General features: G+C 41.0%; 2 protein-coding genes across 3 annotated transcripts; one reads left to right on the forward strand and one right to left on the reverse strand.

Moving 5' to 3' along the window:
- Positions 1-1,320: 1,320 nt before the first annotated feature.
- On the forward strand, positions 1,321-35,492 carry PLEKHG7 (pleckstrin homology and RhoGEF domain containing G7). The gene is made up of 16 exons (XM_075140619.1): positions 1,321-2,025; positions 3,175-3,194; positions 8,663-8,790; positions 10,079-10,119; positions 12,054-12,149; positions 13,266-13,415; positions 15,390-15,485; positions 18,024-18,119; positions 19,424-19,537; positions 21,184-21,358; positions 23,296-23,411; positions 24,207-24,300; positions 27,635-27,714; positions 29,063-29,222; positions 33,086-33,183; positions 35,273-35,492. The coding sequence occupies exons 1-16, from the start codon at positions 1,321-1,323 to the stop codon at positions 35,378-35,380; spliced, it is 2,277 nt and encodes a 758-aa protein (XP_074996720.1). The 3' UTR covers positions 35,381-35,492.
- A 9,066-nt stretch (positions 35,493-44,558) lies between these two features.
- EEA1 (early endosome antigen 1) lies at positions 44,559-118,409 on the reverse strand. 2 transcript variants are annotated; one of them, XM_075151046.1, is made up of 30 exons: positions 118,260-118,359; positions 109,594-109,686; positions 106,541-106,663; positions 95,671-95,798; positions 91,651-91,705; positions 91,451-91,516; positions 90,586-90,625; positions 89,634-89,741; positions 89,426-89,547; positions 87,588-87,743; positions 81,959-82,075; positions 76,741-77,079; positions 69,999-70,148; positions 68,874-68,993; positions 68,440-68,643; positions 67,637-67,837; positions 66,106-66,219; positions 64,797-64,952; positions 62,698-62,837; positions 61,761-62,091; positions 60,184-60,285; positions 58,550-58,744; positions 57,511-57,693; positions 51,136-51,321; positions 50,558-50,689; positions 48,587-48,772; positions 48,044-48,282; positions 46,455-46,575; positions 46,022-46,120; positions 44,559-44,970 (listed from the first exon to the last, which is right to left on the reverse strand). In XM_075151046.1, the coding sequence occupies exons 1-30, from the start codon at positions 118,281-118,283 to the stop codon at positions 44,848-44,850; spliced, it is 4,353 nt and encodes a 1,450-aa protein (XP_075007147.1). In that variant the 5' UTR covers positions 118,284-118,359; the 3' UTR covers positions 44,559-44,847. The 2 variants fall into 2 exon arrangements, with proteins under 2 accessions (XP_075007147.1, XP_075007156.1); XM_075151055.1 differs by lacking the exon at positions 106,541-106,663 and having other exon boundaries at positions 118,260-118,409.
- Between the last annotated feature and the right edge of the window lie 25,770 nt (positions 118,410-144,179).

The following is a 144,179-nucleotide window of genomic DNA, read 5'->3' on the forward strand; positions in this document are numbered from 1 at the left end:
AATAAAAGTCTTGAAAGGATAAAAAGCAATAACAGCAAATCTCACAGCAATGGTATGCAATCATATCTTTGCTCAAAAGTAGAAAATAGTAATAATATGTCATTATTGTCTTTCATGATATATCTTGAATGTGATTTTTAATGCTTGTCCATTTTAATAAGCATATGTGTTAATTAGGTTTTATCTATTAAGGAGGAATGAATAGATACTAATATATTTGTGACTATTCACTACCGTTGTGAAAGCCATTTCTATGATAAAGATGCTTTTTCTTCCTGTCAACATCTGAATGATTGTCTCATAATGACTGAAGTGTTTGTAAAAAGCAATACTTTGAACTAGCAAAATTGATTAAATAATTTGTTTCTAATCACTTTATAAATCAACCTGGTGGGACTATATAGTTAGACAAAAATCATATTCAATGTGGGATATTCAATAGCTCAAGAAAGAAGTCAACATATCTTTGAATAAACTCATTCTAATAAATAAAAGTGCCCAAAGAAGCCGGCAATCATGAACAGTTTTAAGATTCCTTTTAGCAAACAAAGAAGCTGAATTAAAGAAGAGGTTGAAGAGGTTGAATTAGTAATCTTCAGTTATAACTTGAAATGTCAGTCCAGTTTTAGAGAGACTAGTCATTAAAATACCTTAAAATAGAGCTTCATGAATCACAGAACATAAGATTATTTACTGATCAATCAACAGATAAGTTGGATAAATTATTTGATTACAATGTATACATAATGTTTACTACAAAATACTTCTGCTGAAAAGAAAAGCAAGAGTGATTAGACTCACCTTACATAAATGTTAAACTGTATTTGCTTAAGCATTCAGCAAGTAATTAGTATTTGTACATAAACAATATTGCAACAAGTAGGAGTCCTGAGAGCTAGTGACTTCATTTTTATCCCAGGTACAGCAGTATCACAATCTCACTTATCGATGGGGGAGTGGCAACGGGAGATTAGGCGGCTGCAGTACCAGATGAGCAGAGTTCCTAATTACACAGTTAGTCTTTACCACCTAATTGGTTTTGCTGACTGATGCTGACACTGCTTGCACACTCAAAGTTAGTGGCTGTTCAAAGAGTTTGCTGAAATAGGGTCCTGAAGCTGTTGAAACCTGCATTTAAGCAGGATTCAAAGTGCAGGCAATTGTTTCCGTACTAGTGCACATATCTACATTATTTTGTTTAGATTTTTTCCATTTGCATATCCTCCCATATAAAAATGCGTACAGCAAGTTTCTAAGAACCTTTTCTGATCATGTATCCTAGGTACACAAAGCTATAAATCTTCATGCTGCAAATAAAGAATGCAAAAACCAAGCTCTGATTATTCTCCAGACCTGGTCAAAGAAACGTGCATCAGTGTGGAACTTCTAAACAGGGAAGCTGAGCTTCATAAAGAAAATGTTGCTTTGTCTGGAAGCAGCAGTCCAGAAGATGTCTTCAGTCCCTGTGAAACGCAAGCAGTATCAGTTTGTATGGACACGACCACACCTCCAGGCGACTACATTCGAAGACAAGGTTATACAGAGTCTTCACTTCTGAAGCTTCCCACAGAGGAGTGCATTGGGAGCCATCATGTACCTTTCCAGTTTGACCGGCATGCTTTGGCCAGAATTTCCACTTCTCCAACTTTAAGGCGTCTAAGGATGGCCTCTGCCTCACAAGCACTGTCATTTCAGGACTGCTCTGACAGAGCTCAGCTGGGGAATCAAAAGGAATACACTGGCTCTCTCCACCACATTTGTAAGAGTCCACCTCGGTGCACTACAGCTTCCTCATTGTTGTTGCCTTCTTGTGTCCATGCAAAATTACTGTCTTCCAAAGCCAAGTCTGAGACAACTATAGCAGATCCAGAGTCTGTCAGCCCCAGATCAAAGCTGCCAAGCCAAAAAGATCCTCTCAGCCATGGCAGTCCCAATGAGACACTCCAAAACTCTTGGAGAGCCAACTCTGCTACGCTGCCTAGGAGACTCCCCCGCCCCAGCCCTACACCACAGGAGGGTGTCCAGGTAAGAGGAATAGGATGATGCAACCTCCTTTTCAGTCTTGCATATTCAGAGTTGGTCCATCATGGCCCAGGGCATAAACAAAACCACAGTTCTTAACCTGAACGGCAACCTGGCCCTCGTTCCTTTGATACGACAGACCAACTTCTACGCTCATCAGGAAGGGAGATTTTTCCTTCCCAATCAGCAAGAGACAATGGTTCCAGCCTTGTCTCTTGGTGACCAAGTTGGCCTTGTCCACTCCTGCACATGGCCACTCTTTCCCACCTCTGTCCATTCACCCTGGCGGGCCAGTATAACTGTTTGTGGGGCTATGAAACAACAAGACTAAGTAATTTATCCAGTTCTGGTTTGGGTTTTAGAAGATTATTTTATTTCCAGGGTCCTTCAGCCAGGTTCTTCCTAAGCCAGGGCAGTTCTCTATTCTGTTTTACTGAATAGCATTACTAACCCCAACAAAACCAAGAATGAAGTCATTCGAGATGGTTGAGCCACAGTAAGAGGTCCCATTCCCTTTCTTTACTTCTACTTACCTAGCTCTGCCACTCACTAGACCCCTCCATTTTTATGTTCAGCTCCGTAAAAGAGCAGGCAATTGTGCAAGCTTTTCTGAAAAAAAGAAACACTGGTCCCATGAGTGCCAGCATCAGTAAAGAGAAATAAGCAAGGGAGGAGCTAGCCTACCGTCTTTCCCTGGGGGCAAACTACCGTTCAGCTATCGCCCATAACTTCACCCCAGGGAGAAAAGGAGAGGCACTGCATAAGCCAGGTTTGCTTCTAGATCTGCTCTCAAAAACCTTGCATTACTTGCACAAGCAGTTAAATTCAGACATATGCTTGACTCTATCCTTACGCAAAGCACCCACACACACATTTCACTGAATGTGGATGGTGTCAAATAGATGTATAGTTCTTTACTAACCAGTTAGTTTTGTGCCACAGACCAAAAGTTATTTTTGCCCCCCTTCAAATATAGAAAACATTCTGGATATCAAATGAGTTCGCCTCCTTTCTCCACAACAAAGAAAATAATTAGCCAATGCCAAAGTCTATGTAGTACATTTCTCTTAACAAATGAGTGCTTTTTTTCACACAATCAGATTGCTTGCTTGCTTTCTGACCAAGTAACAAGAATATCTCACTTTCTTTCAGAGTGGATTGCCTATACAAAGGTATGTATATATTTGTTTTATCTTATTCTAAGCTTCACTTCTGTAAATTTTTAATGAATCCACTTCACTCTAAGACAAAACTGAACAGTGAGGCATGTATGTGTAACTCAACTTTAATTTTATAGATTTGCTTTGTGAAATGCCTGTCACCAGCTTGTTAAACTAAACTTTTTAATGAGATTTTCTTTCAAAGGTAGCCCTCTTCGTGACACATTTAGCTATATTTCACGCAATATTTCAGCTGGACCATCGGAGAGCTCTGCACTAGGAACTAACTGCCAAAAGGTCTGGCTGTTTGGATTAGCAGTGTCAAATTTCAGCTTGAAGAATGTGAAACATCTCATAATCTTGAGCGACATTCTTCAAAACTTTGTGGGAGGGAAGGGAGCAAAGAAGCTAGCAGAACAGCTCGATATTGTTCTCATACGTGAGCAAAGCAGATCCAAGACTGCTACTGGATGGGGGGATTGTTAATCCTACAAACTAAGAATAATACTTGAATTTTATAAGTTAGTGCAGGCAAGATAAGATGTTGTGTATTGTAGATCTGTGCAGTGAATTGCATCAAGCTCTTACAAGCAATTATCAGAAAGTAAAAGCTTGATTAGAAATGAGTTTGATCCAGCCATGTTTGTTTCCTTCAGATGTTCAAATGTTTACAGAAGGGAAATCAAGTTTATTTTCTCCCCAAACAAGAAGGAAGTAGGAGCTAGGACCTCCCTTAATAACTGTACCTCTCTCACTGACGATGCAGTGCTCACTTTACCGCACGATCCCCTTGAAGGTTTCAGGTGGGGCATGCAGGCGAGTGAGGTATATTAAAGGCACTAGCACTGGTGAGCAAGGCTTGGGGAAGACAGAAACAGCCTCACAACAAACAGCAATACACTGCTTTTGTGATTCCACCATAAAGTGTTTCACTTCTTAAGGCAGTAGACATCATTAGTTGAGCTGTAGCTCCTCTTCTTCCCAATGTTTACTCATTTTTCAGGTAAAAGCTCTGTTTAAAACCAGCAGTTTGCAAACAGGTCTGTGTTCAGGACTGGGTGTGTTGGAGCAGGCTGATACAGCCTATCAGTCTTTACGCAACGCAGCTCCCTAGAGCTGCAAGGCTTAACAGATGTGTGTGTGTGTGTCTACATGATCACTGTAGAAGAGGCTTTCTAGATTTTCTGAATTGTTGCAATTTCCAGCCCACTCTTTAGCATTTTGAGTTTACAGTAGAAAAGGGGAGATGGAGATGGAGAGAGGAGCGATCTTTGCATCTTGATGTGAAAACAGGCGATCTGCACCTATTGTGGGAAGAGTCTGCACTGATTCAGCTCAAAACTATAATACATAAGCATATCTCACTGACGGGGTGAAGATTTGTGTGATCTGTAGCAAACTTCAGAGAAGAATTTAAAGAATACTAAATGTAAATGGCTAAACAGGAGAACGCTGATCATTTAACGTACACACCTTCTCTTGGTGCCACTTGCCTGGCAGCTTCAGAGGGAAGCCACTATATGCCAGCTAGGATATTGGCTCTGGAATTCTATCCAGACACATTTTAAAATCAAGAAATCACACAGGAAACAGTGCAAGCTTTGTTCCACAGCCATCAGCAGGAAAGACTGAGAAAAGGATGTTTGGATGAGGTATTATGATTTTATTTCTTGTCCTGATCAATATTAGAATGTGCAGAAATGTAAAACAAAAATCACCAGTTTCTGCTTTAAACTTTTTCGTCAGATTGAATTTGGTCCAAGGTCTGGGCAACAACTGTATTCAGCTCCTCCTTTATCCAAATCATTAGTCTAACTCCTTAACAGCTAATCCCTTCTAATCACAGCCAGAGAAAACCGCTGAAATGTCAGATTATTCTCTCCATCTAGAAGCACATTGGGACAGCTGGCAACCCTCCTCCAAGACTGACTTACATATCGTCCAGGGTAAAAACATACCTCCGTCCTTCAGTTTTAATGAACATCTCTTCTCCCCGCTCCCAGGCTGCACTTTCAAAAGCCTTTCTTAAAGCAGCAATGCTCTTTTTAAACAGCTTTCCCCCACACAGTTCTCAGTCAGGAATGCCAGTACGTCTCTGTCGGCACGGCAACATGCTGAACTGATGCTAATTAAAAATATTCAGTCAAAATAAACAAACAAAAAGGACCAGAGGGGCAGCACAGAGAGAGGTGTGTGTGGTGGAGACAGGGCAAGATGCTAAAACCAACGCTGCTGTGGAAGGACATGTTGATAAAACAAAACCTTTACTTTACTCTGAGTTCATTTTCTCCTTGCCCCGTTCAGCATATCAGAGACTGGGGGCAAAACTGGATTGCACTATTTCCTAAAGACAACAAACTAATGAGAAGTCTTCTCAGTAACTGCCAAGACAGCTCATTTTCAATGAGTTGAGGGAACTGGGCTCATCTATCTTGAAGTGCTCCTCTTCCTTTTTTAATGTCTCAGATGCCTGCAAAGTGTCACACTAACTCTTTGAATCAGGGAGTTACCCTCCCTGAGTGGCTTTGGTAACAGTGTCATCACCTGGCAGCTCTCTCAGTACTGTGACCACCCTATAATGTTGACCCTTGTAACCTCTTCAGTTGCTTTTATTCTCATCCAGTAGGCATTCCTTTAAATAATGTATCTGTTATTTAAGTAAGGTGATTTATATAGATGTCTAATCCTGGGACATCTAAAGGTCTAGTTCAGTTAAGATTATGAACATATCAAGATACAGACATCTAAAAAGCAATTGGCTGAAACTCTCCATGCCCTAGAAACAACTGTATACCCAGGATATTTGTTTTTCCAGACCATGATCTGCTTCAGGGTCTTTAATAATTTTCCATAACTTTGTAATGCAAACCTGTAACATCATCTTGTTTCACAAAACAAGTAGATTTAAAGGAGGAACTATTGCAGATGATATCTCCTCAGGTGCTTGAGTTCATCCCTAAAGTACAAATGTTTCAAGCACTTCAGCCCCCTGCCTCTAATAAGAAAAACAAAAAACTAAAGAAAAAGGCAAAGCTACAGGGTCTGCAGGCATGAAATGATGGTAAAATATTGCATACAGACTCAAAAACTGATAAATTGCATCACACAGCACTTCAGTAGTTTCATTTCTCCGGTAAAACCAACAAGAGCATAAATTGCATCACACAGCCCTTCAGTAGTTTCATTTCTCCGGTAAAACCAACAAGAGCATCTAATGTATCTAATACGTCTACAGGCATCGGGCCAGGTGATCACAGATACCTGTACCTTCATCTGTGAAGCATGAGTACATAATTTAGGCATGTAAGTCATTAATCAGACCAGGCATGTCAGATCGCAAAGGTATATTGTAGATACACATCCAAGTGACCTTGGCATGCTCCCACACTTCACAGGCTTGCATACCTATGTGAAGAGCTTGTTTAGACATGTGTCTCTGAAGTTCAAGCCTTTTTGATCTAGGGAAATAACACCACTTAACTCAGTTACAGTGAAACTGTCCTTCCCATTACTAACCTTCATAAGCGACTAGCCTCCAACTTCAAAATATATTCTGCAATTGAAGTAGGCTAGATACTTTAAGAATCAATAATACTTTGGCAAGATTTTATTGTGAATCCAACCTGAAATAACTCTTCTGAATTTCCCAGCACAGGAGTGACAACTTTTAGAATTATCCTTCTATTACATTGCAGCATCTGGCTTGTATAATAATCCAGCTGCCCAAGAGATTGCATGGTGGAATCGCTCGAAGTTTCAAAAGCATCCTGATGCAATTGCTACCAACACTTAAAATTTGCACTGGGTAGCACTCAGCGCACCTCAGCAGGAAGCGGTCGCCCTTGCACTGGTATGGGCTTGCAGACAACCAAGAAAGAGACCCCTTCCATAAAAGCTCTCAAACCACGTGTTTGGTTCAATTTCATGAGAAACCTCAGAGTTTCATTGTAAATCCCTAAAGTTAAATAAACAGATCTTATATTCCCCATTCAGTAGGACTACCAGAAAAGAAAAAGCTTTTAGAGAACTCATACATTGCACATTGTAAACTCCTCAACACTTAGTTTTCAAGCCTTAATATGTCCGCGTTTTAAGTGTTAAAGTCCCAGACCTGGCCCTCCTGATAGCCTACAGCCCTCTCTGTTGTTAGGAGCAGTCTTTCCTTCCATCTATACAATTCAATTGGTTTACCTAAGGCAATTGCAAGCAATGTCACTGTCAGATCATAACAAAAAGCATAATCTCAATGTCCTGCGATACATATCAAATCCCAGTTCTCTACCTCAGAGCTCATCTGCCAGTTGATATGTTGTCAAGTGACTATTCATGCACTTAAGGGGAAAAATATATCTGCCAGATTTCACATCAGGTGTTGGCAATTATTCACAGTAAAGTAAAAAAATTAACAGTAAGATAAAACAGTAAGGTAAAATTCACAGCCTAGGCAAAAAAGCAGTAAGAATTATACTTAACTGACCAAAAATACCATACACAATAAATGGTGACTAAAAAAAGAGAATTTTTATATACGCACAAACACTTCATGCCTCCCCCCTCAGCTACTTAATTACTGACCCTTTGAAATCTGATGCAGTCTTCACGCATCAATCAATTGAAGACAGCAGAACCGAAGCTACAGACACCCATCACTTTGCAACAGTACACTAACACAATTCATTAGGTATCGGTGTGAGTTATTAGCAAAATCCAAAAAGGTTTTTGATGTGCACCAATAATTTCTGTATTTGAATGCAAGCAGCCTCTGGCACAAACACACTGTTGGATACAGAATGCCTGTGTCACTTCACTTGATGGATCTACATCCTGGACAATGCCCTCCATTAGTAACAACAATAGTTGGAAAGAGCCATTTGTTTTCGATCAGCGGGGCCACTAAGTCATATTATATTCAAAATACAAAATATTTGAATTAGCAGAAAAAAATGCCATAAAGATTTAGAAAGAAAATAGCACAAACTAGACAAAAGGTTGAATATTAAAAAAAACCCACAACATTTTAACTGTTTCATTAGTATGCTGTCTTTTCTTGAAATTACCTGGGTTATATGAACGTTAAAAGTAATGACAACCCACATATCGACTATGGACACGGTATTTAGCTGCTCCTTTGGACTCTAGTGCGAAAACATAGATTCTGAAATCTCCACTCACTTTTTGCCTAATCTCAGAAGAACCCAGGAATTTCCAATATTTAAATTCCCTAAGTACCTACTATCTGAAGCAAGCCATGGCCATAAGCACCTTGATGTCAGCAACAATGTGGAGTTGGAAAGATAATTAGATATTTGCTGTTGATCACTGAAATTTTCTATTCATTGTTCCTTTAACACATTATGTCATAGCCACTGTGACTTGGTTTTTTAGCTCATTTCCTCCTGTATCCGCAAAGAGCACTTCAGAAGTTTCCTCTGCAGCCACGAACGGAGAGAGATGACGTGTGTTGTTGTTGCGTCTCACAGATCAGCCGAGCGCAGGCGTAGCTCCATGGTAGTGAGTCTGCTGGGACTCGAGGTGTTCCCTGGAGACCTCCTGGTGTCAGACAGTGCCATGGACTACCTGCCCCACGCGGCCCTGCTGCTAAGTGCAGGTCAGACACAGGGTGGGGTTTGCTTGTCTGAGCCCAGCAAAAGCACACACGTGTGCACGTGGGATGGGGAGGGAGGATCAGTGCAACGATGACAAGCAAGGCAGAGCAGCCTCCATGGGGGATTCTCTTACCCCACACCAAAGTGACTGCATCGCTAATTTTAAAATTCCCCTCAATTTTTTTTTTTTGCCTGCATTTTATTGTTGAATGCAAAATGTAAGTGGTAGATGAGGGGGGCAGGACACGGATCACCTCCCTCCTCCACAGCCTAGAAGCAACCAGAGCCCAGGCCAGGATCTCCATCTGCAAGCAGTTGAGTTACAAATTCCTACCTGGTGGCCCATGCCACCCTTTCCAGTAGTGCTCTAATCACGAGGGTAGCAGATCCAACTCATAGCTAGAGGTTGCTCACAAGACCTTCCAACACTGAAATGTAGACCTGCAAGCAATTTCCACAAATATCTATTGTGCAGTATAGTATAGTGTGCAGTGTGATTGCTAGAGACCAGAAGATGCTGGTGACCAGAAACCAAAATTTTCTCAAAAAATAAGTAAGTCAAGGTCACAACCAGCAGTTTCGTGAAAGCAAACAAGCCAGCCATGCCCAGAAAGAATGACCAAGCCCTTCAAAATCCAAAAGGGGAAAGTTTTGACTGTGATTCCCAGTCACACGCAGGCCTGAAGGTAGGTGCCACATTTAGAAAAGCCTTTCAAATTTCTTGCTGAACAAACACAGGCGTTCCTCACCTCTAACCAGTGCATTCCTACATCTAGATCCCCAACTTTCCCTGTGCCTCACTAAGGACCATGAATTACAGCCTGCATCACTGTGCCAGCCCCATGACAGATCTGAGGCTAAGGGTTTGTAGGATTGTTTATTCACAGGAGATTTAAACACCTGCATAGCTCCAAGATATCACTAATGAGCAGACATAGCCTAATTCGTGCTTCAAAACAATGGATATCTTCAAGAATTGGCCTGAGATATGATGTGTTTTCCCATATAAAGAATTGGCAATCACATACTGATCATCTGCAGCAAGTGGGAGTGTTTAGCATCATCCAAGATCCCATCACAGATAGACATAACTCTTGCTGGGAGGAGCCCTACAGGCTTAATAGGTTTTAAGTCTGGTGCACAAACTGCCTAAACACAAGAACTAAATCTGAGCCAAGTAGAATAGTATATCAGGCTTCATCTAAAAAAAAAAAAAATAATAATATAAATAACAGTTTTATTTTTAGCTATTTGTTTCTTTACTGATAACACATTTGTTTTACCCATTAGAGTCCAAAAAGCCAAGGTGGCCGTTTGCCAAAAGAGGATTTGTGAGTATTTCACTATGTTTTTTTCCTTGCACTGACCTTGCCTCCTCACACGACTAACCCAGGTAAAAAGTGTTTCTTTACTTTACTGCCCTTGAAGAAAGGCAGCCAACAGGTGAGCTGAACTCAGAGGTCTCAGCCCAACCTGGGACTGTTTGGACATTAATCTGCAATGAAGGTAGGGTGGCTCCAGTGCAGCCACCAGTGCTGCTGCGTGTGATGCACATGAAAACACAGTCAGCACCACTGTTCCCCATCCCGATGGGTGGTGGAAGGAGAGGTGCCCTTGGCATCAGGAGGGCAGAGCGGGGCGGGCATGGGAGCTCTCATTCAAGGTGTTCAGTGGTGGCAGCAGGTCCAGTGCAGCTCCAAGCTGGGTAAGACTGTTGCATCGTTGCTTTGACCACACTATATCCTGTCTTTTCTGCATGCCAACCTAGACCTTAGTGCCTTAAGGCTCTGGACTATTTGCCTAACTCCCATTCATATGGAAGGGATCTAGGCTTTACCTATCACAGTAGCTTTTCAGATGCTTTCTTAGGCCTTTCCTGTCCTAGTGAACACCCTCACACTCTCCAGTAAAAGCATACACACCAACACACTTCAGTTAATTTCCTTGTCTAACACATTTCCTTGTCTTTTCCAGTTATGAAAATTTTCACTTACTATGGTATCTGAATTTCCTTTTTGAGTGTTGTTCATCATTCAAAAAATCATTCGCAAGTGTCTTGATAACTTTGCACCTGTAAACATGTAATTGTGAACAGTCCCTTCCTAATAATTTTTGCATTTTATCTTCTAAATCTCAACTATCAAAGAAGAGTTTGTGCAGGTGAAACTAATGCAAGTATTCAGGTTAGCATGTACAAGAGTTCCCACTTCATTTGATAGCATTTCTATAGCATTTGAAGGAACATGGCTTAAAACTGAGAATTTTTAAACTCAGAAAAATATTTGAAATTGCAAAAAATGCCTTTGATATTTAGCCAAAAGTGATTTCTGAGACTATTAAATGCCATAAAATTTAATTTATACGATTCACTTGCTGGTGCATCGGTTAAGTATGTGTATATATAATTGCATTATTGTTTCTGCTCTATTTCAAGCTACCTTTCAAAACTAAGAATTGAGCTTAAACTCTGAATTTCAAATATTATAATCAAACACGTATTTCAAAATTGGCTTGAGTTCAGTGCCTAAAGTTCAGACAATAGAAATCCATGAAGCATGAGTATACAGTTCCAGAGAGCAGATAAAACTTAGGCAAACACCTTATAAGTCTATGCTCACAGCACTAAATTAGAGTTCATAAATACTGGTTAAACTTTTTACATGGCACTGTCGGCCTGAAAAACAAAGCCAAACCAAGAGCAATTGTTTTTATTTCATGATCCCTCACACAGACAAACTCCTCCTGCTCTTTAAGCTTTCTTAAAGTTCATTTTATAGACACTACTCTGCAGCTGACCAAAGGAGCTTTTCAATATGTAACTCAAATAAAAAATTAAAAAAAAAAAAACCCACCATACATGCAAGCTTTGTACACCTATGGCAGGAGGATGATTTCAACTATGAGTTTGTTGTCCCCTATTTCTGACAGTGCTGAAGGAAGTAAAATATTTTATTTGTTCTGTCTGCTGAGGGTAGTCCATTGTCTGTTGCCATACCAATGATTTGCCCTGCCAAAGGCTTTGTGTTACATAAATAAGATCTTACACACCCACACCTAAGCCACCTACACACCCCACCCATAGCTACAAATAAACCTGCCATCACTGCCTCATCCCTCTGTAGGAGAATCTGGAAATATGAGGAAATCACTCAGTTAAGGGCAAGCTCCTTACAGATCAGGGCAAGGTTACTGAGCTGGGTAAACTTCTTTTTGGTCTTTAAAACATTGTAAGAATCAGGGTTGGGGTTTTTTTGTCATTCAACAGGGTAAAGACAAACAGAAGCAAGCATCTGATCTGGAAAACTGTCTTTTAACCGTTAGGATCATAGACTGCAGCACGTATGATTTTTTCCGCTTTAAGGTATCAAAATACTCAGTATACTGTACCAAGGGTACTTAAATGTGGGGATAAAACTTTGTGTTCTTTTCAAGTTACCATTTTTCACTACATTAATCTGGATATGAGACCTGTTTGCAAAATTAATGCATAAACATAAGGTATATTTTTGTTGTTTGAAATGGAGGGGTGAGGGGAAAACTGTGAGTGTCGTAGGTGGTTAGCAAGGGCCCTCACAACCACCTGGATTTTAAAAGGCTTCCAGACCGTCCTAGATCAAGAAGGTACCACCTTCAGAAAAAGGTATCAAGAAAACCCTCTCAGCAGTGCCTGCATATCTGGGGAAAGAAATTGCAGCATCACAGAGATGCCAAATGGGGGACTGTCACCCCCATTGCTGCCTTAGGGTGCGTTCAGAGGTGGCCACGTAGAAGTCAGTGCCAACACCAGAAATCCCACCAAAGCCTGTCTGCCAGATAAACAAGGCTCCTGGCCTCCAGGGCTCCCTAGCCATAGAAACACCAAGCTTGGGCTACCAGGGTGATACTCAGATAACCCACACCTAACACCATCCCCCCTCCAAAGCAAACCTTTTGCTTCTCACAGCAGGCTGTTACATGCAGTTCCCCATAGACTTGGTTGTTGAGGACTCCTATCAGTGCCTAACTTCTCTGTGAACATCTGACTTTGGAGCAGGTCAGGAAGATGATAGTGGCCACCTTAGGACTAAACAAACCAATATCCAAGTACCTATGAAGACCTAGTCCTTTGGTACCTTGATTTTACCATCTGCAAAATAGGAAGCTATCATCCATCCCTGCTTTCCAGTAGCAGCAACAGCACGACAGATTAAATTCCTTAGCATTTGCAAGCTGCCCACTATTTTTTGATACAGCATCCTACAAACATAGACTATCATACTGTGTTACTTTCAATTCAGTGTGTTTATATTATAAATATTTTGGAGGAAAATGTCAGGGTTTTTAATCTTTTTAAAGGAATCTTTAAGCTTTCAGAAGAAGAATCACTAATGCTGGCAGCTGGGCTCTTCACATAGGCAAATAGATCATAGATTCTTTTCATAAGGTCTGAAGCAGTTGATGCAACAGTCAGTAGTTTTCTTTCTTCTTCAATCAATAGAGCAAATCTTGGCATGAATTTATAAAGGCACAACAGACTGAGCAGAAAGATGTCGACAGCCGGTTAGAAGTGAAAAAAGAAGCAGCAGTGTGGGAACTTTTCACAAGTGAATGCACTTACTTTCTGGATCATTTGCTGGTTCTCAAGATGGTAACTTCAGATTTCATTTCTTAAAAATAACGAAACATTATTTGTCCTGCTGTCAGCATGGCAGACATAAAGCCACCTGTAACCTCTCGTTGGGTGTCTACGGGGGAATGACTTCAGCGCTTGGTTTTTCTCCCATCTTGCCTGCTCATCCTGTGCCCACAATTCCCTTTGGTTTTTATCTCCTTGATGGCGTCTCTTCTTCTGGACATCACTTTCTAGCGCTTTGCAAACACCATCTGATTGCAGATCCTTACAGTAATTTCAGCTGTATCCACAGTATTCCACTATTCCTCTCACTAACTCCGAACTGAAGCCACTCTCCAATTGACTATACTGAATATTTCTTTACCACTAGTCTGTAACATTATACTCTTCGTTTAACTTCCTATAGAGCTGTGGTTAGATTATCCTGATTAGAGCATGAAAACCTCAGAATTCAGCAGACGTGTAGTTCTAATATTACAAGAAAACAAACAAACTAAAAAAAAACTCCTCTCCCAAAACCTCCAAATTGTCTCCATCCTGGTGAATTTTAAGAGTTTTGAAATATGGACAAGAATACTACGCACTGTTACAAGTAGCTGCACTACTTACATTCATTACACATCAAAAGTTAGTGTACCCATTCAAAAGGATGGAAGCTTCCCTAAATATCTTCCTATCATTTTTCTTTTATTCTGCACAGACAATTTCTGTTTTCTTATTAGTCAAAGGAAAAAGGTTAGTGAAACATTTTCCACGTTGCTGAAAAGTTAGCCTTTTCAGCAAGAAGTACTGCAAAGTAAAGGGAATAAAAAGAGGAGTGGGTTGAATTTGTCCTTGGTGGGGCAGAACAGGAAGGGCGAGGAAAGGGGACAATAGGACCAGCTATAGATCCAAGGCAGGATGGAAGTGTCCTTCCTTCTAGACTCTTTCTTCTGAGAAGATAAAAAACGTGTGAATCCTGGAAAGGGTGAGCACATGCAGGTCCCTTGGTGAGCCTGATGTAGGAAACCACAGACAAGCCTTAGCCAGCCCTGCATGACCCATAAACTATTCAGTCCATGCCAGCTTCCCAAACTCCCCTGCCAAAGAAAGAACCCATTGAACTGGATAGCCAGTTTTACAGATACCTGCTACTTTAAGTACTTCCCAGTATAGAAATATTCCACTGATTTTAATGAATATCCACAGGGAACTTTAAGACCACTGTAAAATCCCTTTAAGCTCTCAGGTCAACTGTTCATGGCAATTGAAGAATTACACAAGGCTAAGCAAACACTCTCACTAGCTCTTCAGTCTTGGCACCTGAGTGATGGTTTTTTCATTAATGCTTTTCACACATATACAAAAAATTCTACTCAGTAATCTACATTTCTTAAGCCTTTTTCAGATTTAGGTCAGATTCAGCACAGCTCCAAGATCACCATCAGAGCTTAAATAATATAAAGTCTTAAACAGCCAATAAATACACATGCAATTTTCACTCAATACAGGTTAACAAAACAATCCGAAGAGGTGAAAAACCTTCATGAGCCCTTTACTTATGCTATTCCAACATTTTTTTTCCCATAGTAACTCTGAACAACTCATATAGCAGCAGATGTATGGGGTAGGAAGGAAAGCATTTAGAAAGGTCATAGAAATCTGTAACTATGACTCTGATGTTATTAATTCCTTCACGCAGATCTGCAGGGGACTCAGTTGCCCCTCTTCTGCCAGAGAGCACAGCAGGGACATAGCTGCCTCCATGGCAGCCACAGAGACACCCCAGGGACATGACTCACACCCTCCTCCTCACACAAAGCCCAATATTTAGCCTTCAGGCAGGTCAGGAAAAGTTTCTCAGAGTGTCGTTTTCTGCCCTCCCCAAATGAAATGATCATTTCATGAGAATTACAGTGCAAACATGTTCTTTTCAGAAAAAAAAAAAAAAAAGAGATAGATTGAATTGGCAAAAATAGTAAATAACATGGATTTGTTTTGTTTTTAAAGATATTTATGAACACTCTAAAATACCTCCAGAGTAATGAATTTCTCTTGGATGTGGATTTGTGGAGACTTTTCGCAAACTTAGAGGAGTTAAGCAAGGTGAGTAAAAAAATAAAAGTCTTACTGAGATCAGAAATCAACCAGCCCCATAAAAGGAGACAAGAAACCATCCATAAAGCTTCTATTTGGATTCAATGCTCACATTTGGAACTTAGTTCAAATAATTAATCTTTCCTTCATTTCTATTTGGTATATCACTGGAGGTCAAATTTCACCAGTGCAAATTATTCTCATGTGCCTCCAGCAAAAGATAAACAGGCATTTGAACATGGAGGAGAACTCATTTGGCAGTTGTTCCTGAAGTAAACACTAGTTTGAGACTAATTCTCATAAGCAGCATCCTTTTAAAAGGATTTGTGAAGATAAACTCCAACTGCACAATCCTTACAGCAAAACAGTAAGAATGGCAAAATAATTACAACAACAAGTTTTCTTTCGCAAAGAGATGGGCACAAAGACTTTGCTACCTATTATGCCGCTCCAGCAGAGCAAGCTAAAACAAAATGATGACCACCCCCCTCCAGCTGGGGTTTCCCTCGGTGTGGGTAGGATATCTCCCACACAGACTGGATGCTCTGTGTTCATGTGCTACTAACCCTCCAGCTTCCAGGAGGAGGGAGACCACGAAGCTTGGCTGTGATCTGCTCCAGCTCTTTGCTGCTTGTGGCAAGTTGCTGGGAGACCATTTTCAGCTCCTGAAATTTAAAGGAACCCATAAGTCCAAAACAGCTTTTACATAACGTTAGAAGCAAAACAGAAGTTTCTCTTAGCTTGAGAGCTCTTTTACAGGACACCTCACCCTTAATAGCAAAGTGAATTTTGGAAGGGGCTCTTCAACTGCGTAAGTTGAATGACTGCTCACAAGCCCTAAACCAGTTGCTTACTTCAAGTTCTTTCCCTAATTGTAATTCCCTTGCCTTAACAGTTAACAGCTCCCTTTTTAGCCAAAACAAGAAAAGCAGGAAAGCTCTTCAGAGTAGGCACAATTAGCCAGAGCTCAAACCCATGAGCAAGTCACCTCTGCTCAGTGACTGACCACACACCAGGTAGAATCGTAGAATCATTAAGGTTGGAAAAGACCTCTAAGATCGTCGAGTCCAACCACCAACCCAACACCACCATGCCCACTACACCATGTCCCTAAGCGCCTCATCTACACGTCTTTTAAATACTTCCAGGGATGGTGACTCAACCACTTCCCTGGGCAGCCTGTTCCAAGGCTTGACCACTCTTTTAGCAAAGAAATTTTTCCTAATGTCCAGCCTAAACCTCCCTTGGTGCAACTTGGGGCCATTTCCTCTCGTCCTAGCAGGTGAGCTGCTGTGAGTGACTACCTGAGCAGGTTTGGAGATACAAGGAAAGAGATTTTTAGCTGATGCGTTTCACCTTGCGCTTGTTGTGGGCTAAGACTACAAATGCAGCCAGCTACTAGAGTTCAGTTGATGTGTGGTTGCCGATTCCTTCGTTCTTATTCAAAGAAGGGAGTAGGGTATATTGCTGTGTGCCATTTCGCAATCACAAAAGCTTTGAGCTTGGCTGGAGCTTGGTCATGTCCTGAGAGAATTATCTTTAATACCTTTTCTATTTTGTTTTCTAATTTTGTTGTCCTTATTAATGAGGATGATAAAGTATCATTTATTATGCTTACTTGTATATAAAATAGTGATCAAATGTAGGAGAAAGTAGTTGCTCTCAATGCCTTTTATGCCTTTATTTCATGCATTTTACAGCATGCATTTCTTCTTGACAGCAGGCTGAATCCATGAAAAAATGCATGCTGTAAAAGGTGTAAAACTGACCTTTGTCAAAATGAAAGAATAAGCATCATCCTATAAACAACCCTGCCCCCATAAATACACCAAACAAAGCAGTGTGTGCAGCTGCAACAGCAGGTCATAGCAGTATCACAGAGGATGATGTTCCCTTCTGGCCTAAAATTTGGGCCTGGTCATGAATTTGTGTGCAAATAGTGTGTTCAGGAGGCAAGTGTGGGCTCAGGAGCAGGCTTTCACCCACATCTGACTGACAGTGTGGGCACCCTTGAATCCAGTGCAAACATATAAATTTAACTTACGGGGAATATGTGACATTTTATAGCATTTTATAGAAATTTCCCTTATCTCCAATAGCATGAAACAAACTCAAAATATAACAGATGGTATCTTTTTCAAATGACCATGAAGACTTCCTTAATTGTCACAGCTCTGTCATACACAATCAGTGTTTTCCAGTAGACACCATTCATCCATTGTAACTTTTCATGTCAATTCATGTTAAATACAGCTGCTACCCTAAAATAAGTTTAAATGGAATAACTAACCTTGTTTCAAAGCTTTTGTCATACAAAAAGCTGTGACATTATCACGATGCAAGTGGGTATTTGTATAGATTTGTTTTAGCTTCTGACTAATTCCAGGCATAATTCTGAAGCTAATTCTGGCAATGTCAGGGAGATAAGTATAAACACCCCATTAGGCTTGGAGCCTTTGAAGAGACCAGGAATGGGAAATAAAGTTGTTTTAAACTTAACTTCAGAAGATCACTGATGTTAATTTCTCTTTTTTTCCCCTTACTTAGATAAGTCTCAGTTTTCTGAAAACTTTTTTTGAAACTGTGAAGGAGCATGTCAGCAAGTCAGACTCTTCTATGGATTTCAGCTCCATACTCAGAAAGGTAACATAATTAGAAGTATTCTTGCTTAATATCAGCAGGTCCTTGCAGCAGAGCATTTACCATAGCATGCACGTGCTTTAGAGCAATCAAGTCAGTCAAGGACACGCCATCTGTCACAGGCAGTTTGGTCTCAGGCTCAAGCACCTCCTGTCAGTAGGATGTTTTTCTTTTTATTCATTGGCATGTTTGAGGTGGTCGTGGAAAGGTGCTCTGCACGTGGAACAAAGTGTGGAATGATTTTCCCTTCCTGGGGAACTGTAGCCCAGACCTTGAAGAGACTTTGCCACCAGCAGAGGAGAGCTCCTCGCTCTACGGAAGATGTTTCCCTGAGATCAGACCCCAGCCCCATCGCTGGATGTTCCCTGCCTCCTTCCACTCCATCGCATAGATCCTTCCTTTACTCCACTGACCAGACCCACAAGTGTATTTAAGTGCTTAATTAAGAGATCAATGGGACTGAAATACCTCTTGCACTTTGGCCTGCATCTGCTAAGCAAGATTGAGGCACGGACACAGCTGTCCTGCTGCTGCCAAGCACTGCCCTGCAACCCTTTCGGGCAGTCTGCATGGTAAAGGCGGCAGTTGTCCAAACAGCAGTCTCCACAGGCTCTATTTCCTGCACAAATTCCCAAAGACTGAAAAGTCGGAAATATTAATACAGACAGAAAATCAATTCATGGACCTGAACTTACCCTAGCAGTAGAGGCCATTAGAAAACTTCTGGGAAAATACTACAACAGATCCTACCTCAGGGTTAGGATTTTAAAAAGGGAAAGGGAGGCTAGAGCTTGGCTTCTCACCTCCATTACCTCTGACTTCAGGCATTCTTCTCGATAATGTTTGTGGGAGACAGACAAAATCCCAGACAAAACTGAGTTTTATCACGGGTGGCATTCAACATTTCTAAGAGCTATCTAATACGCTCGGATATACAGTGACATGTTATATGAGGCCATGTAAAGCTGTTGCATAGATAGTGGTTTTTATGTTCAGCTTCTACATAAATTGCACATCGTTTATTTCTAATGAGAACAAAGTCAAAGAATGCTTCACACCTCTGCAGAGCTGTTAGAACTGTGCTCCCATGCATTGCTTGAGCACTGTTGTGGTTTTTTTACTACTTTACCACTTTTACTACTTTTTAACTTGCCCTTTACTTTTTTAACTCCCCCTTTCCCTCTTCCCCTGTTTTCCTCGGTATGAAGAAATCTCAGGTAAAATGCACATTACAAAACCAAAACGGTTGTTCCTCCCTTTGTCATGACATTTTTCTTTCTTGATAAGTTTCCAAGTCTTTTCTGCAGTTTTTCCAGGGTGACCTCTGCCAGACACACCAGATTTATTGCCTTAATTATACCTCTGCTGTCTTCTACTTGGAAAACCTGAGACAGAGAGAAGATTTTGGCATCTACCTGAAAGTAAAGTGATGTTTTTTTTGTTGTTGTTGTTGTTGTCTTCAGCCTTTCTGCCTTGTGACAGGATTTTAACAGCAGACTAGGAAAGTTCATTGGAAGCAAAACTGTGTAGATAACATTTTACACAGATTTTTTTGAACTGCAGAGGGTATCATAGATATGAAGTCACCCTTCTGAATGCATGTTACCCTGCAAATGTGAAAGTCCATACTTGTAATTTAGAACAGACAAGAGGGGGAAGCCAAAAGGGAACAACTGGCTGCATTTTTGCAGGCAGAAAATACGTACTGATAGCCTCTATCATTCAGATGTTTCACATATAATCCCTCTACTTGGTGACCTCCACCTTAACAAAGTGAAGTGGTTACAGAAAAAAAGAAACAAAAATCAAGCCACATTGTAAAATCTCTCTCAAGTGCTTTACTTTGATACATGTTCTGCATATCAGCTTGGTTTAGATGGTAGGTGGGAACACAGCATGTAGGGTATGATGTGCTTTAGCAGACGACAGGGCTGACACTCCCTGAGTACAAAACAGCCCCCAGCCTCTATGCTATGCCACACCAGCAGTGACATACACAAACCTCAAAACTGGAGGAGGACAATGGCTTCCTTCTACCTTAAAGAAAGGGGTATATGATACAAGACAAAACAAGGGGAATAGAAATTCAGGAGCACGTCAGTGCTTTCATGTGTCTTGGGATGAGAGAGCAGGGTGGGTTTTGGCTGAGCCCTGCTAAGAAAGCCAGGCTGCTTTCCTCGCTCACGGGTATTTGCTGACGCCTGTGCCCACAGGGAGGAAGCAACGTCCTGGGTAGAACAGCAAGCAACCCCTCTGCAATGGCAGTGTTTTAGCTCCTCCCCCTCCTTAACCACAGATAAAGCAAACGTAGAACCTGGTATCAAAACACTACCAGTAAGTGAGCATTTACCTCCCCCTAAGGCTGGGAAGAGCTCTCAGTGATGTCTGCGTGAAGTTACAGCACCTGAGCAGGTTCTGTCTTTGCCGACACCGCGGCTGCCTGAAGCGACAACCCCAGCCAGTGCAGCGGTGGGGCTCCCGGGAAGAGGGCTCTGCTCCTTCTGAATTCTCATTAGCAGACCAGTGCGTCCTGTAAATACTTAAGCTTGATCTTCAACATTACAGGCTTAGAAAGAGAAACCTGAAGAAGTGGGCTTTTCTCACGGGCGGCCCAAAACTGGGAGGACACCTCTTTGCAGCAGCCAAACTCTGCAGCTTTTAAGGCTCGGGAGTTTCACATCGCTTGCTCCCTGAGAAGGGTTTCATATACTCATGCCTAGGAAAAAGTTCCCCAGTGGGAAGTGTCAGGTGACCCTAAAACATAAGGTGGCCCGCAAACAGAACTGAGGTTTTCCTGAAGAAATTAAAATGGCAAATAAATAAAAGCACTGCTTGATCTGCTAGCATGGCCACAGCATCTGAAATGGGAAGCAGCAATACAGAAAGCGAATCTGGAGGAGCGATGCGATTCCCCCTGTAGAGAGCCTTTACGCTGCCCTTGCTCTTACTGTGTGAGAATTTTATCTTTAATTAGTTCCTGTTTCATTATGGTCAGCTGATGATGCAGAAAACTTGCCCATGAGGGAGCAAGCTGAGGCCTAAAGCAGGTTTCCCTTGTCTTCAGCAGTGGTGTGAACAAAACGAACGGTGCAGGAGGCTGCACCTGCCCGAGCTGCTGGTCGCTCCTTTGCATCGACTGACGCGCTATCCCCTCCTCCTTAACAACATCTGGAAGAGGAGCACTGATGAAACAGAGAAAGACTTTATCTGGTCGCTTAAAGAGAAGGTGGAAAAGTCCATACGTAAGTAGCTAAGGTTAAAAGTCAAGTGTGCAATTAACAGTTAGCAAATTATGTGGCCTTTTTGTGGATGTCCTTTGAGTGTGAATGGGTCCAGTCTCCCTGCAGAGATGCAATGAGGATGTGCATGCCTTTCGACAATCCCGAGCCCTTCCTCATTCTGTAGGAAATGATCGGTGCCACCCTTGTGCTGTCAAAGCCTCTCTGAGCAAGGTCACAGGACTCACAAATCAGTGAGCCACTTGTATTTCCTCAGAATCGTCTGCAGTGACATGCAAACAATTAAGAGCAGATCACAGATTGGAACAAATCAAGAAAGACCTCAAACAAAGACATCTTTGAGTTGGATTTATGTCTCGGGAGGATTTATTGGGGCTAATCCTTAATAGGATAAAATTGCGCTCACAAGGGAAATATTATGTCAGTGACCTTTCACTAAATGACAGGGTCCTACCATGTAAAGTAGCTGAAGAGCTACCTCAGCTACAGATTTTCTCTAGCTATTGTGGAAAAAGAAGGGATTGGTACAGGAATATTTTCTTTTTCCCTGCATTTTGTTTTAAGTAAATAATTTATTAATTCTAAATAATTTATTAATTCAGTCTTGTTCAGGAAGCTATAAGTGCATCTCTAAGTGTCTTATGGTCATATAGTACATCAGCAGATAGGTTTATTCCCCAAAGGCCTCATGCAGCCCCCACTGAAATCAAAGACAAGACAGTGCATCAGCAAAACACTTACCCTGCCAATCTTGGCAGGGAGAGGTGCCAGGCAGCGCTTCATCCTCACCAGCGGCACACCAGGGCCTTCAGCCACCCAGCATGGTGGCTCGCTCTCTGCCGCCATCCTTCTCCCCATCCTGGAGGCTGAGGGAGATGAGGCAGCGTGAGAGTTAATGTCTTCTAGAGATAGATAAATCTGGGACTCCTTCTTGGGTAAACAGAATTACCACCTAAAAGAGAGACTTGGGTTCTTTCTCTTCTTCCCAAGTCTTATGAGGAGTCTAGCCTAATGGCCCACAAGGAGCACACTTTTCAGCACAGAACGTGTCCCATAAGAAAATAAGATGGTTTTATTGCTAGTCTGGGGACTTTTTAGGTAGGTAGGTTTTAGGTTTTAGTTTTAGGCACGGCCCCAAAACACCATGGGATATCTGGGGAATATTACTGGCAAAGAAATAGGTCCTTCCAGAGTTTAGATACCTCTGGGCCAAGGAAACCAAAGGTAGAGGGGTGACCCATCTTTATTCACAGACACCTGACAAAGATCTGCCTTCATTTTTTGATCAGTGAATCAGTGACATAAGGAATAGTTGCAATCCCAGCATTCCCCTTCTGGTGTATATGTGCGTGTGTGTCTGAAACCATTATTTGCAATATTACTCAACACAAAAATTTAAGTTGCAGGTCCATTAAAGTTTTCCCCATAATGGTCCTGAATCAGTAAAGACTTAGTCACCATTTTTCACATTCTGAGCCGCCCCCATCCCAGTTAAATACTTCAGTCACTTCTGGCACCACTTCCCCCAAAATTAATTTTCATTAATTTCAACAGTCTTTTGATCAGGCTGTACGCAATGAAAATTATTTTTCTCTCAGTACCCCAGACAGTTTAGAAAGGCAGGATTTTTTTTTAAAGAACTTTTTAAGATTACACTTTAATTGAGTTTTATATGATTGCCCCTGCTCCCCAGTCAGATTAGTAAACACAACTTTTCATTTAGCAGTGAATTTAAGCATGTTTGAACGCATGGTTTGAAATTCTGGCTCTGCTGATCTAAGAAGAGTTTAGGCATTTTTTACAATGAGACCAAGATTTCATTTGGGGCTTCACATGTGAGACGCTTTGGCTTCCACTGGAGAAAATCTGTATTCAGCATCTTCTAGAAACAGGACTGGTTTTGCCAGCCTTGGCAGTAACTGATGTTTCACATATTTCAGGGGATCTGGAAGGGAAAGTCAAGTGGTTGGACAACTTTCAGAAGTTCAGGCAGCTGCAAGAGGTCATAGTTTGGCCTCAGGTCTGGGATCGTGACAAGAGATTCTTTGTCCCAGAGGTAAGCGGTTTTTTAAAGGGCATTTTTCCTTGAGGAAGGTTTAGTTTCCTATCTATCTTTATAGCGTGGTCTAAAGCTGGCAGGTCATCTATACTCTAGTTACTGGGGATGGCTCTGCTCTAACAGGAGCAGCTGCAGCCTGAGCACTGCAAACCCTGTAGCTGAAGGCGCAGGCTGTGCGCAGTGCCTTGGATGGCAGCATGGGTTGCTCTCAGCTAGCATCCAAGAGAGTACGATCATATGATGCAGGAGGACTCTCCAGTGCTTGCTTTTAGGGGGCAAAATGAAATGGGATAGATGTAAGTATTACTACCTTTTTATAAGGATACAAAGTAGAAATTATTTGCCTCTCTCACTCCTCAAGCTGAGCCAAAGAAATTTCTATTTACATTTAAATAGCATTACAAAAAATTACACAGCATACCTGGGAACATCTGCACCTTTCTGCTGTGGTTACCCCCTTACCCATACAGACAGACTTTAAGCAGCATTATGGTAACATCATCAAGTGGGTCTCACCTCAAGGATTATGTCTGTTCACATGCAGGGCTGTAAAAACCATTAAACTCACTCTGGAAAAGAAAAACCCAGCTTAACCTTTCAAATGCATAAACACATTGAAGCAGTGGCACTGAAGAAACACAGCCGTGCTCAGTTATTAACTGTGTGATGTATTCAGCCTGAGATAAGAGCACACGTGTGCTCAGTTTGTTTAACTCCTGGTGGCCTCCCAGTTCATCATCAGATATGCAAGATTCCCCATGCTCTCTCTCTCTCTTTCTTTTTTGGGTCAAGTGTTTGAAGCAAAGCTTAAGAGAAAACAGCAGTGAAAATATTTTGTCTTCAGCGAACAGACTTCTCCTTCATGAAGGGAGGCTAACACTAGCAGGTAACGTCCCCACGTGTCCTGGTATCAGGAGTTAGCTTAACAGAATCATATTATGGCAGGTCCAGAATGAACCTCTGCAACGCTATTTGGGTGCGGGAAAGAAAAAGCAAACGTACAGCTTGTCAGATAGAGACTGAGAAACAGCCAAATGGCCAGAAGGATGAGTAATCTGCATGATTGTTTATTGTCACATCTGGATATTCAGTCTGCCAGGTGCTGATGAAATCAGCTTGACTGGCTGATGCCTATCACTCAAAAGGAGCGTTTTACTGTCACGTTCAAGAACGTGGCAATAGGAAAAAAGGAAGTTTAGACTGTCCTATACAAGGTGCCCCATGTGCCCGGGGACCAATGTCAACATACCTCACCTCTCTGGCACCATATCCGCTATGTGTTTAATTGAAAATTACTGGAAAGTCCAGAGGTATTTCCTATTTTTATTTCATACTTCATCTCTGCTAAGACTGCTGTTTTGATGGATACCTTGGAACAAGAAAGTGTTATCCTGCCGGGTGGCTTCCCTTTTATGAATAGAGCACTGATACAACATGCCATTAACTCCACAGGTAGCATAGTGGTCTCACGTGCGCATGTTGATTTCTACAACACTGCTCGCAGCTGTCTATCACTTTGGCAGGGCAGAGACTCACGTCTCCAGACACACAGGCACCATTTTGTAGCAGGGCAGAGGTTGCTTGCTGGGGAGCTGCTGCAGAACCTCTAGCTGTGCAGGAGAGGAGGATTCCCTCCTTGCATGAGCAGGAAGCAGAGCCTGGGCAGTTTGGAGAAGACCATCATCTGAAAGGGTGCTGGAAGCTGCGTGCCAGGGTGGCTGCAGGGCTGTAGCAATGGTTTGACAGAAATGAGCACAGCCCATGTCTTACATTTCCTCCACCACCTCCTCAGGAGCAGAGGTGTTGAGAATAAGCACGCAACGCTTTCTGTCTCCCACCACCATTATTACCATTATAAAGGGAGCGGCAAAAGCGACACAGTCCCTTTTTCAGTGTTTTTGTTTTCCTTCTCACGTGAGGAGAATTATAGTAGCAGAGAAGGCAGCACAACACCAGGGACATGGGGAGCAGAAGAAAAGGTTGCTGCTGATGTTTAGGGGGTGGCGGGCAGAGGATAAAGAAAGCCACTGATCCTGCCAATGCTTCCCTCTGCACTCATTGCTCTCTTGATGAGACATGAGGCCCCAATGCAGGAGGTAAGGGTGGCCATGGGGTGTCCACATGTCTTTCTGCATACGGAATTAGAAAATGCAGAAGGAGGTATGAGCATAACTCTACCCACCAAGACAGCCAGATGCCTGCAATCTGCAATATAAAAGTGCCTGGCATTTGGCCACTTCTCTGAATGAAATAACTTTCAAGACAAAAATGAAATCACAAGTCAAATATAATGCTGCACAACAGAAAGAAGCATGTCCTAAAGTCACCACTTTGAACAGACTCACACAAATTTGGTGTTAAGATGAACTGTGCTTGTTTGAATGAAACTGAGATCACTGAGACCACAGTTGTGTGGTTTTTTTGTAATCCTGTAATTGAGAATAGGAGCAGCTGAGAGAAGTGGGTTTCTTCAGATGTAGGAAGAGAAGGTTCAGGGAAGACATTACTGTTGTCTTCAACTGCCTAGCGGTTGGTTTAAGGCAGATGGAGCTAAAGGCATCTTGGAGTTGCACACAGAAAGGATGAAACATAACAATGCAAGTTGCGGCATGGGGAATTCCCCCATTAGATATTTGGAAAAACTTGTTAACAATTAGGGTGGTCAAATATTGGTACAGGGGACCAGAGGTTGCAGGGTCTCCTTTCTTGGACATACTCAAAACTTGACTGAACAACCTGCACTAGCTTGGCCTGCTTGGAGCAGTGGGTTGGACCAGAGACCTCCAGAGGTTCCTTCCAACTGATGCCATTCAATGACTCTGTGAACACAGTATAAATCAAAGAAACAGAAAAGTTTGTCCACAACAGTAGACAGAGTTTACGACAAATAATTCTTTCCTGTGTAACACTCACAAAAGCCTACTGCTGTACAAGAGATGCTGTGGTGAACCCTCTACAAAGTTTTTTACTTCATAGAAACTTACAGAAGGATAGTTTTTATAAGATGTCTACTACACATTAACTTGCTTGTTTGTAGTCTGAATCTCCAGTGGCACGTAAGAAGGTCCTCATGGTAGTTTCTTTATTATCCATGCAGCTGACTGATCATGACCTAGTTAGAATTTTAATTTTCAGTAGTTACTGATGTTGTTTTGTGCAACATTAATGATTCAAGCCAAACCAAGCCTTTCAGGAAAGTATTTTAGGATCCTCCAAGATCGCCTGGAAGCAATAGCTCTGACCAACCCCATTTCCTGTGAAGAGTAGCTGGGCATTTCATGCCTACTTTTCACGCCCAGAGATGCCCTATTGGTACAGAGTAGCCAGCGGAGGGATTATAAAGGATAAAGACTGCAGCAGAGAAAGGAGGTGACTCTGGAAGTGAAATAGGCCAGCAAGTTGGGACCAAAAAGGGTAATGAAAGAAAGATTCATGGAAAGGGATAGAAGGAGTCGTAAACAAGGAAGAGGTCAAAGGACGAAACCCTGCAAATCCAGTAGAGAGTCCAGGTTTCCTGCAGGAAGTTGCTTAAAAAATTACTCTTGCTTTTGTTAAATTGCTCCCTATTATTTATTATAATAATACCTGAGTTTTCAACATGGCTTGGAGGTCAACCTGAAAGTCTTTGAAGCATTCTCATAGACATTTGTTGTTATATCCTTCACATCCTCATGACCAGAGCTAGGGAGAAAAGATAAGCCAACACTATTTTGTGTAGTTTTTGAAAGGCTTTTGTGATGCTATCAATTAACATTTCATCGCTGCAAAAGCCTGTGAAAAGCACAGCATACCAGTATTTAAAGGTACCAGGAAAAGGTAGCACTTCCCTATTTCTTTCTCTCTGCCATTTTCAGAAGGTTCACTGTTTACCAGGTAGGATTTGCTAATTTATAGCATGCTGATTGTTGTAATTGTAGGTACTCCAGGTGATCCAGATCACTTTTCCTGGCAGGCAAGTAGTTGTTTTATCATAATGAGGTAGCTGCTACAAGGTACAAGTATTAGTAGCCAAAATCATCAAGAGACATAGGATTTTTTTAAGCGCTGCATTTGAGAGTGCAGACTAGGGGACGAGTAGTTGTGTACTATGTTGGAAACCATGATGCTTTGTTAAAAGCATTTTGTAAGATGCAGTGATTCATAGATGTGCCTCATCTTAGAAGTAGCAATTCCTTAAAATAATCACACCATCAAATTGATTTTTTTGTTTTCCTCCTCAGAAAGCACAAGACTCCTTGACGTCTACCTCTTCCTATTTGATGATTTCCTATTAATTACCAAAATTAAACGTAACAAAAAGGTAATAATGGATAGAGATATACATGGTTGCGGTTGTTATGATTTTTAGTTTGGTAAATATTTTGAATGTACTTTGGAAGATTGATCTAACAATAAAAATACAAGATGACTAGTCGGCATGAAGGACGGGTGATACTTCCTTATGCTGACAGCAAATCATAACACTAATTCAAAACCCTCTTTCTAGGTTCAGTATGTTACAGGAATAGTATGACAGGCAGAATTTACGTTACAAGACCTTACTATTTCCTGGTGTTGTTCTGATGTGCTGGATTCCTAAAGCTCAGAAAAGTTTCAAGAATGTAAGAAGTTTTCTAATGCTCCCCTCACGACTCAGTCCAGCAACCTGAGAAATTTTTATCCCAGAGATATCAGAACTGTTGGAAAGAAGTAAAAAAAAATACACGTGAAGAAAACAGGAAAATGCTAAAATACATGCAAGGTTGGCTTTATTCTCAGTCCCAACACAGCCTGTTGTGCGTGTCCTCTCTTTGCCTTGATTTCCCCTAGTTTAAAATGGAGATATAATGACTCTTCTTAAGAAAATTTTTATTAATGAAAGATGCTATAGAGAGAGTTCTATAGATGATAAATACCTGGGTTTAGCCACCAAAAAAACGGACTGGACCTGAAATTCCTAAAGCTTCAGTGCAGGAGTATATCTAGCTAATTAAGTTTATGAAGATGATGTAAATTAAGGCTAAGCAGACCTGTGCTAAATCTCAAGAAGTTTGTGCCTCATTTAAAGACTTTTGGGGGTTTTTTTTCAAAGAAGCACGTGTTCTGCCTTTGTAGGAGATAGAGAAGGCATGCAGTGAGAGATGGTAGAACAGCAGAACCATCCCATAGCACAGGGGGGAATGAGGGGAGGAGGGATTCAAGAGGCCTGGTGCCCACAGGCAAGTCTCTTCGAGGGCTGCCCCACGTACGTGTGTTGGTGAACCTTCTGTGAGGGTCTGCAACCCATCTGGAGCCCCAGCAATTGTGTGTTCTGCAAGTATGCAAGGGGAGATGGGGAAATGCACCTCCAAGGAACGGAGAAAAAGTCCTGTTATTTGAAGAAGCGGGGAGGGGCAAGGAGAAGGGGGAGAAAAAGACCTTTGAACACCTTAGACTGACTGTTTTCTGCCTGTGGACTTGTATTGTGTTTCTATTGTGGTTTTTCAGTACAAGGTGTGACCTTGCAGGAGAACTCCAGGTACTGATGAGTTTTTCTGAGGTTCCTCAGGCAAATAAGCTGTCTGAGTACCTTTGATAAGAGAAAACACATAGTTTAGGGCTGTTTAGTGCCCATACTTCATGAGCAGATGGCAGACAACCAGCTAACCAGCTTCTTTTTCTATTCCCAGAAACACGGGGGCTCAGACACCGGCTTAATCCCTGTCTGTCCTTCCCTCACTCCTGAGCTGCAGTCCTTCATAAGAGAGGGTGGGTTTTGCACAGTCCTAGACCAGCCCATCCCGCTAGACAGACTGATACTGAAAAACGTTGACCCCGTCCACGTTACAGGTACGTGCCCACGTGCATTTGGACATCTTCATAAATACCACCTCAACGCATCGCGTATGCGGCAGTGTAAGGATAAGAGGCTGTTTGCCCACAAACCACCCCCGGATGCCTGGAGTGCAAACGCCGCTGCCTCAGCGCTGTTTGGCTTCACAGCTCTGCTCTTACTGCGAGGCATGACCTGCTAACACAGACATTACACTCCATGTCCCGCTGCCTCTACAGCGACTCTCACGTACGCACCAGCGACTGTCCGATATTATCCATTCACCCCAAAGGAGGTATCAAGACTCCAATGAGTTCTTTCTCATGAACCAAGTATTTCCTTGCCCTAACTGTCCTAACACACTCTGTTAAGCCCCTATCAAACTCTTCCCCAAGTACATTTTCAATTTTGTAGTAGTTATGCAGCATTTTTTCTGTTGTCCCACTGCCCAACACCCCAGCGCACTGCTCTCCTGGGTGCACAGCAGCAATTCTTGAGGAGGCTGGAGAGGAGATTTACCTCCTGCTGCTGCTCCTACTCACCTCCCCACCAGCTATTGCGAGGATGGAAATCACCCACCATACGTCAATGCTTCCTCGCTCACAGACATCCAAATGCATCACCAAATTGCCCCAATAACATCTGCTGCTGTGTCCTTGGGTGAGGAGGGGAGGAGGACTGACCTCCACAGAGAGTGACCAGCCTTACCCTGCCAAAACAACATCCCTGGAGCCCCCAAATCAGAGCTTGGGTGAGAGAGCAGGCATGGAAAATCAGGCCTTCCCTTGGTCTGAGCCACTCATGCAGGCTCTCACACACCTCAGTCTAACAATGCCCAGATCCCAGGAGCCTCTTATATCAAAGAGAAATAAGAAAAATGCAAATCTCCGGGCTCCAGGGCCTGTCAGCCATCCTAATCCTAAAGACTGGGAGGAAAAGCTCAGGGAGATACAGTGCTCTGTAGGAAATCATTAGATATGGAAAATAAACCTAGAGCCTGTAAAATTTATGATAACTTTGAAATATATTCACCCAGAGTAATTAGCATTCAGCATCAATGCTGATAGGAAATAAAGGTAGGCAATAAAAGGCAAATTACTAAAGATGAGATAAGGGGATGAACACAAAGAATAACCTTTTTTTTTTTTAAACGTGCTCCAGGCACCATCTGTCTGCCTAAGGACTCTCCCTACCAACCCAGCAGAAATGAAGCAAACGCAGCGGCTGCCTCTCACCTGCAGGGTGGAGGGGGGGGCAGCCCCGCGTTCCTGCCTAAGCCCAGACTAGATGCAAGGTCGACGGCTTCTGGGTGCTGGAGAGGGCGGTGCAGCCACCCTCCGGTTTGCACATATGACATTGGGCATAAAAGCCATAATGGAGGTGGAAATAAGATTTTGGGATTTATTTTCCAAGCCAGCATTTCCTACATTCAGAGATTTCTAACCAGGGTCCTTCTATCCCCGTGATCCAGCTGCAACCAGCAGAATAGACAAAGTTACCTGCTTCATCCCAACCCAGGCTCTGCCCACTGGTTATGGCCCTTCCCTGCACTCTGGACCTCATGACTGACTTCTCTCCCATATATTCCTACCTTACAGCTGTAGCTATGGCAGTCTCCATTACTTACCTGTAGTCTTGGAAGGCCCATCCTAATATAGGATTTTTATTGTACCTTAGAGTACCTTAGGGTACAATAAAAATGGTGAGAAAAATGACTATAGGGAGCTTGCAGTTCAGATTTCCACCATTTTGTGTAAAACAACAAGCAAAACTTCCAGTGTCAATGGAAAATGTCCCTTTACGGGGGGAGGGGGGGAGATTAAATATTGTCAGGAATGTGTGACCTTGGGGAATGCTGCCAATTTATTTGCAGTATCAAGGAGACTTTTACTACTGGTGGCAGTAAAAGATTAGTTAGCTTGTTCTCAGAAAGGGCAGCATGTGCCTTGTAGTGATCCATCACGTTAATCAAAAATGAAACCCTGATTTTTGATCTAAGAAGTACTTTTGCATCCATTAGTTTGCTGAGGGCTGATCTCACTTTGGAAAGAAACATACCTCAATACAAGGACTAGGAAAAAATATATATATTGCAATATCATAGCTTTTGGCAGCAGGCAGGAGGCTGATAATTATGCAGAATAATTCTAGCCCAAAGCCTGCTACGTATCAGTGAAGGGATAAGAGATATAATGCTGTGCTGCTAATACTGGGAAGCTACCCTAAAAGCAGAACTATCTGCAAGTGCCAGGACTTTGTACAAGAGATAACTTTACATCTAAGTGTAATAGTAGGAAGACCGTAAGCAACTTTCTGATTAGGAAATCACTTTCCTTTTAACATTCTGCTCTGGATTTAATCTTCGCAATTATTTATTATTGCTCCACTAATAATGCTTTACACCAAGTATTGAAGGGGCCAGACCTACTGGTATGTCGCTATCTCAAAGACTGGTAACCTTTACAGCCACAGACTTTCTTTTAGAAAACATTACTGAGAGCCTGATGCCAAGCATTGCTGAGAAAATTCATTTTTGGAACCGTAAAGTTGTATTTCCCATTGACCACAGACAGACAGAAGGCATGAGTTCTGAAACGTGCCCCCTCTGCTGCTACAGATTTCCGCTGTTAACTGATTTGTTGCAGTAATTTAACCAGTCTGTGCTCCACTTTCCTCTTCTATAAAACTTGTATTATGGTACACTTTATCTTCCAGAAACATTTTGAGGTCTGACTGTAGAGCACTTGGAAATGCTTGGACAAAGAAGCATTACACAGCAGCAAGATATTCGACATAGTACAAGGTTTCAGAGTAAACTATATGAACTAGATAAGTTTATCAAAAAAGATATGTCAAGTGTAACAGGCTCAGAAAAATGCTGCCTTGTCTCGGCAGCTCGAGATCTGTGCTCTCCTTAGGCTGCACGGGTTCAGGAGCAGGGCCCCGCTTAGGGCCACCGCTCGCGGGGAGGCAGTCCCGCACCTCGCTCGCCGTTGCTTCCTTTACAGCAGCGTCAACTCCAGCCAAAAAAAGCAACGCCACGCGAATCCAGTGCATTACAACAGGTTCCTGTGCCCTCCTCCCTGCCACAACCAGCCCGCCCAAGCACGCCTGCCGTCTGGCACAGGATTTTGGCTACCTGAAGATGCTTTCCCCTCCTCTTCCCCCAAGCTTGCTTCAAAGCAGACTTAAGCCACTCCCTCACTCCGGACACGCGACATCGGTGCTGATTCATCTCCTTGCAGGGAAACCGGCCCTGTAACGCCCAAAGTCATCTGCAGGAGCCAGGAGATGCTGCTGCCACATCCAGAGTCACCGATTAACTTCTGCAGAAGTTTGGCAGGACCCGAAGGGCTGCTGGCAACATGCCCGGCCCTGAGAGACGTTGCTGCCGGCAGCCGACCGGGGGCACCCCGGGCAGCAGCACCGGCTCGTGCACATGCCCCAGGGAGAGCCCAAACCCCCCATCAGCCCGAGTGCAGCCACTTCCCTACATAGCAGCCATCGTACGGACCTGTTTGAAACAAAATTAAAATGGGGCCTTTCTCATTAATTTTTGATATCTGTTTTTCTCTAACTTCAGTTATGGTTTAGTCCACTTCGAATGGAAACTTCTCTTAACGATCCTCAGCTAGACTCAAAAGCACCGTAGCTGCACAATGATAAAGTAATTAAAAATAAAATAAATGCAAGCAGAATTAACTTTTTGAAATAACAAAGCTTCCCGCACAACAAAAAACTAACCCTACCAGGGTGCATTGCCCTATTAAGAATCAGAAAAGATATATCATTTCTTCAATCATAATCGAACAATGGGATATAAAATTGGACTGACAGCTGCATGAGGGAATTTATATAATTTCTCCTTATTTTTCCACAGTCTTCAGCCTGCGAAATGCTTTCCTAATACAGCATGAAAATAGGTATCGTCAGTGCATAGCAGTCTTCTTGCTACAAGCTCAGACAGAGACCGCCAAGGTAAGTAGCACACCTTTTTTTTTCTTCTCTAATTACACAACTACACTTTTCCTAAAGGGACATCTCAGCCTAAAAGTGGCCGTGCTGTGCTAAGAATCTATTACAGTTGTGACATTCAACCATAACCAAACCAAAACAAAATAACACCCCAGTGTTCTGGCTCACACATTTGTTACAGAATTTTTGCTGTTGAACATGTACCAATTTTACATCAGGGTTGATAGCAGGTCATATTCTTGTTGAAAAACATTATCATTTCTAAAAAAAAAAAAAAAAATGCCATTTCTCCTGTCACAGAAATGAAGACGGTCAGCCCCTCCAGAGAAGTCAACACCAAAACAACCCCCCCACACCCAACTCATATGCAGTAGTACTCAGACCAGAAAACTGTATCATGCTCATCTACGCACGACACACATCTTGCAATTTCAGATTGAACAGATGGTATGATTAATTCCACTGTTATATAATTTTACCCCTCATTTTCACACCACATCACATTTCTAGTAACAGTGCTGTATATAACATCTGAAAGTGTGGTAGGCACTTCACAGAAGTATTTTTTTTTCTCCTGTGAGTTGAATTTCATTCTCTAATACCTAATGCACAGAAATTTGACTACCACTAATACTAATCCTTAAAAGTAAATTGCATAGATAGACTTTTTCAGGGAAAAGCAATGACTGAATTCTTTCCATTTCCAAGTCACTGGTTGGTACTTGGAATAGGTATCTACTAAAGAAGTCATTGTCTTCTCCTGTTATTGAAATATTACCTTTCCCTTCCCAAGCTGCCCTCACACCAGTTGGCTACCATCTTCTCAATGTCTTCCAAGTCCAGTTTATCAAAGAGTGAAGCGAAAGGTTCTTTTCACTTGGATGCGGTGGCATTACTGCATTTTGTTCACTTTGGGCACTCTGAGCCCTAGGAAAGGTAGGCTTTCCAGCACCGGTTGAATGAAGTGAACTACCTTATTTCAGCCTCCCACAGGTCCACCGCTGCCTGGCAAACCCCTGTGTAACCACCACCACCACCACCACCGCACTGCGCCTGGGGCCCTCCTCAGCCAGCAGCTCCAGAGGGGCCAGAGCCACCGGCCCATGCCACCGCCGGGCTCTGCGCTCTGCCAGGCACACACAGTCTTCTCACGTCCTCTGCTGGGACTCCTTAGACCTCTAGGTCATCCATTTTATCTCTCCAGCTTTCTATTTTTCAAAGTGATGTTTTTAACTCATTCAGGGTATAAACAAACACAAGATGGGTCAATAACAAAATTTATGAATCCCAGCATCGCGTGAAGTAGAACAGGCTGCCCCTTCTCATGCGTTTCTACTCTTTGCATCAAAGCTCAGTGTCTCTACGTGCATTACAGCAGGGAGAGCAGCCCCTGACTAGGCAAAATAAAAATCCTGGGGGTGGGAGAAGCACAGCTAGACCTTAAGCTCGTATTGCTGCCAACTAATGTGTAATGTCTAATCACAGCGATTCAGAGACAACTCAGCTTCTGCGACCCAGACCATCTGGACTCGCACAGAGAGAAGGAAGTTAGGTATTTGAAATCCATCTCTCCAGCCATCACCCCCTGCCCTCGTACCCGGACGACAGCAGATATAGAGCTGAATGCTGTCAGCGTGATGCTAGAAACAGAAATTCATGTGGCAGCACATGACACATCTCGGAGAGGGACAGAACTTGTGATGCTGATAGCACTGGGGCTGTCTTAATCAGAGGAACAGGGAGCCCAAACTGCAGGGACAGCATTGAACTAATAAATATTACACAAAAATGGGTGAAATAGCCTGCAGCAAACTTCACTACAAGCAAACAGAGCATTAAAATCCTATCTTCCAACCAAAAAGGAAAACTTCACTGGAAATCCCTGGCCCCAGACACAGACTCCAGCGGCGTGTAGTGGCCTGAGCAACTGGGAGAGTCTCGGTTCTGGGATAATTCATGTTCACTTTAGGAATTATGAGAACAGCCCTGAAGAAAGGCTAAATAAAACTAAAGGCTCTGGGTAGTTATGTATCTGAATTACTGGAACTTTTTAAGATTGTCTTGGTTTATAAATTATTTTTTCTTGTTACAGAAAACATGGATATCACAGATAAAAACAGCAATCTCCAATTACACCACGCAACATGAAATCAAGAAAAGCACTGCTTTCTGTTTCCCAGCTGAATCCTCTGAAATTTAATGTCAGCACAGCACCAGCAGAGCCAGTGGAAGACTATTGTGGTGATAACACAGTGATTTCTAGCACGCCTTAGGTTTCTGAAGCTAACAGATTTCTGACTTGACTAGACAGAGTGAGGAGTTTTGACCACAGGATGTAGGAATAAACTGGAGGGGGAAAATGAGCCATGCAATAAATGTATCACTCTTGATGCTCCTTTGCTTCAGCTGGGGGAAGGCTCTTGCTATCCAGGGAAGCTTTAATACAGCTTGTCATTTCCTAGAAAGTAGGACAGGGGAGAAAAACCTATGTTGGTGAGGAGAACTCGTTCACCAGAAAAGTCTAGAAGGGTTATTCCGAGATCATTCAAACTGTATTCATGAAATTTAAAATGTGTAGCCATAGGTCCCAATAGTTATGCCTCTCTACCTACTAAACTATAATATCACAAAATGTTTTTTGCATTAACATTGAACTTGTGGAGGCAAATCAGTAAAAGCCTCAAAAGTCGTGTTGACTCCCCATTGATTTTTAAAATGAGATGATTTAAGTTTCTTTGAAAAAGGTCATAATTACATATAACATTCAGTTAAACTAGAGATGCTATAGAATATATAAAAAGAAAGAACAAAAGTGCAATGATGCCCTGCTTTATTGGGATTTTTTTTTTTTTAACCTGAGGTTTTTCACCATTTTATTAACAGCGGATCTGTCATTATGCAGTTTACACCCATGGCAGCCTTTAGAGTTCAAGTTTGCTTCACAAACTTGAGTGTTCCTTTTGCATTAAACCATTCAATACTTCACTGCTATCCCAGATCTGTGGTCCACATAGCAGAAGTGTGCCCGTTAATCACTTTTTCCCCCCCTCTTTTTGAGGTACTGAAAAAGACCCACAGAACAGCCTGAAGCTTCTTGCCACAACATTCATACAGGTTACTACCACGGAAGGAGGGTGCTCCCCTGAGATCAGCCATAGTCAAGACAGAAAGGGAGACTTCCCTAAAGCCACTCTAAGTGACTGTCACTTCTCCCACTCGGCTAGACCCCCTCAGCAGAAAAGTTAGCCCTTAGAATATCCTCTCAGTGTCAGAAATTACTTCAGGTGGAACTGAACAGAGAAGCCACACAGATGAGGACTATGCTGAAGAACGTAGCAGCGCCATTCCAGTCGTTCACATTATTCACAGAGAAGTCAGCATTCACTTCGCATTCACCTCTACTCCACAACTGAATTATATCATGAGTTCAAGTGCTGCCCCTAACCCCGCTCCTCCCCAGCTCCACCCATGAGGATGTGGCAGTACGGTTTATCACTTGAGCTGGATACATACAAGCTATGGTCTGGAGGCTGTATGTATGTATGTATGTATGTACTTACCTGGTTCAGCACCCTCCAAATACAGCGTAGGCCACTGTGGTACACATTCCTGCTCTCCCCCCCTCCATGCCTACGATGGGCAAGTTTTTGTCACAGCTTCCTGGGAAAGGAACAGCCACTCAGGCTCCGTGCCAAGAGGTGGATGTGTAAGGCAGAAGAGCAGAAGAGAGTGGAGACGGCAGATCTGCTCCAGGACACCACGCAAGCTGCAACCACTTAGCCACGACTTGGCTTACACAGCTGTGCTCAATCTCCCCGATCCCAAGCTCAGCTGCAGACTGCATCACACCCTCACCCTTCCACCCCTGGTGCCTCACCAGAACCTCACAGTATCTTGAAACCAATGCTGATAGGACAGAAAGGTATTTCAAGCCCAGAGAAGTGACACCTGACAGACTAGGCTCTGTGCTTTGTGCACTGGCAGAAGTGGGGGGATGTTTTGCACCTCTGTGTATTTTTGCCAAAATGACCGTAAGCCAGGCCTGCTCAGTTTACCAGACAACTAAGTAGTCCCAGAGATTCCTTATTTCCTGCAGGCCAGCACATCTCCAGGGAGGACGCCCCAGGGGAAGGCAGTACTCACGCACAGGCTGTCTTTAGGGAGACGTAAGCTCAACAGGCTCTTCCGTGGTCTGGAGAGAAAGACGCCTCAGAAAGCAGTTGAGGCAGAAATTAACTTCCCAATTCAAATTGCCTTTCAGAGATGTCTTCTCTCCATCTTTCTCCACTGTCTACACAGAGCCCCTAGGACGATCTGCTTCAATAGCTAAACACATTTTTTTGTGAATGCCCCCACAATTCAACAGTGGCTTTGTCACGGGACTGATCACACACACATTAATCGTGTGGGACTGATCACACACCTGGCTTCTCTCTGCAACACAGCTCCACCCTGAAAGTTTTCCATCTGACAAGCAAGCCCTTTATTAGTCTGAAGAACTAAAACAAGTGCTACTTCTGAGTCTTCCAGTTATGCCAGTTGTCCGACTGCATTCAATGGGACGTCTGAACACAGCCAGTGGCAGAAGGACTTGAACTGAACGCGGAATTCCCAGCAGCCTTGGGCAGTTATTGGGAACGGAAAAACTACTCTGAATTTAGTCTGTGAAAAAACAGATTTGAAAAAGAGTCATTATCACTGCCGCCTCAGGAATGTGAAAGCTTTTGTTGCAGCTCCCCAAGTCTAAAAAACTGGAGCATCTAGCTTGTTCTTAGCTGGGTGACTTCCTACCAGTTCATTTGTAAAATGATAGATCCTCCATTTCAAAGAAGCTTTGCTGTCTGAAATGGGGCAAGGTAGTTTTGAATGACAGAACTGGTCTATTAGAAAGGTCTAATTTATTTTTTTTATTGTCATTAATCATTCCTTTAACAGGTTAGAAAACAAAAATGACATTTCAATAACATTTCATCATAGTTTATACAGAACTCTTTGATGCATGGTGTCATCTTCTCATCCAAATCCACAGCCGCCTCCCAAATCGTAGAGTTTAGGAATTACAGTGCACGCTGGACTAAATTCTTTCACAATGTAAGGCACAACTACATGATCACAAGTAGTAAACACAAACACTGAAAATAGAACTTAAGAGAATCGAACTTCAATTAAAAAGAAACAAAACCAAAACACACTCATGCAAAAAAATCTATCTACACCTACCAAGATGGTATGATCCAGTTTAAAAGAAGTGCAGTGCTCTGTAGGTAAAACTGCAACATAGGGCTATTATAATACATTACCTCTAAATACTGGGTAAGAACTTAAAACTTTTTCCATTTATATTTTATACAATTATACAGAAATTAAGCTGTATGAGCAATATTCACATCTGCAATAATAAACTGATCATTAAAATTCAGAAAAGAGGCAAACAAGACAATGTAATTTGTGGCACGCATCCATTACAGAATACCATTCATCAAGTTCACATCTCGAGTACTGAAGAAAAAAAAGACGACTAAATTAATGGTACATTTGGCAAAGGAGGCTATCTATAGCCAAATGACAAAGCTGCATACAAAATTGTTTTTACCTAGCAGACCGTGATTATGAAAGCTTGTGGTTATGATTTATTTCCTGTCCAGCAGCTAGAGTTTGCAAGACTGACACTACAGAAGTTAAAAGAATACAACAGAGTTTACAATAACTTGAAACTATTGGATACTTTCAAACACATTAAAAAAACCTTAGCTTTTTTCCTTTTTGGTGATAAACTTTTGCAATTTATGCATTCACTATAACTTTTACATAACACAACAGTGCGCAAACCTTATTAAACTTACCTAATGTTTGAATTTCACGCTGAGAGGTAGTTTAAATGAAATCTTATGTAACGGCATCAAATGGTGGGGTTTTATGATTTTTTTTGTGTGTGATTTTTTTTTTTTTCTTACAAAAGTGACAAATCCTATACAAGCAGCATTTTGGACACATTACTATAAAAAGTTCTGGTATTTGCTAACCCAGCGAGACATTCTTTCAAACATCCCTTTTGTGCCAGGAATCAAGCTTCAGCGTGATTCAAGGGAGTACTTTGCCATAAAGCCAACAGCAGGAGCCTGGACCTGCCAGCACTGGCCTGTTGACATACAACGATGAAGACTCTTTCCCAGCCTCTTTACCCAAAAAAGGCAGGAAATACAGATGAATCTGGTTTTAGTTTAGGTCGTAGGGGGAGGAAAAATTGGAAAACACGCCTACCAGGCTTCTGCTTTCATAGTAACGTTGATCCAAAAGGGTTAGCAGGGCTTCAGTAATCTTCAAATGAGCAGATACTCCTGTATCTGCTGCACAGTGAGTGCATAGTATGTGGTGAGCTACAGACAAAAGGCAGAGTTTATTACATTAACAAGTACCTATCTTCTTCATTATTGTGATCTTAAGTGGCGTCTAACGTTCTCTCTAAAGATGTAAACCTCGTTTTTCAGTGCCCCTTAAAAAAAAACCAAAAAATACCCCCAAAACTAAGTTTCTGTGGCAGGACTTTACTATCCAATTATTGCTGTCTTTGAAAAGTACACCATTTAGTGCTTTTGGAGAGGCTGTGGTTGGACAATAATTTTAAACTTATCCTAGAAGGGATGCTGTGGTCAAGACTTCAAAAATTAAGAATTGGACGACTGACAAGACCCTTGAAAATACATAAAATTCATGTTTTCTCATTTTATAATATTAAAAAGAAGCTCTACAAAGACAACATGTGCGTGACTACATGGATTTTGTTATTACATGTGCTCTCAGACGATGATCGCATTTTTGGTACAAAGGAATTATGAGTGCAATTCTCCTTACATAGCAAGGGGCCAAATGTAATACAGTGAAAAGTCCAGCTGAAGATAAACCTTCTGTCCATTGATGACAGCTAACACAATGCAATGCAAATTATGCCATTCCACTTACTGTAGATTATATTCAGTTAGACAGCAAAAAGTGCGTAGTGCAAATGACAGTGTTGTTTCCTAGTCCTCCAAGAACACGAGAATGGGAGGGGCGGTACTTGGAGGAGCAATTTATCAGTTTCAGCATACTCAAATCACGGTATCATTCTTCTTGGCATAGTTTATATTCTGTTTGAACTTAAGCTCCAGCAGTTTTCTGTCTGCCACTGAGTACTGGTCATAATTTTTTTAAGTTTTGCAACAAGCATTTGTTCCCACCTCGCATTTAACTGGCATTTAACAATCCAGAAAAGTACTTGGGTTTTCCAGGTCCCTTCTTTAGGAATGTCACTTCTCTTACATCCAGCATGAGAGACTCAATTGTTCTTGCTAATGTAATACAAACACAGCAAGGTTACTTCATGCTTCTGCTCCCAAATTCCTTCTTGCTTCACTAAGAAAGCTTTTCCAGTGAGGATTCACAAATAATCCTAACTGTCCCAAAACCAACAAAAATAGTTATGCATTGTTCTTGTGTACCTAGCGCTCCACACTCCATGGCAACTTGGTTACTTGACACCTTCCAAAAACAGAGGAAAAAACCCACACTGTATCCTAGAGCCTCGGACTCTTGTGCCAGAGAGTGAAGCCAGCTGAAAAACGAGATCCCTCTAAACCTCTTGCCTCTGTTGGAAGCTGCAGCAGAAAATTCCTTTTGTCTCTTCATCTGCAGACAGCAACTTTTCCTACTGTGACTCATTAATTTTATCCTCTTTGTTCAACCTTTGCAGAAAGGGGAAGATTACTGGAGGGAAGGAATACACGGGGAGAAGAAGTAAGTAACAGTGAAGCACAGCCAGCTAAGATCAAAAGCCTGCCATTGACCTCTGCAATGCTACCTGCCTCCAGAGGGACTGCAGGATGGAAGTATGAAGTATGTATTGCTGACATGAGGCCGGAGTAGAACAGTAGGATTTGGCATTTTGGAGGCAACAACGCAAGGGTTTGTGGCTTTTTGACTGGGAAGAGAGGTGATGTCTCCAGGAAGTTAAAGAACCTCTCCCCACCCTTAAGACTATCCTTCACACTTCCGATTGCCTCCGTAGCTTGTCTCAGCCCAAGCAGCAGCTGGTCTCTCATATTCTGCTCCCCCAGCAATTCTGTATATGGATGGAGCGTCCTGCAGAGGGGACAGTTTCAGGAACAAACCCCACACTTCACTGTCCCATTCCTGATGCCATGGTAATGGCTAGTAACCAAAGGCAGCTTGAGGATCCCACACACCTACTGGTTTGAGTGCTGGTTTTACCATTATTTCCACCTCTTGCTCTATAATGGCCTCTCCTCAGTGAATCAGAGCACTCTGGTTCTTGCTAGAGGCTGTTAAAACACATCACTGTGCGTCCTCCAGTTCCAGGGCTCTAGTCTCTTCTGCCATTTTATTAGTTTTTCCCTCTGTTCCTGTGTTCGCAGTCTGAAAAATCAGTGCATTAAACTATTTTGCCTGGAATCCTTTAACTCGGCGTGGCAAGTTACCAGGCTTTTTACTAGGTTTTCCTATTATTTATATTTAAAGCAGTGCAACAAAAAAAAACTCCATTCCTACTGAAACATGCCCATCAAAACAGTCAGACTCTGCAAGCAGATTTATAAGTACAAAGCTTTTCACCTTCCAGTTTCCCTCATTATGTATCTCATAAGTCATTTTTCTGAGCTTGAGCACAACTTCCAACCTGGCAGTGAGGCCAAGAGCATTATAGGGTCTATTATACCATCAACTTGTCAATAAATATAGACCAGCACTAAGAATCATAAGCACAAAAGAAGGAGCATAAGATTTAGCAATGGAGTCATAAATTTTCTCCAGTGAAAAGCTGTAGAAATCCTGACCTATTGCTGCAGACCCAAAGCTCAAGCATGAAAACTTCTACCCTACCACTGTTCCTCCAGATTTTAAGAATCCCTCTTTATACAAATGTGTATTTGAAAAGCATTTCCATCCCCTCAAAAAGTTGGTCATATAAACTGGTCAGCAAAAAGCAATCTTCAGAAATTGAGCTGGTTTTGTCCCTGAAGCTGAGGAGCTCCAGACCAAGGTCTGATCTGCCGCCAACCAACCGCACTGCTTCAGCAGCCAGCTAAGTGAGGTGACTCTTCTTGTCTTTACACAAAGGCATCCCAAAAGGCTGAATTAAGAACAACCCTACTAGGGCTTCTACCACTTCCTCTTTACTGCAGAGCTCTCTCCTCAGCTTTCACACATTCCCATTCAAAAGCAAAATGCCTGAACACAAGTGAGTTTTTTAACCATCTTCCTAGCTCCCCCTGAGAGATTTCCATTTTCCTCTGCCTCATGCGTTTTGTCCCTGTGCAGTTGAGGGAAGCTTCCCTCTTCCCGCTCAAAATCCCTTTGGCTCCACGTGGTCATCCTTCGCTCAGAGAGCAGCACGAGGCTCCGTGTGTTACACAACAGGGCAGAGCACATCTAGGCTGGAGCACGACTGTCACATCTTTACTTTTCCCACATTTCTGAAGTCACGTGTCAAAAAAGGAAAGGCTCAAAAGCAAATTCTTCGGATTCTCTCAATAAAATAAATAAGCAGAAAAAAAATTCCCAGAGGCAGAGATTCTGTTCGTATTTTCTATTCGAAAGATTTTTATGCTACACAGTTACACTGACGAGAAGAAACAGTGAGTCCAGAGGCTCTGCTCATGCGGTGTCGTTGCAGCAATTGTTTCTTTTGAGCAAGCAACTCTCAAGTTCAAACCAGAAAAGCAGCTCAGTATTTCAAATAAACCATGGTTGTATCCCAAACCCTTTTACAGCGAGGAGAACCAGTTACATAATTCAGCTGGCTTTGGGGAAATAAGAATTTAATTTTAAGAAAACTCCTTGAGGAAGACTCCTTGAGGTTGCAAATGCAGAACTAGACAGGTAAGCTAAGAAGGGATATGAAACGTATAGATCACTACTTCTGGAGAAGAGGGATTAAGAAGTTTTTTCACTTGAGAGTTAATGAGGACTAGACATTTTTCATAAAAGATACTCTTCTTCATTCACATAAAGAGCTGTCAATAGATAAAAGCAAACGAACCTGCCTAACGATGGCTAAGCTTCCATCATTGTGACAGAATTTGATTCCTTACCTCAGGCAAGAAGTAAAGGAATTCAGGACACAGTCCTTTTCTCTGAACAGCTGGCAAAATTTTCTAAGACACAGAAGGGCTTGGGGTGTGGGGAATTTATGAGGGTACTTAAGACAAAAGTCCCTAAATATCGGAAGGCATAAGCCCAGCTCGGAAGAAATAACCTTAGCGGTTTTGAGATACAAAGGGTAGAAAAGTTAGAGACAGGCAGGCAAGAACGAACAGGTGTAAATAAAAACACAACAAAAAAGACGTTTGGAGCCTACATGAACTCTACAAGAAACCTCTGTTGTTGTACATAAAAGAAAATACGAATAAATATCTAAAGACATATATATTGGCCTCTTATTTAGAGCTGTTTGGCTTATAACTAAGCCAGCAGCAGGAGATTCACACCACTGTTCTGAGCAGACTAAACCATATAACTAACATAAAATTTAAGACCCCCCGGTAATGGGGGTCAGATGGAGCAATGGAAAACTGAGATTTGTTAGGTGTAGCAGGAGTTCAGCTTCTTCCACCAAAAGCTGAGGGAAGGGACAGAAGAAAAGGTCAGATAAACTGCAGCAGTCTCAAAAAACTCACTTTTTCTTAGTAGGATACCTAGTGTGGAAGGTCTGGATGTCCCTTAGAGCCACAAGGACCTCTCAGGGCTTCCAGGGTACGGGCAAGGGGAGAGATGCACTACAGGCTACTACCAGTATTGTTTGTTTGCTTTTTAAAACCCACACATAAGGGTTTCTGGAATATTAAAATCCATCAACCGAATATGTAAAAGTGAAATCAATCAATACGGGATAGAATATTGTAATGTATCATGTAATATTCCTACCGTGCCAGCTAAACTTGGTCTCATCATTTGTTCACACATACTCTCTCTCAGACACACACGTACACACAAACTATGCAATACGGTATGCGTAAAGATGTGCCAGTATCCAAGCGCTGTACTTGGATAAGGACTCGGGTGCTGATACTACAAGTTCTAAGTGGGCAAATAAAACTGAATTGGAGTCGAGTCCAGGCATTACCATCACTGTGGAGTTCAAACTTTAGAGAGAGAAGTCCAAGAACCAGAGAGATAGAAAGAAAACAAAATCACAAGGGGTTATAAAGAACATCAGATACGCAATCAAATGCAACAATTAGTTACGCTTTTACAGCAACATTTGATACATAAAATCCTCACAAGTTTTTGCATCTTCCTTTTTCTTTGAAGGAAACAAGAATAAACTGCAATATCACATAAACGCTGTTTCTCTTGAACAAAAAAATAAAAGATAAAAAAATACATTGTTACTCCTCTGTTTAAACTTTATTTACAAATAACTGAGTATTTCTAATCTAGACATAGAAGCTCTTTCCAGGATAAATGGCAATAAGCTATGGATGATCTGAGCCCATGTCTCACAAAAAATACAATAGTTTTACTTGGTATCAATAAACATTTTAAAATATACTAAATTTTGCCAAGTGTTACAATCATTGTCCAAACTGAATAGTAGTCTGAGTGCTGAACGAAGTGCATCAACAGAAATTATAAATTTTAGTGTAACATTTCTTTGTCACTCACAATAGCCAGTTATCCTTGCAAGTCATTAAAGCAAGTATCACAGACTCGGACAGGCTTCTTAGAAGAAGGAGTTAAGGCATTCTTTGCTGAGCACTCGGCACAAAAGATATTTCCACACTGTCTACAGTGATGCTGTGAAAGAGAAGAAACATACATGCTGAATATCAATGAGAGGGCATTGACCACTAACAGAGATCACTATCATGTCAAGTCAACTCTCACGTTTCAGAAGTTAGTTTGAATTTTCAAATAGTAGTTACATAGCACGCAGAAGAGCATAGGAGTAAATCCCTTCTAAAGGGTATAGGAGTAAAATATTCACAAGCATTTCACTGAGTCAGGAGACTATACCAGTTTTGGAAATGAACTGGTTGAGGTTCATCCTCTCGAATTTCTCCTCTTGAACTTGTTCTGGTCACATAAAACACATTCTTCTTACATGTAACTACCTGCTTTCACATTGAGAAGTATCCTTGAATCAAAGGATCCAGCAGCCTTTGTTCAAAGACTACCCAAAGAACATCACTGAAATAATGCAGGACAGGGAGAGCCACCTAAGACCAAGTCAGGAAGCACTGCAAAATGATCCTTGTGAATATCCCTCATCTACTTGATTGCCCAGCACTCACTGGAGGGATGGTCATCTCTGGACAAAGGGCAGACCCTGCCAACTGAGGGATGCTGACACCTTAGCTGTTTTTACAAAGAAGGTCTGACTACAGACCTAAAACAGTTGTTTCTTCTGTTCCATGTCTATTTAGCGTTTAGAAATATATAGTCACAAAGCACCAGATCATGTTGATGCCTCGTATTTTCTCATATATCTAATTTCAACAAATTTACATTTCTTTTATGCCTGTAAATCCAGTTCAGATTAGTTATAAATAAGCTTACTGTAAATACCCTTACAACAGTGTCATTTTGCTTGCTTACTTAGGGGACTGAGCTTTTTTAACACTGTTCATAAACTGATGCTGTTAAAATGGCAAAAGAATCATGAATAAAGTAAGCTCCACAAGCTTTAATTTTAATATTTAAGGCACTGCAAGCAATAACTGTATTCTGAAATGTCCTGAGTATCACAGCACTATTAAGGCCATTTTCTGAAGTTTGTATCCCATCTAAGAGTTTGAAAACAATAGAAAAAGAAAATCCCCACAGACACACGGTAAAACACACCTACCCTTCTCACTGTCACCGAAAAGCCTTTTCCACAGGCCATACAATTCTGTACCTCATTGTCTTCTGCCCACTTCCTGTTGAGAGCTTGGGTGTGTTTGATCTATATAGAAGATATGAAAAAGCAGGGGTTTTTTAAATACATGTCTAATTCCTACTGATCTCCTCTGTTTTCACTGTACACACTGCCCAGTGCAGTATAAAAGCACCAATTCTGCCATGATACTGAGAGCTTATATTTGTTCAGAGAGAAAATATTCCAATCCAAGAGCAGATTTAAGAACCCACAGACAGCAATATGGCCCTCGTACACCACAAGCATAACATCTTAATCACTCTGGAAAGGTAACCCACCACCAATCTGACGCAAACTTGAAATTCTCCTAAGTTCCCACACAGAAAATCAACAGGTTTAATTGCTTCATATCAAATTATACCTGCAATGACTGGTTTTCTCGGCCAAGTTCCTGCATTGCAGCAGTAGTGTTGTCCAGCTTTTTCTTCATTTCTACAAGTTTGGCTTGAAGCTTTTCAATTTCTCCCTCACTTTTTATACACCTGAGGAAAAATAGTAAATAGTCAGCTCAAAGCATATAAGGCAATGTACACTGCCTCCTTTGGGCAGGTTGTCACATCTGAGAAGTTACTCTCGTAAAATCCAGCCAAAAATATCCTTGCTGTGAAAAGTTCTTGGATGCCTTGACTGGAAAAATGTTCTGTTGTAACAATCAGTTTCAGATTATCTGGCATTGCTCCCAAATATCTGCGGCTTATTAATACCTGGAGTTACTCCCAAAACCAGGCACAGTACAGAATGCAGTCCATCAACAGCAAGCCCCAGTAAGTACCCCTGTGGAACAGGACACTCACAAACCAGCTGCAGCAGATCAGGTCAGACAACAGAGCAGAAAAGAAACCTTTTTCTTTTAGCAGGGCCACTTCCCATCAGCTGAAATTCAATTAACTGTTGAAAGCCAAATTTCAAAGGGTGTTTTTCTGCCAAGCCATAAACGGCTACTGGATGAGTTCAGCACAGTATGGCAAGGGATTGCCAAAGAAAGAGGATCTCACTTGAATTGATCCCATCCTTTCCCAAGGTCTACTGCTCAAAAAACCAAATCAGCAAGCTTGACAGTATCAAAAAAACTTTTCCACTCTGTCTTCACCAAACATGTGGTGAAAATAAGGACAAAGAAAGTTTCCTGTCTCACAGGTGTTTCTTCTACCCATGTAATCACTGCTTTCAGGTAACTCGCGCTGCCTTGCATGCCTCCTGCTGCCTGACGGAAAGGCGCTCTGCTTACCTAAGATTTAAATATATTGTAGAGACAATAGCAGAACTGGAGGAAAGAAGACTGTAGGTTTTCAGGAGGAAGAAAATGCCTCCTGTGTGAACCTTAGCCTATTTAATCCAATTACACGTTCAATCTCCTAATATTGAGCGGTGGGCATACCTAGAAGTCCCTAAGCAAATTCTATGTTACTGGAGGCACTAAAGAGTCTCTTTCCAGGCTTCTGGATGACTACTGGATCTCCTCTGATTGAGTCAAGGCAGGGGAGCCTCAGAGTGATGGAGAAGGTGCTTCTCAGGTAAGAGAAGAGAAGCGCGCTCTGCCAGGCCTTGCACGATGAGATAAGAAACCACAAGCTACACACCTCAAAGTTCAGAGGAGCCCAATGGATTTAGAAAGCTCTTACGGATGTGCATAAACCTTTCAGCACAAGCACAGAGCTGTGGCTTTGGTGATAAGTAAGGTCCTGATAAGCCTGCCTGATTTTCTACAAAACGGTCACCTTGTCAAAGCCCACAAAGAGCACAGTTTGTTCCCGACACCCCTTGCTGCGCTTTGACAGGGACGACAGAAGGTTGCACTCTGGAAACTGCACCCACAGCCCAGGCACTATGAACAAACACAGATTTAAATAAAGCATGCATAGAGAATCCTGAATCAACTGAAACAAGTTTTCAGTGTGAGGCTATCCATTTCCCAAACAATGCTTCCACATCATCATGACCACAGCTTACCTCTCCAGCAACGCTCTTCTCTCATCCTGATTATTCTGCACTGTTGCTTCCAAGACAGCAATGTCCCCACGTAAATCATCTGTCTGCTTCTCCAGCTCGCTCACTCGCCTCTGACTGCTTTGCCACTCTTTCTTCATGGTAGCCAGGTTTTCATTCAGAGCTGTGACCTGCATGGTAAGCTTGGTTTCCTTTTCCTCATGTTTCCGGTTTTCTTCTTCTTTCTGTTTTTTCTCTGTGTGCTAAGAAAACAATGGAACAATGAAAAACAACCTTCCAAGTATTCTTTCCCTATTCCCTGCATTTAATTGAGGCAAAGAATCTTACTGTACTAGAATCTCTACTTTTAATCAACAAACTCTATTAGACAAGGATGTCATCCCACTGAATTTTCCTGCACCATTAAATGCCTCAAAGATTTCTGACCTTGTCATTTAAAAACGAATGTAATGTGAAACTAAAGTCAACTCTTTGCTTCCTCTCTGTCCCTGAAAGAATCCAAAGGCGTGTTCACAAAACAAGTCTTATACTCTTTAACATACTAACCAGTTTAGCTTCAATTTCAGCACATTCTGTCTTCAGTTCCTCTTCTCTCTTTTTCAGCTGCTCTTTGACAGCTTGATGGGTTTTTTTCTCCTGTTCCAGAGCTGAATTCATATTATCTATTTTGCCCTGCAGCTCTAATTTCTGTTGAATCAATAGCTGTTTTGCATCCTTGAGATTTGCCACCTCCTGTTAGGATACAGAGCTCAAAGTTAAAGTAGCAACATTGAAAGTGTAAATTATTTAAATTAAAAACTACTGTAATTCTTTCCAAGGAGAGGATAGCAATAATTTTTAGTTTTATCACTGGAAGAAAGGATGATTTTATAGCACAAAGTAATAATTTTCATGATCAAAGATTTTAAATTTATACCTATATTATGAACAACATTCAATTTTTAAAATAAATTTAATGTATGTTTCTACTAAAGTGGTGGAAGCTCTGTTGGATTATTTTCTACAATTCTTTGAAAAGATACGTCCATTGTCATTTTCCAGAGTCTGTTCTAAAATTTACTTCACATTGTTCTCTGGTTGCAATAATGAGCATAAAGGCATCGTAATGACAATGTATAAGTAATTACCCTATGTTTTATGCAAGTAGGAAGATACATTTGGTTTTAAATATTAGTTTTACTTGTTCTTCTGTAATAAAACATTAAAAATCCTGAAGTAGAATAGTTAGTTAAATTTATAGGAATCATTTTCCTTAAAATTACACAGCTGAGCATGCAGGTACTAACAGACTAATAGGGGTTGCCAGTTTTCCATGAATCAAAATTTGCGTCACAAACTAAAACCAAACCAAAGACAGGGAGAGAACATATCCTGAGGACAGGGGGATGTCCTACAGATGCGTATTTATCCATTTCTTGGTAGGAGATGGGAAACAGAGTATAAGCCTTTCGGAGACAATTTCTGTTTTAGTCTGATGGCTTGCAGGGAGATTGATAGATGAATATTAAGCTGCCATTGGTGTGCACACATTTTATACACATCTTTATAAATTTTCTTCTTTAGAATAGAGATTTTAGGAATGATGAGAATTATAATAACCTTTCCCCAAAATCCAAGAAAGTACTGGACATAGATTGCTTGACAGAAACAAAGTACAGACTTCTATCTAAAAATAAGAGACCATTTTCTAAACACTGGAGAACAAAAGAACATCTGAAACTCATAAGATATCACATTACTTTCTTTTTATTAGCATATAGGGACTGTACCTTAATTTATACTTGTGCAGCAACTTAAACCTTGTGTGCTTAACAGATGCAAATATAACTACTAATAGTATAATATGGAAAACACAAACTACGGCCTTTTAGGAGTATTTGTTTCTACAGAGACTAAAAAATGAAATACGTAGAACGTGGCGAGAAATAATTTGTTTTACTGAAGATTAAAAATTATTTAATTAAAGCCTCCAAACTTTTACCCTTTAGAGACCTCATTTGATTGTTACGATTTTGGAAGAGAGTTAGTCTTTTATGAGGCTCCTGACATTGTTTCTTCCCCAACTGTGACTTTTTAAGACATTTTAAGAAACCACAGCACATCAAGGGAGTTTCAACTCTACCATGCATCCTTAAGAAGTACCAGATGTGCCTGGAATATCTGGGAAACTTCACATTCATGACACTTTTAGACATCCTTTCTGCACTTCAGAATAGTCAAGCAAGGGTACGCACAGTGAATCTACAGTGGAACAGAAGAAAAGCCAGGACATACAACCCATCCTGAAGCTAAGACAAGTTATGTGGTCTACCTGGCACCAGTACTCCAGGATTATCACTAATCAAGTCAGCATTGCTTAGGAACCTCAACAAAATCTGTGCTTTGGTTCCCTTACCTGTAATACTGATATTTACAGCAACCATCTTTGCAAAGCCATAACAAATAGCATCTACTGAGTAGGCACATATTTCTTATCAGATAACCAACCACACGAAGACTCATTTTGTCTCAATATACCTTCTCAAATTCTTGCTTGCAGGCTCTAAGCTCTTCACCCAGCTTGGCACTTTCTTTTTCAAGTCTACTCCTTATTTCCTGGAGCTCTGTTGTTTTACATTTTTCATTAGCCAAGTCTTTTTCTTTCAAAATCTTGAAGAGAAATAAAAAGTGCTACGAAAGTTATTTCTTCCAAGTTCACAAAATAAAAAAAACAACCAAACAAAAAACATCCAGGGCCCAAAAGCTACTTGGAGGCTTTGTAATTAAGGGGAAACAACTGCCACATATCTCTATCCACAGTTCGTAGTGCAAAAAATTAGCAGCATGTTTGCAGTTTTAGATTTAAACCTAATAATGTTTTTCCACCTGTCTAGCCACTTAGAACAAATTAACAGCCTATTTCGAACCAAATTCACTTCAACTGTCTGTTAAAAGTCTTCGCACCAGAGGTTCAGTAAAACTGCCATTGCTATGCACTACAACAGAGCTATGCCCTCAAAATACCCCTTGCTTAGAGATGTAACAGAAATTAATAAAGGGTGCCTGCGTGGGGTGGATGTGTCTGTGTGAAGATTTCAAAAGACAGAGGCATTTACCCTGTCATTCTGAAGATCCTGTAACATTTTGGTCTTCTCGCCCAGCTGCTGCTCCTTCTTTGATGCATCCTGCTCCAGTGTAGACTTTGCTTTCTTCAGTTCCTGAATCTGCTGATTATTGCTAGCAATTCGATTTCTGCTGGAAACTAATTCTTCTTGAGCTAGAGCAAGTTTTTCTTCTGTGGACTAATTACAAAGAGAGTTCTGCAAATTATCTGTCAGTATAACAGCTTCAGATACTCAACAGTCACTTAAACATTTTCCACATGGAAAAATCGTTATCTAGCATGCAACATTTAACTTCAAACGTCGACAAAGCATAGTTACAGAAACTTCTAGGTTACAAGGTTACCCTAAGTAAAAACAAACTACTCCAGTACCTTTTCCAGCAGCAATAACTTACTGTACATATTCCGGCTTGCATCCTTCCACAGAGAAAAGTTGAAAACATACAAAAGGGCAGACAATGAAAGGTGACTGATGAAAAGAGAATGAACTTGAATTTGCTCACACAAATTTATTTATTCTCAGGATAAATCAATTACTCTATAACGCTAGACAGCTGTTACTTAAGAGCCAGTAAAGCTATACTGTGAAGATTTCAGAAGTCATTCAATGCTATTTTTTACCAATGACTTAATTAAGCTAGTGCTAGGGCAATTGTAAAATTTTTGAAAAATCCTAAAGTACAACCTAAAAATGCTAATATCGAGACAAAATGTTTCACAGTTTCAGCTGCCTCAGCATTTTAAACACAAAATTTAAACTTCTATTCAAAATCTCCTACAGATTATATTTTAATTTGCCTCCAACTCTCCCCATTACCTAGTAAAAGAACTTTGATTTATCTCTCTACAACAGGTCACAAAAACCCAAGAAACAACCTAAAACTTGCACCCAAGGCTCATTTGATTTGCTCACAGCAAAGTCAAACTTTGGGGTTCTTCTTGAGTTAGTATTCTGGAAGTTATTTTTTTTAAAGCATAGAACACTTAGAAGCATGTTCTTTCACAAAGAACCAATGAGAAAGAAAAATACCAAACTCATCCTCCACTCCTCCAAAATATTGGTATTTTATGGAAATGTTTGATGCTAAGATACAGAATGTGACGTGATTTATTATTAGTAATAAGTTTATTACCTTCAGTGCACCAGTAAGGATTTAAATTCTTTCAAGATAAACTAAATTCTTTTTGAAGCTCTTACTTAAATCCCAATTAAACCGCTTGTTGAAGGTTAATGATTTTAAAAGGAACAATAAGCACAACTGTGACTTCCCTTAATTATGCATATGCTTTAGCCGCTCCCGATTTAAAACCAAATTGATTTCTGATGACTCCTAACCCTCCCTTGTAAGGTCTAAAGTATTTTGAGTCAGACTTAGTTTGAAACACCGATGATGGAACACTGCTGATTCAATAGCATTTTCAAAAACCCCAGTGGCTCTTAAAAAGCTCACACTGGCTTTTAAAATTAGTTTGCAGACAAATTTTTTTTTTTGCTTTCTGAGCTACTAGAGTTTACTACTTAACACTTCACAAGGTGTTAACTCAGAAATTTTTTTAAGCAAAATAGGAGGTGCTTTTGCAATTTCAAGCTTTCAGTAGGGTGGGTCTTTCAGAAAGCAAAATTATCCCTCTTTGTTCCACTGTGGGCTGTGGAGTACCGTATTTTCCTAACAATGAGAAAGGATGGGAAGCGTAGCACCATCATATAACATCTTCACAGGAAAACCCAATAGTCTCTGCAGTTTTAGAAAGAAACATAATGAAGCCACAGCTTTTATTCAAATTTGTTTCCAGTAGAAGAAATGTGGTTACATCCAATTTGTTAGCACAGGATGATGAAATTTGATGTAGTGACCCCCAAATTAAAAGCCTCACATAGAGGACACTTCTCTCTCAACCCCTGCCCCTCCCCCCGAGTGTCCACACTGGACAGGTTATCTCATTGTGTCTATACCTATGCTAAGACAATGTAAATGTTCTTATAAGGGGAGCCAGTATTCAGCCTACTCTGCACTGTATTATGCACAAACATTTCTATAATTCAGTAGTTTGTAATATAAGAGACTTGGAATTTTGCATACAGTTTAGCATACTATAGCTTACATATACAAGTGCCTCTTAATTGTGCTGCGATTAATAATGAGGCTACCTACCTTAACTGGGAAACCATTCAATATAATTGTAACAGTAAATCAACCTTCTATCTATTTATGCCTTTCTTTCTGCTTTGCTCAAAAGTCCCTCACAGCACCCTTTGGAAATGAGCAGAAATCTTCTGGCACAAGGTTAAACATTCCAGTTATTATCCTTGCTCCTGGCCCAGTCTCCACTGAGACCATAATTCAGCCCGATTCTTTTGGACTGCTGAGGAGCTCGCATCTTTAACATAAAATCACCTCTCAAAACATCTGATGCCATGTATCTTATTTAATTACCATTCAGTGTTGCCATTGTTCCCAGAATATGATAGATGTTCTCCCAACAAGATACCCTCAGTCATGAGATTGCTCTTTAGGATGACAGACAAAACTGAATGCAAGGAAAAGGTACAGAATAAGACACCCCAATCTGTACTTATTTTTGTAAATAAAACCAGATGCTAGGATGACTGGTATAGAGTTTAAATAAATAAATAAAAAGATAAGAAGATATCACAGTCTGATTCTCTACAGCTTGGGCTGTTGCAGTGCAAATTATAGTGCCAACAGCAGAAGTGGTCCTAGCTGGGTGGCAGCACCTGGATTCACTCCACCTAAGTGAGGTGCACAAATGAGCATTTTAGCCTGTGTGCTCCCTGATCCCAGTCCACAACGAGAGACACGAAATTATTCACAGATGCTGACCTGATCTCTCTTCACTTCCTAAGAAGAAGGGTTAGACTGACTGCAGGCAACTTAGGCTCCTGACTTACAGACCTGAGGTTTGGCAGCATCAATATTGTCCCAGAACATCCACTGAAGATACACTGACATCGATGCCAATATTGGAGGCAAAAAAACATTCTTTTGAGAACACAGAGGAAACCAGGACTGACTACAAAAAGCACAAATGCCAAGACTGAAGAATATTTGGCAGAGCTCAGGAGAGCAGGATTCATACAAAGTATGTTTGCACTAACTCAAAATCAAGGCAAAAATAACAGTTCTGCGTTTTTCTTAACTCTTCTATACAAAAAATGCCTTTTCCACGAAAAAAAAATATTAAATACTTTGTGTGTGTGTGTATTCAAAAAAAAAATATATATTATATATACACACATATATACACACATATATTTTTGTACATATATGTGTATATATATATAAAAAATAGTGGTATTCTTTTTTATTATAGATATTCTTTTTTATCAAAAACTATAGCTTTTACAAGCACTCAAATCCTACCCAGTTTCTGTTTCTAGTCACAGAGACAAAAATGTATGAGTATCGTTACTGTTACAGACGGTGCATTTTTAAACCAAAGTAAACGTGCAGCAAATAGTATCCGTAAAATTATAACTACGTTCTCACTTCCAGTTTTGTTACAACACGTCTCACTTTTCCTCTGCAAGACTTACAGCTTCCGAGTTTGCATCTGGCTATAGCTACACAGCCAGGATCTTCTGTAACCGAACGCGACAGCAGGATGCAGCCGTGCTGATGGCACTCCAGCGAGCAGCTGCCCGCCCTGCGGCTGGCTCGCATGCAACGCTGTGCCTCCAACTGCAAAACTTCACTGAAGCATTTGCTCACTTTTCAATCGCACCGCAGTCTCCCCGCCGGAGACGAGCCAGCGATCCCAGCGGTGATGTTCCGAACAGATGCCAGCAGATGGTGCTCTGTGTACGGCCCAACTCCTGCCGTGCCCTCCCAGGAGCAAGACCTACCGCCCTACCCATGTCACCCATACTCTGTACGGCCTTTTACGATCTGTCCCCACGCCTGAAGCCTTGGCCTCACCAGTAGCATGGTGCTACACCACGTGAGAATATTTAAGTTTTCCCTTGTAGTATTTTTAACTAAAGAAAACCTAGCATTGCTAGGATCTCACGACACGGCCTGGCCGTGCCTCTCCTGGACAATGCTGGGCTTCAGACGGTGCTGACTCCACACAGCTGTGCAGGGAGTTCCTATCTCTACTAAAAATCCTGCACTGAGAGACACTCAAGCTCACCTTACATACAAGTTTTAAAAACTTCTACTACTGCCTACTAATAAGATTAAGACCAATCTGAACCCCAGCCCACTCATCAGCTTCAGTTCCAAACTTTAATCAAAATCCATAGCTCTCACTCAAATGATCCACTCTTACTAAGTAACTCTCCCAAGGCAAAACATAACCCAGACAACTGACTTTGAATTGAACTGTGAAACTACACCATAAAGTTCTTCTGACTTGAGTGGCATTTTGACATTCAGCTCTCAAGACTAACATTATCACACAGAGGCTTTGTGAATGTGCTTTTTCTTTGCAGTCTTCTAAGACAAGTTGTCACTGCTTCTTTAGGTTAACATTGCAAGGTGGCAGCACATCCGCAATTAAAGATCAGCTCCCCTCCTTTTCCCTCTTCTTCATTTTACAGAAAAAAGTGGTGGCAAGCAGACCTCACTAATCCTAATTAATACATGTTTTTAAAAATCTTTTAAAATCAAGCAAACAGCCTCCAAGTTTGTACATCACTTCAGTACTGAGGACCTCAATCTTCCTCAGGCTCTCTAGGCTCCACAGAGACTTACATAATAAATCAAGTTACCTAACTGCTCGTCTTGAAAATCTTGTTTTCCTGTTGCCATTCCCTTATTTTACCTTTTTGCATGGATGTCCTCTCTCTCTCTTGCTACCATCCCCATTCAGGTTTAAAAGCATGTGGGACTCCTACTGTCCTATTTTATACTTGCCAGAACTAGAGGTCATCAAGCTGGTTTAATAATACTTATTCAGAGCTATTTTTGCAATAAGTGATACTTAAACTATCACTATACCAAAACTATACCCAAAAACCCAGTTACTGAGCACATCCAATGCTTTTACAGGTCATTGCATTACCAAATGTTGATCTAAATGCATTGCAGGAACTTAAGTCACAGAGGTACGTGTGCTACAGTAACTAACCCTAAGAAAGAGTATGTTTAAACTACCGTTGCTTGTTAATCATGCTGAAGTTCTTCACAATTTAACACAGCAATTCAACCAAGCTGCACTGAAAGTAAAGCTTCTGTAACCTGCAGGGAAACATGGCAGGTAATCTAATGCTACAGAGGAGGAATAACATTAATAAAACTCCAATGGCCTATATGTAAAGGAGCTATTTTCTCTTTTTCTTAAAATAACCCCGAACCTGGAGTTTGGCTAGGGCTCCACAGCTCACATGGGCCTATCTGAAACAGCCACAACAAGACCTTTAACAATTTTGGTGGTGGGACTGAAAGACATCCACTGGGACAGGTGAAAGGGAGCAATGAAATCCAAGCAGTAACCAAAGGCTCCCTTTATACATAACAAAGCAAACAGAAGCTGACATCTAAAACAGATCAGATGATCTGTCCTCCCGAAGTGCCTATTTCTCTCCATAAACTTCAGAAGAGCCTAGAACAACAGTGTCAGAAAGACACAGACAAAGCTGCAGTGGGATTCATCTGAAAGGAAAAGTGCCAAAGCTACACATCTTGCCAGTCTCTGCAGCACAGTATGTCCTGGGACTAACTGGAGCATTGGCTTAGCACTGATATGAAGGAGGGGGGCAGAAAAAAAGGACAAAACCCACCTTTGCTGACTGACTCAACTCCCAGCAATACCTCTTTGAAGGCACTACACCCTAATACCAAATCAGATAAATTCAGCTTAGGAATAGCAAAAACTTCAAGGACTAAGTTCGGACACTTGGATTCCAGGCAGGTCCCTAAACCTACTGTTTCTATTAGTTTGACATCACTGAACATCTACAATCAGCCAGGAAGAAGCAGAAGGGGCAAGGACATGGGAAAAGACAACAATAATAAAATTCTAGTTAAATCATCTAGAAGATAGAGGTTACTCACATGCTGGCAGAGACTTTGCCCTAATTAGTTATGCTGTTTAAAGCTACAATATATAACAAGAAAAAGCAACATGAAAAATTAACTCTTAAAAGAATACAAAAATAAATCATCTCTCACTTTGCTGCTGCACAAATGCAAGGGTATTTCAGGTAAACTGGCAAATACCCTTGGCTTTAAATTAGTTTCAGGATGTCCTTTGTCCCAGGGGAAGGGATTGAACAGCACTAAATTCTGTATGTAGTAGAAGAGCTTTTTTCTGCCTATACAGTTCTTGCACTGTTTCTTGGTCTTCAAAATAGATATAAACAGATCTACTAAATCACACATGACATTAAAATGACTGTAAGTACCTTAAGGTCTTGCCTGGTTGCCAGCAGCTCAGACTCTTTCCCATAAAGGTCCAGCTGCAGCTTCTCCATGTTTTCCTTATGTTTTTCATGGGTCTTCTGTAAATCTGCTAGCTTGACTTTCTCTGCTTTAAGCTCCTGTGCTGACAAAACAGACTGCTGTTGCAGTTTATTCTCCAGTTCTGCCTGAAACATAAGCATAGGAAGTTTCAATTAAAGTTACAGACAGTAAAGTAAGCTTAATCATTTCAATCATTTCAATAAACTGCATTTCTACTGCAAGACAAGGTTTTTTTCCACTTAGAAAATAGCAGTTCAGTAATCTGATGTTTGTGATTTTACAGTAATATTTTCTAACTAATTTAACAACAAAATTCAATTCATGTCAAAAGACTAAGTGAAACACATTAAGACCAAACATTAAAAATCTAAATTATGTTTCCAAGTCCTAAAGTTTCCACAGACTGACTAAAGCACAAATATGATCATGTAGCATAGGGCAGCCAAAGCTGGAGCAACATTTAACAGTGCATGGCACACAACACAACATTCCCTGATGTTGTAAGACATTTGAACTTTTTCCATTATGGTTTATGAGTTTCATACTGTCACTCAGAAAAATTCTTTTGGTATAATAAGAGAAGACTTGGTTTAAAACAGCCATGGACATTCCGAAACACTGCAGAGTTTGTCTAAACTACTTCCACAAAATTCTACTGCTTCACAAGAAAATGGCAGCTCTTGCCTTCTGAAGCAAAATAAACACATTCAATCTAGCCATTTTTATCACTTTATTGAAACTCAGTTCCTACAGAATTCATATTCATAGCACTGGTTCTTTCTATTTTATTATTGTTGTTGATGCTGTTGTTTCTATCTCCTACAGCATCTGAAGACCTTGTTTCCACACCCTGATCTTATCATTTCCCACAAGACTACAGCAAACAGCTGTTTATCACAAAGATATTGACATAAAAGCTACAGCATTTATCAGAGAAATTTACATTAATTTTCTTAAAGGAATAAGAGAGGCCAGTCTTACCTTTTCTAAAAGGGCAGTTTTTAATTCAGCTTGCAGTGTCTCACTATGTTTTTTCTTCTGCTCAAAAGATTCCTTTAACTCTCTCAGCTTTCCCTGGAGATGTTGCTCGCTTTTTTCTTTCTCCTTCAGAAGACCCTGAATTTCCAGTACTTGCGCTCGTGCTGAATCAAGTTCTATCGACAACTGCTTAGAAATCTATATTCAAAAATATTAAATAACTGTATATAATTTTAATTTAAATCACTATTTGTACATGCTGTTGTATGTGAAACTGCCTGTTGAACTGTGTGGATGACAAATTACATAGTTCAAAAAGCAAACAGACAATTTCACAGATGAAAAACTGGTAAAAGCTGTTAAAGCTGAAGATACAGTTTCAGGAAATCAGCTCCCAAAAGACTGCTAGAAGTTGGGGAGAATCTCCTGACTGTAAGAATCTGAAAGGCTTGCCCTACTCTACTTTTCTCTAGGCATCTGCTACTTTCCTCTGCCAGAGACCAGATAAGCTATACCTTTCCTGTGATCCTGTATGCCCACTCTCATTTTACAAAGAGCTGCAGATTATTTGCAGGAAACAGTTTCCAAGTATGCTAATGCTATTTCTTGTACACAGAACCAGACCATCCCACAGTGCCGCTGCTGCTACCTTCTGCTTCAGAGCTAGGTGGTCGAACACTGGCAAGTAGATTTTAAGAGCTACCATAACACATTAAAATCATCTGTTATTCCCAATTTCCTACCCTTAGAGCAACTGCAGTCTTTTTTCACCATTCAAAATTAACAGCAGGCAATTTTTCTCAAGCCAGCAGTGGTCTGAGCTCTCCTGGTGCCAACTGCAGCAGATACCAAACTCATCCTCCTTCACTTGCCACAGAGCACCATAGTGCTTTTGCTGAACGACAGAGGAGCCAGGAGAGTAGCAGCAGTAGTCACAGAGCAATTACCATCACACCTGCACATCCACAAACCCTCTTTCAGGCAGTAAGAGTCCATCACAGTCCATCAAACTGTGTCCACTGATCATATTTTTTCTGATTCCTTTAGGGAACAGGGACAGCTTGGGTAAAGAAATCCATGAAAGCGGATTTGGACTTCAGTGCCAGCTGGACTACATGATTTTGCAGTCTGAATGCTCATCTTTGAAAAAGAAGTACATCTGGTCCTTATGCAGTCACAGGCAAGCGACTTACACAAGTTTGCAAAAGCAACTAAATCCTTCAAGGATATCTGAAAATGTCCTGTCAACCACACAGAGAACATACTGATTAGGCCTGAGACTCAAACAGATCTAAGGATATGAGATAACAACTTCTATTGTATGGAAGTATGAAAAAAAATGAGGACATGGTAATACCAAGTAGCTGTTTCACTAATGAAAAACGTGAAGGGCTAAAATCCCCCACTAGGGTATGTGGGGCACAGAAAGGTAGGAGTAAAACCTGTATTTTAAAGCTTCATATTAACATCTAGGAAATGTTTAGTATCACCTTATTTCAGTGCCCCAGGTAAGTTACAATTTGAGAACTGCAACCTCTTTATCTCTCATCAGTCCCAGCATGTGAAACTGAAAACGAATCTTTTAAACATTCATTATTATTGGTTTCTAGATTTTTGAAACTAAGCGGACAGCTTACCCCCTCCTTTTTTTCCAGTGAGTTTTTCAATTCATTCCTCTCTTTAGCTACAGACTCTGTTTGTACCTGGAGCTGGTGTTTTACTTCTTGGCAAGATTTTTCCTAAAAAACATAAGACAAGGAAATATTCCTGTGAGCTTCTAAGACCGGGTACAAGGTATTTTTGCAGGATCTACAAAGACTTGAAAAATAATGCTTTCCTTTTCAGTGAAAAAACTTTCCTCCTCAGCTGCAGACATATTTTCAGCTCAGAATTTCTCAAAACTTTAATAGTGGTAAATCTAAGCTGAACACAGCTGATATCCTGTACTAACAAATGCAGCCATGTGCCAGAGAGTTTTTCTGATTAGGGATAGTCTCCCCGATTGTGGCAGCCCTTCTTCTTGTGGGAAGCAGTAGGCTCATTGCTCTCCTCAGGATCCAAAATTTCTTAATGTTCCAAAACTCACAAGCAAGTACATTTGTATGCAAATACAACTACATTTTAAGCCCAAATACTATGCACTTAAGACTTAAGATAGTGGCGAGCCTCCAAATGACTACACAATTAAAAGCAGAATCTGGACTCCTATCTTTAACTCTAAACTGGGGAGAAAATCCTTCAAGTTTTTAGGAGAAACAAATATTTAAACAGCAGTAACTAAGTAAAGCAAACAAAAAGGCTTATCTTAAAAAAATGAAAGAGTAAAAGAAAAAATGATATTTTTAACTAGGAGCAGAATTTTTTTTAGATCAGAATAAAAGCAGCTCTGAATGGGTTCTGGAAAATGGTGACATATAAGATGAGAAGAGAATGAGAACGACACCCCGACCATGTCTGAGGCAGTGGTGTCAGAACAACTGTATAAGAAAATCTGTAAAACGTGTATTCATATAGTGCTCATTCATATTACCAACAAAGCAAAAGAGGAAAGAAAAAGGTGTATTTTAAGGCTAGTGAGGGTTCACTTTCTTTACCGTAATAGGTTGCTCTGGTGATCAAGCACTTGTTAAATCGCCCCTTGTGAGACCTTTCTGAAACTCAAATAGTTCTAGTACTCTGATAATACCTTAAGCTAGGCATCTCCCCAAATGACAGACGATGTTACTCTGCCTGCAGTACGCAGCCTTCCAGCGTGTCCAGACAAGTGCACAGGAAGGTTCTATATACAAAGACTCCAGAAAGAAAACTAAAATGGCCTCAGAAAAATAACGTCTTCTTCAATATGGTGACACTTTAGCAAAGGGTTTATAACTTTGTTATAATAAGGCTGATGTATTTTTAAAAAGGGGGACATTTCCCAGCAAACTGTTTCACCACTTGTCTCCATTTAGTTTCTTCACCATATTAAAGGCATGCAGCAAGAAAAGGGGATCCTGTTGTGTGATATGACTGATTTTTACTACTGTAAACATCCCGACAAAAATTTAAGGTAGGACACGTCTCTGAACTACTAAAAATCACAATTTGTTTTTCCTTAAGGCAACTATTTCCATGCATTGTCATTGTACGTATACTGTTTTCAGACAGAAATCAAAGTCATTTTATCAGACTGTAAATACACCAGACTTAATGTCTAATGAAAGAAACTACTAACCATTTCTGCCACAGCTGCTTTTCCTTTTTGTATTTCTTTTTCTAATTCCTCCTTTCTTTTTTTGAAGGATTCAGAACTTTTTGAGAGCTTGTCTTTGGTAGCTGTAAGGTCTTTTAACAGAGTATCCTTCTCTAATTTCACTTGTTGCAGCTCTGATGTTGCTGCTTGCATTTTACAATCTAATTCCTTGAGTTGTTTACTTGTATCTTGATTTGATTTCTCAAGGTTTTGTTTGAGGCTGGCCTTTTCCTCCTCCTGCTTTGAAATTTGCTGTTTCGCTTGTTCAAGGGCCTCAGATTTCTTCTGCAAATCCAATTTAGCATTAGACATCCTGCAAATACAAAAAGAATAATATTTTATTATTATAAAATAATAAAATATTCTTTTGTATCATTAAATGTCTCTATTATTTAATATGTTAACTGTAGAACTACTTCAAAGCATACCTTTTTCATCCAGAGCATGGGCATTTTGTCTCTCCAATGAAGATATACCAGCAACTCTAACAACTATTTTGAGACGGATTTTTCTTCCTCAACTATAATGAACAGAAACTACCCTTTTGCTGCTTATGCATAAATTGCAAATTAGTCTTTGAAAAAAGTTACAGAGCTATGGATATTTAAAGATGGACCTCACTACATCAAACTGTTCAGATATTTAGCTGACAACAAGCACAGTGAGTAAACTGAAAAAGCGTACTGAATCACAGCAGTCAGTGATTCACACCAGACAACATGGCAGATGGAGTCTGCATGGCATACAGAGTGAAAGAAAACAGGTGGGATAAAACTCAGTTCTCGTAGCAGAGGGAACATATCACTTATTTATGATTTTAAGAAATCACAGGAGAGAAGAACAAAATTTCAACTCTAGTCCAAACCACTGTAGTTTTATGTCTGACTTTGAAAAGTACTATAACACAGGAAATGCATACGCTTCTTTTGCTGCTTCAAGTTGTTTACTCAGTTCTGCTGTTCGGAGGTCTAATTCTGTAGATTGCTGTCGCTGCTGCTGTAACTCCTGAAGAGCTTGTTCTTTGCTTGCTTTAGCATCAAGAGTGTCAGCTTCAAGTTTCTGAGATAGAAAAATAAAAAGTTAGAGCCATCAGAACACAACCAACAAAATAAAAATAGCAATAAAAAGCCAAAGTCACCTAGTCTGTGAGTAGCATTTACTGAAGAAAGTCTTTACTGTAGAAAGCAGCCACAATTCTCACACATCATCTACCTATTTCATCAGTTTGCTATTTATCTTTCATTGTTTAGTTCCTGCAAATCTCTTGCTCCTCCAGAACTGAACTATTTTGGTAAAACATTCTGAAATCATCTTTAAATTAAAGGCCAAGAAGCCATTTTACTGCAAAATAATAGATAAAAAGCAGAAATCTTTAAAGAGCCTATCCAAAACACCTATACAAAAAAAAGGCCATACACAGTGCTCAGCTTTGGGGCTGGGTTCTCAGCCACCACTGAGCAGTTTCACCAGTTTCAAATGACTGTTGATTTACAAATCCCAAGAACTCTGCTGTTCTTTATAACAAAAACAGAGACATGAACTACAGCTGTGAAGAAATCCTATGCTCGCCTGGAAGAGGTTTTTCTTAGGGATTTTTTCCAAAGGTACTTGTTCATTTACATGGAGTATAAAGAACACAGGAGTCTTCAGCGAGCGGGCACTGCTTAGACTCTTCAACATACTGGCTGTTTTACAGGCACTTCTGCTTTCACGCAGTGGCCATAAAACAAAATGGCCAAGTTTCTCTGAGAAAATTCCTAGGGGCTTTTTGTTTTCTTTTTTTTTTAATTTTTTTTTTTAAATACCATGCATTCAACTGGAATAATCCCAAAGAATGGTGATGACACCAAGATTTTACACAGAATTGCATTCCTGTTGACAGCATCAATAACCCTGCTCAGTTTCACACTTCAGCTACCAGGAACCTTGTAAAATCTTGTGCAAGCAAGCACTGTATTCCTCCCAAGCATTTGTGTCTGTTGGTTACTTGTGAAACTTTAGCAAAAGGATGAAAAATAAAAACACAAATGAAAGCGGGCAGAAAAAAAACAGTATGCAAGAGAACAGAGATGGAAGCACAAAATAATCACGCTAATAATGCAAAAGTATGACTGCTTTATTTTTTAATAGCATTGAATTTAAAATTTCATACAGGGAAAACAACCTGTCTTCTCTTCTACAGAGCACATCAGCTAGGAAAAACACCCCTCTCAGTCTTGAGCATAAAGACTGCTACCTCCCTCAAAACAGACAGACAACATTGCAAAACCAATTCTGCATTGCTCCTAAGATCCCTGTATCATATGGTTTTATGTATTATGAATTTTGACCACCAAGAATGTTTAACAAATATTGAACAAAGGTTAAAGCCCAAATTTAAAAGCTCTCAAGCATTAGGACTAATTCATATCCTTAAGTGAAAATATTAGTATCCCAAAACACCAAAAGGTTTTACAAACCTTCTGTCAGAATTATGTGTACTTTAAGAGAAAAACTGATTCCAGAAATAGAATGCAAAACTCAAGATCAAGTTAGAGGAAAAACATTGATAAAAAAATCTTGATAAAAAGCTTCTGTAGAAGCCTACTAGAAAGGCTTTAGAAATAAATTAAACCAGACAAGTAGTGTTAACTTGGGCTAACCAATCTAACACATATTCCCTGCTACCACTTGTAAAGCGTGTAAGGTTGAACTTGAAGACTCTGATTTCGGGAAGTATTCATGTTCCCTCTCACAACACTTTCAGATAGCACAGAGGTTGGTAGAAGCACATGTACAGGAAACTGACAGTACAGTAACAATGTCCTAAGCCTATCTTCTTAATGTGATATGCTAGCATGGAAGAAGAGGAGAATAGGATTAAAGGGTGGATCAGGAAACACTAGTGAAAAAGGAAACCTACAAAAGTGGTATTGATATAATACTTCCCCCATAATTTGAGCACAGCTTTTATCACATACTGCCAAACAGCTGAGAACATCAGTTTCTGTAAGCTCAGATACTGTGTTCAATACAAACCTTAAGCTGTCCCTCTAGCTCTTCAGTTTTCTGTTCTAAATAAAGATGTTTCTCTTTGTACTCTTTAAGATTGGCTTCCAGCTGAGCACAGTATTCCTGCTTGTCATTCAGCTTAGCTGTAACCTGATCCAACTGAACGCTGACCTTATTTAACTCCTGAGGTAAAATAAAAATACGAGGGTTGTTAGTTTTTAAATAACTTCCAAAAATTATTGATGTCACATACGCTTTAAATGATCTAATGTGTTCAAATTAAAAAGGAAAATAATGTTTCTGTTAAACTGACGAAATTTCTTTTAAAACCTCAATATTCCTCTCAAACTTTACAGGCTGTGGGCTAAATCTTAACAAAGGTGTTTTAAGTTATAAATGGAAGAGGAATTGTAGGTAATAAACACACTAGATCCTGCAGTTAGTAGAACAGTAACTAGAAAGTAACACTACAAAACCTTAGAGAAAATTTTTGCTGTCTTCATTAAACCAAGCACCACCGAAGAGGAAAGCCAATACCATGGAAACAGTCAGTTCTCCATATACCAGAGATGATTTCAAACCATTTGGTTCAACAAAAAACAACGAAATTTCCGCAAGAGACATGAACACATTCACCTAGTAACTGCTATGATGACAGCTACATCAGAGCTCATTGCTCTCCAACCAAGCTGATTTATTTAATTATTAATTAATTATTTAATAGTTGCAAAAAGAGGTCTTCTGTTCATAGCAATTAATTACATTCCCACCCTAAAAAATGGTGCTATGTTAGCATCTGCTGGATGTTTCCATGAAGACCACAGCAGCACTGATTCTAACAATGCAAATATTTGGTTCAGCAGCCGGTGGAATGCTTCACGAGGATTAACACACATTAAAACATGCAATTTTAACAACAGTCTTTTGGTTTTTTGTGTCAGTTGGCACACCAATAATTATTTCTGAATACAGGCATCTGATTCTGAATTTATCTGAACCTGCAATAAGAGTTAGTTTTCACTTGTATCCAGTGCATTCTACATCTTTTCTTCATAACATACAGGTGAGAATTGAATTATACCCCAGTAGGACAGCTTAGATTCTGAACCATAATCCTACAGCAAGGAGCGGATTCCTAAGTAAAATCTTTACACTGCAAAATATATCTGGTCCAGATCACAGCAAAAAGAACTGAATACATATCACATGATTAAAATACCCTAAATGATGATTTCTAAATGCATATTGACATGTTTGTTTAGTTTGTAAACAGACTATTCTTAGGTTTTTAAGCAGTTTTTTAGGTAACATAGAAACTTTATATGTTGTTTAGAACCTGTTGCTTATCTTGCAGTGCATGCTGGGCAGTGTCCAGATGATTCTGAAGATCCGCTCTTTGAGCAGCTTTTGATGCTTCTGCTGAAAGTAGCAATTCAGTCTTTGCTTTTACCTGAAAGACAAGTTGTATTTCTCTAAAACATCTATTTTACCGTAGTTCATTTTAATTTTTTAAACTCAGTAGTTTTCATGTCCTAGTGTAAAAAAAAAAAAAAGGAAGAAAGATTTTCAAGGTTTAGAAAAATATCAGGATTTTAAGCCACAGTTAGTTCTTACTTTGAGCTAAAAAACAGAAACAAAAAAAACCCACCAGTCCCACTCATCTTCTGTTCTAGGAAAATATTTTTACTTACAAATAAGGAACAATGGGATAGATTTACTGCATTCACACCCATGCATACCTTGATAACCTCAGACTACATGGACATTTAAGGGCCTCCAAAATTTTTAAAAGTAAAAAGAATAAGAAACAACAAAAATATGCTTCCACATGCATACTGTCTTTCTCTGCTCCTATCTGCCTGCTAGGGGGTAACCTCCCTTCCTTCCAAAACACCCAGCAATCAAAATTTAGAAGGTGGGTATGAATGGTGTTGGTGCAGAGAGGCAATATTCAGGGTCACCTGCTATTGTGGTTTACTGTTTTTCTCCCTAATAGAAATGTTACTTCTCTGAAGACTGTAAGGAAGCTCACATTGCCTTAAAAAGCAGTTGCAACAGTCCATAGATTATTCAGTTCTAATGTCTTGGTGAAAAAACAGCTCAGATAGATAGTGTAGCGAAGCCCAGTAAAAACATCACAAAGCTACATCAGAAATTCCCAGACCTGTTTGGAAACTGAGTAACACTAATTCGAAAGACACCACAGTGTATTAATCCAACAACAACAGTGCTAGCTGCTCCAAGTGTACTGATGCAAGAACTTCTGATCAAAAGTTATTTATTCTTTGGGATAGCTGAACATAATTAGCAGCTTTTAGCTTAACAGCACTTAATAGTAGGAGAGTCCTGGTTGAGTCCACACTGTGGAATTTCCTTATTTAGTAAATTAAATTGACAACAAGGTGGCCCACAGCTTTTTTTCGTTTTTGACAAAAGTCACCAGCACAGGAAATTTCTAGGCAACAGCAAGATCTCAGTGACTGGACAGACTTTCACTCTGGTGCAAAGAATCCAGGACTGGTAAGAGCAGGGGTTTGGGTGACTAATCATTACAAACACAACAAGAGATGCTTGAGGACAGATTTTCCCAACTCAGTCATGAACTTTGGGGTTTTTTTAATTTAAAAGAAAAAAAAAAAGCAAAAACAATATAGACAAAAACAACAACAAAAAAAAACCAACACTTGCCATCTATTGCTATTCTGAATCCACTTACATTCTCTTCAATTTTATCTGCCCTATTCTACTTCATTCGTCTGTTGTTAGAAACATGCAATTTTTCCCAAATTGCTTTGTATGTTCTCTGGAGAGAATACAGAAATCACAAGCACGGTTTACCATCACTAGACAGTATAGAGTTCCATTACCTGTACATCAAGTTGTGAAACTTTCTCTTTACTTTCATTTAGCTGGCTGGTTAGTTCAGTGATGTTTGCTTCCAGGGAGAGCACACGGTCTTGAGCAGCTCTTAGATGTGCCTTTTGCTCCTGCACTTGCTCGTGCAAATTCTCTTGGGCTTGTTTATGACTTTCTGATTGATTCTTGAGCTTCTCTGTCAGCTGAGTCACCTGCAGTGAAAAAAAAAAGGAGATAATTAGAAGAGAAGGCTGGAACAGCATGTCCAAGGAAGTCATAAATCTTTCGAATTTTAGCGTGTCTTGTCATGGCTTTGGAGACTCAACACTATCACATTTCTTTTTCTGAACTATTACAGTAAAGCTATATTGTACACAATACCAGAGTTTAAACAGGTTACCAGTTAAAAATGGAAGCAAAAGGGATTTGTCAATTTGGCCTTACTGTAAAAAAACCAAAATACTAAGGAGACAACAGATGCAGGCTAAACTGAATTTTGGTGTTGAAAGCAGGAATTAAACCTCTTTTTAAAATAAGAGAAACAAACATGTATATGTACCCAAAAATTATTTGCAAGCACATATTACTAGCATACGTACATAGGAAACATCTAGGAATTCATTTCCCTATGCTGATAGCAAGGAAGTCACCAAAACACAAGTCCTGTGAAATTTACAGTAAGATCTTTAAAGTAAGTACCAAAGAAACAGAAAAGTACACAAAAGATTAATGTCATATCTGATGAGATAGAAAAAAAGGAAACACAATTCACTAATGAGAATGAGAGAAAAGAAACAAGTCTCCGAGCTCTTACCTGTATTTGCAATGCATGGTTTTTCTCTTGTAGCTGGTTAAGAACTGCAGTTTCTCCTTCACCAGCTTGAATTTTTGCATATAAGTCCTCTCTTTCCTTTTCTAGCAGAGAGATGTTTTCTTTGCTTTTTTGAAGCAAAGCCTCGAGATTTTGGATTTTTTGGTCCTTATCTCCAATTTGTCGTAGTACTTGCTCCAAATCATTCTAGAAAATCGCATAATAGCTTCCTTAATTATAGAGACCTTAGAAGTTATTCCTAATGCATTAAATGTTGGATAAATTTATTAAACACTCTGTGTATATTCTGTTCTAGAATTAGAAGTTAATTTATTGAAACTAGTATAAGTCATGCAGGTCATTTTTAAAGAGAAAACATATTTAAACTAATCAAATCCTGAAATACACTTTCACATGAGGATACATAACTATGTTACCTGGGCTTCTCGTAGTTTTGCAGTAGTATTTTGCTGAAGTGTCTGCTGTTCCTGGTGCTGCTGTTTTGCCTTCTCTAATTGATGTTGCAATTCTGTGGAATTTGCTGCTTTTTCCTTTAGCTGAAACAAACAAACCAACCAACCAAACAAACAAACAAAACAGACTAATGAGTGAACAAGCACCATTCAGTATGCCAATACTGCTCAATGTTCGTTCTAATGCTAAAAGATTTTACTCTAAACACGAATATTTGAAAACTGGTATAAAAATAAAAGTGTATGATGCTAGGCAAAGAACCAAAATCTAACCAAAGCATTCATTACTATTAATAGGTGAGATTCTATATCACAAGTGAGAACTATAAAACAACTATCAGACATATATATATTTTAGCTCTCAAAAATCTAAAACATAAAAGATTTTTAGTATGTTTTTTCCAGCAGTTGTTAAGATGTAACATAACTGATAATATAGATACCTGTAAAACAACATCATTATTATTATTACTATTATTAGCAGTTTTAGTAGCAACTTCAGTTTAGCAATCTCTCCACTTCTATACTGGTCAAGGCTTTGCAGATTAGCTACAGAAAAGCTTTAAAGCTTTGGCAACGTACCACTCAGATATTTGGCCAATCCCCATACAGGCAGCAGAAAATCAGCCACATATACAAGATGCTCATTAAAACAAATAAAAATTAATAAAACAAGTGATTTCTGCCCATCCACCCCACGCAGGTTATTAACTATCAATGACGTGCTGTGCCATGTTCACTTTTTCTTCATATAGGGCTTTATCTACACACAAAAGTTTACCCGTATGAGCTTATGTGCACCTAAGTCTTTTTTTTGCAAGATACTTAGACAAAGCTCCTAAGTGCAAAAAGCACATCTTTTGTTCATCTGTAAAGCACCATGAACACCCATGCATCTGATAAGCATTTAGCCTTACAAAACCCGTAATGCATTTTGGCAGATTTTGACAATTTTACTGCAAGACTTTAACAGCGTTAGTCAAATGAAATTCCCATAAGGACAAACTTTACAAACCGCAACATCACAACAAGTGTATTCAGGCTACTGTCAGAACCAGAGCAAACTAGACACTCCATAAAAGCCCCTACCTGCTCTTCAGCACGAGAAAGTTTTAATTGCAGATCAGCCACCTGCTGCTCTTTGTCCATCAGTTTCTCACTCGACAGCTGCCTCTGTTCCTTGAGCCGCCCGTGCGCTTCCCCTAGCTGGCGCTCTGTTTCTAGAAGTTTACTGTGCAACTGCAAAAAAAAAAAAAAATCCATTTTTTCAGCCGTTCTTTAGCCAACAGCGCTGTATTTTAGAATCACTTTGGGCAGTGTTTACCAGAATTTTTCATAACCCAGACTGAAACAACTACATGAGCTCCTGAAGTCAGGTATGCACATCATACACCCCGGAACAGCATCAACTGCACAAGCATGAACAAATATTCAAAAAAGTAGGTTGGAGGGACCCAGAAACATCCTCATTTATCTACAGAAGCCCTTCAATATGAGTTATAGAGATTTAACAGAAACACAAAGAGGGCAATCCTTCAAAAACGTAAGGATTATCATGTAAAACAGTGATGCTTAGAGCAATCTCACACAGCGCGCACCTCACTCCTGCAGATCCAGCGGCTGAAGCACCATCCCTTTACCTGCTCCCACAATATACTGTTCTGTATTGCTAGACTAGCAAGAGTGTGATTTTTAGCTTGATCTGGCTACATCAATGGCATTCATTCTCTGCAGAGGAGAGATACATGAACCTTCAATGCAGGGGACACAGTAATTTTGGTAGCTTTACTCCAGCACCTCCCAGCAGCAGAGAGTAAGTAGGGGGATGTGCTCTTCCAGCTGGCCATAAGCCTGCCTTGTAATTTTTCCCGTCATCAAAAGCAGTACTGCACCATCTTCAAAGTGCAAGGATAGCCTTTTACAATTCACTGTTATAAAAAGCTCTCTCTCCATAAAATCAGCTTTTCTTTTGCTTGAAACTGTCACTATAGGCCCTGGGTTACCTCCTGCCTACTTCTACATGAACACACTCACGGATACACAAATGAACTTTCAACTCAATGCAAAAGCAGAGAATGGGCCTTGCAGCACAGTAAGAACTTTCTACAGGTATCAGATGAATGAAGAATTTCCCTACGAACTTCTCTACTTACCTACGAATTTATGTCCAAGACTCTTGAACCATTCACCTTTTAAGTCCAAGTTCTCCCTTCAATATCCCTAAACCTTTCTCATGCTTTCCTCAAATCCCTACTAATATCTAGGCAAAAGGCAGCACAATCTTGCTGCTCACTGCAAGCTGCCACTTGTTGACCAGCTGGCAGCCTCGCGGGACAGAAAAAGGAACAGTGGTTTTGATAACATTAAATCTTCCCCGCAGGCATTGAGGGGGTGAGGCATGAACGTAAGTCTCTCTCCTTTACCCAGCTGCCTGTTTCCACAAGAATTTAACACCGAAGAACCTAACGCTGAAGACCTTTGGGCCATCTGTCAAAATTTGGCTGAAGTTATCAAACAATGCAAGAGGTACAGGGAATGGAGACAGGGAAACAAATGTGTCTATGCCTTATTTTCTTAGGAAACCAAGCTAAATTATTTGTTTATATGTGCACAACCACAAAAACTGTGAATGAAAAGCTGTTCAGTATGGGGCCAAGATGCTGATTGCTAACTACGACTACACATTTAAGAGAGAGGTAGGAGAAGAGGGAGGACAGGGTGAGCAAAGAGACCTCTCTCCTCCAGTAATCAGGAACATTTGTCTTTTTCCGCAGGAATCACTAAATTATTAATACTTCCTACTCACTAAAAATATGAACAAAAGCTGGAACAAAAAATCTAATGAAGAAAGGGTGCAACAAGATAACTATAATAACTATTTATGGCTATGTTGGTACTGGGAGATAATATTTGGAAAGGGGGAAATCAGCAAACAACATTTCACAAAAGTTACAGGCACAGTTAAGTATTTTTGAAGGACTTTAAGATTGACTTTAAGTAAACAGAACCATAAAATCCAGGATTAGTCTATGTTACAGAATACAAAAATCATGAGAAAATACTTAGACTTTCAAAGATACGATCAAATAGATTCAAATTTTACCAACAACAGCAGCATTTATTAGCAATTAACATTTCTTCAAGACTGAAGGAGTCCATATTTTCTTGTGTTACTGTCTTCCTATTGCTGTGCTGGAACCGACATTATCATTGAAGTTCACTTCCATTGTGAAGATCACTTCCTTCATATCACCCAAATTCTAAAATACACAAAACTTAACCAGACAAGCATTTGTTCAAAGGAATTTTGAGAAGATGGCAAGGATTCCTTGAAAATGTGGTTTCACTAAACAGCTATACATATACCTTCATAAGCAGCATTCATTGTGTCAACATAAGCTATTGGGCTACATGCATAAAAAGATAATTCCATTAAAGTATTATAGAATCATAAAATCATAGAATAGTTTGGATTGGAAGGGACCTTTAAAGGTCATCTAGTCCAACCCCCTTGGCGTGGGCAGGGACATCTTCAGATAGATCAGGTTGCTCAGAGCCCCGTCCAACCTGACCTTGAATGTTTCCAGGGATGGGGCATCTACCACCTCCCTGGGCAACCTGTTCCAGTGTTTCACCACCCTCATTGCAAAAAATTTCTTCCTTATATCTAGTCTAAATCTACCCTCTTTTAGTTGAAAACCATTCTCCCTTGTCCTGTCGCAACAGGCTGCTAAAAAGTTTGCCGTCATCTTTCTTATAAGCCCCTTTAAGTACTGAAAGGCTGCAATAAGGTCTCCCCGAAGCCTGCTCTTCTCCAGGCTGAACAACCCCTCAGCTCCCTCAGCCTTTCTTCATAGGAGAGGCGTTCCATCCCCCTGATCATTTTTGTGGCCCTCCTCTGGACCCGCTCCAACAGGTCCACGTCTGTCTTGTGCTGAGGGCTCCAGAGCTGGATGCAGTACTCCAGGTGGGGTCTCACCAGAGTAGTAGAGGGGCGGAATCACCTCCCTCGACCTGCTGGCCACGCTTCTTTTGATGCAGCCCAGGACACGGTTGGCCTTCTGGGCTGCGAGCACACATTGTCAGATCATGTCCAGCTTTTCGTCCACCAGTACCCCCAAGTCCTTCTCAGCAGGGCTGCTGTCAATCCCTTCATTCCCCAGCCTGTATTGATACTGGGGGTTGCCCCGACCCAGGTGCAGGACCTTGCACTTGGCCTTGTTGAACCTCATGAGGTTCACACGGGCCCACTTCTCGAGCTTGTCCAGGTCCCTCTGGATGGCATCCCATCCCTCGGGCGTGTCAACCGCACCACTCAGCTTGGTGTTGAGGGTGCACTTGATCCCACTGTCTATGTCACTGATGAAGATATTAAACAGTACTGGTGCCTATATGGACCTGCTGAGGGTGCACTTGATCCCACTGTCTATGTCACTGATGAAGATATTAAACAGTACTCGTGCCTATATGGACCCCTGAAGGACACCAGTCATCATCGATCTCCATCTGGACATTGAGCCGTTGACCACTACCCTCTGGATGTGACCATCCAATCAATTCCTCACCCACTGGACAGTCCACCCATCAAATCCATACGTCTCCAGTTCAGAGAGAAGGATGTTGTGGGGGATCGTATCAAAGGCCTTACAGAGGTCCAGAGAGACGACATCTGTAGCCCTTCCCATGTCCACTGATGTAGTCACTCCATCATAGAAGGCCACTAGGTTGGTCAGGCAGGACTTGCCCTTGGTGAAGCCATGCTGGCTGTCTCAAATCACCTGCATGTCGTCCATGTGCCTTAGCAGAGCTTCCAGGAGGATCTGTTCCATGATTTTCCCAGGCACAGAAGTGAGACTGACTGGCCTTCCTGACTGGCCAGGTCTTCTTTTTTTCCCTTTTTAAAAATAGGGCTTATGTTTCCCCTTTTCCAGTCAGTGAGAACTTCACCAGACCGCCACGGCTTCTCAAATATGATGGATAGTGGCTTAGCAACTTCATCTGCCAGTTCCCTCAGGAGCCACGGATGGATCCCACGGACTTGTGCACCTTCAGGTTCCTTAGATGGTCTCGAACCTGATCTTCTCCTACAGTGGGCAGCTCTTCATTCTCCCAGTCCCTGCCTTTGCCTTCTGCGGCTTGGGCAGTGAGACTTGAGCACTTGCCAGTGAAGACCGAGGCAAAAAAGTCATTGAGTACCTCCACCTTCTCCGTATCCCGGGTAACCAGGTCTCCCGTTTTGTTCCGGAGGGGGCCCACATTTTCCCTAGTCTTCCTTTTATCCCCGACATACCTATAGAAGCTTTTCTTGTTGCCCTTGACATCCCTGGCCAGATTTAATTCTATCGGGGCTTTAGCTTTCCTAACCTGATCCCTGGCTGCTTGGACAATTCCTCTGTATTCCTCCCAGGTTACCTGTCCTTGCTTCCACCCTCTGTAGGCTTCCTTTTTGTGTTTGAGTTTGTCCAGGAGCTCCTTGTTCACCCATGCAGGCCTCCTGGCGTTTTTGCCTGACTTCCTCTTTGTTGGGATGCATCGCTCCTGAGCTTGGAGGAGGTGATCCTTGAATATTAACCAGCTTTCCTGGGCCCCTCTTCCCTCCAGGGCTTTATCCCATGGCACTCTACCAAGCAGATCCCTGAGGAGGCCAAAGTGTGCTCTCCTGAAGTCCAGAGTAGTGATCTTGCTGTGCGCCCTCCTCGGGGAGGTGAACAAATTAAGTGAACAAATACAAGAAATTTAGTCTTTTCATGACAATAGTAACTGAACCCTTGTTTGGAGTGAGAGAGAGGAAGAGAAGTTTTTGCTTGGCTTTAATTTTATTTTATGCCATCTATGAAGGGCTTTTTTTCCTCCACTATTCTTGTACAATACAATTCTAAAACACATCCTGAGATCCAGCAGCTTGTTCAGGTTTTCTTGCTTAGACTGTCTTCCTTCCCAATGGTATCACCAGAGAATGCGCAATGCTTCCATTTCCTTTCATAGGAATCCATTCAGCGATGCTTTATTCACCTTCCTCCTCCTTCATTTACCCACCCCAAAAATCCTTCCTGAAAACGCCCTCTCAGGCTGAAGCCAGATTTCAGCCGTCAGATTTCAACCTCTTGGCTGTGCTTCTGAAGCTTGCATCCATGTTGCCTAGGCAGACTGAGGCAGTTTTACCAAGTGAGGATTCCTAAGCAGATAACTAATAGCATTATCTCCCCTCCCCCTGACAGAAGACTGATGAGAGAAGGAAAGTTATTCTGGGGATGTAATACATACATAAATGAAGTTTTGCCAAGCCACCGTTCTTCCAAGATAAACTATACACGCACAGCTTGCAACTTCATCTATTTCAGACTTGACAAAGGGTTGAAAATTGAAAAACACTCACTTTAAAATGATAAAGCTTTAGCCGAGAGATTAAAATGAAGCACGTCATACTAACAAAAAAACAGATTATTTTTTCCATCTTAGGACTGGACACGATTCCTGATGCACAAATATTTCTCCAGTCTAACACATTACTCCCCAAGACACTACATAAAACAGAGTTCAACCAGCCTCAAATTTCAGTATGCTCAATGTTATATGAAAGTCCTGCTTCCATAACTCATTGGACTCAGCAGAACATTACGTAAACAGTGGGGAAACGTATGCTCTGGGTGTTCTCATAGCTATCAGCAACATAAAGAGAAGGTGTTTGTGGAGAGACACAAAGGAAGCAATATTAAGACTTCAAATGGTCCCTGCTTTTCACACTAAGTATTCCCTACTGTACTCACTATTCAATTTTAAAGCAAATCAAGCATTCTTCAATTCTAATGTAAAACGAAGACTCATTTTTCTCAAACTTCCTGTAGAGCAGTAAAATTACTACTGCTAGAAGTGAAACTACTTCTGATACTCTACCTGAATTTGTTTTTCTCATAACCTAAATTCGTTATAGCTTCAGCTACCTTACTGAACCAGAATAAATAACCTTGCTGACTTCTTAGGATTTGTCTATTACTGTATTTGTCATGGAAACTCAATATTCTGCGTTGCCCTCTCATTCGACAATATTGCCCTTATTTCAGGGAATGCATCAACAAAAAATGGGGAGAGGAAAAATTGTAGCATGAAAAAAGAGTTCATTTAACACTGTAAGAGAAGAAGAGTGGACAAAGAACCCGTCTCAGATCAGCCAAAGCCTTTTTTATTCATGTACAAAAAAAAGTCAAATCAGAACCTGAGAAATAAGCTATAAAATTTATGCTCATTCAACCTTAATCTTCAAAACTGAAATTATAAATATAGTTTTAAGAAGAGTTCCAGATAGAACAGAATTAGTAAGATGTTTCCCTTTCAGAAAAAGGGGAATTATACTACAGATAGACAGATATTACATTAGCCTTCCCAGAAATAAAAATGTGGAAAGGTGGTTATAACTGTAGATCTTGCTGAGTTTGATTGTGACACAGGGGCTACAACTGTCCTCATTTCCCCCTGCAAGAGTTTGGATCTACTAAAAAGATTCAAACATAACGACAAACAAATACCAAAGAATTTCTGCACTCTTATCACCGCCTCTTCTTTTTGCCTGGTCTTTTCTTTATTTCTCTAAGGGGAAGAGGTGATTGTATCTCATTCTCTGCAGTGTTAGGAAGAATGCTTTATATTTATTCAATTCAAATACCAGCTAGCTTTGTATTTATTCAAATACAAGTACTGGTTAGTTACTCCCCTTCAATAAGGAAATGCAAATGCATGTGCATGAAAAATAAGCATGCACAGTTTAAAAAACCTTAATGGGATGGTTTAAGGAACCATCCCAACAGGATGGTCTAGGAGGCTTAAGGAACCTTACCTGACTGAGCTCACTTTGGAGTTGCAGGCCATGCTGCTCTTTTTCCTCCCTCTGCTGCTGGAGCTGTTTACATTCTGCCTTGAGATGCTGGTACTTTGTCTCTACTTCGGACAACTCTTCTTTAAGTTTCTGGCTTGCTTCCCCCCTCTCACCTAGCTCTGTCTGTAATCTCTGTATCGAGGATTCAGATGCAGACAGCTTTGCCTGAAGCTGTTGGCAGTCCAGGTCTTTCTGGTGAAAGCTTGCCTGCATGTTCTTCTTACTCACAGATACTTCATTGTGTTTTTCTTCTAGCTGGGTGTAGTCCTGTTCTTTCTGCAGCAGCTTCTCAGCCAGACTCTAGGAAGAGAGTTACACAGCAATTCAGTTGCAATTCTGCTTACAGCTGTTCAATGCATTATTCAGATTTCTTCTCAAGTGTTGATGCTGAACGGTGAAGAACTTGCTCAAAAACATTATTAAGGGAAATATTGACCTCTATTTCGTATTACAAAAGTTAATTCTGGAGCCCATACAGCACACAGTTTCAACTGGAAATACTGTTTTTCATATTCTCACATAAATACACTTCCTCTTATTGAGAACACCACGCAAACTCTATTTCTGTATCCTGAAGACTAATTTGCTATCCCTGAATGTTCAAATTCTAGGTTATTACAACTGCATTTGCTTGGGGAAAAGTTGAAACAGTAATTGAGTTATTAGTACACAGAAGAAGTTTTCAAGTATCACCGTCCTTCATACAATTCCCTAAGCAACATTCGTGGTTTAATTCCTATCTAATCCTGTGCAGTCAGCATGCTGATCATTTTTAGAAGTACTCTAATTGTGCCCTGTCACTATACTTACAGCATGATCTACTATCCACATTATGGACGAGAACCTGTGAAAACTAATAAAATTTGTGATGTTGATAAATCACAGAATGAAACACTCAGGATTTAACCTTCATTTTAGAAGATGTTTTTACATTTTAATTCATACCATCTAGTTTCCTTGCATACAAATCAGCTCAAAGAGGATGGTTGCTTTGAGTTTGAAAACACTAAAAATTGGAATTCCCTAAAGGAAAGATGTGAACATCACTGAGCGTCAGATTTTTCTTACCACGTTAACAACAGTAAATATTGCAGGGTCTAAGGTCATACTATCAAATTTACACGCTGAGACAAATACTAAAAAAAAATTATTTACAGATACTTTTCAGTAAAACAGCTATTACATAATGATTTTTATCAAATTTCATGAACTAATCAAAACTATGTTCAGGTAGAAATTAAATATCTTAATGGACAAGATATAATTAAAGCTTAGGTTTTCCCCCAAGCTTAGCTGAGGCACTAACTAGAATTTCAAGCAGGACAACGAAGCCATGAGAACCATTTTGGTTTTCCAGCGGCACTTTTTAAAGCACACAAATACAGTTGCAGGGAAGCCCTCGTCATGGTCCAACCCAGGTAATTCATTCCACCTTCCTGAAATGCACCAGCAGGTTCCACTTATTGCAGCTTCTTAGTGATAACTATCTCAGTGAAGCATTACCATGCACGCCTTTTAAATGCTGGCGTTCTTCCTGCAGTTTCAGTGACACTGTATTCTCTAGTGACCCTTTCAATTAAAATACAGAAAAATAAAGAACACTTCTAGCATGTCAGCCTGAAAAAATGCCAACACTGAAGTCAGTCTTATGTATCAAAACTTCAGACAGTTCTGCAACTTTGGAATAACACTGTTCCAAAGATAAGATAGATAGTGCTGCAATTCTAGCTATGCTGGGCATCTTAAAAGTGCACTTCTGCACAGTATCCAGGGATGAAACCTGTTTTGCCAGGAAAAATAGCTGTAAAATTATTCAAGTAAGTTGAACAGTTGAACAGTTTTGTTCTTTACAGATTCTAACAAATGATAACTACATTGGTCATTATAAACCATATACAGATACTTTTATTTTACAATTGTGATACAATAAACAGAAGAATATATTAAAAAAAGAGAGGTTAGAAAACAAGCAATCTTGCAAATGACAAATCTAGCCATCCAGCAACCCATGTGAGAACAAATGTAATTACATAAGCATACAACTTACCCAAAAATTCTGGCTCAAGACTAAAGTTTGGCTGTTGAATTCTAGCCCTGAAGTAGTATATTTTGAAATGTTTCTTGAAAAATAAAACAACTTGTTGCTGTTACAGGTATGCAGAAATTTTTATATATGCATATACAAAATGCAGGAATAGAGGACATAAAGAACATATCAAGGTCAGGTGTCACTTTATCCTCCTAAAGCCAGCGGCAAGGCTCCTGCTGCTTTTAGAAAAGGCTTCACTCTCAGAACATAAAATAAAGTTGCAATTCCCTTTTCATTAAAGAGAACTGGCCAGGCAGGATCATTAACATTCATACTGAATCGTGTTCCTAAAATACCAACACATTACAGCACGTTTTTCATCATAGCTGGGCCAGTTAGAACTAAGGTATTAATATTACTACTACTTCGTAACTAGATCCACACGTCACATGTAGAAGTGCTATGACCTACTTTGTGAGGAGTCAGCGCAGGGCACTAACTTAAATTTTCAAGTAAAGTTGCAGGGGGGGAGGAAAAAAGAAACAGTTAACGTCTTGAAGCAGACTGAGACTCTGGAAAGCTTTCAGGAATTCCATGTAAAAAAGCCTCTTCACCATCACCTCACAAGCTATCCGAAGGACAGCCAAGAGCAGCAAAGGTGCTTTACCATCCCTTCACAAGCTATCCAAAGGACAGCCAAGAGCAGCAAAGGTGCTTCACCATCACCTTACAAGCTAGCCAAAGGACAGCCAAGACCAGCAGCTACGCAAGGTTGGAGATGCTGCTCCACATTTTGTGCTACTCTTCTCTCTTCCTCCCTGGTCTGATGAGCAACACAATGACAAATATCAGTGTTTAAAGCCACTGCCCCTGTCAGCTGAACACCTTCTGCAGTCATGAATGGCCAGACAGAGCCACAAACAGCTGCTGCTGCTTTCACAAGAGAAATGCTGCGTTTGCCCGACAGCCTGCTACCTCTGTGCGTGACTGAAGCCCACAGGCAGACTCGATGCCACAGAGCTGCCAAAGCTATGGTCATGCAGGTTACATCAGTGGACTCAGCAGTGTTTCCTGTGCCAGCTGCATCCCAGATATAAAAAGGGATATGTGGGCACACACCAGCCACCTCTCTTCCCCAAGCCTTGATTTCCACAAAAAAGAAAGAAGTTATGATGGTATGTTCCAGCACTCAGCAAAGAGCCTTGAGCCTTCAAAGCTCACAAGATACAAGGGGGAACACCACACTGATCCCTTCTTTTATAACTGCTCCATGGAAAAAACACGTAATACATGTTAGTAGTGACAGTGCCAGACATTAAAGAACGAACTCTGTGGTCACTGACCAAATTTCAGAATAGTTACGTCAGTAGAAGGTTGGAAACTAAGCATTCCTCCCTGTAGATAATGCATCACAATTTTCCTGAAAGAAAACAAACAAAAAACCCCACATGCAATGGGTTTGGAATTACAAGTCTTATACTTCAGGGAATACGCTGGTTTTTCACACATTAGGTCTCTTCTGGGCTACAGGCCATTACTGGCCTCTGCAAGGCAAGCCAAGCCCCATAATTACAGTCTTTACAAATGAAGGAAAGGCAGTTCCTGCCGATCTCAGAGAACTGATCTTATCTACTTGTCATCTGCTCTTCTCAGTATAGCTCCTGAAAAATATAAGAAACTGCTTGCTTGCTTTAGGTTGTACATGAGCTTGAAAAACTCTGTGTCAATGCACAGAAATATCTTCCCGCATTGCAATGGAATTATAAATGGATGTACACAGCAAAATGCAATATATTCTATTCTGTATTAATGGCTCCTCCCCCCCTCCCTGGCAGCTTCTTCAAGGAGTGCAAACTGTTCCAAGGGGGAGCAATTTCTGTTATTCGGGAAGCTAGTCTTACCTTTTCCAATTCTAGGTCCAAGTCCTCCAGGGCCAAGATTCCTTGGCTAGCATACCATTCTTATGGATATCGCCTTTCAAAAAGCTGCATAAAGAGGTGGCTGTAAACTGCTTTAAGTCACTGAAACTGAAAGAGGAAAAGTAGCTCGCTGCCACTTCTTTTCTACCTATTCCTCAAGTGGTATTTGGCATTAACCTGACATAGCAGAGGACTCTCCCTTAAAGTATGGTTATCTTATGCATCAATCTGTTTCATTCCATGTTGTTAATGGAATAGCAATATATTCAGGCAAGTGCTCTACACCATATAGCAATAATTTTGCCAAAAGCTTGATTCAGTGTTGCTGGTCTGTGGAAAAGTACAGCATGACAATTCTCACCATCTTAGATCTGCACCTGATTTAATGAGCTAAACCAAGAGTCATCCTACTCAAGGCAAGTTTAATTTACTAAATTTTAATTGCACCTTCTTATATTCTTTGCAAATGCTGCTTTAATATAATTACATATGATTACATTTGGTCTCTGTCCTTTCCTATTTTCCAAGATTGACAAGGTTGCTGGTAAATGCACATATGTAACGTGTACAGTTCATATACAGTGTTATATATACATGCAACAAAAAGCAGCATGCATCTTTCTCCTTGTCTCCTTTCCTCCCTTACCTCCGTTTATTATGCCACAACACATGCTTTCTTAATGCAAATACAAAACGCAGCAAGCTCAAAGCCTTTGATAAAAGCTCTCAAGGAATATTTATAAGCTGAGAAGCTTCTGGAGTTTATTTCAATTTTCTACCATTCATGACTCTGATGAAAGGCCAGAAAGTATGACAGGAGTGCAATCTAAAAGCTAGGAAACTGGAAGACCAATGAAGAGAGCTCAAAATGTCTTCTGAATTACGATTTTTAGGTAAACACTGTAATATTTCAAACGGTACTGCTTTTTTCTTTTAATGTGTGAGATGGCAATACTGCTTAATGATAGGTAAGCATACACTGCAGCAATTAGAAATCTGCAATCATAACAACACTGAGGATTTCAGTTGTAACATACTGATGACCATTAAAATATAGCGTTTGCTTGTACATTACGATATCCCTCATGTTAAGCAAAATGGCAAAGGAATTCTCAATTTCTGCAACACCAAGAAGTGTTTTGCTACAGTCTTCAGATCTTCCCAAGGCAATGTGTGATGTGTTTCCATTTTAATGTGAACTGACAAGCATGGGAAACAACAGCATTCTCACCTGGTTTTTCTGTTCTAGCTCTTTGACTGAACTTTGAAGTTTTTGCAGCTCCTGAACATACACAGCTACCTCCTGAGGTCCTTTGGCAAGTTCAGCTCTTAACTGGTTAATGGTAGCCTGAACGGACAAACAGAAAAACCCACACTTAAAACAAAGTTTTTCATGCATAACCCAAACAAAAGCAAGATGTCTGATAGCAAAATAAAAAGCATCTTGTATACAAATAAACAGCTTAAGAAAAAAATCACCTGCAAATCATCTCAGAGCTCCATCAGCTACAGAAGTACCACCAAGCATAATTTCCCAGCTGAGATGCATTCATGTCCTATTTCAGAAGACATAAATTTGCCCCAGTCCAATGCCAGGTTGAGCCCACAACCGAAGAAAATCACAACAGATTATCCATTAATCATTATCACAGTTCTAGCTCAAGGTGAAACCCTCCCAAGTCATTGCAGTTACACAGCCAAAAGCTTTGCCTCCCTGGTAAGGGAAATGTACTGGAAAAGGCACTAGAAGTGAGTCTGGCATCCGATGCAAACTTGGTGTGTGACTTTTGGACACATCAACCCTGCAGGTCAGCATAATCACAGTAAAAATACCACCCCATTAAACAGGATTGGTACAAAACAGAGTATATCAATGACTGTACAGTATTTGACTACAGTAATGAAAGCAAACAAGAAAAGCACTTTAGATGGGTAACAATGGCTGCCCTAAAGCATGCTGTGTATGAATGCACTCGCTTTGAATACACTATATAACAGTGACCTTTTTAAAGAAGTTCTCTTTCCTATTGTTCTCATAACCACAGATTTCAGCACAAAGGTATAAATACTGAATTCAAGAATGAACTAAAGCAGTAGAACAGAAGTAGCAGACAATAAACATACTATTTACAATCTCCCTACAGAAAAAGAAAGACCAAAGAGAACATATGAACACAGTATACGTCTACAAAGTGTTATTAATTCTGACTTTCTGTAATGCTGTGCTTTACATGGCTGTTTTGTGACAGGGCTGTTGGCTAAAACACATCCTGGGATCTGTCTTTGGCAGACAAACATTCCAGGATGTTCTCAGAAAACAGAGTTTTCTCAGATATTTCTGAGATATGTTAGGATATTTCACTACTGAGAGAATATAACGCAGAAAACGTGCAGAAGCTTGCTAAGGACACCACTGCAGCCTTTCAAACTAGAATTGCAATTTATATGCATAAAGATACATTTCTCTCATTCACAATTCAATAAGCCCATCCCACATTTCATTCTTAACGTGGAAATATATCATGGATGAGTATTCATTCCTGATATTGTCTGGCTGATGTGTGTGTATGATTAATGAACCAATAAGCAAACAGGAATGCATCTGTTTAACAAACTCTTGAAATTATCTTGATACAACAGAAATCTACTATAAGAATAAAAAGCTTTCAAAAAAATTTACCTCAAATTTAAGTGTCTCCGTTAGAAAGCAGAAAAAATAAAATGGATGGATGAAAGATGGAAATAAGCAGTCACAAAAGCTGTTAGTAGACATACTTCCTCCGATTTATTTTCAAATATTCCAGTGTTTTTAATGCCTTTGCTTAGTGGGAAAAAAAAAAAAGTCCTGGTTTTATTAAATTTACCCTTAATTTAATCTACTAATCTTGTTTAATTCTGTGGGCACTCAATTTAACAATCAAGTCTAGGCCCTGTATTTTATGAAGATTTACCAGATACTGAAACAAATCCCAATTGGCAGAGATTCATGGAAATGCTTAGCTCCACAGCAGTGCAGCTGTTTTCATAATGTGTTTACTATGAAGGAGTCACTATAGGGAAAAACTAAACATGGAAGGAGTAGCTCAGAATGAACATTCATCTGAGAGATCCAGACACCAGAGATTCAGGTGCAACCCCGAAATAAGGCATAACACCCAACATCTCTTTCTGGTGAGACCCCACCTGGAGTACTGCATCTAGCTCTGGAACCCTCAGCACAGGAAAGACATGGACCTGTTGGAGCGGGTCCAGAGGAGGGCCACAAAAATGATCAGGAGGGTGGGACACCACTCCGATGAAGAAAGGCTGAGAGAGCTGGGGTTATTCAGCCTGGAGAAAAGAAGGCTTCAGGGAGACCTTATTGCACCTTTCAGTACTTAAAGGGGCTTATAAGAAGGCAGCAAACTTTTTAGCAGGGCCTGTTGCAACAGGACAAGGGGGAATGGTTTTCAACTAAAAGAGGGTAGATTTAGACTAGCTATAAGGAAGAAATTTTTTACAATGAGGGTGGTGAAACACTGAAACAGGTTGCCCAGAGAGGTGGTAGATGCCCCATCCCTGGGAACATTCAAGGTCAGGTTGGTGGGGCTCTGAGCAACCTGATCTAGTTGAAGATGTCCCTGCCCACGGCAGGGGGGTTGGACTAGATGGCCTTTAAAGGTCCCTTCCAATCCAAACTATTCTATGATTCTATGATAAAAAAATTAATACATTTAGGTGACAATTGTAGAGCTATACAGAACACGTCTGCCCTCTCCTGCAGCATTTGAAGATGCTCATATAGGGTTTAAGATGATCTTTGTTATTCTCTTCACCCAGGCCATAAATCTAACTTATTTTAAAGAAATCTCACTTTGGAAATCAATATTAATGTATGTATCCTCAGTCAGCTCAGCAAAATAGCCAAGGATGGTGTAAGAACCATTTTACTCTTTCAGCCCTTGAGGTGGTCTTAAAGAGCAAAGCTGAGATGTAACATTGCCAAACTTTTATGCCCAGAACGAAGGACTTCCAATGAAGGACTTCCATTTCTTGTTTTCTTATGGCTAACACTTTTCACAGCTGTGGTTTTTTTAAGAGAAGTAGGGAAGTTTTCACCACTATGACTTTGAGTAATTTTTATTTTTTTAAAACGTCTGATCTGTCACTTTACATCAACAGAAAAGCTTTTATTTTGAACACATCTTGGGCTATTGTTGCCATATGTTGGAATTAAGCAGAGAAGACAGCAACACTTCTGAGAAGAATCAGACTGCCACTGCTTACCATGTTCTGCCAGAAAGCAACTCGGTCTTCTCTGGTTCAAACATACTCATGATACTGCACAGACACCTGATATTATTATAATTGCTGCAATGTATTTTATAATCCTTCCATACATCTAAGACTTCTTATATGAACACATAGTAACTGCTAGGGGCATCATGCAGACTTCTGCCCCATCTGCCGTTACTTCCAGGAGGACTGAAAAAACCTTCTTCATTTGTCTTTTTTCCTGTTAAAGGCTGCACTTTAAAGCTACATTTTAAAATGGCTAGTTATGTCTAGTTATGGCTAATAACTTAAACATACCTAATTTAGGGGAACAGGAGCAATTCATGCTTCTGTGAGAATGTTTTAAGATGAAAGATTTTTCACTTTGTCACTATGTCATTTTATCTTCACATGAAAACTAAATATCCAAAACCACAAAAGACTACAGAGACAGTACTTTGAAATGAAATTTAAATTCTGCAGCATAGTTGTGGGATCTCACAGTTAAAACCAAATTACAATTATGCAGCAACTTACATGGCCACATAACCACATTATATTCATAACTCCAACTGTGATATTCCTTTTTTCACGTCTGATGGAGCTCTTGGCATCATACATAATTTTAACTTGAAAACAACGGTAGATTCATGCTTAGTACAATACTGTACCCTTGCACAATTCCTGGAGATCAACATATCTGTTGCAGGGGGAGGCAGGAGGGAAAGCCCTAAAGAGTTCAGAATAATGCCAGGCAGCACTTCTCTAAAGCCCTGCAGTGCAAATGAAGAAATAGAAAGCTAAAACTGCAGTTCTGAAATCTAGGGCACATGAAACCCCAGAATAACAAGATGTCAGGAATCCTTCACATCCACAAATCTCAACAGGACAGAGGATACTAGGAGCCCTGCAGAAACTCTAGGCGTTCCCTCATGTAAGCTGGGGAATTCTGCAAGGATCCCACTTCAGTAGGGACCACAGCTCTGCATTGACAAGTTTTGCTGGCATTGCTGCGTTGGTGGGGGACAATAGAAAAGGGGAAGGGCAAAATTAAAAGGTCTCAAACACAGCTGACAGTCTTCAGTGAAGATCATCACACTGTCAAGTCATCCATTAGTAAAACTATACCAACCAACCTGCTAGTGAGGTGCAACAACACCCAGCAAGAGAGTTCTTCTGCAGGTATGGATTCACCAACTCCTTAGTAGAATAAATAATGTTAGATGAAAGCCTTTTCAGTGATACTCTATTTTTATTAGAATTTCTTGCCATTATCTCTGTCAGAGATTTCCCTCACTGTCACGGTAAACAACATCAAACAGGCTTTAGCCAGGGGGGATCTGAGACAGTGTGAGGAGTAAGGTTCCCTCTTAAAGATCCAAGTCAGAGCTGTTATATCCCTTTTTCTCCATCTTGCATGGAAGTGGAAGTGCTCACTGGCAGGAAAGCAGAGGAACCAAAACCAAGAAAACCGAATATTTGCTATGGGAGGGGCAGTTAGTTTTGCTTCCTTAAACACAGAGTTATCATCAATTCTATATGTTTTCAAATCTCCCATCAGCAATTTAAAGCTTCTTCCGCTGACTCAGCCAACACAGAGGCAAGCCTTCACAAAGTACTTCTGAAGAAACCAGCATATTCAGCAAGTCAAGTAGATGGTGAGGTCTCTTTTAAATGGGATTAATTTAAAAGGTTTAAATCCAGGAAAAAAAGGAGAAAAAATGTAAAAAAAAAAAGCAACTAACATGAGAACAATAGATTTTATTTTCTACTTTAGACTGCAACAACAAAGAGAGGAAAACTAAGGTGCTGTTGCCTGGAAACAGATTACAGATGACATCCTGACATCTTGGCCTTAAGACATGGCGAGGCCTGGCAGTCACTCACTTTCTGCTCTAGTGGATAACGGGCAACACCTGGAGGCCATTGTGCAGTGGATTGGGGCAGGGGGATGTGTGCAGAACAGATTTGTATCTTACACACAAAATATTCCTACAATAAATCATAGGTGTAAAAAGGCTTCCCATTTGACAGTAAAAACTAGAAGAAACAAAAAATGAAAACCTGTTTACAATATCCATTGAGATTTTTAAATTTTGTGTAAGTTCAAGAATCAAAAGTCCTATAAGAATATTCACATTATTTTCTACTTTGTATTAATAACCTCTTTTTATATATTTTAATACTCTAGCATCCATTTTCAGACATATCAACTCAAATATTAACCAAAACCATCATTTTCAGTAACAATTGTTTTTACCTGCATGTCGCTCAATAAGGGAAACAAGTCTTTGAATCACACAGATATTGCTCTATTTCTCTCTCCCAACAGAAAGAGCACAGCTCTGCCAGGTGGCTTTTTTCTCTGCTATTGGGCTTTTGTAATAACTTTTTATGCCAGGGAAAGGTTTTGCAATGAAAAGCATGGGGGCTTTGGAGGGTAGATATTGACAGAATTACCCAATTTACTGTAATGAAGAAACATGTCTATTAGATAAGTTAGAAGATTCAGTTAAGGAAGAGGCTTTTCCATTATGATGAATTAATATTTTCCATTTTCATATTAAAATCATGGCAAAGCTAACATCTCTAGGTATGACTATTACCTCCGAGTTAGCCTGCTCTGCCTGCAAGTGCTTGCACTCGTCTTTCAGCTTTTCAGATTCTCTCTCACGTTCCAGCGTCATTTTGTCCATCAGCGTCTGAACTTGGACCAGCTCCTTTTTCAGAACAGCCACATCTTCCATACCAGGCCTTTGTAGCTGAGAAGTAGAACAGTAGCAATGAACAACATGCTGTTGGCTGACATGCTTCCAGTGTCAATTCATCTCTAAAAATCTTTCAAATCAATCAATTTATAGACAAGGTGACATATACAGTAGTACAGCTTGAGGGAGGGGGGGAAGAGAAAAAAAAAAAAGAAAACAAAACAAAACAAAAAAACCAAAAACCAAACCCACAGAAAACTACGTATCATTCCCAAAGGAAACAAGATTTAATGGCTGGTTGTCAGTTCTTGCCTACTAAACTTTGAACTTGTTGATTGATTTCAGCCAAAACTGACAAATGGGATAAGGTCTCAAAGATTAAATTTCTGTAATTTTCATGTGGGTAGATGGTTAGGTACAAGAGGGAGACCTTCCCTGGGAGAAAACATCAAAGTGACAGGGAATCCATGCAAGAAATTTATCTGAAGTCACAATTGCCTGAGAAGTAGGCTGTATTGACTCCACTACTCTACAGAAGGGATTACTGTATATAGTTTACTGCTGCAACACTCACAAGCCCCTCTCAGGACTGAGACACATAACAATCCAGTACTACGCAGACTTTTATAATGGTACTGCCTCTGTCTTCAAGAACTATTTCAGAAAACCACAAGAACGGACAAAAAAAGGGCAGCTGAAGGAAACTTCTTGAAGGAACTGTCAGGCATGCCTCATACCAGACCCATAGGTAAAATTTGTTGGTAATTACATCTAAAGTACCATAATGTCCCTCAAAGCGAAAAGCTATGGACGGAAAAGGGAGGGGAAAGGCAATACTGGGCACTGAAGAAAGTAGAGAAAAGGAAGTGCTGGCATCTAGAAGAGAAAAGCTACAAGAAAAGGGTAAGAATGCAGAGGAAGGAAGACAAGAAACAACTAAACAGATAGAGAGGAATGGATAGGTCCAGTGGCTAGGCAGGGCCAAGAGGGACTCATGAACCTTTCGGGGCAGCCGACTACAGGGAAGAAGGGGAATAAACGAGTCCCACTTTCCTCCAGAGTCTAAGCAGTGGTTGAGTGGGAGAAACTAGGAAGTCCCATTCACGACTGCTTTAGAAGCGGCACGACTGCTGAGTCACTGGGATTGCTCCCTGGAGCCATGGCTGTATATAAAAGTCACCAGGAGCCAACATCCTGGAATACACACGCATTGGTATTACCAGCCAAGCGCAAGAGGGACAACATTAACATAGGCATGGCAATGACGGCTGCCAGCCCTTCAGCCACCATGTCACAAAACACCTCTCTGAGCACTTCTTATGAATGCAGCTGTCCAGGGACAGTCAGAGCGTAACACCTCATGGAAAAAGGGTGATCTAAAGACAGCAGTGGAAGTTAGCAATGGCATGCTCCAAGTACAGGCCGGCACAGGACATCTATACATGTAATACCCTGCAAAATTGCTGAAGGGTAGAGCATCAAACAAGCAGACTGTAATATAGTGTAAATTTTAATATATAAGTCAGAAACAACACATATTTCCTCACTGGAAAAACACTGAAAATGTAGGTCAGTGAAACAGATCAGAAACAATGGTGTTCTGCACTTCTTCAGCCCACAAGCAGACGTTTCCAAGTTCAACAGAGTCTGACTGCTTTAAAACTGCATTTGCAAGCATTTAAGTATATCCCTTCCTTGACTTGAAAATAACAAAAACATTAGTGTGATGTGAATACCAGCTCTGTCTTTAAGTCTTCCACTGTACTCCTCTCCTTCTGCAGTTCTTGTGTCAGGTTTGTCACTTTCTGTTCTGCACCTTCCCGAAGGCTGATTTCTTCATCATACTTTGATTTAAGATCTAATAAGAAGGAAGTCGAATAAATGATCACTTGCACAAGTTGCACAAGTAGAGAACAGAATCAGACCTCATGTTAATATACTTACCCACAATTTCAGTGGCCAGTTGTGCTGCTTTTTGCTCAAATAAGTCTTTCATTTGCTTAATGTTAAAATTTTCTACTTGGATCTCTTCTAGTTGCCGTTCTAATGATTCTATTTCCATAAAAAGAACAGTGTTATTTTCTGGAAGAGCTAGGACAATACAGTTACTTATGCCCATAACAAACCACAGCAGGTAAATAAGCAATCCAAATTCACTTAACATCCAATTAGCTTAGCAAAGTGAACAACTTTACTGAAGTTAAATATCTACAAGCATGATGCTGGAACCTGCCACTAGTTGAGTAGTCTGCAGGATTAAGTACAAATTGATTTTCACTGGTCACAAAAAGCACTTCAGGTCACTGCAACATGCTGCTGAACTGCGATTAAAAGCTCTTTAATCATGATCAGTCAGATACTTTATGCAGACATAAGGAAAATTTTATTCCATGAGTGCCTCATGGAGAAAAACATAGAGCAAAAATTATTGGTCTGCAAAACAAAAAAACAAACAAAAAAATTCATTGTTTTCTTTGCTAGCAATGAGTACAGAAAAACACTAAATAAAACCAGCACTGACAAATGCTATAGTTTAAATATCAACAATCTGTCTTTCTGAGCAACAGACTTGTACTGAATGCTTGAATACATGAAATGATTAAAAACATGTTCAAAACTACTCATGAGAACTCCTTTCAGAGTCAGGAGAACTTCTGTCTCACTTCTAGAAATTACAAACCCCGAGCCTCTGGAACGTTTCCCCAGATTATAGCTATCAAGAGCTATCTATCTTAAGCACTTACAATGAACTTTTTTTTCCAGTAATTGTACCATTCCAGCTTTCTAGCTCTTTAATTTACCAAAAGTGCTTTTTCATAAATCTAAAAGCTACACTGAAAAAAATTTCAGAAATTCCAGAACAGTGCAGAAATTAATATAATAAAATGTTAGCCACCTGTAGATGTAGCCGTTGTCAATCCATCAGACTTAGAATCCTTAAGAAAACAGAGTAAGTGCATCATTAGACAGTAGGAATAAAAACTACTAATTCCAAAGTTCATCCAGTTTTTGGAAAAGACAAGGAAATAAAGACTTCTGTGCTCAAATACTGCACACCAATATAAAAATACCTGCTCTCAAACAGTTATATCTGGAAGACTGGAAAAGGCCAGGATGATTTTCCATTTCATGTATCACTACACTATCAGGCTTCCAGACTTGCAAGACTCCAGTAGCAATCCCCTCCCCCTCCCTTTCCTCAATATTGAAATCTGCCCTAAAAACAGAGGTTACAGACATCATTAAATACATTCTGAGAAGGCATTCTGTCACAAAGCAATTTCTGAGGTCTGTAACAATCCAGTAGCTAAGTAGCTCATAGCAATAAAAGAAGTGAGAGCTTCTTTAGAGCACAACACACCACAATTTACCTTGCCTTTTTGTTCAGTTCATCTGGACATCTGTGAAAACACACTACAGTTCTCCAAAAGTTCTTACAAGAAAGACCCCATCGCCCTTTCTCGTAAACAGATGAAATACCACATTTAATAATCTGAGCTCTGAATAAGCCCAACAGAAGGAAAAGTCTGAACCGAACTTGTACTGAGTAGTATGGAAGCATCATTATCTACTCCGACTTTGTTCTTCAGATTTATATATACAGTTACATTGTGGAGAGATAACTAGCTTTGTTTTCAAGAACATGTCAATATTCAAATTATGGAACTAACTAAATCAGGCCACGTGCCTTACAAAAAAGGTATTAATCTTCAATGTCAATGCTGATGATAAACCTGCTTCAAGTATTTTAAAGCAATTACTTGCTGCCGCTGCCCCTGCAATTTCTCTAGTTCTTTCTTCAGCTCTTCTGAATACCACCTCTCCTCCTAGGGGGAAAAAATGAAATAAAAAAAAAAAAAGGAGATGGGGGAAAGAGAACTGTAAATTTGGTTGTTTAAGACAGTGGAATACTCTGCAATTTAAAACAAAGAACCAAGTGCAAGTAAAATACATTTCCAACCTTTAGGGAAGCTTGCAAATCTTGGACTTCTTGTCGGAGCAGTGATACTTCATCTCTGAATAAATATATCCACGGAGTAGAGAAAATGAATACACAGTGGTTATATTTTGTCAATTACATACAGGTTATAACGTGTATTAAATAACTGGAATGATAGCCATGTATTACATAAATACAACTTACAAAATTATAAATAGTTATTTTTAGATTTTTTGAAACTTGGAACAAACCGGATTAATAGATACTTATTAGTTTACTTTGCATATCACTTGAAAAATGCTAAACATATTAATTGGATAAGCAAAGAAATAGATACGCAAAAAGTCTCATGAAAACAGAATGTAAATCTAAATCAGTGCATCAGCTGAACCACATGAGCTCAGAATGGCAAAGCTGTGCATTGGGACATCTAACTGTTTTGCATGCCTTTTTATGAAGAGGACAGGTCTATTCTCCTTCACCTTCTCCATCATGTAAAGGAACACTGCTAAGAGACCGCACACTATCTTACTCCTTTTGAAATATGCAGTTACATCCTTTTTCATCCGCACAGCAATTCGGTATGCCCCACAGATACACTCACTTAATGGTCTGAATGTTTAAAGCCTTAGGATTTTAAATTCTCAAATTTTGTGCTCAAGCTTCCAGTCATGTAACATGTCACAAGATCTAAGGCTAAAATTGTCACTAATTGATTTTAGACAGCACCCTTCTAAATCACAGGTCTCCTTACAGAATTGCACAACTATACATACAAGGATAATGTTGCATTACTGAGATACAGCCACTCCAAATGTAGAATACACAGGTCATTAAAATAATGCAAACATACCCTTTCTTATTGTTTGTACAGTAGCAACACTGAGGAGTACACAGAATATATGTGTGGGGGTGCCAATGCCAACAAATTCTCTCAGTTTTATACCACACAATTTTATTGCTGCTGTGCTGCATTATCACCTCCTCCACAGATGTTCTTTTAAATTATCTCATACTTAGGAGAAAAAAAACACCAAAGCAAGCTATTCTTTAGCTAAACTGGGAAGGAATAGATTCAACCTACATTAGCATATTAACATCAGGTCAGGGTCATCAAGAAGCAAGTGAAACACGCACTTGAACCAGTTAAGCAAGAACTCCAAGGTGGACCAATTTTAATGACAAAAAAACATACTGGGAGGCTAATTTTTTTCAGAGGAAGATTTTCTGCAATTTACACGTTATTCTGCCTGTGTGAGACATTCACTGGACATTTGCAAATACAACTTTACTGAGACAGGTAATTAGCTGTAATCCAAAACCCATACATTGGTTGGGGGCGGAGAAGAAGGAGCAGCTTTCTCACCAGTATAAGTAAGAGTAAATAAACCAGTATAAGTAAGAGAAGTAAATCAGCTAATATTCACACATGAGATTATAAATGAAATCTCAGGCAGGTGAAACAGCTAACTATATTGAAGTTGGGCCTGAATATATACCAGATCTGCAATACTAAAGCATTTAAGATGTTCTGGTCTTCGTAGCAGATAAAAGGTTTTGAGCTGTATAAAAATAGTTTGTAGGAGAGGGGAGAAAGGAGAGGAGGAGAAGGGGAAGAGAGAGAGTTTGTAATGCAAGGACCCTTCTACAGTAGTTGCCTTGATATTCCCAACACAGTTTTGCCTGCCAGTTGTAAAACGAAACCTAAATTCAGCTTAAATGACCAGTGGAAAATGAAGGGGGGGGGGGGAAGTGTAAGGGATCACTCTAGACACTGTAACTTTGTTTTTCTTACTGCCATCCAAATCCTCATCAAATCTCCCTTTCTGCTAGGGCTGTTACAATCCCTTCCTCCTCTCAGCATATCTCCTCAGTCTCACCACCTGGCAAATCCTTACTACCTTTTCCTTATGCTCTACTCCATTCTCCACCTGTAATGCCAGTGCCTCCATCCTAGCACCGAGTACCAAAGGCCTTTGATAAATCGTGCTGGGCAGAGTTACACAATTTACTCTTGGCACTTAATCATGGTAGTTTTGGGGGGGGGGGGGGGAGGGAAGAGGACACAATGTAATTCATAGTACCTAGCTTTCTCTATTGACTAAATAAGGAACTTTCCCTCCCAGTCTTGGTCCTATGAATTACAAGTAAGCTTCACTCCTAGACCGCTAACAGAACGGGTCCCTGCTGCAGGCTCCAATATTTCTTTAATGCGGTATTCCAAATCTTGGAAAAACATGTTTATGTTGAATGAGAGTTTTCTCAAGCAAGCACGCAACTGAGAAACATTAAAGAATGCCACACTAGTAGGGAAGAAATAGCTCATGTGTTACACAACAGCTCTCACCAGACTCCCTTCACTCCATCCAAACTCCCTGACCTTGTCCACTTTTTCAATTACATGAGGGAAAACAAAACCACTTGTCCCCAAACTGTCAAGAGCCAGGAAAAAAAAAAAAAAATTTCACCAGCCAACATCTGGTTGACATTGGAAACTTGCAGACATAAAAATAAATTTTTCATAAACTATATAAACAATACAGTTATGACCAATAATTGCCCCATGTGAATGCTATTATTCTACTAAGAGTATCATTTCAGGTCTAAGTTATATCACTCCGAAAAGGCTTAAATCAGACAGAGAAGAGATACTCATTCTTGAATAAATGTGCACCTAGGAAACCCAAGAGAACTCCACTAGTACCCTACCACTTTCTCCTATATAAAGCCCTAATTTTGATTTCTTTTGCTGCAGCAGCTGGGAGAGAAGGCAGCTATCCACAAGGAAGGGCCCGTCCATGCATGAAGACATGACCTCTGCTAATGCTGGCTCTTACTGGATTGCCAGCTCTGCACAATACTGGGGAGATACGGATCTTCATTCAGATAACAACCGAAGTATGTTACCTTCCACACTCTTTTCTCACCGAAGAACCACCCTCTCTTGAGTTAGTTACATAAATACATGTATTTCTTTCAATGTAATTATTTATCATTTTGGGTCACAGTTCTACTAGTGACAAAACATTTGAACCATTTACTTCCCAGCACCAGCAGAAGCCAGCGCCATTAGCAGGTGACCACCCGCGGGGTTGCGCGGTGTGTACGTCTGCTTGCTGAATGAGGCCACAGGCAGCTGCCCACCCTGACACTGCTGTGTACAAACCAAGAGAGTTTGGGGGAGTGTGACAAAACAGCAGCATGGACTGTCATTTATAACAGTCCAAAATAAACACTGAACAGAAAAAGAACTAGCAGGAAGCAAAAGGAAACCTACGTAAATTTTACCCCTAAGAAAAAGCTCCCCAAATCAACACGAGGGATTACTCCCACTCAGGCAGACTACTCAGTTAAACTTTTCTAGAGAAAGTTTCCCCTTATCAGTTCCTGCTACATACTGCTGCTCTCAAAAATAAAACAACCTGATATGTTTCCTAGGAATATATTTAACTATACAGTTTTGACCAAACAGTTAAATAAAATTAATTAGAGAAGATTTCTGAAGTTCAACGTGATGTTTCTGGAACACAGGAGAATTAGTGACACAGACAGAAACTTCTCAGATTTGCAAATAACAAGGTAATACGGGAACCTATTTAGGCAAATAGTGATGTTGTAATTACCCAGTACATACCCTAACTACCCAGGGACAAAATCAGTTTGTCCCCTATCTTCAAGGTTGTCATCCCCCACCCTCAAAAGATGAAATTTCAGCTCTGTGCCAGAAATTAGAAGGAACCTGTATTTTTTTTGCCACACTCCTAAAAATCATTCCAGTGTGTAATATTGCATCGCCAGCTGCATGAGAAACAGGTGATTTAATTAACAATATAAACATGTGTATCTGATTTTCATTTACTGTCAGATCAGTATCAGTCAATGCAAGTTTCAAGCTGCCTTTTAACTATAGTTGGAAATGAGGCATGAACATTTAAATACTTGACTACATAATTAAGTGTTCAAATTAATACATCCTTCAGTGTAATTAGAAGCAGCTCAACATTGACACAAAAGCACATGCACAAATGAGTACTGTTGCACCTTTCCGGTGACAGATGACCTTCCCCTCCATGAGTTGAATCAATGCCAGAATTATGAACTGCTTCATAGTGCTTGAACAGCTCCTCAGCTGATCCATGAGACTTCATACAGAGAGGACAAATAAAGCCCTATTATAAAAAGGAAAAGGAAAAAAAAAAAAAAGAGGTGAGAAATAAAATTTTATTTTTTTCCATCTTATTTTTACACAGAATTCTAAATTTTGTTTGCGCATCTAAAAGGTAGCGAATACAATTGTTAAGATCCATACTAATTATTTCATGTTCTGATAACAGTTTTGGCAATTAAAAAGTTAGAAAATGCCTACAAAAGTCATATTCCATTGTTCAGTGAGTTTTTTCCCAACAGCATTACATACTAGCAACAAAACCTTTATTTAGAAAAATAAGAAGTCATTTCAGAAGGACTGCTCTGCAATTTCTTCCCCCCCAAGAAAAGAATTTTTCATACAACTTTTCATAAAATCAGATTCTTCTTCCAAAGAAGAGGTAGGGTTTGGAGTTTGGTCTTAAAAAAGGAGATACAAAAACCCACTCTGAAGTACAGCTATTCATACACCTATTACCACCATATTTAGGCTACTGATTTTAGTATGGGCCAGAAGATTAAGAACCACTTTTTACCTTGCATATAATTAATTAATAAACGCAATTCAGAGACATACTACCTCAAGAATCAGAAATCATCCATTTTCATTCCAGCATATTTACTGCAAGATTATCAGAGCGAAAATTTAGCAGAGCAATGCCCTCATTCTACCCATTAGCCCACAGACAAACGCAAACAGTAAATATTATGTACCTCTAAACATTTGTGGAGTGTCCAAACTGCCATTTATCAGAAGTACCATCCATCTCATTTTAAATAGCAACCTATTACACCTGCTTTTAAGTGCTGGACTTTATATTAGTTCTTCACTCATTTGGTTATCATGCGAACTCCGAGCCCAATTCCCATTTACAGGAAGGCAGAGAAAACAATTTAGTCTCAGGTTAAAGGCTCCCTGTAATTCTAAGCTGTGCAGAGAGAACCTCGTGTAAGTGAGATTAAGGCCCCCTGTTTCTTATCTTCATTTGAAATACGCTTTTGCATATTTGTATGTTACCCTTAAGTCCCTTATGCCAGTACAAATTGTAGCACACTCCAACGCTATACCAAGGCTCTCCAGTATCCAAGATGAGAGTACTCCTGTGGGATTATCACACTTCATGTAACATATGCTCCCGCACGATTTCTGAAGGACATATGAAGAGTTTTGACACTCCTTTTCTTCTCTTAACTTTGTGTTTGGATGTTACGAGACAAGCCACAAAACTTTAAATATTAGCACAAAATGAACATACTGAATGTGTATGTTGATAACCACAATAGGACTCATTTTCTAACTTGACATTCATAATATTTTATTTCACTAGTCACTAAGAATTCAACAACCAAACACTTACATGGATTTAACCCAGGAGAATCATCACGTTCAGCTACTGAAACACGTCCAGAGCTCCAGGGCACTGAACATGGACTTTGTAACTGCTATTACTTGTTTAGTGTTTCAGAAATAAATAAATAAACACAGTTGCCTGTCAAACCCACCACATCTCATATTGAACACTAATTTTGGCACAACTAGATCAAACAAAACAGTATACTCCTTCCTAAGCAGACAACAGGCATTTGCCCTTAACCATTTATTTATTTTCAGAATTGATCAGCACAGTTTCAGTCCAGATTAAACCAAGTTAACCCATATGTATGTAGATGTGCAAAAATGGGTGCAGAAAATTGGTTAAACTACTAGGTTCCCAGTAATGTTTATCTGATACAATTAGCATATAATTATATGATGGCAGTGACAGTCACTCTGAGCAGGAGAACCAGAGGGAGATTCCTGGCAAATAGCAATGGCAATGAACTACAGGAGGGGTCAAAAAGCAAGGGATTTATTTTTCCTAGTAGATGAGAGCAGTCAGTCTCATACAGTAATGCTGCAACAGCATCCTTTAGGGATTCAATGCTACTGAGCGGTTCTCAATGTTTAGTTTAGTTTCCCAGTGATGGGAAGTTCTGCCGTTCACAGAGGAAAGCAAATGTTCCTCATAGCACCAGTAAGTGCATCTGGAAAGAATGAGTGTAGAAAATTACTCCAGCCTCTCCTTCTTTTTGCCCTTTATTTCTTCCCATTTAAACAGCAAAGCCTGTTTCTTTGCTTGGTTTTTTGCAGGTTTTTTTGTGGTTGTGTTTTATTCTGTGGAAAGAGGAGCCCTGGAGAAGAGGAAAGAATGGATTATATATGCAATTAGCACGAGGGGACAGCAATCAATCATTTGCCTCAATTATTAGGCAAAGCCAACCCAAGATTTCCCAAGCAGGCAGATCTGAAGGCAGTGGCTGCAAGGACGAGGGGCCAGAGGCAGAGGAGAGCTGCCGAGGCAAGAGAACGTGCTGCGGCTGAAAGCCCATGGGGTGGACGGGAGCTCTTCGGAGGCAGGCATGCTGTCACCGGCAGAGGGGGGAAGCATGGACAAAAAACTCCTCTTTATGGTAGAAACCACCTTCTTCTCACATGGGCAGGGGTAAGAAGCTCATCACCCACCAGCCCCAGCCTCTCTACCGGCACTGCCATGACCATGGCTGCCCTTGCTTTTGAGGGACCTAGCGCTGTTGGAGTCAGCGCTGGGTTACAGCTCTCACACGCACCCTTACTCTAATGCAACGTTTCCTACAGGTCTGACGCACAACCTCTAACAGAGTAAGATGTCACCCTTCTGCAACAGGGCATCCTCGCCAGGGAAAACGTCATCCTTCCTGTGCAGAGCTGGGGTGGGCAGGAACACCAGCTCCTGCAGCCACGGGCACCACCGCTCGCACATCAGAGCCTTAAACTGAAAAAAAACCCAGCACCCGGCTGCGTCTCGCAGGCTGATAGTATTCAGACGTTGACTCTGATGTCAGCAGCATTAAGTCAGTTCTCTTTTGAGGAAGAAAATCAGAATCATCAGGATCTTCCCAAGCACCAGACAGTAACAGACAGAAGTGCGAAGGTTTCCTGGGCCTGCAACTGTTAGCCCCAGGTGACAATCTAGATCGGGGACTTGGGTTGGTGGGTCTCTCACTTCGTCTCTTTTTTAAAAAAAAACTTAAATACAGTCATAAAAATATCTCTCTCTCAGCATCATCTTGAGATGAATTTTGGAAATATATGCAAAAGCGTATTTTACTAATCTAAAGACAAATGTGTGAGAAGAAGGAAGAGGGGAAGAAACCTGATGGTCTGAGATGCTTAAATCTCGTGAGCATTTTTGTTAGTTTGCAGATATTTATATCAGGTGCAAGATATTCCTATATCGGGACCATGCCTGCCCTGGACAGAGAGGAGATTGCGCAGTTACAACCATGAGATGTAACTGGCCACCGCAACCTGGGGGAGCTGAGATGTCCTTTCCAGTAAGTCTGCACTTGGCTCCCTTAGCTGACTCCTTTACAGAAGCAGCAAGTATGAGAGCAATGTTCTTTATTTGAAGAAGAAAGCTACCATAAAAAACATGCACAGTTATACTTTTCAAAAGGGTGTATTTGCCAAGAGACACTTGGTAGGTTTCATTTTAAAATGCATTTAGGAGTTACTCTGCATAAAGCACAACCACAGAGAAGTGAAAGGCAATTCATATTCTTCATTTAATAACAGCAAAGACATCACTTACAGCCCCTGCAGAGCTGCACCGTAAGTCATAACTCCCTAATTGATGTTTCTAATTGGGCTTTATCTTTCGCTTTACACAGGCAGAAAAGAGCCCAAAAGAAGTTAAAGGATAATTAGTTGGGTTTTGTTTTTATAAATACAAAATCTTTGCGCCAGGAAATGACAATTTATGGAATCCAAAGCTTTCTACAGATGCCTGTCTGTTAACAGATAATAAAAATGAAACCACAACCACCACATGCACAAGTTTTTATCAGGAAAGAGTTCTTAATATCACCACAGAATTGCTGAAGCAAGACAGAGCAAGAACAGTAAAAAAGAAAAGGAGTCCAAACCAAAACCCCATATACATGCACAAACAAGCCACTAGGAGTCAGCACGCAAATTACAGCTCAAAATAACCCCTGGCCCAGCGGTCAAGGCATTCCAATGAGAACGAGAGAGGTGCTAAACTTCAAATCCCCATTTTCTGATCCCAAGGGAAACGTTTCTCTTTCAGGTGGACGCCTGTGAGCCATGCCCAGCACCTCCGCAGCAGCAGCACTGGTGGGACAGTGGGACAGGCCTTCCTCAGCGCAGAGGCTCCAAAACACACCGGTTTCACTCGGAGCAGAACAGAAATTGCTACAGAGAAGTTTTGTAGGAAAGTGTCTTGCCTCAACTTGAGTTATAATGCCAAATTTCACCAAAGATCTCAGACTCTGTGGAAGCATCAGAGGCTTCTTTACTTGCCTTTCTCAAAACAGACTTATGAATAAGCCCGTAGAAGAATGTTTGAAGCTATCTTTCCCCTCTAATAGTTAAGATTTACTTTCAGGCCTGATAAAGGTAAGCTTCTCAGTGCTCTCTCCCCTAAAAGGCATACGAGGTAAATTATTCCTTTTGGGTAACATTAATAGTCGTACAAATCATTAATACAGTATTCTCTGGGAAGTACGCCAGGATGCTAAAAGCAACACTGGAAGGAAACTCTCGCCACAAGAACTACCATATTTATTTTTATTGTACTAATATGATTGACAGGGCTATTAACTGTTGGAAGAACTTTGGCCTCCCACATCGAAACACACTGCCCAGCGAGAGCAGGGGTACACACTCACAGGCACAGGGCACACAACCAGGCCAACTGCAGGCGACCGTAGAGCCCTCCTAAAGCTCAGACTATTTTAAAGCTGCTTCAGAAATAGTTTACGTAACAGAAAAATTAATGTATAGGATTGAATGGATTCTGGTTTCTCCTTGTATTACTCTGTAGGACTGGAGGGGGGAGTAGGGTAGTGGTAGAAAAATGTATTTCTGAAAATTTCAGCCTTCTTAGAATATTGTCTTACTTGTAATGGTTTTTTCCTCACCATTCTGCACAAACCTGATCTAATGAAGTTGTGTAGTGTGACAAGACATTTTGAAAAGCAGTATTTTCCTTACTCACTAGCAAAGAAAATTGAAGATTTTCAAAGATATTCCCTCAACAGGCTGAAGGCTCCCGCCTCAGGTTTAAAAAATAACCAAACATTTACATGTAGGTGTCTACTCTCCAATCACTACCAATGGAGAGCTATTCAACACAGTTAATGGACAAAGAAACTAGCCAGCTGACCTAACAAATATGTATACGATATGTAGGGTCAGCATAACAGCTCCCTGAGCTCCATCATCGATAACTGGAGCTTGACACCTACATATACATGCATTAAATCTGTCTGCATCTCCCAACTGCTCTTTTTTCCCAGAGCTTTAATGAAATGGTCTTTGTAGAGCTAATATGAAATCTTGTGTTAAGTAATTAATGAGTGAAAGCACAGCTTACTTTATTCGTAGCTCCTTTTTCACAAATTAAAACTGGAGTTATCTGGCAGAAAAATGATGACACTTCTTGAAGGACAGTCCCATGGGCAAAACAGTTTTTACAGAATGGAATTCAGATTTGCTTGTATAGTTGGAGTCCAAGAAAAAAGGTACCCTAGTTAAGTTTGAAAGTCACAGCCATACCTACCCAGCTTCCTTAGCATTTTCTTGAAATATCTAATGACTGACTAGTTTATTTTCCAATCGCATTTTAATACTGCATAGAACTGAACAAGTGGTCCCATTTAGGCTGCTATGATTGCTGCTGAACTACAGCTGTATGTGGTAGAGAGCCATATAGCACGGATAGCGCGCACAGGGTTCTGTTTGCTAATACAAACATCTTAAAGATCCACAACATCTTGAATTTTTATTCCAGCAATTATGTCATGAGTCAAGCTTAAAGAACCAAGGAACTTTGCTGTTTCCCACTGAGAAGTCAATTTTATTCCACAAACACTCTTCTTGGAAAATATTTAAGTACTGTGGTGAACAAAAAAAAAAAAAAAAACAAAAATACAACAAAAAAAAACACCACAAAAAAACAAACCCCACAGAATTTCAGTAAAATTTATACTTTTACCATATGGAAAAGATGAGTGACTATTCTACCATATACATGCTATAGGACAGCTTAGCCCAATCCAGTACACACTTTAACATGTTTGGCATTCACATGACCAGGCTTTAAATTTACATAAATTTGAGTTTCTGGGCTTCATCTCTGACCTTCCAGAAATACTGGGCCAGCACTCAAGCCTACAGCCTGTTTCCAGTGAGCCGCATGAACAAAAAGCAATAGCTGTGATTGAAGCCCAGAGCTGCAACACCTTCCAGCCATGACCTATGTTCTCCCATGTCTCAGAACCCAGACTTACATTAACAACTCCTTCACAGCTGTAGTGGTACGATAAACTGTATGCTGTAAATAAAGTCCAGCGAGTTTAAAAACTGAAAGTAAGTTCAAGAGCTTTATGGCATGTTCACGTGCTCAGAGGCATAAACACTTTTCTGGAGCTGATTTTAGATTTTGTGTGTTATGAGTATTTGGAAAAAGTTTAAAATTCACCATTCATGTTTTTCCACTGCAGGTGAACCTCCACAACCTTCCCCGATACAACATACACATCTTCACCAGCTTTTAAATAGTAAGTCTTAGCTAAAACTCAGATATTCTCCAGTTACACAGTGATTCAAAGGCTGAAACATTTTAGAGGACAGAAGATTAGGAACTGTATATACTTAGGGCCAGAAGACAGAAACGTACTGTTGTTTTAGAGCTGAAAGATGTATCAAGTAGTTTCTAGGCTTTATTTCCCAAACATACATCAAAGCAATTAACTGAATCCTCAGGAAGTTCTCAGAGGCAGATTAAACTCCCTGCTAGACAGCAAGGGCAAGACCACATTTCGTAATTTATTTCCGAAGTCTTACATACTGATAAAAAAAAAATCATGAGATATTTTAAGTTAAAGAATAAATAAATTAGGTCACTCCCTTTACATATTGTTAAAAGAAAAATACAGTTGACATTTTTTCCATGCCTTCCACCAGAAAAAGCCCTTTCCTCTGTGTTTACATAAACAGTAAGACAACAGTGGCTTCCTCAGATAACATCTCTATTTAATCATTAGAAGAGCAGGTAAAAAGGTCATGTTTTATATAATTAAGACCTGCAGTCCATTTCAATTTTACAAGTAAGTATTTAACTTTCTGGACAAAAAGAAAAAAGATGTCTCGCCACAGTTTATGTTATGTTATACCAGACTGCAGACTCGATGCCTTCCCAGAAAAGAAGCTGGATTCTTCCCGAGAAGAACAGAACCAACATAATTTCTAGTTCAGTTCTCTTCTGTTTTTATTACTATTGATGAGTAAGACTAAAATTCTGTCACAACCTACAAGACTACAATTTTGTCACAAATTAGAAACTCAAATCCAGTGGATTCTCTACTTCTTAAAGAAAAGTCGCATCACATGGCCAAGTCAAATCAAACCAGTATCTCTAATTCTTCATTCTCTTAGTATTGTTCAGATGTTGCAGCAAATTAATGCACTAATGTAGTTCAACCAATGATTTTTGTTCCTGTGCAAAGCAGGCAAGTACCTCTGAGGTGAAAAGAGCTGCCGCAACCTAATTTGAGAAGCAACTGAAAGAGCAGCCAAAGAGAATAAAATATCAGCATTAAAGCGTTGACATGATGTTCTGTGCAAAACCAGTCTGCAACATTCCAAGGGCATCCATAAAAACAGAAGATGCAATCAATTGCATCTACAATGAAAGACAAGTAGGAAAAAAAACACATAAAGAATGAGGTATTTTCAAAGAAAGACAAAAGAACTCCCCCATATTTTGCACAACTAGTATGCCAATTTACACTCTAAGCAATCCTGCTATGAAAAGCCTATTCAGAAAACATCTTGCTTGTATTAACTAAGAAATACATATTTACTAAACATCTGCAAAGTTATGAAGACTACCCAAAAGAACTGTTTAAAAATTGCCTTAGATTTAGCCTAGTTGTAGATAAGACAATAGAAATTAACAGCCACTATATTCTAAACATTGCAGGAGTACCATACAGTGGTTTTTTTGGATGCCTCAGGAGAAACCGGGAAGTCTGAAACTAAACCTCTTTAACTGACTCACTGTTTAGATGTCCTGAACGTCCAACAGTCAGGAGACAGTCAGGAAATGCTGGACACGGTTTAGAAATGTGTCATTCCTTTAGGAAAAAGAAAACAAAACAGAAGAAGCCACACAGCTTTTGTTAGTGACACCACTGTATACATGAAAGTTGGGGAACAATGTCCCTGTTTGGGAACGTGGCGATGTGTGTGACTTCCATACAGCGTTTGTCTGGCTGAGTTGGCTATATGTGGACAGAGACACTTGCCAACATTTTGGTGTTGTTCCTGCAGCTGAACAAGCCTTTGTCTTTTAAAGTAAGGCTTCATCAGTACTTAGGGAGCAGGGGAAGGTATTTCACTGTCATTTTCACCAGTTATCATATGGTACGATCCCTAGTTTGAAAAATGAGGGCTGCAGAGAAAGCTGTTTAGGAGGAAGACCATAAATAAGGCTGTAAGTGAATGGTGAGGATCCTTTCCCACAACAGGGCATCAGACACCTTCAGGAACTGCAGGAGTGGACGCCTGTGACTGAAGAACAAGACCAACTCTCACTGCATGGAGGATGGAGATGAGGGAAGGGCAAGGAGAACAGAGGGGCAAATGACCTGATTTACTAAAATTTTCATCAGCAGGGAGTGTGTAGCAGCGGAAGACAGGTTAGTGAAGAAAGCTATAGACAACGGAAAAAGGGTGACAACCTGGTTGTGTTGCTACTTCAGGATCACAATGTGCTTGTTGCAAATGCAAACTATCATTTTCCATCAACAAATGCAAACCATCAGCTTCTCAGTAGTCAAGTATTTTAAAGTTTACATATTGATTACATATTGATGATAATGATTAACAGATTTCCCCACTTTTTCAATGCTTCTATGCACACTGATATAATAAAAGATGAAACTGGAAAAAAAAATCTATATGTATTAGCATTCTTTGTTTCTCATTTCTTCCAGATAGTTACTGAATCACTGTACGAAGAAACACAGCTTTAGCAACAGGAAACTGCAACAGCTAGAAACAACTGAATTTGCATTTCATGTGCTAAACTCAATACACAAGTTTTATCAAGTTAAAAAGTTGTAATTAGCTTTTGACAAGTAAAAAGTACTGACAAGTAACTGATGGTGGAAAAACAAAAACTCAAAGTGGGCAAGAACCCGCAGTCAACTCCATGAAACTACGTTAAACACAACCCGGCTTAAATAAAGGAGTAACTTCAAGTAACCAAACCACCTCTAATGGCTCACATCCCACAATCTACTGGTATCATCGCATCAGGAATGCCACAATCCGTCACTGGAAGTCACAGCTTATTCAAGTAAGACACTTGCATTGTGACCATATAATAAAGAAAATAAAAAGCTGACCTGACCACGAACAGAGAACTACAGATTGTCCCTGCTTCGACAGGAGGCAGTGAGGAGTCAATCAAAAGCCAGTCCCCAGTTGTCCTGGCTCTGAGGAGGTCCCCTAGCACTCCAGGAGAGCAGCACAGGCCAGTTTTACCACAGATTCTGCTCACTTTAACAGGAGACACTTCACCTTTGAAAAGAGATCGCAAGTAACTCTAGGATAATCAGTGTATCGATGGCTTTCATCATCTTTGGGAATAACACCCTACAGTTTGAAGTTTTCCCTTCAAAAATGAAGTGTAACATCGAGTGTAGGGAGGGAAAAAAGTACTACTTAGCAAATGCATACAGCAACAAACACAATAAAATCACATCACTCACACAGCCTAGAATAAACACTTTGATTCCAAAACTCAACAGAAGTAATGTCGGCAGAAAGAATGCAAAACTTCACCCCCATACAAACCCATTAAGTGCATGGCAAGCTGCCTGCCCCCAGAAGTCAAATCTACTCTCTGAAGGTTCACAGCAGAAAAAATTCAGATAGCCTTGTGCAGCTGGAGGCTGTTACCTTACACAATCTAAATTCTTCCCACTGAGGAGTGTAAAACTGCACACTTTGTTTTAATTGTGCAGTTTTACACTCCAGAATTGGAAGAATTTAGAAATGCACAGCTATTTATAATGTTTACTAACTGAAACAGCCTTTGCATTTTGTTGGGGGCACAAAAAAATTGCAATAAAATTCTATATAAAAAAATTGTTTTTATAATTATTTTTATAATGTTGCTGCAATACGTAAGGCTCTTAAACATATCCAAGAAAAGAAGCTTCTAAATTTTTTATATTCCTGTCCTCTGTTCCATCTTTTACGCAATGTACCTATCTCCCACTAGAAATCTGCTTTAAAAATAGTTAGCTAATAAGAGCTCGAAACATTTCTTTTCACAAAGGATGTACCAGATCCGATACTGCATTTATCACTACACTGCATCTGAAGTGAAGTAAATCAAATAATGTAATAGTCTTATTTACAAGAAAATCAAGCAAAGGATGTTCAAAAAGAATACATTGGTGACTGCAGGTCTCCCAATACAGCAAATGTTTCATGTGAGAGACAACTGCAAACCAGAAAGCTAGACATAGATTAATTCTTCTGCTGAATATATACTTTGGAATCATGCTTAAGAGATCAAATTACGTTTCAGCAAGCAATCAAAAGAAACAATTTAAAAAACTGATACCCAAGCCACAAGAAAAGATGTATGTTCATTTAAAGCAGCCCCATTGCCAAAGCTATTGAAACAAAATAAACAAGACCCACAGTAACAGCTGGGAGGTCACGAAGCTCCTGTCTTCCTTCTGTCCCATTGTGCTCATTCTGGTAATGTTCAGACAGATCAGTGGGAGTTACACACACTTTCATACACAGTGGACAGATGAAGCCCTGTGAAATGTATATTTGTTTTTAAGAAACTAATAAAGACAAAAAAGCAGATTTGGAATCAAACGCTGTTCAAATTCTTAGACTGAAAGTTCTCTACAATCACCAAAAGCAAAGTCTGTTTTCCTTTTGGAAAGATGGTTTTTGCAAACCACATATCAATACCATGGAGGAGGCAAGAAGGAACAGTTATTAAGAACATGAGAATAAACAAATCCAAAACACACTTTAAAAGCTAGCACCATGCTGCACACTACTATGTGTTTTCCAGGCACTCTTGGTACCCCCTTCATGTGACAGAGGGATAAGCAGCGTAACAAATTGCACTATAAGGCATCACGTCAGATCCATCACGCAGTTTCCCATAAAGGTGTTCAGATGTTTCACAGAGAGAGACAAGGGTGGTGCAGTGAGATTGCAGGAACACCCCTGTAAATCAGTAAGCAAGTGCGCGGCAGCGGGATAGGCCCAGGCGCCAGCGCAGCCACACGCCTGGCTGGCGTGCTCTTAGGGAAGAATATGCACCTTCCTCAGCAGAATTTAAAAAAAAAACTCAGCATGCTCACCAGAGATTTACCAAAGCCAAAAGTTAAATCAGTTTCTGAAGAACAACAGCTTTACATCTTCAGGACACACACTACATGCTTAAACACCTAGAAGAAGCAGGGTGGAGAGTAAAGTGCTCTGGGCCTCTGTTCCACACTGCTGGCTGGAGGGTGCCTGCACCTCATGAGCACTGCAGAGGCAGGCAGAGCAGACTGACCACAACCCCCCGTGCATGCGTGGAAAGGTTAAGGCCCCTTCCAAAAAGGATGCCTGTAGCGAACCTGTCTAGCTAACGCAGCCACGTTACACTAATGAAAGCGTAAGCACGCTGGTGGACTCACTGCAAGCATGGAGTATTTAGCAACCCCGTACTGCAGACAGAGTTGCACTGGGACCTAAGCTACAAAGGTAGGATAGGCTCAAATGTTTCCTCCTTGGGCAGATTGCACAGTGAATAAAAGACGTATCTAGACTCGATTACAGGTCCGTGTGTGGTCTGAAGTGCTGACGTGGCCACAGATGGGACTAAAACCAATTTTCACCTCTCCTTGAGCAAGGAACAGTTTGAATTCAGACTTCCCCACTCCTTTTATTTCATGCTACAATTCTCAAAAATCAGGATGGATTTCAACCAGGCTTGAGGAGGTAGGAAACATAAGAATCTGCACAGATTTAATAATTATTCTCCATTTGAATCTTGCAGCAATACAAACTAGAAGATCTAGACAAGAAACTGGACTGCAAACAAGTCAACTGGATTTCTGACTTTTCATAATACTGGAGAACATAATGATAAAATGGAGAGCAAACGTTCTGCAAAGTCTGGCTACGGTGCCCCTGGAGAGAAGTTCTCAGAGAGACAACACCTCAGGCCAGCTGCGCAGGAAAAGGAAGACCAGCAGAAAGGCTCAAGTTGCATGCTGCAATGTGTGAATCTCAGGAGAGTACAAACCCATCACCAGCTTTGGAGCTCAGTTTCAAACAGATTTTGAAATTATATGCTAAGGAGAACACCCCACTTGTCACTAATGCAAAAAATGGTGACATTACTGACAAGTAAAAGATGCTTTTTCATGTTATACGGTATCAACCAGAAGTGACACAGCAGCCTTCGGTCTGACCCAGTTCTGACTCAGTAGCAAGAAAAGCCAATGGTGCAATAGTGCAGGCACACCACCGCTTTGAAAGCTCGTCCTATGCCAAGAAAATACTACCATATTAGTATTGAGGTAGCTTGTGACATCCACCAGCTGTACAGTCAGTGATATTGCACTCCTGTTAACGGAATTGTGCAATCTTGGCCAAACTTTGGAAAGAAGCAATTATCTCATTGCATATTTTTATGTCTTAATTAACTACAAAAGAATGAGATTTTAGAATATTTATTTGCTTCACGGACAGTGTAAATATACATACAAAACAAATTTGGACTCACAAATGTGTGACATGCAGCAAAATATTAAGGAATGTCTGATTATACTGACTGTAATAAGGCTTCAAGAAATAAGAAATAAGCAGATGCACAGATGGAAGGCAATTAGGATTTTAAACAGCACAGTGAAAAGTTCTCTTATCTCTTATCATAGCAAACATAGGAGTATTTGAATCATCATACACTTCATTCAGTGTAAGAAAGGGCACTTTGCTCCCTTTAATGCTGTAACAGGAGTAATTAACCTTGCACTGCATTTGTATGCTAAGCTTGAAACATTTTCAAGCTAGGTAATCAGGCTACATTAGCACAAACTACCTTCAACAGCCAGTGAAGTCAGTTTGCATTTTTCAGAGTTAATATTTGACAACACTGTAAATCCAAAGACATTGTAATACGGGATTGAAGCAAGAATAACAACTTATTTTGCTGGTTAAGTATGGCATACAGCACATAAAAAATGGATAGGATTTAGAAGTGGTAGATGTACACACACACCCCAAGCAAAAACCAACATGTTTGATATTTTACGAGGAGGAGGTGGTTTCCGGTACACATTATAGCTTAGCAGAAGAAAGGTGAAAAGGGAGTACAAGTGTGATAAAATGTTAAGCCCCATTTTTCAGAACTCTCATAAAAGATTTATTAATGAGGAGTCTTAAGCTTGTGTCTCATTGCTTTTAATTTTAATAATTCATCTGTAGGATTACAGGAAGGATTGCTTGTGACCAATTAGATAAATAAGCCTAATTAACAGCCACACATTTATATGGCTTAAACGCCCTTATTTTTATTTAAATAACAACCAATGCTTAGAAGAGAAAATAAAAAACAATTCTTCATTACTACAGCTGTTATTTAGGTAGGGCATCAAAAGTTACTCCCAATAGCTTCATGGATCAGAGAAACAGCATCCAAGGTTTAAGACTCCAGTCCCACGTATGGTGCACAGTACCTCGGAGGAGCCTTCGTTGTTCACGTCCACGGCATTTCCTGGTGTGGCAGAAGAATCCGAATCCGAGCTCTGAGACCCACCTCTACCTGGAGTCTGAAAGAGAGAGAGGAGAGATAAATGAGTGTCTACAGATTGCATTTAATAAAGCATGGTACGTTTCCTGCGCAAAGGCCTCTCTCCTACTTGCTGGAATACAGAAGTATTTTCCCTCCACAAGAGTAATGAAGTGAACGAGCTGACAAGCAATTATGTAATTTTCAGTGCAACACTTCAACAAAAGCTTTTATCCAAGACTCTCCATGCATCAAAGAACAAGCAGACACCAGAAGCAAAGGTCAGAATTTTAAACCACTTCCTCTCATGAGCGCTCAACACAAAAGAAAGAATTAGGCTAAACTCTGTCCTTTTATCACTCACTCTGATGTTAAATTAGGTCTCTACATCAAACCAGAAAACACTAGAAATTACAATCTAAACAGTTTCAGAAGTAGTAAACTAGTATCATACTACTTTCTTGATAACTTGTCTCCAATCTGAACAAGCCTTTAAATACTTGAAAGATGGAAAACTAAAGAGAACTCTGTTGATACAATAAGCGCACAAGCAGGTACACTGCCTTGATTTGGAAAAAATAAAAATCAAGTGTTAAGCCTGATAAAGTTAAACCATGCTAATCAGTAAGACAGCCTATAAAAATAAAATCCTATGAGTACATTGGAAATCAAAACAACAGTATTGATTCGAAAGTACAGATTTAGAGAAAATAAGCAAATACATTTGAAACACTACTCGATTCAAAATATGGATGGATGGATGACAACTTATAATCCTTATTTAACTCTAACTTTGATTTAGATTTGATTTAACTTCTCTTACTCATCTCCAAAACGCCACTACTTGACTGATGGCAGAAGAGTTAGCATTCTCAAAGCAAACATCAGTAAAGAAGTTATCTTAATACTGATATGCAATCCTAGTTTCAACATAGAATAAGAGTTCATTATTCCATTCCATGATGACAATTGCAAATGAGATGAAGTAATGCTACTGCAGTATTTTAGCCCATCTGGAAATACTTGTAATGTTATAAAGGATTTCCTAATTTAATATAGGGGCACTAAAGATACAGAATTTTAAATATATAGATTGAAATCTACAGAGAGCGGGACAGAAGTAGATAAATAGTTTTAGTTTCTAAATCTTGGTGTCTCCAAAATCTTATTTGTTTTAGAATTTTTTTGCTCAAATATATCCTCTTTTTTTTTTCAGGCAAATCATAGCTATATATCCTTTTATAAGATATCTGCAGCTCACAGGTTTTTCCATACTTTGAAAATTAAGTATATTTTCCTGCTTTGTTTTTAAAGAATGTTCTATTTCCAACTTCCATAAAGATTACAGCCTTTTATTACTAATCAAATAAAAAAATATGTAATAAAAAGGTCAAATTTACTGATTAAGGACTTAATTCCCAGCGACATAGAGTTCAATTTTAGAAAGGCTCTGAAGACTGGCCAAAGGGAAGTGAGGAGGGGTGAAGCAGCGAGCTATTGGGGCTGGCAACAGTAAGGGTAAGAGAGGACCATCTCATTCCAGCCTTCTCTGGGGTCATCAGTTAAGTGATCGACATATGCTGGTTCTCCTACTCCCGTGCCTTTTTTATTTTAGCAGTTTAAGTTTTACTTTTTTATGTTTCTAAAGAATATAAAAACACAATATAGTTTCCTTCTAGTACAGCATACAAAAGCAATAGGCAAGGTGACGCAAGCTCTGCAAGTTAATAATACGAGAGGCAAAAAAGCGTGTAAGCAAAGAATACGATGCACATGCAAAGCACATCAAAGCGAAGGCATTAATACTTCTCCTCCCGGTCACTGATACAGACAGTAAACGAGGCACATCCCAGCATGGACCATGGGTGCACGCTCATCAAGTTTTCATATGACATCAAACTGGGAGGACCAGTTGATACACTCACGGGCAGGGCTGCCATTCAGAGGGACCGACAGGCTGGAGGAATGGGCCAACAGGAACTTCATGCAATTCAACAGGGACAAACGCAGAGTCCTGCGTCTGGGAAGGAAAACCCCTGGCAGCAACACAGGCCACTCTGCTGAAAAGGACCTGGGGCTTGTGTCAGACAGCAAGCCGAACAGGAGCCAGCAGCATGCCCTGGCAGCAGAGAGGGCCACCAGCATCTGGGTATTAGCAGGAGCCCAGCCAACCGACCAAGTGATCATCCCCCACTGGCCAGCACCCGTTGGACCACATCATAGCATCAAGATACTGCAGCCAGTTTTGGCTCTCCCAGTCCAGAGAGGACATTGATAAACCAGAGCGAGTTCAGCAAAAGGCCACCAAGACAGCTGGGGTTGGAGCACCCATCCTGTGGGGAAAAGCTGAGGAAACTGGGCTGGCTCAGCCTGGAGCAGAGACGGCTTTGGGAGGGCCTATCAGCAGCCCCACCACCACCTATGAGGAGGTCATCACAAAGAGGAAGCCAGGCTGCTCCCAGCACAGTGGGAGGACAAGGCACAAAACCTGAAACAAGACAGGTTCCCACTCGATGTACAGAAAAGCTTCTCCAGCGTGAGGCCATGCCTGAGCAGCCTGCTCCTGACCTCCGAGCTGGTCCTGCTCGCAGCAGGAGCTCAGACTAGAGACCCCCTGAGCTCCCTTCCCGCCCAAGCTGTTCCGCGATCTCTGAAGCGCTGCCCTGCAGAAACACACATCCTTGCAGGAGAGCTCTTAAACGCAAGTTTAGTAACTCCATTAATAAAGACGTGGATCGTGTGCATTGACAGTCGGAGGAATAATATCTAAAACAATCAGTAAGGTGTAGCCAAGTTTCTCAGTAAGGCAGATAAGTTAGAATATTGCATCTAATGTTATAAACCGTTTTCTTTGGTTTATATAGTTCAAAAGTTCCTTTCCATGCAATCCATAAACCACAATCATGCAACCCAGAGGTAAGGCTCACTTGTGAATCTATTTTGTGTGAAAACAAACAACCCAAAGAAGATGTATATACGCATATGTCTACATAAGGGAACATGAACAGGTCAGGTGTCAAAGCTTTCTTCCATAAAGGAGCTGAACTTTCACGATATAAGAATCAATTTCTTATTGAAAGGAATTTTTAAAAGGCTTTAGAAATCTGAACATGATGAAAAGGCTTTTGTATGGCAGTTAGCTATGGCAGCTATTCTGTTCTAGAAAGCCTGAGAACTTGGACCCCTATCTGTCCCAGCATCTACATCCACAAGTAGAAACGGGATGTTGTGAAACGGAGAAAGTGTCAGCATTAATGGATATGCACTTCTTTATTAATCCTTTACAAGAAATGGAAGCCTTTTGTTCCACTTTTCAGCTCCAAAAACTGAAGAATGTGCCTTCACGTAGCCTTGGACAGAAGGACACAAGAGCAGAGAGAGAACCTAAACAAAACTTGACAGCCTGGGCAATGGCAGTAAGAGATGTCTCTTTAGACAGGCAGCATATTCCTCCACTTCTGCAATACCTGAGCGTACGTTTTCAGCATACTTAGTGAATCATTTTGTCCCAAAACTAAGAATCTTCTGTGACAATTAACCCACTATTTTCTTCACCTTATATCGTAACTTCTTATACAACGCTACTGTGCGTTGCTAATCGCCCATCACATTTCACCCCAGAGTTGGCTGCATTTCACAATGAGATTTGCATATTAAGTTCTGTTAGTTCTAGCACTACAACTGGAGATTATTACAACCTCCAGGATGAGGTTATTAAAAGTACAGTGTTATTACTACGTGGTTGATTAAAGTATTTGCTTTCTGAAACACTTTCAGACATGCTATAATCACACTAAAATGCACTGCACAGCATGTCTTATTACGCGCAATATACAAGACAGAAATTATTAAACAGTACCTGGTAAAATCCTTTTAACCTTTCAAAAAACAATGTGCTCTCTTTAAAAAAAAGAAAGCATAATTCCAAGTTAGATTTAGAAAGCTTAGTACAAATAGGTGGCATTTTCTAGTGAGTGGCATGCACAGGGAAGAACTGTGGGAAGGTTCAAGATCAGGAGAAACACCCCATAGCATCCGTTTGCAAAGTAATACAGACTAGCAAGAGAAATTTAATACAAATTTGGAAGGATGTTATGGAAACTGAGACCATAAATGCAATTAACTTATCTTTCAAGGCTGTAATATAACTTAAACATCCTTCACCAGCCAAATAAAGAATGGGGGATTGGGAATGTTTTTTTAAGTGATCATTGCATGATCAAATAGGTTCACACACATGCTTAAGGTAGGCTCCCAGACCACTGTTATATCATGTTCCATAAAAAAAATAAATCACAACACATTGAACAACTCAGACATTGCGAACTACGGAAAGATTCAGAATGATGGTCTTTGTTTTCAGTTAGACTATACAGGGGAGCAAAAGAATGACTTACGAATCCCACAGGAAAAGTAATTTTTCATACAGGCCTCTGTATATGTATTTTCACATAATTAACATTTGACCCTTAAAGGCATACCTGGAGTTGAAAGACCGATGCAAAATTAGTCTCTCACCCAGCGTATTTCCTTCCTAGCTGTCAGAGTTATATTTGTTTACTTTGCAGAGAAGCATACGTTTCTACTACTAGCACTAGAGTTGTAGAAGTAATATGCTAAACTTCATAATGTTGTTCTCTGTGTTTTCTCAAAACTGCAAGCTAATATCAAGAAACATCATTAACAACAAAAAGGACGACAACGATTGCAGCTTGTTTTCTGAAAAGGAAAAGAAAATTATATAATGAATGAGTTGAGCTAATGCATTAAAATGACAGAGTATAAATATGGATCGCTACCATGTCATTTTTGCATAGTCATTTATCTGTCTATAGCTACGCTCCATTCAGTTATGATACTCTTTTCAGCAGTTTTAAATTCAGAATAAATTAAACCTTTGAAAAAATATGTTAAGCCTTGAGAAAGTCTGAACAAATATGGATTTATACAGTTTTCCCAACACAGATTTAAATACTACAGAAGGGTACTACTGTCCAAACACATTAAGGTCCTGAAGCAACAAGCAAGACGCAAGAATGAGAAGGTAAGAAGGCCAAAGCCCTTGTTATCAAACAACTCTTAGCGCTAGAAACGGAGTACAGTGCAATACAGAACAGTAATATTGTTTACTTCTAAAGAAGCGTGACAGCTATTTTATGACTCCGAAAAACGAAATGACTCCTGACTTGGGCATAAAACCTTTCCTTCCCATCGCACCACCGGTTCCACGCAAGCAGACCTTGCGCGCAGGAAGAGGCGCACGCGCTGCCTTCGACCCCCCAGGGAGCGCACGAGCACAGCTGCAGTTCAGCATCCATCCAAGTAAATGCGGTATCTAGCAAGCCCTGCAATTATAAACGTAAAAAGGAAAATTATAGGTAAGGCATGAGATGCAATGCATCCCAGACAAGTAAATATCTCTGCTTCTGTGCTTTCTCTGTGTAAGAGAAAAAGGGACTGTAGTACCCGAGCTACAGAAATGCCTGCAAAGCCCTGTTCTCCACCTAGACCCCAAGATCTCAAGACCAAGGACTCAAGTGTTGTTAGAAACAGAACAATAGGCTCTTACTACAGTATAACCGCTAACAGCTGTAGACAGCCAGTTAAAAACAAAAAATGAAGACAAAAACTAATGTAAACAGTAGTCACACTGCCCCAACAGGTGAGTCCTTCACTACAAAACATGAGCAATGGGAAGAAGGCTCAGAAGGTCAAAGTAATTAGTTTTCCACCAGCTGAAAATAAATGCCTCCTCCTTACAAAAAGTGGTTTTTTTCTTTTTTTTCAAGTTTTGGTATCTTGAAATATAAGAAGTGAGCTCTGCTTTAACAGACCAGAGGCAATAGCCACTGTCCCACTAGTAGATGAACAACGGAGAGGGGACACAATGACCACAAAGGGCCTTCACAGTTGAACACAATAAAGAAAAGACAGCTCTCTAAAGAATATGCTGACAAAAATCAAAATATCTGGGCAGGAAAGTTGTGCCTCCATTCCATACAGATGTCTTTTGGGAAAGAGTACCTTTTTCTAGATCAGCAAGACGAACAATGAATGAAACTGAAAAGTGGCAAGAATGAGTGAAAGGGGGTTTTATGGTGCAAATATACAGAACAGATGGATCCCCAAGATGTCACATTTAGAAACAGCTTGCAGGGAAAGGACCTAGAACGAGAACCTAGTTGAAGACAGCATGGAAATACTAACTTCAAAAACTAAATAAGCAATGTTCAGTAGTAACATTGAAAATATGCCATTCAAAGTCACCATGAAGATGCTTTTAAAAACAGAAATTACAACTGTGGAAGAAATAAAAAGGTGATCAGGGAACAGAAGTAGTATAAAAAAGAAACATCTGATGTTTTAAAGCTTCAGGAATTAGAATTTCAAGTAAGTGACTAAAATTATAAACAGTATCTTTGTAGCTTTTGCCTTCCTCCTTCGCAGCTTGATGGCCAGGTGAGTTACAAAAAAAAGGAATGTAATAAAGAATACCTTTTTTTTAAAAACATACTTTCATAACCCAAGTTATATCACCAGTAATGACTAGCCATCCGGCTAGAAAGGATGGCATCCCCTATAATGAAATAATAAACCTGATACATATACAAGAAACTATGTTTCAGTGACTGGAAGGTGGGGGGGTTTTGCCAGCTACATTAACGGTGCACAAGAAAAGGGTCAAGAGGAGGTTCCTTGGCCTTCAAATTATTGCCTCAGAGACGTGAAAGATTTTAATACTTATGCTCTTTATGAAGAAATTTGACAGCAAGCTAAGGCCTACTCTTAACACCAAAGTACATTAGAAGTCTTTTTCATAGTTTGCCAACCACAGATTGTAAGACAAAAGGTATGTATGAAGTTGTGCATACAATCACTACATTTATAAAAGGTCTAAAGCCTTTTTAATAAGAGATGGATTTTTAAAAGCATAGTTATTTGCACCAATTAGAAGATTAATACCTTTAAAAATCTTGGCATTTCTCTATTTATTTCTTGGGCAGGAAGAAGTCTGTTTCACCTTTGTTGGCAATTAGCTCTGCTGTAATCCCATAATTTTCGGGAGTCACTGGGGAACAGTTATTTGTTCAAACTTTTCAGAGAAGATGGCTGTTTCTAACACACAAGAAACTTTTGCACTGACTTTAGGATTTTTATAGGAAGTGCTTAGCTAAACTTATACTGGGGGACAAATTTCCTTTGGCACTGTATCAAGCTTTTTCCTACATCATAGAAGCTTTCCTTGATGGCCTGTTATTTCTCAGAATCAATAAACACCCAGTTAAATGCTGCCAATATTTAATGAGATCCGTACTAAGTTTCTCTGCTTGTTAGCAGAGCTTCCCAGCAAACTTCAGGAAGGAAGTTCTTCCCTGTAAACACGAAGCTCCAAACAGACCAACAGCGATGTTCACCTGCTCAGGGCCTACCACTGAAAAACAATTTGAGGCACACTTTACACTGAAAAAGTTGGCGGTATGCATACCAATGTACTTTCTTCCCCTCTGTTGACTCTCATTCTTGTAGCAACACTTCCTTGCGTGGCAGATACGAAAAGCCTGCCAGCATTTCCAATAAAACGCCCTTTCACAGGGGTGTTACACAGACAGCCCACTTCGAACACCAGACAACACGGCGAGGGCAGCTGGTTTCCCCTCTATCCGTGAGCACCTTCTGCATGACACCGACACCGCTCTCTTGCGGTGCGGGATCTGGAGTGCTGCCTTCCCACCGCCGGCGTGACTCAACCCTTTTCGGCGCATCCTCCAGCCGAGCGCCAGCGATGAAGGGCTCCCGGAGCCCCCAGCCACGCCGACACTTGCCCTTCGCCTGCACCTCCCCGACAGCTTCCACCCGAGCCACAGGCGGCCAGCACCGCCGCGGAGATATGCGAGGATGCTGGAAGGCGAGAAGGGTTTCACAAACGGGTGTCACAACTTGGCTTTTCAAACCAGCCTGAGCTGCCGGAAAAGCCGGTTCCTAAAATAAGGGAGAGAGCTGGCCGGTGGCCGCCGGGCTGGCTTTCGGCCTCAGGAGCCTGTTTGCTAGCCGGCCCCCAGGGAAATAACCCCAGGTCCCCGCGGCGGCTCTCCCCAGGCTGGGCTCCCCTTGAACCTGCCCTGAGCGCGGGCGGCCCTCAGCCGCGGCAACGAGCGAAGGCGGCGGGCGGAGACGCCGCCACGCTGCGGGAAGGAGCCACGCCGGGACAGGGCCGCCCCTCGCCCCACTGACAGGGCCCTCGCCCGGCCGCGGGGGCCCGCCCGCCGCCGCCGGCACCCCCGCCCAGCCCGGGGGACGACACCGCCCCCAGCCGGGACGCGGCGCGGGACCCCGGGCCCGGCCCGGCCCGCCCTGTCGGGGTTCGGGCCGTCCCCCGCGGCGGGCGAGGGGGCGGCGGCGGACAAGCTCACGGCCTCCGTGGCCGCCACGGGCCTACCCCCTCCCCTGCGCCGCAGGGCGGGCCGGGCCGGGCCGGTGGCTCCGGCCCCGCCGCGGGGAGCCCGGCCCCGAGCCCGGCCGGCACCAGGAAGCGGCACCTCCCCGCCTCGGCAAGGCAAGGCACGGCAAGGCACGCCGCCCTCGCCGCCGCCGGGGCGGGTCTCGCTGCCTTACCCGCTGGAGAATCCGCCTGAACATGGTGGCGGAGCCCGGATGCCGCCGGCCGGCCGCGGCCAGGCCGAGGGGGAAGCCGCGGGGCCCCGCGCAGCGCCGCCCCCGCCCCGCAGGAGCCCAGCGCGGCCCGATCGCCCCGTGACAGCCGCCGCGGCCGGGGAGGCGGGGCAGCCGCCGCGCCGGGGCGGGACCGCCCCGCCCCGGGGAGGGACGGGCCCGGCGGAGACGGCGCTGCCGCCGCTGCCGCCGCCCGGCCGCGGGGAGACGGGGGAAGATGAAACGAGCGAGAGAGGACCGAGGGGGCCCGGGCGGAGGACGCCAGGCCGGCGGGGGCTGCCCCTCGGAACAGGGTGGCTGTGGCGGCGCGGGGTCTGCGCCCCGCTCTCCCCCGCGGGGGCCCGGGCCGGGCTCCTTCCCGCCGCGCCGGGCCCAGCACCCCAGCTCTCGGTGCGCCGCCTGCTTTCTGCTTTCCGTCTCTGCCGCCCCGGAGACGTCCCGGCTGCTGAGGGCAGGGGCGGGGGAGAAGGGAGGGCGGCCGTATCTCCCCCCGGCCCTCGTCCTCTGCCCGCCCGGCCTGCAGTGCCCGCGCAGCCCGCTGGCTGGCGGAGGGCGGACGGGTTTCCAGCCCCGCGGCGGCACGGCCTTCTCCCCTGGGGGGCTGCCCCAGGCGCCTGGCAGCTGCCGGGCCCCCTGGCTACTGTCGTTTCTCTGGAATCAGGTCCTGGCCAGGGGAAGGAAACAAACTGTAGTTTGAACTTGCAGCTGAGGGCTCACCGTATGAGGCAAGGAGCAAACGCAGCTCCGTGTTTATTTGGTTAGTCGTGCGGTATTGAAAGTACTGAGGAATGCATGCTAAAGCAATATTGTTAAGGCATTCTGGTTTGGGTAATTAACTGGAAATTTAATTCTGAAGGAGCAGTTGCTTCCTTCAAGCCCTGAACTGAAAAGGCAACCTTGTGGCATGACCCATTAGGTATTTTTTAAATACCGGAAAAGAACATTTTGCTCACACAAGCACACACCTACCTTCAAAAAAAGTACAGCCTAAAAACATCAGTTCAACTGAGAAGGAATCTGTATCTGTAGGTGCTGAGGCAAAAACCCTGGCAGGAGAGTTGCTGGAATACCAGTAGCCTCTACAATACATAATTCAACACGCTCCATGTTCTATTCTAAAGCTGCAACTTTTACATGTTGGATGCAAGACAAAGGGTCATGAGTAAATAATAAACCTGTTCAATGACAGGTTGTGCAGAGTAGAGCAAATATCGTAGCAAAGCACCAGTGCTGCAAAGATGGAAAACATTTTTCCACTCAAAGGCTGACGTTTCTAAGCTCTCTAAAATCCTCAGACTTAGCGTGAGTTACGAGCACATGACCAGAAGGATTCGGCTGCAGCAGCTTAGGGCTTGAGGCACAGCAGCGTTATGTGTTTGAACTCGGTTTACTCCAGCTACAGGCTCCAGAGTGTTTCATTCTAATGTCATTTAGTCCACAGGACTAAACTGGAGCAGGTTAAGAGCACACACGCAGTTGGTAATGGCTTCAGCTGATGAGCAGTGACGTCTTTGGTCACATTCATTAGATCATTTTCATTTATGTAACCATAGTACGAAATAGCTTTGAAATTTGGTGTACTGTATGGCAGTAATGAGGTTTGTTTCTGAATTTTGTACATGGGATTAACAATGGGAAAAGGATTGTTCTTGTACGGCTGTACTGTTCCTTAAATATCTAGGCAGGCTGAGACCTTTACTCTAAATCTAATCAAAATTACTGCAAATTTTAATACCTCACTCCCTTTACCAGATATTTCAACAAGAGCAATTGATAGCCTAGACGATGAACTGCTGGAGTGCTCAATTTGCCATACCTAGGTAAGTTAAGCTGCCCATCTTTGCAACACATTTTTTACTCTCCCAGGTTAGCAATTCCTGAGTGCTCGGAGGAAGATGATAGAGATTTGAGCACACTCATTAAACAAGTCTTACATCAGAGGAGGACAAGTCTTGCAAGAAAATGCATGATCCTTTCTTTGTGTGGATGTTTGTGTGAGCATATGCACCTGTCTCCCTGTCCACCCATCATTCCCTCAGTAACTTATGAATCCATTGACCAATTTCAATCAAATACAACAGAGCCAGATAAGGCTCAAAGATATTAAGTTCCTACAAATTTAAATAGGCGGCCAGGGAGAGGAGAGAGACCCTACTGATTCCTGCCCGTAAAGGAAAGATTGCAGTGTGACTGCCTTTATTAAATACCAGAGAATGCACATAAAAATTCACCCTTAGGGCAGAGATCTAGAGAAAAAAGATTAAATCGTTCCCATTTCCAGTGGAAGTCCTTGGTTTTAATGATTGTGTGTATGGTAATGCCTACGAATTCATATGATGTGCTGCCCTAATATTGAAATCTCAGGCTGTTAGAATATAGTTGATGTCCTCAGGCATGGAAGTTGTAAATTTTCATTTCATCCAACCTCATAAACTCTGTAAGGGGGCTGGTGACAGGAGGGTTAAAAGGTGCCTTTCTATGGAGACCATTGGTGGCAGAAAGTCTCAGAACACAATCACGGCAGAGACTTTTCCGGATCCAGCTGGAAGTGGGTATTTCATCCTCTAAACAGAAGCCAAAGGCTGAAAGTCTGAACTACATCAACCTTTTGCATACCTGCAGAAGCCAGCATGCCTTGATTTCAGTAGAGAACTGGAATAAATCTTTTGACTGTAGAAACAGTATTCAGGATGCACCAACACCTCTCAGACCTTCCAACAGATAACTTTTTTTTTTTTTTAAATGGCTATGCATATAGCAAAATAAAAGCAATGATTCCTGGACCATGGTTCACAGGAATCAGTGCCCATGCAATCTTCCGCCATGACTGAGGGCCACAAGGTACCACCATCACTTGGTACAAAATGGCAGGGAAAATAACGTGTGGTATGTCCACAGCACATATGCTCACTTAGACTTGTGGCCTATAAATTTGCAAAGATTCTGGGCTATTGTCCTACATGTTTTCAGTGTTTATACGGATGATTATTTTCAGTCATATAAAGTTCCTGACCTCAAAATCTCTTGGTCATAAGCTCCTTGGGTTCATGACGTGCTGCACTGGAAAAGTATCCCATTTTTTGAAGATGTTGCTTTTAAGTATCCTATTTATAAAAGGCATCAGCCTCTGGTTGGGTTTTTTTTCCTAGCTCTTTAACTGTATATTTTGACTGTCACTGTATGCTGCTCATATACTTTCAGCAAGTAGCTTTCAAATTTACCCACATCTTTTCTGAGGCTCTCTCCTTTCAAGTTAAACTCTATGAAACTCAGTTGAACACAGTTTGTTTAAAGGATTTGTATGTTAAAAACCATAATAACTAGCAGGTAAAAGTAACATCATGTTAAAAATCCACATCATAAACCATGGAACAGAAAAAGAGAAATAATAAGATTAAAGAGTATTAAAAAGTTGCCAACCATCTGTCTTCAAAGATTAAAACTTTCCATAAATTCCCCTTTATCTCCACAGCCAAGCTCCTCCAACAAACCCATGTTTGAGGTATTGGAGAAAACTGGCCTCTACGCACAATTTAAATATGAACCCCCTCCCCCCAAACCTCAAGAAATGATACAACTTACCATATGGAAATTACTGATCAAAAGAAGTATTTTATCTTAAAATACTTCATACAAGCACAGCAAATTTGTTAGCTCTTGGAAATTGTTTATAATACTTGTACAACAACTACTGTGCATATTTATGAAACGGCAGCGAGATAAAGATTATGGCCATCATGTTCAGTGCTCAATGATTTAGAAAACCTGCCACCTGGAGTTTGGATTCTAAAATGGTGGTAAAGTACATAACATTTCATAAACAGATTAAGTTAGTAAATTTGTGACTAGAAAAAGAAGCAAGCTATTGTAAGTGCAAAACTGTAATTCATAAGTAAGTAGTACAGCGTAAGTTACAACATTGCTGAAACCAAGAGAAAACATACTCCTGGGATTTTCAGATTCCTCCGAGTGGCTTATGAGCATGTATTTTATAGAAAATTAGGGATTTGGGTGAACATTTAAGAAGAATGTGGCTGGACAAATTAAAATTTGTGAAGGAAAAACTACCTTGAAGAAGAATATTTCAGCTATTGATACTCTTGTCCCTCAAAAATATTTGCAAAGAAAATATGCAGAGTGCTGTTCGAATTCGTGTTTTCTTCATTTTACTGAGAAACTACAACTGAAACTTGTCATTCTTGCAGGCATCACCAATAAGCTTGAAGAGGCCAACAGCAGAAAACACTTGATAGAAGAGAAGTTCTTGGTGAAAGTAGTGATATGGAGAAATAAGTGTTAGATGGTTGGGATGAGACATCAGTGAGACTCACAGGACCTCAAGAAAAAATAATTTTAAAAGTGACACATAAAGGTGAAAACTCAAAAAGGTGGAAAAGATTGGAAACTACAGAAATTCCACATTTTGTTTCAATCTTTGTAGACTTATGAAGACACAAAGTCATAAAGCGTATGACAAAATTTGGAAGCTTTATGAAGCACAGATTTGGGCACAAATGCATTTTCAACTGGAGACAGGGCTGCTTAGCAGCACAGATGGGCCACTGCCACATAATGGGGGTACATGGACCTTGCCAGACAGTGCTAAGGAAGGCAGCTGCCAGTCCCTCCCTGCCTGCCACCTGTATATATACAAGGCACATCTGCTCCACAATAGCCATAGGAGAACTAAGATATCCAATCAAGAACAGCTAAAAGGCTTCTCAGAGTTCTCAAAATGTGAAAATCTGTATTTGTTACTGATCTTACTATTTATGTAGGAATATACTTTAAAATGGACAATGGCTAAGTATTAAAATGACGGTATCTATCTTGCCTTCAAAAGAGTTTGACAGTTCGGACTGAACTCTCAGTATTTCATTATTTACCTTTTGGCTCCCCCTCAGCTTTACTGGGGGAAACAAATGTGTTTAGCCTGGAAAAATATCTAGAGTGGTTTTAAACTGGTGTTAGCAAATCAAGATTATCCAGTGGCTTGGGCGCTAGTCTAAGAGTTGGGAGACTGTGCATAATTTTGTACTCATGCCAAAACTAGTCCTCTGAGTAACGCTCCCCACCTATAAAAAAGAAAATACTGATACCTCTCTATTGTGAAAAGAAATTGGAATCTTGTGATGAAAAACGTTATAGAAGAGTCAAATATTACTAGTAATGTGAATTTATTGGCAATCAATTAGGTGGTGATAACTGAACGATTTACGAGCAGTGAAAGAAATGAAGTCTAGTTTCCCATGAAGAACATATCCCACAGCTTCAGCTCTACAGAAACTCCATCTTCTGTCTCTCCAAGGCCACTCAGGGCCCCACCACACAGGAGACAGGATGTGCTGTGGTCCAGAGCTGCACACGAGCTCCTGTACATCAGCTTGGCTCGCTGATCTTTCCAGTAGCATAAATGTGGATCTTTTACCTGTACCCAGTCATCAGTTTTTTCAGAAACCCAAGAAATGTAATCACCTTTGAGACATCCACTCCTCTTTCCGTTTAGACGTAAACTGCCCCATGGGTTCAAAAGGTACATACCTTTTGGGTATGGGTAAGGGTAAGGACATTGAAAGACACAAGAGGTCACCTCTGCTTCCCTAAGGAGCTAGGCAAAACCCATAGTGTGGTTTTAGTCTATGTTTGAACTAGTCACCAATCTTTCCTGACCCATTCCCTTCTCAATACGGAGAAAAATAACAGCTCTTCAATTCTTCACTCGAGGTACTGAAGAAGTTGGCCAGAGCATCAGTACTTCACCCCGCATGTGTTAGGGTGAGTGTGTTTTCTCAGCTACTTTAGAACCAGGTTGACTCTCTGATGATTTCTGTAACAAAGAGGTTACAACTGGAGGCCAGCTCCTGTGCTACAGAAAGCCTCTTTCCAGTCAGTCAATTACTTGTATGAGTAACGAGCGTGTGTACTAATATAGGTTGCATGGCTAGCATTAATACCAAATCCAAGAGCTCAAAGTCCTGACTTCTATCTAGTGTTACAGAACGTGAACATTGTAGGATTTGCACAGCTCCCAATTAAAGACAGAAATAATAGAAATATCTCTATTAGCAACAAAAAATTGCTCCAGTAACTGATTTTTTTCCACCCACCCCAAGACTGAATCACTGTATGGAGTATGCCATGTAACTGCTGGAGTAGCTGGAGACAGGCGCTGGAACTAGAGAAAGCCCAGCAGCATGCAAGAGAGCTTAAGTCATAAATATGTATGAGTTCATGTAAAAAATAAACCTGATATTAATATAACCAAAATCTGAGATGGAGAAGATCTGCCGCTGAGTCATGCAGAGCACTCTTTGCCAAATGCCTCAGCTAAGAAATTATTCTGCATAAAGTTGAAAGCTTGCCACAAAACAAACACTTTCAAATTCCACCCTAAAAAGCTGTGGTGATACCATGACCATTCTGATCCCGTTACTTCAGAGACGTTAGCTCTTGCTGGCAAGTTTCCTAGCCACTTTCCAGTAAATGGCACAGAAAATGGGTAAATAGGAAGAAGACAGGGGACTGGTGGAATTCCATTGCAGAGTAAAATTCAAATATTTTAAAGAACACATTCTTTGGGGTTACTTATCTGCTCATTTTGGTATGTGCTAATATACATATGTAGCTTCTCTTTCTTTGGGTCTTAGACACAAAGTTACTCATCTCCATCAGTCTAGGCATGTTTGAGGCTATTTCAAAGATTTTTCAGCAAAATGCTTAAAATGCCAAATTAACTAAGCAGGGGAGCCCTTAGTTATGCAGGTTGTAGGGGATGCCAGTAGTACTAATCATTTAAATTAATCTTATTAGGACTCTCTTAGTTACAGTGGAAACATAAGAAGGATTTTCATGTCATGTATGAAAATTTAGTGATGATAGAGTTATGGGCATTGTTTTGATCACCCTTCTGAATAATTTCAAAAAAGCTGAAGGTCTGTGGGGTTTTTTTCAAACACAAATCTAACCAAATGTAGTAACAAGCTTTTTTTTTTTAAATATATGAATGTCCGTACAGCACTGATTCAAACACTGTCCTCTCTCTCTGAAAATTAATGCGCTATTTGTTCATGGCTTTGTATGTAAGCAGATGCAATAAATGTTGGCTTTGTTGGGAGTCATTGTGTACATGCGTTGCATCAGCAATTCAGTTAAATATTTTTAAATGGTCAGAATAGAGGCTGCTAAATAAAGAGGACAAATTTTAACTATAAAAGGGAGGGTGTCCGTGCTGCGGCTAATGTTGCACTGTCTCTTGAAGTTGAATGGGTACGTCTGACTACACCTATCTACAGGCAGTTCTTGTCTCCTTAGTCACATGCTCATGTGCATCTAACAGGTCTTCAGAAGTGAAAGGTGGCCTGTGCAACTGGCTGTGGAATGACTCTCTAAAACATTTGGAGAAAACAAGTGGAAGAATATAAAAGGAGGTTGACAGGCTTTCTTAAAACAGTAAACAAATACTCCTGTAGCTTTAGAGTAATTACACAATGCTTAATGGCATCTGTTATTATAAACTTAACCTCTCAAAGTCTTCCAGATTTGCATTTTAATGTTAGAAATTTACTGAATCTAAGATCCAAAATGCTATTTTTAAGCTGTAGAGTATGACACTGCTAAATGTCCTGCTGGCCAGCCCTTGATTTTCTTGCAGTACTAGCCAAACCTGTCTATGTAGCAATTATAGTAATGATTTAGACACAAGGAAGAATCTTGGGACTAAGCAAAGGAGGATTACAAATCTCTCTCAGTTAAGCATTTTTTTAAAGTTAAAATGTTCACACTAAAAGAATAATGAGTGCGACTTTTCGTTCATCATCTTCCTTTCCTTGTATAGAGTCAGTAAGATTTGTAATTTCATAAAACACTAGGTAAAGTTTGCAAACAAAAAAAAATGCTGATTTATAAATGGAAAGTAAAATTCATATACCAAAGCCTAGGGCAAACAGGCAGTGGGAATCAATGAAGCAAAAAGTAACAAATTTATTTCTTGTAGGATGATGAAATGCATCCTCCGTGGTTACATGGCTCTCAAGAATCAACCCTTCAACAGCTGAGGCTTCCCTTTCATTAATGCCAGCTACATGCATTTCTGGGTCAACTGACAATACAATTTTAATCTGGATCAAATGTGTGTGCACCACTGTATTTCTGTTTCTTCTGAACTAACAAGGGTGTGGGACATGGTGTTAAAGCAGTTTTATACTTTCTGTTGACTATAAGTTGATTTCAAGCAAAAAAAAAAACCATCAAATCCATTACAAAGCTGGCCAGAAGAAAGCTATTGCTTTAAAACAATGCTAATGCATTTTATTAGGTAGGATAAGTTTGCACCAGACCTGCAATTTTACTGTTTGTGCTGGTAACTTTTCTGATCCACCGTTAAGTACTCTGAAGCCAGATTTACCAAGCCATGTAACCACAGCCTGGCCTCTATACCTGTCTTGTCTTAGACAGTTGTTAGCTGTAATGGTAAGAGCAATGCCAGTGATGCATATGCTCAGAAAATCAGTGTTCACTCCTTATTTCCTGCTTGGTATTATAATGATACTGAAATGGCTCCTCCAAAACTGGATATTATATATTGTAGAAGTCTATAGTATGGGCCATCTCTGCCTCAAAAAGTTTTTGAACCAAATAAGCAAGAAAAAGCATCTCCTAAAGAAAAGATCTTTTTAAGATTAAAGATTACAAAACCGATTAAAACTATCCAACCTGCAAAATGTCTCAGTGGTGGTTTAACTACTTGGCTAGAATATGTGCACCAAAATCTCTTGATGAGTTTGCCAGGTGATTTGGATGAGCAAGAAATGAAAAATCAGGTCTACTGTTTGAAGTTGGCATATTTTATTCATATTAGACATTTCTGATCAAACATAGAGATTTCCCATAGTGAATAATAAAGCCTTTTTTGGTAGGCAATTGGACAATTCTGATTTGTATAAAAATCCTTCCTTTTTTAAGCCTGTGTGGTGTAATAACAGACCCTGACAGTGTAATTGCAAAAATATAAGGTTAAAAATGTCATTTGTCTTTAGGAAGGAGGCGAGGGTCATCTGCTGCTACATCATTTCTCAGCTGTCCAGCAACATGATGTCCACAGCCAATTTATACAGGACATACATTTTATAGCCTGGCCCAAGGCAGAAAAATAAATGAGCAAGCATTCAGCATTTCATTTCAAGACATTCAAAGAAATCTCCCAACAGGTGTCAGATATTGAAGGCTGGACTCTTGGCTCACTTGCAGACAGTGGGAGTTTTACTGCTGACCTCAGTGAGGCATTGAAATCAATATTCCAGTCAACACTGAGGAAAGAGAAGAACCATGACTGGGCAGGGCTTTTCTGGTCATCCTGACTTTTGATTCCCATTAAGGACTGGTGTCCCTGTTAGGCAGAAACACAGCTTGGGACTCTGTTGACATGGAAAGGCAGAAAACGTGTACATGTACCTGTCAGAGAGGTGTGTGAGGCCACAGTGAATCCTTCGGCTGCACAATGCAAGCGCCTCGCTCTGAGGTCTCACAAGGAGACCTGTGCTTGCCTATAGAGACACATGGGATCTAGGAGGAAAAAAAATGGATTGAGAATCACAATCTTACACTTTAAATATTGGGATACTAGATATGGAGCTATCTCAATCTCACTGGGGGTTTGCAAGGAAGGGCCCTGAAACAGAAAGGGGTTTTGTGAAGTGGTGGGCAATTAGTTGTAATAAGTAATTTACTGACGTGATCCAAGAGTCTTATGTTTATAAAGGACCCATTGATGTTTAAATACTATTTTTATGAATGTAACAAACAGCAAATACTAAAAGGTACTCTCAGATCTGAGCAGAAATTGATGCTGAATGAGGTTACTTAACCTAAAATGTATTTTAAGAGTATTAAAGAGATTTTAAACTGAAGTTGCAGTCAGGAATTCAAATTGCAGCGTGTTATTAAAGATGTTGGTTTCCTGATGTCTGCTACCCTACTTACAAAGAACAAGTGCTGGCTACTCTAACTATCTCTGCATCGCGAAAACATTTACAGATGATTATAGCAGGTCTGTCCATTTTTAGTTGCCAAGGGCCAGGTTATTTCCTACCAAGACAAAACTATGTAAAGGCTAGAACTTTGTACAGTTACTATTTGGTATTTCTCACTGACCCTTTAGTGCAGAGGATGGCTGGGATTTCTGGCTCTACAAGTTGCAGTCCTCTGCATCCGAAGGATCATCACATAAAACCCAAACCCCTCTGACAGGCTGGGGTGGCCTCTGGGGCTTCTCTGCTTTTGCTCCAGAGCTATCCCCCAGCAAGGCTGCCTCTTCATCTCTGCTCTCACCAAATCCTCCCTTGAATCCACCAAATGCAGATTTGCTAGGATCTTTAGCATGCCCTTCTTCCCAAATGTGTTCCTGTCTGTTCTTTCTTTGTGATACCACTGGGAACATCTGCTTCCTCCACAGCCGTTTATGTCTTTCTCTGAGAGCTGAGCCGACACGGGCAGATCCCAGGGGCTGTCCCCCCATGGCAGCATGCCTCCATGACCGCATCCATCAAGCAACCCACCAGGGGAGTGAGACTGTCACAAAATAAATCCCATTTCCTTTCCATATGCCAAAGACCTACAGCTGATGGCAATACTTTTTGCAGCAGTGGCAGCCCAAGAAACAAAAAGCAAGTCATCCAATGCCAGGCAAAGATGCTGAAAGAGAACTACGATCGTCTGATGGAGCAAATGTGTCCCAGCAGTCCCTGCTAAAGCAGAGGATCTCTGGGCCATCCCACCCTTCCACTTCTACCAGCACAGCCCAAAGGGCAGATTACATGATGGTTACTAGTGCCTTTTTAAAGCATGTGTTAGTATACCATTTATCTGGAGATTTTGTTGTTGTTGTTGTTGATCCCCGTTGTCCTTAGCAATTTGCATTTTGTAAGTAGACTACATGTATTTTTATGGCTGATGTTTCACAGCAGCAAATCAGAAATACTTAACTGCATGTGGGCAGCGTGCAAGTGTATCCTAATACTGTGTTGAACCAGTCCTGGAAGGAGCGTTTTCTGTCCTTTGCCCCAGAGAATGGAGCTTGAGCTGCCAGAAAGGCCTGCTGAGGAAAGAAAAGATCATTAGCGACTGTGGATGAACTCAGTCTCTTTGAAGAGACCTGTTTGCTGCGGACTTCAGGAGACTGAGGATATTATGCCTTCTGTTACAAAAAGCTGTGATGGTTGAACAGCACCCAACAAATCACTGAGGTGTCATGTCACCAACCTCAGCTTAGCAGACAGCGTAGGCGAGGACGCATCGTGTTCAGCATTCAGGCATCTCCTGGCAAACAGTCTTCCTCTCTCCACCCTGAGCACTCAGCATGTCAGCGTTGTTTTACATCACCTTTGCTCCCAGCTACATTCGAACATGATGAAGTCTTGTAATGCATGTGTTTTTAGCATCGTTACACAATTGTTATACAAGCAATCGCTAGTTCACTGGGTGCCTTTTTTCTCTTCTTCTCCCTGCCTTCTAAGTGTCTGCTCGCAGCAGAAGCTAACTCCATTTTCCAGCAGCTAAGGAAGGCTGTGGTGGGACAGCAGAGGAGCTGCTGACAAGCAACATGTCATGTAGTGTTAGAACTGGAGGAGCATGTGGGGAAGGTCTCCGCACTGAGTGGACGAGAAGGGCTATTTAGGGAAAATAACAGAAAGCACTGACAACAACAAACATGCTTCAATCACTCACTAACAGAACTGTCCTTATACGTCCTCCTCCATGGAGGCCCCATAGCTTCTTTTGCATTTGTGGAGAAATTAACAAGTTAAGAGCCCTGATCCAATTAAATAAGTTGGATGTTGTAACAAAATTCAGCCATATTATACTCTTATAATACGCATACATACACAGAAGGACTGATTTAAGGGGGTATAGGCTGTCTTAACTTTGGCATTCTCCACCAGTTGAAAACTTGACCATTCGGCATTGGTAACAATCTTTCAGTCTAGTATTGTTTATGCAATTAATACACAAGTCCATCTGTCAGTATATTTGTCTACACTTGAAATAACTACAGATATATTTTTTCCCATGTCACCTTGAAAACTTTTTATCTATTCACTTTGCTCTGCCTTTGGCAATTCATAGTCAACAACAGAATTTGTTCCTCACCTCAGACCCATTCACCCTCTTTCCAGGAAGCTGTCAAAAACCTTCAAATTTACTCTTATTACTTCTTTCTCCTTACTCCACTGTTCTGTTGACACACAGTCCTATGCTTGTAAACCAGGGTGAACTGCTGTATGTGTGGCTTGTCCAACACTGCTGCAGAGCTAAAGGCAAAATGGAGGGTGGGCTTCCTCTAGCCCAGGAGTTGCTTTGCCCTATCCCCTGCTAGAAGTCAGTTGCCTACCACAAATGCTTCTCTTCTTTGAACTTCGGTGTAAAGTTCAGGCCAAGTCCATCTGCAGAACAGTGATTCCTAGAAAGGTACAAAACCAAGAAATCGATCATTTTTCCAAATTACAGCCGTACTAGGAAGATGTGAGGAATAAGATGCAGGGGGATCCTATAACTAGCTAAAAATCTACGGAAGTCTTTCTGGGCTCGCCGCAGCACACAGGCTGTGAGTCACAACTCCCGAGGCTTCCCGTTAACAACTGAAAGGGAGAAATGATCGATACCGTTTTTCTCAGTGAGTGATTAAGACTGCTTTTAACAATGCAGTCATGCATGCTATGTACTAAAAGGGGTGATTCATTAGTTACTTGGAAGAGGAGCATCTTCTTTCCTCAGTTCAGAAGCCAGAGGGATTAGCCAGTGCCCCATGAGCATGGCTGATTAGCATGTAGAAAGAGAGGAGAGGAAATACTGGTTACTTTTGTCCCTGTCCCCACATCTGCAGTGCTCTTCTCATTAAAGCAAAAAAGAAATGGGGGAATTTTGTATTCAGCAGTGACATTGTTTTAGTCATACTTTGCATAAGTCTGACACCAGAGCTGGCTGCTGGCAGCTACTGGCAGCTCCCTCCTCTGCCCTGCAGTCACAGGCGCCTGCATCCAGCCCGGAGCATGACCTTCATAGCCGTGCTGAGCAGCCCGAATAGCAATACCAGCTGCTCTGCACACCACTTTCTGATGTTGCCTGGCACATACGTGGGAAAATTGTTCATCTTCATTTTTGTGGTGATTGCCTATTCTGAAATAAAAAAGAACAGTTATAGGTAGAACTGGCGAAGAGGACGATGACAATAATGTATTTTTTTCTTATTTGAACCATATCGTTGCTGAAATAGGATTCATAACAGCTCCTCCCAACTTCCCATCATCTTAAGTTTGCTAATGATAATCTTCCTTTTTAAGATGAGGTCATGCGTACAGTAAAGAATATGCCGCTCCCAAGCCTTTTTAGGTTTGGGTAGCTCCACATTTTAAGGCATTCTTTGCAACGCCCTGGTGGTGCAATACAGTAGCCTGATGGCATAACCATCTGAAAGGTAATGCTGGGATTTCTTACAGCCTTCTTCCTGTGAGGAGAAATGATGTTGCCAAAGCCTGCATACAAAACATTTCCAACAAGTGGAAATTGATGTTGCTGTCTTTTCATCACGACGCGAGTTTAATTTATGGGTAAGTACAAAGCAATTTTTTTTCTGAAGAGACTGATCAAAACTGTCACATGCAAGACTTACATCTCTTTCCCCTTCTCTTAGAGCCCAAATATCAGATACAAGTATAACTTACGTGCAACTCATTTTACATGCTCCTAACTGCAGTCTCATGTAATAATCATTTGGACACGCTGTACTTAGAAAACTGGCAGCAATTGCAAGATTGACGTATGTGACAGACCTCTGGCACCAGCTTAAAGATGTTCAGTATCTGCAGTGCTAGTATACATACAATGCCCTTGCATCTAAACATAACCACCACACTATTCCTAAGCACACTTATATCCTGGATTCTACCAATTTCATAGAAACTCTGCATCACTGCATCACGGTGATGCAGGCTAAGCCTTTGTCTCAGTGTTTCCCTCTCTGCTTTTGCTTAGTCTTTCTTTTGACCTAATCCTGGCTACCCCTTTTTGCCTTTCACCTCTCCTCCTCTGTCACAGGTTGCCTCCTTGGCTGCCACAGCACCAGCTATTTAAGCAAAATGATTCATCTTCTCCCTTATTCATGCCTCTCTTTTCTTGAAGACGCCTGGGTGGGATGAAAGGAGATGCAGTCTCCACATCCCAGGACAACCCTGACCCACGTGAAGCAGTAGCAGCTCTAAGGGGTGGATAAGCAACCCCATCAGTCCTTCCCTCTGCAGACACATTTGAGCAATATCCTGCCCTGAACGTGGCCTACCCTCGAATCTCCTGTGCTGGTTGGTATTTATTACCAGCCTTTTGTGACCTGAATCCCTTCTTGTTTCACCTTGTCAAGTGCAGAGTATGCTTCCCATAATGATGGAGTGGAAAAGAGTCTCTGTAGGTGCCTGTCTACCTGAGTTCCTGACAGAAAGACCACAGGGATTTTCATTTATAGTATTAATTATGTAAGGGTGCTTAAAGTCTTGGCTATGTAAATTCCATACATAAAATTCCAAACATATAATTTGAAGCAAACATATTCCTACTGAAGTAAGAAGTTCTCTGAAAAAAATTAAGATTTTTTTTGCAATTCAAAAATGATATTTTGCTCTAAAACAAGGATAATTTTTGTGGGTTTGAACATCAAAAAAAGGTCTCTTAAAAACCAAACAATTTAATTGAAACATGGCCAGGGTTTCTTTTCATTAAATAGTGGAATATATTGACCAAAAGAAGGATCTTCTGTGAAAATCTCATCTTCAGTCAAAAAATTTAAATCTCCTGAATCTCCTGAATATATGCACAGGACACATTGGACACCAAATGAAATCATTCTCATTATATCTATGTATATCACCATTGAAGAGCAATTTATTCCATATAAAAACAGAGCATTATCAATTCCATATGTGAGGTGTTATGTGACTTACATTATTTTTTCTTTCACCATTATGCTTCAGCTTTCACCACAAGCTTCAAAGACAAATAAATCATTAGTCATTTAACTGGTGATATATAGTACTCATACTTGACATCTCTGGCAGGGTTTTGCTTTTAAGCTTAAGTTAAAGCAATTCATTTGTGTCCTAAGTGACATAAGTACATAAACTTCATTGCAGCAGATCTCTGATAATACTGAACACAGAGCAAGGTCAGACCTTGGGAAGGAAAAGTGAGCACAGTGCTGAATGACTGCTAAGATTATTTTTTCTGTAACTCAAGCAAACTTGTATGTTGCTCTTCTGACACTTCCTTGGAAATGGCTGCATCATTTTAGCTAAAACATTTCCTGCCTTCTCCCCTCAGCTCCCCACAAGAAACAGCCAGAGGCATTTATTTAGCATTGAAAACATCTGAACAATTTATTCACATTTAAGAAAGTATGGAAGAACTGAAAACAATATAATTTAGTGGAAAGAGCTGGGCAGTCTTTTCCTAGGAGTTAATAACTATGCTCTGCATAATGGAAAAATTGCCATTTTTCTTTATCAGTAATTCAGTGAGATGATTGTTACTCTGCCACTCTCTGAAAGGTCATCTATAACGGTTAACATATAACTCAGCGATGTGTCAATTCTTCCCTAAAGTGTTATTTCAGACACTGCAGGGGAATTCCCTTTGATATCTGTGCCAGAGCAAAGGTACACTGGCAGCTGCAGTTTCAAAAGGGGGACTTGAGCTGCAAGGCCAGCTTGGGAATGTCTGTCTCCCATCCCTGCCTTGCCTCCGGCTGCTTCTTCACACTCAGGCTGCTCTGCAGCTGTTGTTGGAGCTGTGCTGTACAGCAGGTCACTGAGCTGACCCAAGTTACAAATAATCCTTTTTATTTACAGGATTGTTCTTAATACAGGTTGCTTTTCTTACCAGAACGATGCCCAAAACCGCAGTGCTGGTGCAACTGAGGAGGCAGGACCCTGGGACAGAGAGGAGAGAGAAGCAGCGGGGATAGAGGGCACTGGGGAGGAAGCGTGCCTGGGTTCATGGAACTGCCGGCTCAGAGGGTGTCTCTTCCACTACGAAGGGTAGAATGCAGTCAGAAGGGAGTTATCATAAACCATGAACAAATAGAAAGTTCATGCACAAAAGGATCATGAATTGGTTTAAAAAAGACTAAGGCTAAACAGTAAAAATCGCTCAATTTGTGACTTCTGCAGAAAAAGTAGCTATAAACATATAGGTGTTAGAGAATGTGTATATATACACACGCACATGGATACACACATATACATATTCACACACATCCACACACAAAAATTACCTCTAAATTTAAAAGAAATGCAAAATATGTCTCTCTTCAGAGTTTTTGCCAGCCTTCAAAGCTTGCATGCAGCTCCGATCCCCTGGATGGCCGGTCACGAAAGCAACAACCAGGAAAGCCGATAGAGGGAGCAGATCGCCTTCTTTTCCTGAGAACAGGAGTTTTCAACCCTAAGTGACGACCCTGAGAGAAAGGAGAGACAAAGGTAGAGGATGAAAATGTCTTAGGGAGCAGTCCCAAGGGCCAGAGCGAGTTACCCTGCAAACGGGGGGAGCAGCAGCAGCACCTGCCTCTCAGGGCATGGGCAGGAGGGCTGCAGATCCACATCTGCCGTCTTTTCCTCCTTCCCTCTTCTTCAGGTTCACACCTGAGCCCCACAAGGTGGAGGAAATCTCTCAGAGTTTTCCCCCTTCTGCAGTCGCTGGGGTGTCCCGGCACGTCAGCACGTTGCAGGATGGAGATTTGCTTGGTTAGAAATTGAGCGGAATTTCATCTTCCAAAATCTACAGCCGAAATAATAGAGCACTGCCTAGAAGGAAGGGAACAATGCACTAAGAAAATCCTGGGATTTCCTGTTGAACAAAAAGAATAACTCAAAAATGTATAACTGTATGGCACAGACAACATAAGAGAAGCAGTATTAAACAGAACCAACATTAAAACTGCATTCAGAAGACAGAATATACAGAAATATCGAAGAATTAGTTACTGTCAGTGGAGGCTATGTGCCTGAATCGAACATTATGTTTATTCTAATTTACATGTGCATATGCAAAAATTTCTAAAAATCTTTAACCCATGTATACCTGTATTGTAGGTCCAGAAAGCTGTAGTTATTTGTACGACCCTAAAGCCCAGCCTTGTCAGAATTGCATTTGCCGAGCATGACACAAATCTGTACCAAGAGCCTTTGCCTTACCATGTTTATTATAGTCCAACAAAAGAGTGGATAAGATTCTTTTTCTTTTTCTTTTTCCTTTTCTTTTTCTTTTTCTTTTTCCTTTTCTTTTTCTTTTTCTTTTTCCTTTTCTTTTTCTTTTTCTTTTTCCTTTTCTTTTTCTTTTTCTTTTTCCTTTTCTTTTTCTTTTTCTTTTTCTTTTTCTTTTTCTTTTTCTTTTTCTTTTTCTTTTTCTTTTTGAAACACATAGGGAGCTGTGACAAAAAAAGTTTAACAGAAACTGATCTTATCAAACAAACCCAGATTCAGCCTTTGAGATCAGAAGACTAGCAACTAAAAAATACCTGTTTGGGAGCAATGACTTTCGTAAGATGCTTGACTGAGTAGTATATGTGTTCTCAACTTAAAAATAACAATTACAACTTTAAAAATGGTGCGCAATACATGGCAAATACACATGCGTTATTTACCATGTTGTACCTGTGAGTTCCCTCTGTAGAAAGACTGGCCACCAGAGTGTGCACCAGCTAACTTACATTTCTGTAAAAATCTAAGAACTGGCATAAAGCATACAATATTTATACATTAAAATTATACTAAGAGCTCTTCCCCCCACGCACTAAGGTCTAATAATACTTTAGCATTTGTCTCCTGGGGAGCGAGAGCAGGTCTTAGGATTGCAACGTAAATAGTTAAGCACAGGTCATGCTGCAGTAAAAGAGAAAAGGAACACTCTATGCCCTTCAATTCCCAGGCACTGCAGCATGAGGCATTAAAAAAAGATAATATTACTTTTCCTCAGCTAACCCATATAACGTGTTTCATCTTTTGATACAGGTTTGCCTTTTGTTTTTTTTCTTGCGTCATTAGAGAGAGGCCATTTGAGGAATATATTCTGCACAGTGATGTGATTCAGCAACTTTCTGGAAAACATAAATGCAGCCCTTTTTTCGGTGCACTAATGAAACACAACTGGCAATAATTTTCTTCGAATTGAGCCTAACTGGTAGCAGGCTGAAGCTCAGTGGTCTTGGATCACAATGTCATTTTTCATGTCTTTTTATATGATTGAATATGAGCTGAACATACCCTGCTGCTCAAACCAGGCCAATGACAACAAATACATTACTGTACGAGCCGTTGCATTACCAAGAATAGCTCAGCAAATACATTTTCCTTTTTATCCAAATTCTAAGTAGCTTTTGTCCATACCAACACGTGAGACTGCTGTTTCTGAGTATGTGCAAGGGCATATCCGCAGAAAGGTTATCCTGCAGTTCCACAAGGGCAAAGTCCCCTGTCATGAGCTTGCCCCGTCATGACTTTTTTTGCACAAGGGCATTGAATGGTGCTTAGTAACGCCACGGTAGAAACACTGTAGAAAATATGTCATTTTGCATATTTGGTATTCTTTACCCAGAAGTGCTCCAAGTCTGGGAAATGAGATCAGGATTAAAAAGCATTTGCCTTAAGAGGAACAAAATCCCCCCCGCAGTGACACACAGGGTAGTTAAAAGAGTTTAGGAAGCCATAGTGCCCTGGTGCTCCATGTTTCCCAGCAAAAATATCCTTATAAAGAGATCCTTGTCTATTTAGCCCGATAGAGGAGTCCTATCTCCAGGCAGGCACGATGTGGTAGCCCTGGCAAGCGACGACTGCCTGAGCTGGGATGTGCTGCGTGTCCTGTCTTAGGGCACACGCTGCTTTTTCTCCAGGCAACATGTGGGAGTGACGGGCAGCGTGTGTCCCACGTACTGCCGCGACCTTTCCTGCCCCGAGCCGCAGGAGAGCTGCCATCGCAGCTCTGCAGCCGGCAGCAACCACAGCTTGTGAGGAGCGGGTCCCACCCCCTCTGCGGACCAGTCTGAAGATGAAAAGTGCTGCGTAAGCCCCAGCCGTTATTGTTACTGGCAGAGCTGCGTGGGGACGTTTGCACGCAGCGCCTGTGGGCTTGGCTAACCACTAACCAGCGTGGAGCCTTTACTCTTAGAAGCACCAAGCAATATTCCCCGAACATATTGCCATTTGCAAAAGAAAGACTCATTTTGACAACAAAGTCTTCCAGTGACTAAGTGGCCAGTGTGTTGCTGGCATGAAATAGCTGGCAGAATTTCTATCATAAACATTGCTATCAGGCCATTGTATCTCAGCTGTAAAAACTTGCTCGAGGCTGATATTTGGCAAACAAGACCCAGCAAGATAATCCTTTTTTTAAACACATTATCCTATTTGAGTAATCTACAGACATGTAAATCAAGAAGTCTGCAAGTGTGGGCCCCGCTGACACGTTCGCTGATTCTTCTCTGCTGATGCTATGGGCATCAGGGGAAGTGAGCGCCTGGTCCCAAAGCACTTGCTCCGGGGCTTTCCTTTTACCTCCAGGTGCCCTGAATGGTTCAGATAAAAATGCTGGGGAGGCACAGGGCAGAGCAGACAAGCTGCAGTCAGTGACGAGACACAGAGAAGAGTTTCCCCAGGAGAAAAGCCCATCTCCTAGGAATGCACACATTGCAAGATGCTGATCACCTTTTTACACAGGTGAAGAAGAGCAACTGCTGGAAACCCCCAGAGCCCTACCTAGCCATATACCTAGCCAACTTTTCCACATAAGTGAAAGAAAAATTGCACCTATTTCTATCTCAGAGGAAACGTCTGCTGTTGCTTCAAAGCTAAAACAGCTTCTTGGTCATAACGCCATCAACGCTGCACTGACTACACAGTTCTCTTGTGTTTCGAAAGGTTTCCTGTGGACTCTACCACATCTGACAAATGCTTTGGTGGAAAACATGTCATCCACTGGCTCTTCTGAATGGAGATTTCCAGATCTGCGCAGAATATCCCCAGGAGAAATAGTGGTTATATGCAACAGGGCTGGAAAACTCAGCACTGAACAAATGGTAGCAACTCTTTATGTATCCATGTTAAAGTATTCAGGATTTACAGTCAGAAATACTCTTTTCATTTATTTCATTATTAAAAGTCTGTTACAGCTAAGTTTTTTTTTTTAAATGCTGAATCTCATTTCCAAGCGCCCTGAGGGAACAATAGCCACAACAATAAAATTAGGAACCCATTACTGAAGATAAAATTAGAATAACTAAGCTTAACACTATACAGGGAAAATGCAGTGTTAAAATGTATGAGGTAAAATCTATCCCAATGTTAAACTTCATTTTGTCCTTGGAATGAGCAGGGGCAGAAATTTGTGACAAGCTACCACGTTACTAAACACAATGTGTTTTGTGCAAGTTACATGCTAAATCAGTTTATTTTCTCAGTACAGTTAAGGCCAAAGAGGCTTAATAAGATATTTTTAATTAATTTTTAATTAACAAGATTTTTTTTTAAATGCTTTTAAACTTCCCTTCCTTCAGGATTGTGATTCAGGGAAGTACTGAGAAAATAGATGGTTTATTTTTCAGTCCTGCTTACACAGGAAACCTGGAGGGATATCTCAAGTGAAAGAGATTCTTCAGCAAGTGGAAAAGCCACTGCTATCACACCTACCGCCTCCTTGACAAAAGCAGCAGAAGGTGACAGGTACCTGCCTATCTATACTAGGGCAACCACTCAGATAGATAGATACTTTGTAGTGCAATTTCCTACCGTAGGTAGGGCTCACATTTCAGAGCATACATACTGCCGTGTCCTGGATTAGAGTTAAGCTTCCCTTATCACTCCTGAACAAGTATCTTCATGAGACGGACATTCTCACACTGCCTGCACGCAGTGCACGCACAGGCTGCGCAGGCTGGAGAATGACAGTTCCTCCTCACAATCATGTTGAAAAATGCATTCCCTTTTTCTTCAGGAGCAAAAAAAAGAAATCGCCTATTTCTAAAACCAGAACTGTGTCGTAATATCCAAAATGGGATAAGAGGGGCAGGGGGGTTGTTGCAGTCTGCTCTTTCTTCTCACATTAGGTAACTCCCCCCTTCCTCCTCCTCTTCCAGCCTCAAACACGTGGCTGTCATATACTCTTTAAGGGGATATTGTCAAATGCATTCACCAAACATTCTGACACTGATGAAAAAGAATCATTCAAATGAAAAAAATACAGTAATGAAAACACTCTGTTTTGAGCATTGCTTCACATTAGTGAACAGCTCATTTGCTATTCCTGGGTATTAGAGTCAAGCTCAGTGCTTTTGCAATAGATATTTTTAAATAAAGGTTAAAGAACATGTTTGTTTTATGTTACGTACTTGAAATGTCTGGGGAAACAAACAAGCACCCTCTTCTTACAGTAGTGTCTATAGGTCTTGAAACGAGCAGACAGACCAAATATACATGGTTTTCACAAACTGTTCTCCAGCAAAAATCTACACATACGAGCTGACTCCTTATCTCCACTTCAATCAAATGAGTTTATTGTTAAAGTTTTACAAAGCAACCCAGCAGCAAGGTGAAAGATTAAGAGATTACTGAGTAATAGATAAGAATATTTTTAGTCAGCTCAGATGTTTTCATGTATCTGAGAAATCACCAGGAAAAAGCCCTCAGAAAGGCGCTGGCTAAATTCCAGATAAAGCAACACAACTGTCAGCACTCCGCGGGCCGGGGGCTCCCTGGGGCCGGGGTGCTCCATGGGAGGTGGCAGGGCAGAGCCCAGAACAGGGCTGTCAGGGGGGGCACCGAGGCAGCCCCAGCCCTGGGCATTGGACACCTCCCTGGGGATGGGGACATGGCCCCATGGGTGGGCCCAGCCCGGGGGACCCATGGCTGGGCAGGGCTGTGGGGAGCTGGAGACCGTCCCTGCTGTGGCATCACTGAGGCAAGGACCAACAGCCCCAGGGGGCTAAAATGGGCTCCTGGGCTGTGGGCAGGGTGGGGGAGCCCCGGGGCGCTGGGCAGGGGCAGTCAGGGCTGGGGGTGCCCACATGACACCGACACTGACATGCAGAGGTGCAGAATTACTAAGAAAAAGTTCCCGGTCTTTCTGCTCCTGGAATTGAAGAAGATAATATTTTTGCTTCCTTTTCACTCATAGCTTTACAAGCCCAGCAATCCTGTCCTTAAATTTGCAGCATCTGGAACTGTAAACCCATTCCCAAGGTCATTCATTCCCATCACGTTTCCTACAATGCTGTTAAATGCAGGGGCAACAAAGAATTTGTAATGCTCTGGAAAGGACCTTCTCCATGCACAAAAGAAGGAAACTACCAAATTGTCTGATTCCAGCACTGTTCTGCTTCTTAACCTGCATCCCTTAACCGAGGGAGGATCATTGCTCCCTTGTTACGGTCTGAAGAGACAGAGATTTTTAAAAGATCTTTTCACTGCCTGAGCCAGCTCTCTCCCTGTTGTCTTTCCATTTTAATGAAGATCACAGAGCAGTTGACATCTTTGATCTCACCACAGATCCTGAGAGCCTCTGAAGAACTGGAGGTATAATAACATTCACTTAAAAGCTAGGGAGATACTGACTGAAACCGCAACTACTGAAAAAAAGTACCAGTGAATAATAAAGAGTCACTTGGATATTCAGAACTTCATTCATTAAAAAGCATTTCTGAAAGGAACTGGTTCCTGTGTCCTCGGGAACACTAATACAAGAACCACCATGCTAAATGACACTTGGCATTTAGACTAGAATCAAAGTACTTGCACATAGTCCATCCTCCCACAACACTGACTGCAGAGCAGAAATGCCCTTATCTTACCTCATGTATAACTATGAGACTATCTGCAATAGTGGGCTAGAAAATCTTTTGAAAGACAGATGTAAACAGGGAAAACTTATCCCAGTAGTATATAAGAAGCATAGCCCATTACAACATAATGGTATGACTACCCCAAAAATATTGTACAGTGTGAAAAGACCCAAACTTTGGTCTTTTGGGGCAGAGACAGCTATCAACCTGCAGCACCATGGAGCTCAGCACTGCCTAATTTACCTTGATTTTCTGGCAGGAAGTTTCTTGTGAACTCCTTGCCCCCTTAGCTAGACTGCTGTAGGCAGCTGAGCTAAAAAGTTCAAAATTAGCTTGATGTGTCTAAGTTATACCTTGAGTCCTGGAGAAAAAGAGCAGATATGAGCTGGTCCTTGAGACTACAGCAGAGACATAGCCCAGCATTTTTGGACCCCTGTCCAGCAAAGCATTTCAGCACACGTGCAGCTGTAAGACTGAATAGACTTGGCAACTGCATTAACTTGATAATGGTGAAGCATGTTGGGAGCTCCTTTCTGGACTGGGAGTTATCTCTGAAGGGTTTTATAGAATGCAGTAGAGCCTCATGAAGCAGAGGACAACAGTTATTCAGTTGCTCTCCTCTCCACCTGGAAGCATTGGAACTAGGATGTTTTGGCATAAAAACAAGACACATTAAAGCAAATGCCAGCACCCATCAAAGGCCCAGCAAAGTCAGTTTTGGGGGGTGTGGGCAGGTACAGACAGGACACTTGTCCCAAGGCCAGACAAGCCCCAATGCCAGGTGACAGAAGTCAGGGTGAACACTGGCAACATGGGACAGGGAACCCCCACGTCATCTTTCTGTGAGGACTTGGCCAGGCTATTGTGCCATTGCAGTGTGCAGGGCCCAGAAGGCTGCTGCAAGTACCACAGCTTAGTAAGAAAATAGTGGTAAATAAATCTGTGGGTTATAATCTCCTTCTGGTGACAACCCTTTTCAAAAGAAACCCACAACAAGCACCTTCAAGAGAAAAAAAACACATAAGAACCCCTCACAGAATCCCAACCTGTACCCATGCACACACACAAACACACAGACACCAGCGTATTTATCCAAAACAATCTCACATAGGATCTCACTTGAGATCTTGCAGATCACATGGGAGTGGAGGGTCATCCACATGCAGGTCCACTGCTTTTGCAGCTGTTTTGATCTACCATCTGCATCTTCCGCTTCCCAGCTCCCTCAAAGTGAAATTTCAGAGTGACTGAAATACTGAAAATCTCCCTGCCTGCAGATTGCATCATTTGGAAATGGCTGTGTTAGCTGATCTTCACCCCCTGTAATTGCACCATTTGACATTTGAAGCTGTGTTTTCATTTCTGGGGAATAATGCACATGCCTCAACTCCCTTCTCAGATGTGTCATCCCACTGCTATTCCTTTCTTCTTTAAGCTACAGTTTCGTATTCTTTTAAGTGAACACGATTGGCAAAAAAGCAGTCCCCGCTTTCTCCCACTCCCACATCTTCTCCCAGATCATCTGTTGTACTGTGCCATCATAAATATTTGTGTGGCTACATGGTGAACCAGATCAGGGAACTGATCCAGCTAAAAACAGCCCCTGGGAAAAAAATACGCAAATTTTCCAATATAGTTCCCCACAAGGTCATAGAAATGCTTGTGCTGCAATTGTAAGGAGGCTTCTGTAAGGACAGGAATGACTGACTGAGAGAAGGAAGGGAGAACAGTCTGCTTTTTTAAGCAGCTCTGCTGGCCTTAATGTGGTGCCATGGTTTGGCGTTTGCTTTCACCAGCATTTGTCCCCAAAGAGCACATAGAAACCCCTGTTTTGGGGAGTAAACAGGCACAGAGCTTCTAAAGGTTCCTCCTGAACGCCCAGGGAAAAGTTCTTTGCACAGCGATATCTAATTCTTGCCTGCATTTGAGGCCAAGTCCATAATCTCCAAGACAGTGTCCTTACACCTGAAGAAGAGCTTTCTCCTATCAACGACAAGCTCAGGGATCCTTTGGAGTCAACTGCTAGCACTTCAGAGGCAAACAGCCTATTTCTCCTCCTCTCACTTTCTCTGGATTTGAGGACTGACGAAACAGAATACTGCCTGGTTACCTATTCCACAGCCCTATATTGTAAACGGGAGGAAAAAGCCTGGAAGCATTACCATTTGATTGCATTTTATCAAAAACCTTTCTGAAAACAGCTCACCTCCCCATTTAACAATTTCTAATAAACTAAGCCTAAAACTAGAGCCAGAAAGTCCTGACACGAATTCCTTCACTTTCAGTTCTTTTTGTCTCATTTTCTTCCTTCACAATAAAGTGACAGTTCCGCTGCTGATATTTCTCAGGATACCTGTGATAATCTTTTGTGAGGCACTTGAAAATTGCAGTTAAATGCAAGCTTGCTGCTGAATAAAGCTGTACAGAATACCAAAATGTCCTTCTCTTGCCTCCTCCACTTCAATAAAAAACAGTCAAGAATTACTGTTTTCTCCCTGCTGGTTTGTGGTGTGAGATAGCGAGGATACAGAACTAGCTGATCCCATGAGTGGGAGGACTGACTACAAAGAGAACTCTTTTCTTCTTTTATTGGTTCCAGCAACTGTACAATTAAGTTAAATTGTGGCTATCTTTTCGCCAGTGAGTTTAATGTATTCAGACTAAGGATAGTGTCTAAGGGAACATTACAATTTCCTGAAGAGATTGCAAATCAGCAGTCTTCCCTGAAATTGTATACCATCGCTTACCCTTCACTAAACTAGAAAGGCAGTATGTTATCATATGCTAGGGGACTTCTTTCACACAGTGTCTGTGCCGTGGCAAGCTTGGGGATAGAGCTCTGACATACTTTGATGGATATACTGAGCTTGAGGCAGTTTATCTGGTAAAGATCAGGGAAAATTGTGCACAAAGGTAACAGGAAGGGACTGATCCTGGTCATCTCTACTATTTGGGTAGCTCTGCTAATTTTGGAGAAAGCTGAGCAGGATTTGGCTATG

This window comes from Calonectris borealis, chromosome 1 (genome assembly GCF_964195595.1).
Source record: "Calonectris borealis chromosome 1, bCalBor7.hap1.2, whole genome shotgun sequence".
NCBI lineage: Eukaryota > Metazoa > Chordata > Aves > Procellariiformes > Procellariidae > Calonectris > Calonectris borealis.

Bases quoted from the DNA above. Each gene is read 5' to 3' on its own strand.
- PLEKHG7 (XM_075140619.1), top strand. From the start codon at position 1,321: ATGCAAAAACCAAGCTCTGATTATTCTCCAGACCTGGTCAAAGAAACG. The intron at 23,412-24,206 runs GTAAGCGGTTTT...TTTTGGGTCAAG, and splicing joins AGAGATTCTTTGTCCCAGAG to TGTTTGAAGCAAAGCTTAAG. The intron at 33,184-35,272 runs GTAAGTAGCACA...TTCTTGTTACAG, and splicing joins CTCAGACAGAGACCGCCAAG to AAAACATGGATATCACAGAT.
- EEA1 (XM_075151046.1), bottom strand. From the start codon at position 118,283: ATGTTCAGGCGGATTCTCCAGCGG. The intron at 95,799-106,540 runs GTGGGTCTTGTT...TTTTTATAATAG, and splicing joins GTGACCTCCCAGCTGTTACT to GGCTTTATTTGTCCTCTCTG. The intron at 91,517-91,650 runs GTTGGAAATGTA...TTTTCCCCCTAG, and splicing joins ATTTGCAAGCTTCCCTAAAG to GAGGAGAGGTGGTATTCAGA.